General features: G+C 32.0%; 4 protein-coding genes across 10 annotated transcripts; all 4 read right to left on the bottom strand.

Moving 5' to 3' along the window:
* Positions 1-32,696: 32,696 nt before the first annotated feature.
* On the bottom strand, positions 32,697-48,708 carry LOC143078096 (uncharacterized). Of its 4 annotated transcripts, XM_076253070.1 has the most exons (11): positions 48,340-48,697; positions 45,134-45,280; positions 43,836-43,982; positions 39,889-39,939; positions 38,385-38,435; positions 37,261-37,326; positions 36,528-36,578; positions 35,405-35,470; positions 34,670-34,720; positions 33,396-33,461; positions 32,697-32,937 (listed from the first exon to the last, which is right to left on the bottom strand). In XM_076253070.1, exons 1-10 carry the CDS (start codon positions 48,533-48,535, stop codon positions 33,406-33,408), a joined length of 882 nt encoding a protein of 293 aa, XP_076109185.1. In that variant the 5' UTR covers positions 48,536-48,697; the 3' UTR covers positions 32,697-32,937; positions 33,396-33,405. The 4 variants fall into 4 exon arrangements, with proteins under 4 accessions (XP_076109185.1, XP_076109187.1, XP_076109186.1 ...); XM_076253072.1 differs by lacking the exon at positions 45,134-45,280 and having other exon boundaries at positions 48,340-48,696; XM_076253071.1 differs by lacking the exons at positions 34,670-34,720; positions 35,405-35,470 and having other exon boundaries at positions 48,340-48,708.
* Positions 48,709-51,847: 3,139 nt separating this feature from the next.
* Positions 51,848-70,374, bottom strand: LOC143079420 (peroxidasin homolog). 2 transcript variants are annotated; one of them, XM_076254753.1, is made up of 8 exons: positions 70,132-70,374; positions 66,219-66,365; positions 61,262-61,420; positions 57,308-57,349; positions 56,465-56,752; positions 55,627-55,920; positions 53,734-54,020; positions 51,848-52,589 (listed from the first exon to the last, which is right to left on the bottom strand). In XM_076254753.1, exons 1-8 carry the CDS (start codon positions 70,331-70,333, stop codon positions 52,419-52,421), a joined length of 1,590 nt encoding a protein of 529 aa, XP_076110868.1. In that variant the 5' UTR covers positions 70,334-70,374; the 3' UTR covers positions 51,848-52,418. The 2 variants fall into 2 exon arrangements, with proteins under 2 accessions (XP_076110868.1, XP_076110869.1); XM_076254754.1 differs by lacking the exon at positions 66,219-66,365 and having other exon boundaries at positions 51,849-52,589; positions 70,132-70,373.
* A 3,645-nt stretch (positions 70,375-74,019) lies between these two features.
* On the bottom strand, positions 74,020-78,499 carry LOC143078098 (uncharacterized). Its single transcript, XM_076253074.1, has 5 exons — positions 78,289-78,499; positions 76,997-77,099; positions 76,246-76,402; positions 75,812-75,961; positions 74,020-74,296 (listed from the first exon to the last, which is right to left on the bottom strand). Exons 1-5 carry the CDS (start codon positions 78,466-78,468, stop codon positions 74,098-74,100), a joined length of 789 nt encoding a protein of 262 aa, XP_076109189.1. The 5' UTR covers positions 78,469-78,499; the 3' UTR covers positions 74,020-74,097.
* Positions 78,500-82,053: 3,554 nt separating this feature from the next.
* Positions 82,054-111,330, bottom strand: LOC143079421 (trifunctional nucleotide phosphoesterase protein YfkN-like). 3 transcript variants are annotated; one of them, XM_076254757.1, is made up of 14 exons: positions 111,079-111,330; positions 109,891-109,977; positions 106,724-106,866; positions 102,290-102,415; positions 101,608-101,730; positions 101,084-101,249; positions 98,388-98,483; positions 96,595-96,762; positions 95,710-95,882; positions 93,957-94,034; positions 92,640-92,764; positions 91,502-91,646; positions 91,089-91,164; positions 85,229-85,407 (listed from the first exon to the last, which is right to left on the bottom strand). In XM_076254757.1, exons 1-14 carry the CDS (start codon positions 111,245-111,247, stop codon positions 85,376-85,378), a joined length of 1,707 nt encoding a protein of 568 aa, XP_076110872.1. In that variant the 5' UTR covers positions 111,248-111,330; the 3' UTR covers positions 85,229-85,375. The 3 variants fall into 3 exon arrangements, with proteins under 3 accessions (XP_076110870.1, XP_076110872.1, XP_076110873.1); XM_076254755.1 differs by lacking the exon at positions 91,089-91,164 and having other exon boundaries at positions 82,054-85,407; XM_076254758.1 differs by lacking the exons at positions 85,229-85,407; positions 91,089-91,164 and adding an exon at positions 85,477-85,569.
* Between the last annotated feature and the right edge of the window lie 14,785 nt (positions 111,331-126,115).

The raw sequence follows: 126,115 nt of genomic DNA on the forward strand, positions 1-126,115 counted from the left end.
TTAACATACCATGTCCCGCAATTTTCATATGCAGCATTATATTTTAACATGCACAAATATCACATTAATGAGCCTCATTTTGTTATGGTGTAACCACGCTGTCCCTGGTTAGAGAGGGTAGAGTTCTCCCTTTCAGTTTTAACCCCTACAGTCTGCTAATGTACCTGTCAGTAGACATGAGCCTGTAATTCAGTTATGGTTGTTGTTAGCTACTTGTCTTATTTGGTTTTAACCTGAATAAAGCCAATGTTTCTGTCTCACCGCTGTAAAGTCTCGTAGAGGCGAGACTTTGGTCTGCTGTTTACATCTGCGTCACTAATGTACTCTAGTTTGTAATTTGGTCAGTTAAAGGGGAACCACTAGTGAAAGGCCAATTACATTTTGCATGTATTTGTTTAACATGGATATTATCATTGGCACATCACAATTATATCAAAATTACATACATGTGATATATATCTCTGTCAACAGTTGTCTCTCTTTAGGATTCCCATTTTGTTTTGTCTAGACTATTACAGCCTACTCGGTATTGGTGTTGCTAATTATTGAAGGCCGTATAGTACTGTTCTATTGTTGTTCACATCCATGTTATATGTTGTCTTGGGTGTTTTCTCATTGGCAGGCATACCTCATCTTATTTCTATACAAAGATAAACAAAAGATGATACATTTGCTTTGGTATTCAGTGTGGTATGCTCCCATTAAGATGAAAAAAGGTGATGTTATCTTTTGACTCATATATATGGCACTTATTGAAAATTTCCAAAGGAGTAGGTCCGGTAAGGACCGATTTTAGACTCAAATTTCAGTTTCATCTGACGAAAGATTTTGACCATTTTTTAAACACTTAAGTGTCTATTTGATTTGATTCAATTAATTTATGCGAGAGATTTTTACTAATTTAGTCATTAAAAACGCTCCGATTCAAGCTCAAATATGAAAAATCTACCAAATATGCCAAAAAATGTCACTTTTCAGATGGTTTTTGTCAAAAATGAAAGTGGCCGCATCCGTGTTCATCCTCAACCTTTATATATGTTATGTGTTATCATCAAATACAACTTACATTTCGATATTTTGGATGAACACGAATGCGGCCACTTTCGTTTTACACGGAAACCGTCTAAAATTTAACAAAAATGCTAGAATTGTGAAGATTTCAGTAATTTAGCATGACTTAACGGTGCTAGTACCCGATATATGTGCATTGTATTGTCAAAAACATCCCATATTTATGTAGCAGAATCATTCTACTATCCAATAAATAACTAAAAGATAACATTTGAACAATTTTGTAAAACTGCTATATTTTGGGGCCAAAAAGGGGTCTTACTGGACCTACTCCTTTCATAAAACAGTCGATGCCATAGTTAGTTTTTACAGTACCGTGTAGTCAAATGCTAACGTATTACAATTTTGTCAATTAAAAAAGTGATGGACTTGGAAGAGTATAATTCTTGCGTTTCCATTGTCGCTCAGTATACATGCATTACAAAGGTATAAATGTGAACTACACACCAGTCGACTTCCTTTTAATTTAATGTATTCAATTCACAATGTTTTGTTTAAAAACTTTTTGTTTAATGATCAGATAAATTTGTTTTTATTCTTAAACGGAACAACGCTTTAAACAATGTTAAATATAAGAATAATAGCAGCGGTGAACCACAACGAGGCTACAGACATCAGAGTATCGTCTGCCCATCAACAGTTTGTAAGACGAGTTAATCCGAGGTTAATCCTTGGTATTTAAAACATTAACACGACCTGTAAAACAATGGATGCTATCAGTAATTATCAATCACGATGTTACTTGTAAACAAAATCTGATAACCATTTGTTTAAATCCTTTCTAAACCTAAAATGGCCGATGTGAACCGTGAAGTGTCAAAATGGAGTCTCGTGAATATTTGTTATTACATGTAGCAAATAGCTGAAAGTAACTTTGTGAACATATTCATTGGAAATGATTGAAACTACATGTTAGCTGACAAAACTTAAATAATACTTTAAAAGTAAACCTAGTTACCCCAATCAAAAAATATCAGTTTCATACCTGTTTGGTTTTTTTTTGGAAGAAAAGACTTTTGCAACCCTACATAGAATGATGTTGGCTTGCCAGTTGCCATTAATGCCATGGCAAGTCCTTCAGAAGTTCGATCTGTAAACAGGTACTATGCATGAATCATGTATTTGTATGTGTAAGTATAAACTATAATACAAGGCAGCAATGTGAGCGAAACGTTAATATCCTTGGCTCAATATATAAACAAGGGATTGACTTTGTCATGATAAAATGTAGTGTAACAGTACTTTATACGAAGACTATGGTGATTTATCAATGTTTTGTTGTAATCGCTACAAATGGGTTTGTGTGTTCGACTTTTAGCCTTTGATAAAATAGACATAGAAGAAGTGTCCGTCTTTCTTCAAGCAAATCAATTCACAAAAAATGCGTATATGAAACAATACAAGAGCGACAACTCGTGAAATTAATGTATCAATCACAATGAACTGTATATATAATGATGGCAGGGTAGTATTTGTATTCTATAATTTAGGTAGCTTACCTAAGTCAATGTATCTGAACAGTGTGATTGGACAAAACATACAGTATCAACTTAACACACTTTCCCAAACTGAGGGATGAATCAGGTGTAGAAATATATGAAATAATTTTACAAACAGATGAAAATGAGTTTTTGATAATTTTTTTAAATTGTGTATTCACTGCATAAAAGCACTAGTGGCCTTAGGTTTTTATAAATAGCAAAAAAGTAAACTGTCATGATACACATTCAAATTCATTTCTGAATAGTAAAATGAAAGCACTTCAGTTAACTGTGAATTTAGAATTTTTTGCAGTGTTAGAAAGTGGTGAAAATTCTAAAAAGGCTATCATTATCCCTTATGGGCCAGGAAATACAAAAGTGCCACCTAATGAATGAACCCCATACTGCATTTACATTTATCTTTCCTGTTGATATTATTGAAGTGTAAGCATACACGTGTAAAGGAAACCCGATGTATAATTATTAGGGATGTCAACGAGTACTCGAGTACTCGAGTAACGCTCGGTAGTACCAAGTATCGATTACCAAAATGATACTCGACTAATCGGTTTCATGCGAGAATGAGGTTTAAACAAACAATATTTTTTTTGAGAGCGCCTCCCGGTAAATTGTATAAAAATTAACAAAAATAAAAAAAAAAAAAATAAAAAAAACTTGCAAAAATTAAAATACGATTGTAATGTTTGCGTTTTCAAGTATAACTGTCATTTAAAATTTAGATAATGTAAGTCACTACCAAACCTCTGTACTGTCAACGCATAAATTTCCAGCAGCACGTTCCAGAAAAGTTGAAAGATAATATTTTTGATTCAGAACCAATTCGTTTCACCCTATATCGACCCTAAGGAAATGATTTATTACATCAGTAAGTTTTAATCATCACCTCTTTGCTGATCACTAAATGGTTTTTGTCGAGCCTTCGACTTTAGTCGAAAAAGCGAGACTAAGCGATCCTACATTCCGTCGTCGTCGTCGTCGACGGCGGCGTCCACAAATATTCACTCTGTGGTTAAAGTTTTTGAAATTTAAATAACTTTCTTAAACTATACTGAATTTCTACCAAACTTGGACAGAAACTTGTTTATGATCATAAGAAAGTATCCAGAAGTAAATTTTGTAAAAATAAATTTCCACTTTTCCGTATTTTACTTATAAATGGACTTAGTTTTTCTGTGAGGAAACATTACGTTCACTCTGTGGTTAAAGTTTTTAAAATTTTAATAACTTTCATAAACTATGTACCAAACTTGGACAGAAGCTTGTTTATGATCATAAGCAAAAAAAAAAAAAAAAAATTTTGTGAAAATAAATTTCCACTTTTCCGTATTTTACTTATAAATGGACTTAGTTTTTTTGCCAGAAACAAAACATTCACTCTGTGGTTTAAGTTTTTAAAATTTTTATAATGTTCTTAAACTATCCTGGATTTCTATCAAACTTAGACAAAAGCTTGTTTCTGATCATAAGATATTATACAGAAGTAAATTTTGTAAAAAAAAAATTCACTTTTTCCGTATTTACTTATAAATGGACTTAGTTTTTCTTCCAGTTAACATTACATACAGTCTGGAGTTAAAGTTTATAAAACATTTATTACTTAGATTCATAAACTATCCTGGATTTTTTTACCAAACTAGGAAGCTTCTTTCAATCAAAAGACAGTATCGAGAGGGAAATTTTTATTGATGTTTTTCCTCATTTTTGTTGAGTCTGCGATTAACAGCACAAGTAGGCGAGACACTGGGTTCCGTGGAACCCTTTCGAATTTTTTTTTTATGGTTCCCATATTATAGTTGTTTGAGTAATAATTTTTCTATAGATATTAATTAATTACTTGATTAGATTGTAACCAGTTTACATAATTAGTACATGTAGTAGATGAGCTATTAATTATGGTATAAAACTCCTTGGACTATTATCTAGTCCTAGGTAATAATATGGGGGGTTTTACGATCATAAGACAACGGCCAACAATACATAACATTGGTATAATTTTGTGTTTCCATTTTGTACATGGTTTACCGAGCGAGTACTCGAGTATCGCTCGGTAAGTCCAACGAGTAATCGATTAGTAAATCTCCACCGAGTTGACATCCCTAATAATTATTATACACTAGAACACACCCGTGATAACGCGGGTCCGTGACTGAATTAAAGTATATAACTATGCGCAAGCCTTATCTTAGTATTAGTACTGTCATCTGATAAAGTCATGCCGATTATAAGATACACAATTTTCTCTGCTTTCAAATCTTTCTGTTTGAACCCGTCGAACTGGAACTTATCAATTATTGGTAGTATTAATTATTTGGAAAACAAAAGGTCCTGGAATGGAGTATTTTTTAATCAACAGCATTGTCCTATATTAGTTATAAATAAAGTTGAATTCTTTGATTCGCTGTTTTACGTCATGCCCGATAACAAATTGAAACTTATTTTTAGTCCAGATTTTTAGTATTCGTATTGTTATCTTAGAAAGTCTTACGGATTAAAATACTACAATAGGTAACAATTTGACAATTTAGTAGTGTCAACCCTGTGATTATGACCCGTGTATATAGCATATTAATCCTGAATACACCGTTTGGTGGTGCGCCTGTCAGATGCGGAACGTACAGATAAGGTAATAGGTAACAGGTGATTATAGTTACTATTGGTATCGGTATCGGACTCGACCCGGAACTTCCGAATTATTGGCAATATTAATTACGTGGAAAACAAAAGGGCCTGGAGTGGTGTAATTTTATATCTACACCTTTGTACTATATTAGTTGTATATAAAGTTGAATTCTTTGATTCGTCGTTTTTACGTGATGACGGCTGACAAATTGGACCTCGTAATTTTAGTATTATAGATATATACTTATGGCAATTGTGTGATAAAAAAAATCAATGTACTGATTATGCCTATGATGGGTCCACTATATATATATATTGGAAATAAAATATATCTATCTATCTATCTATACGTTTGTACTTATATAAAAAAAAAAAGATGTGGTATGACTGCTAATGAGACAACTATCTACCAAAGTTTAAATAAAGTGGATGTAAGCAATTAAAGCCAACCTACCAAAACGGAGACCTACCATAATTTTTCCTACTCAAATTTTGTTGTAAAACAAGGTTGATCTATTCTTCGACGTTTTATGCAAAAAGGACATAGAATGAAATTCAAAACAGTGTGGCTGTGGCCATTGATTGACACATTAAATTCATCCATTGACTGGGACAATTTAGGTGAACGTTTGTATGTAACGACCTCAGCTCACTATGTACTTTTTAAAGACACTTAAACTATGGGGTCACCAAAGGTTCTCAACACCTTAATAAAGTAATTCGAAAAACTGATCAGAAATAACACGATGTTTTGATTTATATCAATTATATAAATCAAAACATAAAGGTTATTCCTGATTAATTTCTTGAATTATTTCATAATTAAAGGCGTTAAGAAACCTTTGGTGACCCCACAGTTTAAATGTCTATCGTAGGTACGTCGTGAACAGTGGTCGTTACAGACAAACGTTCATGTAAATTGTCCCAGTCAATGGATGAATTTAATGTGTCAATCAATGGCCACAGCCACACTGTTTTGAATTTCATTCTATCTGATGTTCAGAAGTTGTTGTTTGTTGATGTGGTTCATAAGTGTTTCTCGTTTCTCGTTTGTATATATATATATAGATTAGACCGTTGGTTTTCCCGTTTGAATGGTTTTACACTAGTAATTTTGGGGGCTCTCTATAGCTTGCTATTTGGTGTGAGCTTAGCAGGCTTCGTGTTGAATACCGTACCTTGACTTATATATGGTTCACTTTTATAAATTGTGACTTGGATGGAGAGTTGTCTCATTGGCTCTCATACCACATCTTCCTATATCTATAAATGTTACAAATTTCTTTAAATCTCAGGAAATTTATTTTTAATTATGCTTATAGAAAAGAGTATGAACGCATCCTGGCAATGGTAAGAGAGACAACCCAAATTTTGAAAAGAAAACATATTTGATATTTATACTGCAACTAGTTGTGTTTATATTGCCTAAATATAGTAACACATCTATATTTTGTGCAATGTCAATTTCATCATGGAACACTTTTTCCACAGTTAGGGGTTCATTAAGGGATGGAAATAAGCTTGAAACTTATGTTACAATCTTGTCTGGCAAAACAGCCGTTGGACGTCAGAGTAATCTCGGACTACAATTTAAATAGCAATAAATTTATTTATCTAAGTTGCAGTATAAAATCAATACTAGGTAAATGACAGAAAAATATCAACTTTTTTGTACTCGGCGCCGCCTGGTAGAACCTCGCCCTTCCCCAGTTTCTCAGCCTCATACAAAAAAGTTGATATTTTTCTGACATTGACCTAATATTGCATATGCCTATTAAATTGAATGCAAATAATTTATTTGTCATATATATACTGTCATGTTGATAAAATGTTAAAGAATATTACACTGGAAACAGACACGCGTAAAGTTGGTTAAATAAATATGGTCAAATAGATTTTTCACTATCATATAGTAGTAAATCAATGCTGCAGAGGGACATTATCTTTAAGGCTGTGTGGGATGAATAAATACGCAGTCACGTCCGGTAGCACATTTGATGACATGTCACACCCTCTGGATGATAAATATAACATAGAAGCAACTCTTTGCGACTTCCATAGCTGACCTGTTACAAGGCATACATTTTGACCCCTTTACGATCAGTCAAAATTGTAAACATATACATATAATATATGTTTGAAATAGTTTCTACTGGACGTTAAGCAATCAGCAATGAATGAAAAGGTTAAGCTGATCCTTTCGTAGCAACTGTCAAGTTGTTTGTGGTAAGTCAAATTCTGGTGATAAGTCACATTCAGTAAAATTAAGTCGAAGGAGAGTGTGGGTACGACAAGTGGAACTTATCCGTGGTCATCGTTATATTCAATCTTAAACTGACAACCACTGTCAGTTTTTCGATAAAAATCAAGATATGAAGCAGACTAATTTAAACTGTATGTATGGTATCTATGTATCGGAAACTGAAGTTAATTAATAAAGCTAGCATTTGTTCAATCTTATCAACAGTGGCGGATCTAGAAGTGGCGGCCCACTGACTGCCTAAGAGGGGACCCGCTTCGGTCATGCTTCAATGATTCCCTATATAATCAACCAATTTTTTTCTTGGCCCCCTCTAAATTCGCCTCTAATCAACATAGAGCATCCCATTCCTTTTTCACGAATGTGACCTACCGAATTAATGTGTAACCGGGTTTGTACCAACATGATCAACATTAAGGGTGCCACATGTGGATCAGGATCTGCGTACCCTTCCAGAGCACCTGAGATTACCCCCAGAGTTTGGTGGAGTTCGTCTTGCTTAGTCTTTAATTTTCTATTTTGTGTTTTGTGTGCTATTGTTTGTCTGTTTGTATTTTTAGCCATGGCATTGTCAGTTTATTTTCTATCTACCGAGTTTGAATGTCCCTCTGGTATCTTTTGTCCCCCTCTTATTAAAGTGACTCGGATTTAATTCTGCTTCGTATAAAAAAAAAAGTTCTGGAAATATAGGAGCATATTTGGTCCCCCAAATGAATATCGACGGAGCCCTTTCCATGGACATATATACTAGCTATAGCCTGTTAGCAGAATCTAACAACCTATTTTTTTTAGATTTCCTTATTGCTTTGAAAACTATAAATGATAAAGAGAAACTTTAATAACAAAAACGCTATATCGACAACAATGTGTGAACAAAACAAACAGATGTAATAGGTAAAAATGTCCAAATAGAGACACAACAGTCAACATTGTGTTATAATCTTAATCACTATAAAACAAATATGTCACCAAAGAAAAACAAAAGACATATAGACAAAGCACATAAGCAAAACCGAAAGACAACAATACAAACATTTAACATAGCACAATAATACAATGACGGGATGTATAAGTACCGAGCCACGTCTAGTGGATCTTAACAAAAATAGACTTAACAGCAAAAGTAGCAATTTACAAAGACAAATAAAAGAACAATACATTTGTATAACAATTAATTAAGACGATAAACAACTAAAAGGTAGCTCTAACACTGATTGCACATAGCATCTCCTTTACTACGAAATCGTATCATTTATTAACTTAAAGTCATTTCACTGATTAAAATAGCTACAAAATTACTTTGCCACCATTGTTGTCTCGAGATTTTCCCTTGATATTGACATTTAGGTATGGCTTTAAATCTATAACAACCTAATGATTTCAACTTTCTCAATTATCAACATTCCCATTTTTCGGCAGCATTATACCACTTGACTCGATATTTCAATCTCGAGACTCGCAGTTATCTGACAGCTAGCTCAAAGTCACTAACACCTAATAAAAAATCATGCATCTAAGACTAAACACTTCACTTTAAATTCAACTTCAGAATAAACGCTATATTTTTTATAAGACATAATGCTACTATGTATACATGAGGACAATACAATGACTCTCTTTTTTTTACAAATTTTGTAGTACTTTCAAAAGAAAATTGTAATAGACAAACGAATGTAACATTAATCATTTAAGAAATAACTATAACTAGAACTCTCTTGCTCCGGAAGAATCATACCTGTTGTAATCAAGGTATACAAACAAAACTTCTGAGAAAAGAGGATGAGACCACGTGCGTCCGTGAATGTGTCACATCACAAGCGAATCCACACTTAGTCAAAATTATTACGTCACAATCACGAATACGACACAATTGGTTTATTCAAACGCTTATTATGATATCTAGATCACTTGAAGCACGCCAAAACATATCGTATATCCACAAAACTGTTGATAAAGTTAAATAAGCAATTAACACTAAAGTAACGTATTTATTGAAATCTCTCAGATCTGTTCCTATAGTGTCTTTTTGTTGTCGGGATGTACAAATACCCGACCACTTCCACTTATATTTTTGTCCATCTGATGAGTTAAGCCTTTCTTAATTGATTTTTATAGTTCGTTCTTATGTTGTACTGTTATACCACTGTCCCAGGTTAGGGGAGGGTTGGGATCCCGCTAACATGTTTAACCCCGCCACATTATTTATGTATGTGTCTGTCCCAAGTCAGAGTCTGGAATTCAGTGGTTGTCGTTTGTTTATGTGTTACATATTTGTTTTTCGTTCATATTTTTACATAAATAAGGCCGTTAGTCTTCTCGTTTGAATTGTTATTCATTGTCATTCCTTTTATAGCTGACTATGCGTTATGGGCTTTGCTCATTGTTGAAGGCCGTACGTTGACCTATAGTTGTTGATGTCCGTGTCATTTTGGTCTCTTGTGGACAGTTGTCAAATTGGAAATCATACCACATCTTCTTTTTTATATGTACATTCTAAAATTGAATTCAAAGTACATGTATATCGTATTTTCAAATGTCACTTGTGATAATTGTCTCAACAGCGAAACATTTAAATTATCCATATTGCATATAAACACTATAAATACAAACCGATATACTGACACCTTTTGATACTTGCCGACTCAACTGTTACAGATGTACGGCATTTTAATCAGGCAGTACATGGATTATGTGATTCATGGGTGCACAGCCTACAAATGTTTTAATATGTTATTTAGGATACAGAAGGATGTTGATATTCATAAATAACTTTTCAAATAAACCCTTACCAGGTGATATATAATTCTAAAGGATGTTTTCAACAGTTTTAAAAGAATAAAGAAAGCAATACAGTGAAATCCTTCTGATTAACATAAATGATGAAAAAGTATCAATTTTGTTACAAACATGCTAAACAAGAAGTAATTGTAACAGGATGCTGTTACGAAGTCTCCCAAACAAAGCTCACATAACTCGCCATTTCTATGGTACCATATTCATTTGATTTGATTTTTTGTCCCATACAAGAATATATATGGTTTAGGGGTGGGGATCTTGACCGTTTTCAAATTTTCAAACAAGAGGGGTGGGGTTACCCCCTAGGTACTTCCGTTTTATTTCATTTCATTTGTTTTATTGTCCCCTACAATATTATATATGGTTAAGGGGTGGGGATCTGGACCGTTTACAAGATACTAGCACATTCTCAAATTGAACGGGGTGGGGGTGACCCCAAAGGACTTCCCTTTAATTGCATTTGATTTGTTTTATTGTCCCATACAAGAATATAAATGGTTTAGGGGTGGGGATCTGGACCATTTACAAGATAATAGCACTTTCTCAAATTGAATGGGGTTGGGGTGACCCCCAGGGACTTCTTTTTAATTTCATTTGATTTGTTTTATTGTTCCCTTGAAGAATATATATGGTTTATGGGTGGGGATCTGGACCGTTTACAAGCATTCTCAAATTGAACGGGTTGGGGATTACTGTCCCATACAAGAATATGTTTGGTTTAGGGGTGGGGATCTGGACAGTTTAGAAGATAATGGCACTTTCTCAAATTGAATGGGGTGGGGTGACCCACAGGGACTTCCCTTCAATTTCATTTGATTTGTTTTATCGTCCCATACAAGAATATATATGGTTTAGGGGTGGGGATCTGGACAGTTTACAAGATACTAGTACATTCTCAAATTGAACGGGGTGGGGGTGACCCCCCAGGGACTCACCCTATATTTCATGTGATTTGTTTTATTGTCCTATGATTATTTCTGAAGACTGCGTGTGTCTATCACTTACAGTTTTCAAGTTATATTCATTTGGAAATTTTAGAAAAAAAAATCCCATAGGGTTCTATAGTAAACCCCTCCCCTCTTTCTACCCCACCCCCCCAAAATACCCCTTAATAGACCCCATTGCACAAACGAAAGATTGATGGCTCACCTATATATATTAGTCTAATATTCTATGCACTCCTAAGGAAATCTGAAAAGCGGTTTTGGAGAAACGCTGCGGACAAGTTCATTTTTAAATTGGCGGAAGAAAAAGAAAAAGAAAAAGAAGAATAATAAAAATAATAAGAACTGAGCAAAAACGTAACAATAAGTCTCCAAACTTTGTTTTGGGAGACTTAATGAAACAAAATATGATTAAAAAAGTTTGATTCATTCGGTAAAGGGGACACAAAACTGTTAATTTCTTTTTTTTGAAAAACACAAAAGATTCGTTTTCGATCTATGAATTTGAATATCCCTCTGGTATTTTGGCCCCTCTTTTTGAAACTTCTAAAGTTCTTTCTGTAAATGTATCCTTTAGCGAGACCTATTCAATGAACCAGGTTAAATCAATGAAAATCTATACAGTTTTGATTATCAAAAATATGTCTGTATCATTTCGTCATGTTGTTTCACATGACATGATCTAGTTAATGCTGTGAGCAATTTCATTTCATGTTCTTTAGGGAGAACTTTTTCATTATGTTAAAATTACATTTTATTACTTAATTATGAATTGAACTAACTTGAGAAGATTTTGATTCAAATGCTATCTAGTTTTATACAGGTATATGAATAAATAAAGGCAACAGTTGTATACCGGTGTTCAATAGTCAAATCAAGTAACCGTAAACAATTCTACAAACTAAAGCCGAGGGAAACACATCAACTACGAGAAGCAAACAACAGAAAAACTGAACTGCAACAAAAAACAAACACCAATATACATATAAACGGACTATTTGATAACAATTGCCAATACCATCCTGTAGACTTTGTTATAAAATGTATGCCAATTAACTGTACTGTTCAGGTAGTTTTCATTCCTTTCATCTACAACCATACTGCAACGGATTCACAACTATAGACATTTGAAGCCTTTCGTGAATTTTAACACAAAAGTGGATTTTGCATGATTCTTCTATTGACTACGATTTGAATACTGCTTATTTACTCTTCTGTGTTCCTGAAAAATAACGCCCCATAATTTTTTACCAGTAAACCTTACACGGCCTTGGATAATCATTTACTTTAACTTTAAGTTCAAATATTTTACCTTCAATAATCTGTTCATCTCCTAATACGTTTTCAATCGCGGATGAGAGAGCAGTAAACAGAGAAAAAAAAATAGTTTAAAGAATTGTCTTTGAAATAATCAGAACATTTACAGATACCACAACATTTTAATCTTCCCTATTCGTTGTTAAATCTTTCAAGAATTAATATCATGCATACATCAGTCAGTTTATGCACAGCATTCAGGATACGTTTTTACCTAATCAGTAGTCATAGAAACACAATTATGCCAGTCGAATACATACTGAGTCAGGAATGGTAGAAATGTAACTCTTTATTAAAGTCGCTACTTATTTCCTATGTTAGCAACAATGATTTAAAGTTAGTTTGTACCACAACTATGCCATGTCAGTGGTTGCCTGTTGTCTTAACAAATATTTTGTTAATTGGAGAATTTATTACTGATTGAAGATCTTTGATATATATAGTTGCTGTTTATTTATTCATAATCTGTAGGGACTCTCGACGATTCAGAGCTTCAGTATATTGTAAAGACATCGTACTATTGTTGAAGAATCTGTGTGTGCTGCATTGTCGTTTTCTAACTTATGTCGTTGTTTTATTGACCAAGATAGCTTCATGGTATGCTGCCATCTCGGATTGTATGTAACAATCGCAGAACACAATCGGTTTAGTTCTTTGTCCAAATCGTCAAATTTAAGCAATTTTGAACGACTCGTAGCTTGAAAAGTAGAACGGTGACCCACACTTCTTCTTATAATTACAAAACAAGTATAGTAAAATCTTCATAATAACAAAGTGTCTGAAAATTCTACCTGAGAAAATATATACCGATGTTCTACCTAATCATGTAACATATATAGGATACAATCTCAGAATGGAAAAATCTTGCAATAATGTTCATTGTCCGTGAAATCTATATTCTTATATTCAAAAGAAATTCTTCTCCCTTTTCTCGATCATTTAGTGAGTGCAAAGATAAGATTAATTCAAATTCTGACAATTTTTTGTTAAAGGCTACAATATTAAGACTTGTTATTAGATTATGTTAGGTTGCAGGGATACTTTTGCTTCTGTAACAAAATAGGTATAATATAAACGCTGTGAACTGTGACATGACAGTGAGATATAGATTCCTCTTCATTGCTTGAAGTTCCCTTTGATTTTACGATACAAGAGTACTTCCCAGAGTCTTTAGTAGTAGCATTTGAAACTTTCAAACTTAGTTTTCCATTCCTACATAACAACTTCCTGTTTACATTTGATGAAGTAATATCTTCCCCATTGTGTTGCCAGGTAACTGATGTGACTGATTCAGACGGTCGGACCTCAACTTCTAGATTAAATGATTCCCCACTATCGACGAAAGTATCTACTAATTTCTGAAGAAATTCCAGTTTCACTGTAATTTAAAAAGATTAAAATTCAACGCAGTACATTCTGACAAATTCTTTTATGATATTATGTAGTTTGAGACATAATCATGTTTTTATTTCCCTGTATTTCAAACAAGAATGAAATATCGGCTTTTTATTTATAAGCTAATAAAAAAAAAAAAAAAAAAATAACACATAACTAATAATTTGATTGATTTTTGACACAATGAACAAAAAGCATAATATTTTGGAAAACAGCCTAAAATTATGAACTTTTATAAAATACTAAATGCACAGGGTAACAATCTTTTAGAATTATGCTTGTCATCAAGACTACGTATACTTAACGGCAGATACATTGGTGATTCTTTGGGATATTTTACATGTTTCACGCCCAATGGCTTGAGTACAGTAGATTATGCTATTGTAAGTAAGAGTCTCCTGACCTCAGTAATATACTTTAAAACTAATGAAATCAACTACCTTTCAGATCATGCACAAATTGAAATATTTCTTAAATGTGATACAAGTGAAAAACAATATCTGTTTCCAGAAGATAAATGGAAAACAATGAAATCTTATAAGTGGAACGATTACTCCAAAAATATATTAATTCAAATCCTATCTGCTGAAAATTTTATAAATGAAATAATAAACTTTGAATCGAAGAAATATAGTGAAAATCAAAATGGGATAGATCAGGCAGCTAGTGAGCTTGATTTAATTTTATGTAACTTAACAGAAAAATCTTGTACACTAAGACATGTAAGAGGTATATCAAACTTTAAAAGAAACAAAAACAGAAAAGAAACAAGAATGGTCAGATAATAAAGTATATGAATATAAAAAGTCAATAAATGCAGTCGGAAAAGAATTAAGACAAAATCCCTTTAACTGTTCACTGAAACATACATATTTTCATTCACTCAAATCTTTTAGAAAGTTAACGAAAAAAAAAAAAAAAATAGAATATAAAAAGAAAATCTTTGATAAACTTTCATATTCGATGAATAAAAATCCTCAGGAATACTAGAAAATACTAAAATCACTAGAAAACAAAAATATAGATGGAGATGATGATTTAAAAGAAATGTTAAAGGACAGTGAAAGCACAATTAAACATTTCCAAAATCAAGGAAAGTTTTCTAAAATAAATAATGATTTTCAAACCAAAATTGAGCAAAAGATGAACAATATTGAAGAGACTATTTCTTTTAACCCGGAGACAGACAGGCCTATTACTTGCTCTGAAATTAAATGTATTATAAAAAAACTTAAAAAATGGAAAAGCAAGCGGTCCAGATAGTGTGTTGAACGAGGTAATTAAATTTAGTAGTCCAGTAACTACCAAAGCATATGCTAAATTATTTAATCTTATGTTAAATCATTCTTTGATTTAAGATACTGTTAAAAAAACAGGATACTATCCAACTTCATGGAATTCTGCATACATAACTTTAGTAAATAAATCTGGTGACAAATTTCTTTAATCAACTGTATATCCAAATTATTATCAGTATCTTAAATCAAAGAATGATTAAAACTATGGGAAAAAAACTAATGCCCAGTTTGGATTTAGAGTTCATCATAGAACTGCAGACAGTGTTTTCATCCTTAAAACTTTGATTAATAAATATATTCATAAAAATAAAAGAAAAGATTCCTTTTGGACAATTGGAATGCTTTATAAATTAGCTAAAATGGGTGTAGGGAAACATATGTTTGGAATAACAAAACAACAGTTTATTCATACTGAAGCATCTTTAAAATAAAATAATAAACATTCTAGATTCTTTCCCATTGACCGAGAAGTAAAACAAGGGGACAGTCTTCAATTTATTTATTAATGACATAGTTGAGAATATTAAATTCTGATATAGGAAGTCTTTTATTTGCCGATGACCTTATAATTTTATCCGAAAGTAAAGAAGGTCTTCAAAATAGCTTAAATATCAAATTACTGTGAAAAATGGCAGTTATGTCTAAATACTAAAAAAAACCAAAAACAATGATCATTGAACAAAGAACTACAAAACTAGAACCATACATTGTAAGGTTCAACAATGAAAAAAATGATAACGTTACTGAGTATAAATTTCTGGGCACTCTGATAAAAAATAATGGAAATCTAAATGCAAATTTAACAGATTTAGCCAAAAAAAGCTAGGAAAGCTCTGTTTTCATTAAAAACACATACAGCCTTTTTGGGAAATTTCCCTGTTAATGTATCCTGTTATCTTTTTGATTCTCTTATAAAACCAATTTTAGCATATAATGCTGAAATATCATACATGGATACATATCAATGTTACTATAGAGCTAAAGGCAGATTTAAATCCCAAAACAAAGATATAGATAATTTCCAATATTTGGATAAGACTCCCTTCGAAAAGGTTCATGTTAATTTCTGTAAATATATTCTAGGTACTAAAAAAACATCTGCTAATTTAGGTGTTAAAGCTGAACTTGGTAGACAACCAATAGAAAAATATATAAAAACACAAGCAATTCTTTTTTGGGCTAGATTAAATACTGAAAACATAAACCCATTACTAAAAGAAAGTTATACATGAAGTAAGCACCTTGATTCACAAGGAATTTATACTTGGTCCACTTTTATCAAAGATTCAACACAAGAAATGAATATTGATATACAAAAAAATAATGTCCTGTCAAAATATGGAACACGTTAACAAACTAAAGACTTGGATTAAGAATATTACAAGCAACTTTTATTCAGAACTACTGGAAAATGAAATAAACAGCTTGAACGAAAAAACAAACTTTTTCTTTACAAAAATATTAAAGTAAAACAAGACCAAGAATTTTATCTAAAATATCCAAATTTTGAAACTAGACGTTTATTTAAAAAAAAATAGAATTAGTGACCATAATTTGCTCATTAAGAAGGGCAGATATCTAAAAACACCTCGAGACAATAGAACATGTCCAACTTGTAAAACCTTAAAAGATGAAAATCACTATCTCCTCTACTGTCAAATTAATAATGTTTTACGTATAAAACTTTTTAATGACATGGCAATAGATAATCCTATGTTTCCAAATCTATCTGATACTCAAAAACTAGTAGTCCTACTAAATCCTTCTAATATAAACCAAGTGAAAAAACAGGTTCCTTTATAAAACATTCTTTAGAGCTGAGACAGGGGACTCTTAGTTAGTTTTACTGATTGCTTAGTTGAAATGCTTACTATGGTCTTGAAAAAGAACAACTTCACATTCCAAGGAGAACACTATTTACAGACAAATGGCACTGCTATGGGTACAAAAATGGCTCCATTTTATGCCAATATATTCATGGGTAAATTTGAAAAGCAACTGCTGGAGTGCTCTATCGAAAAACCGCTTTCCTGGTATCGATTTATTGATGACGTTGACATGAAATGGGACAAGGGAGACCAAAAATTACAAACTTTTATAACAAATGCTAACAATCAACACCCTACCATCAAATTCACCCATGAAACATCTAATTCCGCCATAAACTTCCTTGATACATCTAGCACCCTCTCTGTAGGTATAATAAACACAGATATATACTCTAAACCTACAGATACTCATCAATACTTGTCGCCTGAAAGTTGCCATCCTCCACACTGCACGAAGAGCATTCCATACAGCCAAGCTCTCAAAATAAGGCGAATCTGCTCCTCTGAAGACACTGCAAAACAACGTCTGGGGCAGCTTAAAGGACATTTGAAAAGAAGGGGATATAAACACAAAAACATTAAAAATAGTTTTCGAAAAGCGGAATCCATCCCCAGAAGCAGTCTGCTAACTTACAAAGATAAACAGAAAAGTAAAAGAATCCCATGTGTGCTCACCTACCATCCATGCCTGAGAAATAGTTTCAAGACCATTCGTGATCATTGGACAGCAATCGAGAAACATTCGAAGTTATCCAAAATCTTTCCTGAGCCTCCCATGATTGCCTTCAAACAACCTAACAGCCTGAGAAATATACTTGTCCGTGCTGACCTTTCCAAACCTAACCATACTGTAGGTAATTGTCAGCCTTGTTGGGATAAGCGCTGCAAATGTTGCAACCAATTGCAGCATTCATCAACATTTCACAGTAAGACCACAGAAAAGACATACAAGATCTTCTGCAATGTCAACTGCAAAAGCTCAAACGTGATTTACGTTCTTGAGTGTCCTAGATGTGGTCTCCAATATGTTGGTGAATCTATGCAGCCATTTCACAAACGCCTCAATGGCCACAAGAGTGACCTCACAAAAAAACCGTATATTCCTGTCAGCCAACATTTCAGTATACCAGATCACAATCTGAAAGATTTTGATCACATGAAGATCCTTGTGATCGAACAGGATTGTACATGGCAAAATAGGCAAAGAGAAAATCGGGAGAGGTTTTGGATAAAAACACTGGGTGTCCTCCATCCAGATGGAATCAATAGAAATAAATAATTAAATTTACAGTCTAGTGTTTATATTATTATATTCAGGATTTTGGATTAAAATCAATCGACCAAAACTTACCTGTATTATTAGTGATCTATGTTTACACCTTATACATTGTATCTCATTATTGTTAAAACTTTTGTCACCGAAGAAGGCCATTTGTTGAGCCGAAATATTTGCAATTATTGTATAATTTATATCATCTGTTCAGTTTTTCCATCTTTGTGCAATGATATTCAACACTTTTTAGTGTTTTGTTTTCCATCTATTTATCGGTATTGTTACACAATCTTATTCAAGTGAATTTCATGGCGAACTTGTTTTGTGGGCTTCCCGTACCTTTCAGCAATACACACGTATACGCCATCATCCTGAAACCTAGCTTTGGTGATTATTAAAGTGGCATGCCCAATGGCTTCATTAAACTCCTCTCTATGGCATGTCGAAAACTTGATAACTCGATCGCTTCCTTTATTCCAAATAACATTGTTGGCATTATCTACTATTGTATGAATTGTGACGTCGTTTCCGACACTCACGGACTGATCAACTGGTGGTTGTTTAAATCTGGGAACTAGCAAATGTAGAAAATAATATGTATTTCTTTAATTAAAACAAAGCATCAGGTCATTTTCAAGGGCATGAATGTAATAACAGACCACGAAATATTTCAAAAACGACAACAAATTAAATGCAAATTTAAAAAACTCCCAATATGTTTCGGTTCGTATTTTATTGACAATTTGACTACGGAAAGGTACCACTTTAAAGGAAAAATACTCAAGAAATGATTCAAGTCAATGACATCAATAAAAACAAAAATAATAAAAACAAAAAGCCCCCGGCTTAAACAACTATACCTCACGTGGGATTAAACATGACACCTTAACATTGTTATGAATTTTAATAAAGGACCAAAATTTTTAATCGATAAAGCAAACAATTTTTCTCGTTTGCCCCATATACCTTTTGATAAAGGTTTTAAAATAGGTAAAACCTGATCCCTAAACAAATGCATGTTAAATTTCATGTTCATCGTCAATAATTCATCATGTCACCATGTCTGTTGCTAGTAGGTGAATCGTCTCATGTTGATGGTTGATCAATTTATTTTGCTGAATGGATTGACCCCTTTCATAGACTTTGGATACAATAAAGACTTGAAATTTTTCTCTAATTGACTTTAATCAAACATCTACTTTTATTCACGTATACATTTTTTGTGGATGTTAAGCAAATTATAAGACATTCTTACTATCGTTCAGTACACCAACTGTTGCACTGTCTCGGCAATAACCATCTTCACCTGAATTTAAATACAGAAAAATATAATTTAATATGCACACGGTTACATAACATACATCTGTTGTTAATGTTATTTGTATGTAATTTTAATGTTTTCTTTTTTGCTAAGATATTTCAATTCGCCGTAACGGTTTCAGAATCTAAAGCATTTTGGGTAATATTTTCAAAAGTGTACACCAAAACGTTGTGATTGGTTAAAAACGTTCTTATCATTTGAAATTCAACCAATGACGTAACGTTATTTTAATTTTGGTATAAGAACAATAAGATTACCCATAATCCTTTAGATTCTGAATAGGCGAATTCCAGTTTGATGGAGTGACATTGTAAGACACTGTGTTATGTTATTGTTTTGATTGGAAAGATTTTACACTATCAAAAGTGGTCTTATCATACTTTATTCTTTTTGAAAAAAATAAACAGTATCTTTTTACTATAACAAAATTAATACCAACAAATGAAAACATCACATATATATACATCTCGTCTAAACATCAACCAAACAATGTTAGATATGTAAATTTGCTTTCGCAAATGTTTTGTTCTTCCCTTGCCGGGATTCGAACCCATGGTACTAAGATATCGTGACCCCAAATCGGTGGCCAAGTGTTACTTGTCCACGTCAGTTTTTAATCTAGCGTCGTACTACAGAACAGTATACCCTATACGCTCATATCTATTATAAGGCATGAATGAATACAATATATATATATATATATATATATATATATATATATATATATATATATATATATATATATAACATATGAAAAAAACAATAACCACAATTACTCCTAATAACAAAACCTTGAAATATACTGTTAGGTACAACTTAGGTAGAAAAAGTAAACCTTGTACCAACGAGAGCTAAAATATAGCCGACATGAATGTAAACATTAGACCGTTGGTTTTCCCGTTTGAATGGTTTTACACTAGTAATTTTGGGGCCCTTTATAGCTTGTTGTTCGGTGTGAGCCAAGGCTCCGTGTTGAAGGCCGTACATTGAACTATAATGGTTTATTTTTTTAAATTGTTATTTGGATGGAGAGTTGTCTTATTGGCACTCACACCACATCTTCCTTTATCTATGTAACTAAATACACAAATAACTCGATCATCAACGACCTCGCCAGCCAGAAACAACCAAACAGAACCCATTAATGGGATAAACTGGAAACCTGGGTCCGACCCCATGCGACAAGTCATCTCACGAGACATACTCGGACGAATATATTGTTTTGAAAAATATATATAAATGCATGTATCAAAATATATTCATAATTTTAATGGAACTTGGATGTTGCCCTGTCTGCGGCGGGCTAGAGAGTGATAACACAGGGAAAAAATTTCCCGCTATAAAATTAGTCACGTGTCTTATACCTATTGACGTAAACTTATTAAACTACTACGCTAGTACCGTATATACAATAATTTCTCCCTTATACTACAAAACGTGAGAAATAATACGTATACCCTATACGCTCATACCTATTATAAGGCATGAATGAATACAATATATATAGTGTTGCCGATAGCCCAGCAAGCATAGAAATACCAAAGAAAGGGTTGGAGTGTAGTAAAAACATATATCAAAGACCCATTTTTTTTGAGACTGAAATTCTCTTTTCTAAAGTATCTTCGATATAACCATCTTTGACAAAATCTGTATTCCACCTCCCATGTCGCTTTATGCATCTTTCATTTACATTAGACTTAGCAGCTGCAGTTGCACCCCCCGATCGTAAAGAATAAAGACCAATATTTAAACTTGGGGCTATCAGCTTAAGTATCTTTACAATTTTTTCTTTAGTTGCAGTGTAGCTAATAGGTTTATTCTTATATATAAGTTTTGCTACGCCTTTGGATCTAAAAATAGGTTTAAATATGAATTGTTCAGATTGTGTGTCTAAACCAGCTAAAAGCAAATATCGTAAATACATGTTAACTGGACAAGCGATAGTAATACCTTTAGAAATAATAATTTCATTCCCTTGTCTGTATTGGTCCGTTTTGCTCTGAGAAATAAAATGTTTTAAATGATCTTCGAAAATACTAACATCTTTGCATCTTAATTTACTAATCTCACCGAACCTAAGAAAACCTGAATAAGACAACAAAATCATAGTAAGATCCCTAACTATAAGTAAATCTGAACTATCTGTGTACATAGAGCATAAATCAATCAACATGTCATTGTTAACTGGATCCTTTTTTGTTTACAGGCCTTCCATTACGTCTTTTGGCGGATTCTAAAAGGTATTTTACAAATGAATTTTCTGTCGGATCATTGAAACCGTTAATATCATGGGCCCATTTTATTGAATATACAGCTGAATTTACAACACTTGGAAAACATTGTTCATATATCAATTTTGTAATGTAAAGTGCTGTGTGAACAGGCAATTAATTTAAACTGTTTTCGATTTCGAATTTCTTCCATCTATTAAAACTTGAATGGTACTTTTTACAGGTATTCTCACTTTTCGAATCAACAAGGAATGTAGTCATCTTTCTAGCTAAGTTGTAAATGTTACAGTTCTCTGGAACGCCACTCTCTACTAAAGCAGCTTCAACGTATCGTCTCGTCTAAGGTTTACACCAGTCCTGCAAATAACAACTGTATAAAATCTATTCTCAAAGCTAGCATTCTAAATTTCATTGGCAATTTTGCGAATACCCCGTTTTTGCCTGCTCCTTTTACTATCACCCTTTTTCCAGACAAATATTATATGTCTTGTATATAATGTGCTATACCTTTTGATGTGTAAATCAGCGGCCAAAAAGGGGCCGATTTCCATTCAGGAATAACTAAGGTACATGCAGCCTTGTCATGCTGATTTTTTTGTAAAACCATAGGAACAAGAGATGGTGGTGGAACTAACCAGTTTGTGTCGTTACCCCAATTTTGAGAGAATGCGCCTATGCCTTCTGAACCAGGGCACCAATGTTTTGAGTTGAAACGTGTGCATTGTGTATTATAATGAGTAGCGAACCTGTCAATGCTATATGATCCCCATGTACCATTGAAATAATTAAACAATTCGCCATGAATACCCCAATCATCGTTATCAGTGTTTCTGCTCAATTTGTCTGCGCATTGATTGTCTGCCCTTGGTAGCCATTTAGAATTTAAAGTAATGTTCTTTTCTGAACAAATATTGTGAATATCTACTGCTATATTTTGTAGTATGTTTTTCTTACTGCCGACCTTTAGTATATGTGGAACGTTTTTATTGTCCGAATTAGTGCTAACCGACTTGTTATCTAAGCTAAATTTACTTTTATAAGTACATACATACTCGTCTTGCGCATTATAATTCGCGCCACGTTGAACTTTCCAATTGTTCATCACTTGTCCAATTACCTGACATTTCACTGTTGTCAACACAAGAAGTAACAACGATACACTGAGCGGATAAATAACCACCGAAGCCTACATCTGAGGCGTCACAAAAATTGTCAAAATCTGACACAAATTCATGATCAACTCTGCAAATGTCAATACCCTGCTCATTTAATTTTGTGAGCGAGCTATCCCAGAATAAAATTTTTGTGAGAGCATCTGGGTTCATCTTTACAGGAGCATCCCAACTTGCTCGTCCCATGATACAATCATACAAGTATCTGGTGTGCAATCTCACCTTGTCACCAATAACAATCATCATCGAAATTATTTGACCCAAAATACTGGCTAAAAATCTAGCACTGAATAACAATCTACCATTTGTAGTTTCTCTGCATAATTTGCGATTCTATTTTAGGCTTTCTCAATTCTTTCTTCCTTGATAAAAACTCTACCTATTTTGGTATCCCATGTGTAACCTAACCAATCCATACTCTGACTAGGTCACCAAATTGAATGACATTTTTCATGAGCTATTTAATATCCCAATCTTTCGAGTGTATTTTTAACTTCAAAACTACTATTCATACAATTTTCAAAATCATTGTCTCCTCCGAGACCGTCATCTAAAAACCTGATGACACGTTTACCTTCTGCTCTCATGTGTTTAGCAACTTCTCTTAGCACTTTGGTAAATATATACCCAGTTGTTGCAATACCAAATGGCAATACATTAAACACAAAATAACGCATAATACCGTCAAAAACAAATGCAAAACCAAGAAAAGATCTGTGTATTTCTGTGATCTCAGTATGGTGATATACCGATTTCAAATCATAGCTAAATAGAAAATCACCCTTTTTAAAAAGGTCTCGTGCGTTTTCTGTATCTTCGTACTTAAATCTAAATTTAAAAAGATGTGGGTTCAAATGCCGACAATCTAAAACCAGCCGCCTAGGTTTGTTCTTATTGTAAGCAACTGTAAGAGGGTGTACAACAAAAGGCCTTTCTTTTACTTCTGAAATACATTTATTTCTCGATTAATTTTCTTATTTCATCTTTAACAAATTTTGGATTATCAACTGAAGATCTGTTATTCTTCAACAATTCTGATTTTGGTTTTGTCTTGAAAGGTATCTTGTATCCGTTTTCGATAACATCCAAAATATGTGTATTGCTTGTAATTGATTTCCATTCAGGTAATTTAGATTTTAACTGACCAACAGGTGAGAAAATACATGAAGGCTGATCAACCGTGACATTTAATGGCGATTTAAAACTGACCTTATTATTGCAATAAACTGTCATGTGACCATCAGTTTCTATTGAATTCTGTTCAGTATCATTTAAATTTGAACAAATACTATTAGTCAAGATTGGCAAATTAAATAAAGTTTTAAAAGTACTTATCTTCTTCTTATCCGTACACTTGTCCGTCCAATGGCCTCTCACTCTACAGTTGAAGCACCTGCCGGGTTTCCAAGAAGAGTTGGTATTCTCTTCCTTCTCTCTTGTGTATGGTGTTTTTCTTGTGACAATTTTCTTGGATTTCTCTGCTTTCTGTTTTCTTTCTGCTCTGTTTTGTGCCCTGATTATTTTCTTCTCATCTTCCGAATCGTCGGCGATATTATTTGTCACATATTCACTCACAACCTTCCACCCCAGTTCTGAGAAATCTGCCATTTTGATAAGTTTCGTCTTTCTTTCACTAATTCAATACCTTCTACTATCTTGGCTTTAGCTGTTTGTACGGAATCGACGCTCAAATCTGGCCCTTCCAAGTTCATGTCTGCTTCTTTCAGCTTGGAAAGTACCCTGGATTCATGTTTGAACTGGTTCTCATTGCCTTTTCTCTTGAATGAGTAATTATCAGTAACGGTCTGCTCGATTTTGAACATTTGAGACTGTGAAATGTCCTGTTGAGATTGTCTTATGTTGGATTGGAAAGATGATAATCTGGAATCCATTATAGTAGAAATTCTATTCAATATATCTTGCTGAAGGTTAGAAACGGCATTTTTCACTTCCAACGAAATGGCGTCTTTAATTGTACTAGAAATTCCGGTGTACATTATTGAATGTTGCCCTGTCTGCGGCGGGCTAGAAAGTGATAATATCAGGGAAAAAATTACCCACTATAAAATTAGTCACGTGTCTTATACCTAGTGACGTAAACTTATAAAACTACTACGCTAGTACCGCATATACAATAATTTCTCCCTATACTACGAAACGTGAGAAATTATACTGATATATAAGGCATGAAGATGTTATTTTTACAGATCAGCTAATTATTTATAGTAAAGGATTCTACAAATTAATGTAAGATACAGTCACTGAAATAATTATTTTTTTTAAGTACGTCTGAACCAGTGATAACTCTACACCAGATTTATCCATCGGATCACAAGCAGTGATGGCGATACGTGGCTGTGTACATTCTGTATATACAACTCGTCTAAACATCAACCCAACAATGTTAGATCTGTAAATTTGCTTTCGCAAATTTTTTGTTCTTCCCTCGCTGGGATTCGAACCCATGCTACTAAGATATCGTGACACCAAATCGCCTACACTGTAACCGGCGCGCTAGACCACACGACCACCTAGGCTTCATTAAAATGAAGTATTACCTTTCCACGTCAGTTTTTTTTATCTAGCGTCGTTCTACAGAACATGATATATAAGGCATGAAGATGTTATTTTTACAGATCAGTTAAATTATTTATAGTAAAGGATATATATATATATATATATATATATATATATATATATATATATATATATATATATATATATATATATATATATACTCACAGCAGCACAAGGTTATGACATACGCTATAAGTAAAAACCATGATATACACAGTGTGGTACATTCCAAATACAATGACCATCCAACATCACTTAAACTTGCAGGAAGTAATGACATGAATCCTGTAACAAATACAGTCATAGCCGCACCTTGTATCATGCCTGCAACAAAATTAATTAACGACTAATGTATCATTCAGTCCACAAGTAAAAACTGAGTACAAGAAATTGTAAAAAAAAAACCAGCATTTAAATATAAATGGATACTGTAGGAATGTGAAGATTTAATTTCTCGGATTTAGGGATTCGGGATATTCATTTTGCGTATTCCGGTCGTCCATAGTTGTGTGGAGTGTATCAAAAGCGACGTCCACCCGTTTGAAATGGATGTTTGTATCATGTATCCCGCTGCTACCACAGGAAGAACCTGTCAGAATTTATTGTTGATAGTACCGTGAATGTTAATTTTTCTATCCTATCATTCTTTCCATAAATGATTTGTGACAAAAAAAGTCTTACCTACCTTTTTAAACCAATAAAATTTCATGTAATGTTCTTTTGACATTATCAGTTTCATGTTCTTAGCCTCGATATAGTCTGTCTGTTAATCTATAATTATTTATAATGCATGTTACCATATACATGTGCAAGAGATAAATACTTTTTTGTGATAACCACAAACATATTTTGCAATTGGTATAACATAATCCTCATTACCCTTTTTCTATAACTTTTTCAATAGCTAATAGTTGGCTACATGTAAATACATACAAAAATAAAAACAGCGTACTTGTTTGGTATGTGAAATATGGAGAAAATAAAACTATTATATAGTAAAAGTGATAAGAAACTACTTACACCAAGCAAACATGACAAAGCTGGCACATTTACAGGTCTTTGGTCCTTTACATCCGTTACAAAATAAAGAAAGCAGCATAACGATAATAATCAAACCGGCCCAGCTACATGCCCCAATTGACAGATAAAACACTGTATCAATCATATACAAGAAGGAATCTCTATCAGCAGCTACGGACAAACTAAGATCAACTGCAAAATAGTAAAGATTAACGTATCGAATGACTAATTGGTGTTTATTAGCTGAAGCTGTACTGCTGTTATAATTGGTTACTCATTTGACATATTCGTACATTATATCATGCTCACTTTTTTTTTATATTTCTTTGTCAATTTAGTTTGTTATTTATTATCAAAATGTGCACTTAGATACTGGCATGCAAATTCGGATATTATCTTTTTAAAATTTACTATTACAAAATTTTGGATTTCATTTTAGATAAAAGAATATATTCCTTTCACGCAAAGCTCTGATTCCTTATCCGTCGTTTGTCCTATTTTGTTTACCAGCTTTTTCATGTCTTTAATATATTGTTTGTATATATATATTGGCCTTGGGCACCAATAAAGAGACGCTTATTGTCGAAATGCGCATCTAATACGGAACAGTTGATATAGTAGCATTTATCAATTTATCAAAGACGTTTTTTGCAAGTCGTTTTTTTCAAGAACCGAATCTGTTTTTGTCAAGTTGTATTTTTCAAAAAGTTACAAAACATAAAAGTATATGTCTTTCACATGCATATGCAAAGTCGAAAAACATATGATTATAGTGCCTAACAAGATTTTGTGAGGTAGACGAAATTGACCTTAAAACGATCGTATTGACTTTTTTGCTTCAAAAATAGGTAGATCGGACATATTTTGACTTTATTTAATTACTTCCTTAGTTTGGGATTAATTGTAATTAGCATGTTCCAATGAGACTGAAAAATGTTGTTTTTTTGTAACATGAATAATAATTTTACCTGGCGTAGCCGTGTGTAAAGTGTATTTCGGCATTTCTCTCCGAAAAATGACTTTTTGATTGGAATAAAACGTCTTATTTGTAAACGTTTTCTGTTTTTCTCCGCAATTGACTATTAAAAAATAATATATTTACTGTGTAGTTTGAAAATTTTGTGAAAATAAGAGAATAGGCATTTCTTACCTTTCATACCTATACTTTCATTGATAAAACATAGCATGGACTCATCCAGTGTCCAGTTTGAAGGTCATTTTAGTTACTGTCACATTCATGCACGGTCTGATTTAATCAATAGTCATGTATGAAAAGTATAATTCTAATATAACGTTCTTCTTTAGCTTTGGGTACAAAGTCATGTTCTAATTTGAATAGAACATGGGCTGCACGTGATTGACGTCACAATTGAAATTGCAACGTCAGATGAATTTTGAACATCGCTAGAGATCAAAATGGACATTTTTGTTGGTGTTGCTCTCTAGGAAATTAAATAAAAACATTCTAAAAGTAAGTTTAAATGTTTCTATTTTTTTTATTGATAAACTGTTGATTTTTCTATGACATTTTTGTTCATCAAATCAAAATGGCGACATTTCGAGCGTCTACTATAGGTCCGCTTCGAGGAACAAAAGTTCAAAATATTCCTATTAGAATCGAAATAATTCTATCATGCCATGCTCTATGCTCATTTTAACATGGGTAGGCATTATATTTGTCAACATTTAATACCTCGCTAACGCTCGGTATTAAGATATTAACAAATATAATGCCTACCCATGTTAAAATGAGCATAGAGCATGGCATGAAAGAATTATTTCTTAAATATTCAAAACTTATATTTTTGCGATAACGAATAAAAATTTTTCAACCAAAAGTTTTGCTATAATTTCATTAACATGTCGTTCTGTATTGTTTTTTTTTTTTATCTTTCATTTATGTATTTAAGGCCATACAAAGTTTGGGCTTCAAAAGTCCACATAATTATTGACTTTATACAGAAAATTTATCCTTTTAAAACATAAAATGTTTCCAAAACAATACGTTTCTACAAAGTAAAATCATTTCTCAAAACACTGCAAAAAAACTCATTTCGATTGGTACAGAAGTATTGTCATAAAGTGCGTTGAAATAAACAGTGGTATAGCAAACATCGAATTCCCTCACAAAATCTTGTTAGGCACTATAATCAATTCAACAACATTTCTTTTTCACAGGCCTATTAAAATCACTATTACTTACATTTATGATTTGGGAGTATATTATCCACAACGTCATGAACGTTTTGACAGCTGGTATCATGTTTAGTATCGTTACAATATAGCCTTAAGCCGAGATTATATTCGTTTGTCCTTATCCATTCGTTTGTAAACAAACCACATAACAGAAAAACCTCAATAAACAAATATCCAGTAATGACTTAAATTGACAATTTTTTCCTGAAATCCATTAATCGAAAATTATGGACCAAATATAATAAGTCCAAACTGACGCTAAATATTGCTTGTTGTATTTTAAATGAAATTCGTAGGGCAATTCTTATTACCAAGTCTTTTCTTATATTAAATATTTGTCACGATTTTCTGAAAATCACTAATATACAGTAAAACGTTGATCATATTACTTATCATTTAAATGTAATTGTTGCGCTTTACAGCTCTTCGAAAGAATAAGTTAAGTGACATCATGCGCATAATTTTCAATCCACCCACATAAAACGCAGCTCTTTATTATATACCGTTGACAATGACATCGCATGTCCTTTCGTTTTTCCAGGTCGTCAAATATTTTTGAAGTGAAATTCTTGCAAAGCACGTCAAAGGTCTGGAATGACAATTGTTGTCTGTTTTTGTTTTAGTATTAAAACTTATGTGCAGACAAATTTAGATCGAAAATTGTATAGAACGTCAAAGAACTGTCCTTAAAAAGAGGAAAACAGTTTATAGGGAATAATTCGACTTCAATACGTGCTTAACAGTTAATTGGGGAATAAAGAGCGCTATAACATTGTTTTCATTTTATAATTTATTGTGGCCATATTGCAATTTGCACCAACTGAACAAAGTCGTAAACTTAATTGCGCCAACAAATAAATTTTGCGCAATTTTAAAATACCCAGGAAAGATGACGTTATTCTAAATTACCGCTTTCGTTCATTACCACTTGGTACATGACACTGAAGTGATAGAGATTTTAAAATTATTGAATCTCAAACTGTGATACACAAAGGAACAGAAAAGGATTAAAAGCAGTAATCATACAAAAAAGTAGGGTCAATCAGCAAATGTTAACTAAGTAAGAAAACAATTTTTTTAGCCCCTCTCCTTCCTGTACTCAAAGCTCAAGTAGACGATTTCTTTACATCTAATTTTGAAAAATTTATTTTCCAGATAAAACAAATAATTTCCAGTAATCAGGACAGTTATTTGTACCAATCTAAAACATTTAGCATCCAATCGACGCTTATTGTTATGATGATTAATTTAGTCGAAAACATACATGTTTTAATACCAAAAAAGTATTAACAAAATATGTTTTACCAGCGCATGTTATATAGGCATTTCCTTGTCTCCCTAATTTAGGTCAGACATAGATGACATAGACTTTACTGTTTATTGATATAGTTACTTCTCTTTATGGGACATATTCTGTAATAATTTCTTTACAATTTTTGTCCACATTTTGGTACTATTATCAGTCATAATACATCTTTATGAAAAAAGGATATAAGTTCTTAATGGTGAAACTGAAATCATCCCTTTGTAAATATTACAGACGCAATCACGAGGTGGTTGACCGTTATGGAATATACGTTTCACAGATAATAGCGGATATTTTCCTAATGTCGTAACTACAATTCCCCCCTTTTTTCACGAATTTAACCAGCCGAATTTGACTTGTTACTGGGTTTGTACTAAGATGAGCAACGCGACGGATACCGCATGTGGAGCAGGATCTGCTGACACTTCTTAGGCACATGAGATCACCACCAGTTTTTATGGAATTAGTGTTGCTTAGTTTTTAGTTTTCTCTGTTGTGTTGTGTATCCTATATTTTGTCTGTTTGTCTTTGTCTTTTTTTGTTTAGTCATGTCGTTGTCAATTTATTTTCGACTTATGAATTTGAATGTCCCTCTGGTATCTTTCGTACCACTTTCGCGCCAGAATCTGTGTCACGATATTCCTCTTGTATTATCTGATAATACCATGGTTTTTACTTAATTAAGAGGGATGTTCTAAGAACTAAACAGTAAATTATGATCACTGCATATGCTATATAATGTACTTAAAAAGGTGCCTCACTTTACATGTTCTATGATGAGTGTTTCATCTTTAGTACTTGTCTTTTCATTCAAACTCTAGACAACATTCCCAGTGCTGAGATTAACATCCCAGTTTTGTCAACGCCTCAAAAGCTAACCAAAATTTTAAACAGGCCTATTCACAAAGGATGTAGTTACAATACTGTATTCAATTTATTAAAGATGGAACATTCTCGAATTAATATGCATTCACTGATATGGTATTCGCATCGGAAGTAAACACATATATTCGAAAATCAGTTGTTGGCATGCATGAATGACATCGGTAAGGTTCTTCTTGTATAATTTCCGATTACATTAAACTTAACCCGTAAGGGAAGGGTTTGAAGTTTGTTTTCATAAGATGAAGTCATAATCCTTCCATCACTATAATTGAGGTCTTCAGCTTTCTTGTCAGTTTTTTGCAAGTTAACTGTTTACTAATACATTTTGATAATTGTCCATTTGCTTCCTTTGTTCTGCTACCTGTTCTTTCAAAGGACTCTTAACAAACCTCGTTTCAATACTTTATTCTAAAATAACATGGTCTTCAGTAGCCAAATGTTCTTATTAACCTAGTTGCTGTACCACTAGGATGTCAACACTGAAGTTGTGAGTTTGTTTCCCGCACGGAGCAGGTGCACTCGACTCCAATCTTAATTCACTAGAAATGTCAGCCTTTCCTACCAAAGGTCGTTGATTCTCTCCGGGAACTCCGACTTCCTCCAACAATAAAAACTGACCAAAAGGAAGTAGCACAATAGTGTTGAAAGTGCGTTAAAAGTTGAATAGAGGTTTAATAATTAAGAGATCTCACAATTAACACGAATAGTATAATTGATCAAATCCTTTGTTTAGTCTTTGATTGTATACGAAGTCGAAAAAGATGACATCCCAGATATATATGAAAAACAAATAGATATTTGCTGTCCCTTTTATGGGAAGGTGAAATAAAAAAAAAAACCGCAGAACAAAGAAATCACAAGGAAACTAAGATTTCAACTCTCTCATATAGAGTTTATAAAATAAAGATAAGCATGCTTTACCGTGTGATGCGTATTCATCTCCATCGCTCATCAACTTCTTGTTCATTGTATACTTTTATCGGGGTGATCATCAGTGAGCAATAGCTCTCATTTGATGGCCAGAGTAAGAAATACAGGCAACAGTGGTACATAAATGTAAACCGCTGTTCAATAGTCATACATCGATTAAGCCAAAAACAAGTCGGGTCACGAATCGAAAGCAATGGAAACCCATCAACTTTAGGCGGGAAACAAAACGGAAAACAGAAAATCTGAAGTGCTGCAAAAATAATCATACATGGCCAGGACTGTTTGCTAACATCTGCCATATTTTTGACTTGGTACAGGACATTTTAAGACACAATGGTGGATTGAACCTGGTTCTATGGCTATGGCTAGCCAATCCTCCCACTTATATGGCAATGTTTTCACAACCGTAAAAATGACAACATTATGTGACAGGAATAAATTACAAATAAACGCAACACCACTCAGTTTAAAACATGATACATGTTATAAAAATAATGAATGAATAAACATAAATAAACATATTAAACAGAATACCCAAATACTGGATAAAATAGGGAAAAAATATGGACCTCTAATGATATATTAATTTATTTTGTAAGCAGATTTGTTGGTATAAACACATTTTCTAAGACTTGAAATTTATATTATCTGCATATCAATTGCACACAACATTACAACATGAAATAAAAGGTACTAATGATTTTAAAGATAAACAGTCTGTTTGAAGATGTTCAACAAAACTATAAGAAAGCTATAACACTAAGTGCAGATTGCACTTTTATTTTGAAAATCATATAATCGTTTAACTTTAATTAACTGAATATAAAAATAACTACAAAATAGTCAGGCCAGAAGACGAAAGGACGGTTCTTTATACGGATCCCGATAGTTGGGATATATTCCACGGATCTCCTCATCATACAATTCACAAAAGCCGTGACCACGTTCACTTGCACCCGTATTTGGTGGCTACGCGCAGCTGTGTTATCATGTTTCTGTAAAATATAAGCATATTCAAGCTATCAACAGTTTAAAAAATGATTAAATATATCATTAAGTTTTACAAAATGATAATTTCGAATGATTTTGTTTTCTTATTTCGTAGGAATATTCATTCCAAACTTTCATTTTCTTCGTGTAAAAAGTACTTAGCTTCAGTAATGTTATCTGTATATTACTTACGTGGTGTCATTGATTTAAACAATACTTATTTGAAATTCCTTTACGTGATTGAAAAGGTATCACAAGTAAGGCTCCTTACGGGGCAACATATATCAATTCCGGTAAAAGTCACGAAATTTTACAACTAAACATTAGAAACATTATCTACATCATCTTCTTCATGGTAAACTTTATAGGAATAAACTGTGCTATTTTCTCCACATAGAACCAAGTCATTCAATTCAATTTGAATACAAACACTATAAATACAAATATACTGACACATACTTACCGACTAAAATTTACTGATATATCGCATTTGGATCATTCACAATGTGATTCATAGGTGCATGGCCTCCTACAAATGAAATTATTTGACATCTTATTAAGATATTGAAAGATGTTATTTGTTTTCAAAGGACCGTATCAATTGAGATATCAATTATAACGATACTTTAAACAGTTTCATGTAAAATACCGAGGGATTTTCTCAGTATAAAAATAGTCAAGGAGGGAAATCCTTTGTTATTTTCATCATTGATAAAAAGTAATATTTGTTTGAATTTGATAGTAAGAATAAGTTCTTCATCATTAAAAGTAGTATAACAAAATAACTGAACTCCAAGGAAAATTCAAAACGTAAATTCTTTTACAAATGACACAATCAAATGCCTAAAAACTTCAAATGAATAGAAAACAACTGTAAGTTACAGTCTTAACAATTAAAACATCCCGAATGACTTACAGACTTTGAAAATGATAACAAATCTATTTGTCTTAATCAGTTAATGGGCAACAGAACGGCAACCTGGTTATGAAAAACAAATGTTTGTACCTTTTTTTTTCTTGAGAAGGGGAATGTACCATGAAGTGAAATTTTTCAAAAGGATTCGATACAATCTATAAAATCCTTAGTTTTGATTATCTGCAACGTGCATGTATCATATGCCTTCATGGGTATACACATGACCTGATTTTTATGTTAGGGCTATTTCTTTTCATAATCTTTATGTACAATGTAGAAATTTTTTATGATGTTAAAATATACACATTTTTCCTTATACATGTCATAAACACGCCAGTGATATATAATCTTAAACAAGTATCTCTACTGAGTGGTCATTTAAGCATCTGACTACTACTGATATATAAGTTCTAAAGAATGTCTCTTAGAATTCATATTGAGATAGATTCACCTTTCATCATAAAAAATGTATTATAAAATATACGCCAATCATCTGTCCTAGACAGACATTATATGGTAATATGAATCATTCATTGATCTGCACCAATATTGCAAAAGACTGACAAAAATAAACATTAAATAAAGTTGAGAATGAAAATGGGGAATACGTCAAAAAGACAACAACCCGACCAAAGAGCAGAAAACAGAAAACATTTTATAAAAGTAATTGGATTTTGAAGAATTCGTTTATTGCATACTCCTTAAGTACTATCTATGTACTCTTGTTGCTTCTTTTTTAATAATAAAGTCTCCATTATACCAGTAGACATCACGCGATCTATGATAATCATTCACTTCAACTTCAAGCTTAAATGGTTTACCTTCAATTACATTCTCCTCTTTTAATACATTTTCAATAGAGTATGACAGAGCTGTAAAAGAAAAAAAAGGAGATTGAAATGATTTTTTGATAATCTATATCTAGCTGTTTTTGACATAAACAAATTGTCATCAGAAACTTAAACATTTCTGATGTGTTATTTACACCAACATTTGAAGATGATTTTTATTAAATCAACATTTATGATTTTATATTTACCAAAAAAATTTAGGACGATTTTTAGTAAAGTTAAAGGTTAAAATACAAGTTGAATTCCGTCTCAAATTCATGTGACTGACATATATACATTGTCAGAAGTTGTCGTATATCACATTTGTATGTGTTTTGTTAATTAGAAAATTCGGTGTAGATGGCAGATTATAAATTCATTTTGTTTAATTTGTTAATCACTTTCATATACTTTGGGCGATATAGAGCTTGGCATATTCGATATACACATATTTATTGTTAAAGACTCCTCCATGTATGTTGCGCTCTATATGTGTGCTTTGTCTTGTTTTTTTGTTGTTGTCTCCTTAACGTTTATTCAATGTCTTCTTATTCTCATAAAAGAAAATCATTAAAGATGTTTTGGAGATTTTCCATGTGCTGATCTACATGCTGACATTACAATGTTTTATTTGCATATCTGCTGCATTTGCATCTGAAAATCTAAAAACTGTTTGATTGGTCTTCATGTGGTCTGTTGCAAGGCTTTTTTTCCAGAGGTAGTTACCTTTGCCTTGGTCGACATATATCGCATTTGGATCATTCATAATGTGATTTATAGGTGCATGGCCTCCTACAAATGAAATTGTTTGACATCTTATTAAGATATTGAAGGATGTTAAAAAAAAATTAATGGACCGTATCAATTGAGATATCAATAAAAAAAGAGTAACATTTGTTTGTATTTAATAGTAAGAATAAGTTCTATAGCATAAAAAAGTAGTATAACAAAATAACTAAACTCCAAGGAAAATTCAAAACGGAAAATTATTTTACAAATGGCAATCAAATGCCTAAGCACATCAAATGAATAGAAAAAAAACCTGTTATAGTCTTAACAATTAAAACATCCTGATTGAAATGTTTGTACTTACTGTTGGTTTTTTTTTTGGAGAAGGCAAATGAACAATGAAACGAAATTTTTCCAATGGATCCGATACAATCCGTAAAATCCTTAGTTTTAATTATCTGAAACGTGTCTGTATCATATGCCTTCATGGGTATACACATAACCTGATTTTTATGTTTTGAGCGATTTCTTTTTATAATCTTTATGTACACCGTAGAAATTTTTTATTATGTTAAAACATACACATTTTTTCTTATACATGTTATAAACACGTACGACCACATTCTGATTCCAGTGATATATAATTTTAAACAAGTATCTGTACTGAGTGGTCATTTTAGCATCTGACTACTACTAACATATAAGTTCTAAAGAATGCCTCTTAGAATTCATAGTGAGAGAAACTCCCATTTCATCATATGAAATCATTTATAAAATATATGCCAATCATCTGTCCTAGACAGACATTATATGGTAATATGAATCATTTATTGATCTGCATCAATATTGCAAATGATTGACAAAAATAACCATTAAATAAAGTTGAGAATAAAAATGGGAAATACGTCAAAGAAACAACAACCCGACCACAGAGCAGAAAACAGAAAACATTTTATAAAAATAATTGGATTTTGAAGAATTCGTCTATTACATACTATTTAAATACTATCTATGTACTCTTGTTGTTTCTTTTTTTAAATAATGATGTCTCTATTATACCAGCAGATAGTACGCGGTCTATGATAATCATTAACTTCAACTTCAGGCTTAAATTGTTTACCTTCAATTACGTTCTCCTCTTTTAATACATTTTCAATAGAGTATGAAAGAGCTGTAAAAAAAAACAAAGGTTGAAATGTTTTTTTATAATCTATGTAACTATTTTTGACATAAACAAATTGTCATCAGAGACTCAAACATTTCTGATCTGTTATTTACACCAACAGTTAATGATTATTTTTTATTAAATCAACATTTATGATTTTATATTTACCAAAAAAATTTAGGACGATTTTTGGTAAAGTTTAAGGTTAAAATACAAGTTGAATTCCGTATCAAATTCATGTGACTGACATATATTCATTGTCAGAAGTTGTCGTATATCATACTTGTATGTGTTTCATAAATTAGAAAATTCGGTGTAGATGGCAGATCATAAATTCATTTTGTTTAATTTGTCCATCACTTTCATATATTTTGGGCGATATAGAGCTTGTCATATTCTATATACACATATTTATTGTTAAAGACTCCTCCATGTATGTTGCGCTCTATATGTGTGTATTGTCTTGTTTTTATTGTCTCATTAACGTTTATCCGATGTCTTCTTTTATTCTCAAAAAAGAAAATCCTCAAAGACGTTTTGGAGATTTGCCAAGTGCTGATCTACATGTTGACATTACAATGTTTTATTTGCATATCTGCTGCATTTGCATCTGAAAGAACTATTGGAAAAACTCTTTGATTGATCTTCATGTGGTCTGTTGCAAGGCTTATTTTCCAGAGGTAGTTACCTTTGCCTTGGTCGACATATATCGCATTTGGATCATTCATAATGTGATTTATAGGTGCATGGCCTCCTACAAATGAAATTGTTTTACATCTTATTAAGATATTGAAGGATGTTAAACAAAAATTAATGGACCGTATCAATTGGGATATCAATTGAAAAAAAAGTAACATTTGTTTGTATTTAATAGTAAGAATAAGTTCTATAGCATTAAAAAGTAGTATAACAAAATAACTAAACTCCAAGGAAAATTCAAAACGGAAAATTATTTTACAAATGGCAATCAAATGCCTAAACACATCAAATGAATAGAAAAAAACCTGTTATAGTCTTAACAATTAAAACATCCTGATTGAAATATTTGTACCTACTGTTGGCTTTTTTCTGGAGAAGGCGAATGAACCATGAAGCGAAATGTTTCCAAAGGATCCGATACAATCCATAAAATCCTTAGTTTTAATTATCTGAAACGTGTCTGTATCATATGCCTTCATGGGTATACACATAACCTGATTTTTATGTTATGAGCGATTTCTTTTTATAATCTTTATGTACAATGTAGAAATGTTTTATTATGTTAAAACATACACATTTTTCCTTATACATGTTATAAACACGTACGACCACATTCTGATTCCAGTGATATATAATTTTAAACAAGTATCTGTACTGAGTGGTCATTTTAGCATCTGACTACTACTGATATATAAGTTCTAAAGAATGCCTCTTAGAATTCATACTGAGAGAGACTCCCATTTCATCATATGAAATCATTTATTAAATATATGCCAATCATCTGTCCTAGACAGACATTATATGGTAATATGAATTATTCATTGATCTGCACCAATATTGTAAATGATTGACAAAAATAAACAATAAATAAAATTGAGAATGGAAATGGGGAATGCGTCAAAGAGAAAACAACCCGACCAAAGAGCGGAAAGAAAACAGAAAACATCTTATCAAACAATTTGGATTTTGAAGGATTCGTCTTTTGCATACTACTTGAATACTATCTATGCACTCTTGTTGCTTCTTTTTTAATAATAATGTCTCTATTATACTAGTAAACTTTACGTGGTCTTAGATAACCATTTACTTCAACTTCAACCTTAAATTGTTTACCTTCAATTACTTGCTCCTCTCTTAATACATTTTCAATTGAGTATGAAAGAGCTGTAAAAGAAACAAAATTTGAAATGATTTTTTGATAATCTATATGTAAGTAACTGTTTTTGAATTAAAGAGATTGTCATCAGAGACTAAAACATTTTATGATTTGCTATTTACACCAAAATTTTAGGATGTTTTGTTATCAAATCAACATTTATGATTTTTTGTTTACAACAACATTAAAGACTATTACTTTTTGGTAAAGGTAAAGGTTAAAATACAAGTTAAATTCCGTCTCAAATTTATGTGACTGACATATACATTGTCAGAAGTTAAATGTCATATTTGTATATGTGTTTCGTTAATTTGAAAATTCGGTGTAGACATCAGATTATTAATTTTAGTTTGATTTGTTAATCACTTTCATATACTTTGGGTGATATATATAGAGCTCGGCATATTCTATATACACATTTGTATTGTTAAAGACTCCATGTATGTTGCGCTCTATATTTGTGTATTGTCTTGTTCTTGTTGTTGTCTCATTAACGTTTGTACAATGTCTTCTTTTATTCTCATAAAAGAAAATCCTTAAAATGTTTGTGAGATTTGCCATGTGCTGATCTACATGTTGAAATTACAATGCTTTATTTGCATATCTGCTGCCTCTGCATCTGAAAGAACCATTGGAAAATCTTTCTGATTGGTCTTCATGTGGTCTGTTGCAAGGCTTATTTTCCAGAGGTAGTTAAAATATATTGCTTTGGTCGACATACCTCATAGATTACTTCAGTGGTTGTAGTTTGTTTGTATGGTTCATAAGTGTTTCTCGTTTTTTTTATATAGATTAGACCGTTTGTTTTCCCGTTTGATTGGTTTTACACTAGTAATTGTTGGGGCTCATTATAGCTTGCTGTTCGATGTGAGCCTATGCTCCGTGTTAAAGACTGTACTTTGACCTATAATGGTTTACTGTTATAAATGTGACTTGGATTGGGATTTGTCTTATTGGCACTGATACCACATCTTCCTATATCTAATAACTCTGTATTGAAGAACGTAATTTAACCTATAATGATTTACTTTTACAAATTGTGACTTGGATGGAGAGTTATCTCATTGGCACTCATACTACATCTCCTTATATCTATTTAACATATTTGTCAATAGAAATCAAGAAAGGAACAACCAATGTTATGTACCATGCTACTAGTTTCCTAAATATTGCAATCTGTTATACAGAGTAATGAGGACCCGACATTCAAAAACAGGAAAGGAACAATCAACTTAAAATACGGTATGAAGCAAGGGTTAAAGACAAACAGGTTTATTCAAGACATCAAACGGAAAAAAGATCAAGAAAGAAATTTATAAACTACAAAGCTTACACTTAAATAATCTACAGCCGTGAATATAATTATGGTGGTAATCCCTGTCTACCACTACAAAGTGATAATTGCCATCCAAAATAAATACTTGTATATGCAAATAATGAAAAACTATTAACATTTCTTACTTTCGTCTATTACATCAACAGTTGCGCTGTCTCGACCAGATTTATCTTTACCTGGATTTAAAAACAGAAAAAAATATATAACGTTATATTACCAGATTAAAGAAATGGTTTATAATAATTGTTTTGTGTTTATGTACTAGTACTAGATAATTTTTTAATCAAGATTCTGCATTTCCAATTGGAGTTTTCATGAATAAAGAAAACAATTGAAAACGTTTGAAGTAATACAAGGTTTAAATTTGAATTCCATCCATATGATGCAAAACCGTTTTGAGTTGTTTTATTATACTGCGTTGGTAAAAAAACCCAACCCACTATGATGAGGAATGATAATAGGCATTTTGTTTATGCCCGCGTCACTCTGTTCCGATTTTTATATACGATGGACACCCGAATGCTAAAATTGTAAGTTCGTACGAAGTTGGTCCCGATCTCGTTAAAATACCAAAAAGTGACCGAAGCAAGTACGATGAATAACGAAGTCTATACGATGGTGCTGAAATTGTATACGATAGCAAAAGATGGACATACTAAGGTTAACCGAAGACGGGTATTTAAGCTTCATATCTCAGCCGTAGCCTACACGATTGATCACGAAGGCTACACTATGGATTACGAAGGCTACATGATGGATTACGATGATGGCGCGATGGCCATACGATGTCTAAAAAATACGAACAGAATTTTGACAACATATCGTTTCTGTACAAGTCTGCCATGCATGGCGGGTAATCGATCTTTTTGTCTAATTCTTATAAAACTTAGTTTATTATCCCCTCGCCTACTACATGTAAGTTGCGTGTAGATAAAATTGTTATGGACACTCTAGAACCAAAATGCTCAAAACTTGGTATGGTGTTACTCGTTAAGAATATCTTAAGCGCTATTGACTTTAAAGTTCAACGGTCAAGGTCACAGTGGCAGTTGTAATACAAGGCAATATCACCCTTGTGGACACTCTAAAACCAATATGCTTCAAAAGATTTTAACCACATTTGGTATATTGTTCCTCCTTGTAATGATCTGACATTTTTTACGTTCAAGGCCAAAGGTCAAGGTCATGCAGATGGACTTGTTTTTTCTCCTTGAAATAGCATAATACACAGGAAATTGGTTGCTCATTTTTTTACCTGCTGGTTCTAAAGACAATATTAAAGGTATTTCCAGTTACTAAATGTTTTGGTTGGTTTCTAAAAAAATAGTTTATGTATCAAATATGCATATTCAATTTACCATTTTCTGCATGTGTCATATACAAATATAGTGTCCATATTTGTCCCCAATATGTTACATACGAGGGGATGCCACGCTCAGCATTGCCTTGTTTGAACTGTAAAATGTGTGCACTAGTCTGAATAATCACCCATAATTATGCCCATGTTTACTGATCTATCTTAAAGGTAAGGTAATGGGTTCGTTGATCCCTTTTATTCAAAAAGATCTCTTTCCAGGAGAATATCACAATAATATAGACAAAAGGAAGGATGTGGAGAACGCAACAAAGGCGGCAAAATATGACATATAGAAAACAAAATGGTTATGGAGTAAACATTCGTGTGACAACAACTCAGACGATACATAAAAAATCAGAATAATGAATAAAAAGTTGGTTTCCCTATATACGTGTACCTGCAGTGTTGGTGTACGAGGCGCGTTTATTTAAAGGAACCCCAGCATGTAAAGATATGAAACAATCCAGATGGAAAAGGCCTGAACATATCGCTCTTATCATAACTAACGTTTTTGTCTTTTCGTGTTGTTGTTGTGAATAGAAGAAATTGAATATGTTCCGACATTGTCTAATATAAATTAAAAACTCGAAATTCTTTGTCACCTTTAATCATGTTACTTGATATAAAAAATTGACAAAAAATAATATTTTACTTGTAAAAGTAAATCCTGAGCCTGTAATAGCTGCTCTTCTTGTTCCATTTGAATTAATAGAAACAACGCTGTCGCCTTTCTTGTTCTCATAGAATCATATGATATGAGCTCCATGTTTTGTGAACGTCTTTCTTAACTGTCGTATTGGACTGACCAGTGCATATCGCGCATGGCACTTTAAATGTATTTTAGCGCGAAAATTAACTTACATTTAGCTGGATTTATTGCTGTCGTAGTTCCATCTTGTCGCCTTCGTACTTTTATTCGATGACAACACGACGGGATTACGAGGTCTTCACGAAGTCGTGTTGCCATCGTAAGACCTTCGGGTATCTTCGTGATTCATTCGTATAGACATCGTAATGTCAAAACTGCCCGATGGAAACGATTGAAACACGAATGCAATACGATGTTCAAAGATGCATTCCCGGTGACATTACGATATTGAGGATGGTGATACGAACTCAATACGAACCCTCAACATCGGGCGCACCTTCGGGAATTTTTTAACATGTTAAAAAATTTAGAACCCTTCCCGAAGTTGTCCCCGAAGGCTAGAAAAAGTGGCCGATGGTTAAAGATGGTTAAAGATGGCACTACGAATAGCCCGATCTGGATACGATCAGCCCCGATTTTGAAAATGTCCATTATCGTGTTGCCATCGGTGTAAAAATCGGGACAGTGTGACGCGGGCATTACCCTTTCAGATCACAATCATGTAATGCTTTTAAAAAAATAACGGAAAAAATATGAAAGATTATGAAATACTTTCGGATTTAAAAAAAAAAGATTAACTCCAGAATTTTATCTAGTTTATGCAACACGTCATATGTATCGTGACTATAAACACCCAACTAGTTTTTTTTCAGTACAGCACGAAATGTGTTGCCCTAAAGCAAATATTTAAACATAATTTTTAAATCTAATTACTGGTATGACAATCTGAGAGACTAAATGAATTTCTTGTTAACATCTGCTGAAAAATTGATTTATTGATTTATTATACATTTTAGTTTTCGAAATCAAGTGACATGAGAGCACGTGGGGGGGGGGGGTGGTAACTTCGATATTTTTTTGGTAGGGGTGTGCCATTTTTGCCTCAAACAACGTGCCCATTTTAATATAACATTCACTGAAATTCAGTACCTATAGTTATATAAATATCTCGGAAAGAATGACCTATACTTATATACAATATTTAAAATATGATCCATGCTTATATAAGGACTAACTCATCATCACTCATAATTATAAATATAATTCATAAATATACCAGCTACCCTTAAGTTTTTATATATGAATTGACATTGTTTGGTGCACATATATTTTATCGTTATATATACGCATGGATTGTTGGATTAACTGCATCAGGAGACAAATTTCCGGGGTTCATTTGGGGACTTATTTGAAAGGTGAACTTTCAAATGAATTGATTTAATTTAATATAATAATTGACCATTAATAATGTAAGATTCTCAATAGCATATTTATATATGATATGTAGATCATACCCCAAATCAATATACAGTTATCAAACGTAAATGCATTTTAATATAGGATGTCATTAAAAAGGAGGGTCATTTTTATATAAAATCTCGCAACATTATGACCCATATTTTTGGCACATCCCCGTATACCCAATAATAGGAAGTTAACCCCCCCCCCTCGTGCCTGAGAGTAGCCATATCGTACTTACTTCTTTTCTTAAATAATATAAACAATATCTTAATACTAGCACAATAATATGAACAACAATTATTGAAAAATTAATATTATACATATTGTTTATTAAAGTCACTGAAATCTGCACTAAACATTTGCATTCAAAAGTGAACGTCCTAATTTAAAACACATTCTTTCACCACATTTTATCGTGTAATTTTTTTGTTAATCTTCCCTATTTTTGATATCTTTTTAATGTACTACCATTACATGTATATTTTGTTCAAGTAATGTTTGGTTTCAGACTGAAAGATTTTTATGTGGTTTTCAAAATCGTTCATTTCACAGCGTCATGTATTATGAAAAATTTCACCAAAAGTCTAAACACTATTAATACTCACAGCAGACTTGTATAGTTAGTAGAACATATGATAAAATAAGTGTGGCACCTTCCAAATATAATGACCATCCAGCATCACTTAAACTTGCAGACATTTTATCTATAATTGCTGTTACGAATATAGTTAGAACAGCACCTTGTATCAAACCTAAAACATACAATAATTTTACGAAAAATCATTTCGTCATTATAGTCCAAAAGTACAAAAAATAAATCGAAAACAATTCTTAAACAGGTTTTAAGGTGGTACATAACTCTACATGGAGATAACTATGTAAATATCAGCTGAACGTTTTAATCACGCCTTATGTTAAGGTTATATAATTAAAAGCTTCCCAATGATCAAAATAAGTGGCTGTCAAACTGCTATATAGCCAATGAAATTTTTCCGATAAAGTGTGTGTATATTTTTGTCAAAGGGTCTTAGTCAATGTTAATATGTCAAATTAATTTTTAGGAAAATTAAATGAGCCATATTAATTTTAGTCATGGTATTTGGTACCACCTTAAGATCAATTAATATCCGTAGAAAAAAAAATCTAGTTTTATCGATTGTCGTTTCAAATTCCTCTCTTTCTCGTACCGCAAGGGTCGTTCAATGTCATTTTGAGTGTTTTTCATAAGAGATGAACGTCTGTCTTGCATAAGAGGAGTACTGTAGTACGAAAATAACTCATCAGCAGCATTTGTAGATAGTACAGGTGTTCATGAAAATTGTCCTGTTCTACCATTTTTTGCATAAATGATCTCTGACATTAAAAAGAATTCTTCTATCCTGCAGAAATTTAGTTTCGTGTTCATTTAACAACCACCGTTTTATAATCGTGGTCTTATGAGTCATCCTGCTAGTTTATAAAAATAAAAACAACAATTTATAAGTTTCACTCGTCTGACTCGCTATCTTAATTTACCCACATCTAGAACGCTTTAAGCCGAATATTTGAAAGTCGGGGATGTATAAGAACCATCTTATACTTATTCATATAGTGAATATATCCAGATACAGATACATGTATGTGCAAAAGGCATACTTTTTGAGGTAATGAAAACGCACCTTGCTATTGATATAGAATTGTCTGATTTTCACTTTTCATACTATTTATATTAATAGTTGACTACATGTACAAATATCCAATAGTGTTAGTTTAGTTTAAACATATTTTATTGTTCAACAATGACAAATGGATTACACACAAGTTTTTCAACTTAGTAACGTCTTGTTACTTGGTACATTTGAGATTGGAGGGAAAAAACTTAGTCTATTTATTACTGATAGCAAAGTAATAAGAAATGACTTACACCAAGAAAACATGACCAAACTGGTACATCTACGGGTCTTTTTTCCTTTGCATCCATTACAACGTAAGGTAGAAAACATTACGATAAAAACTAAACCGATCCAACTACATGATGCAATTGAAAGATAATACACTACATCAAACATATCTGCAAAAGACAATTAAGGTTACACCGATGTTGAAGTTACCTGTCGACTTTTTTTACCGTTGTTGTAATTAGTAAATTAAATACAATGTTAATATATTATCTCCTACCAGTTTATCTACCATATATTATATATTTTAGTAAACCCCGTGCTTGTCCGAATGTTTCTTTTGGTGTTTTTTTCCCAATACACAAAGGACCGAACAGCAATTTAAGTGCTGTTTATTTGCTCTTTGTGTACGGATTTTTTCTCTATCAGTTACAGCGCTCTACGCATGCTGGCGTTTTTAGCTTCACATACAGTATAGACGCATTCATATTGTTGGAGAATGTATTTTTCCATCTAGGTTTCTATTCACTTTTTTTATGTATATGTTTATAAAATGTTGTATGTTAAGATATGTTACCCCAGGTTCCTTTAAAAAAGGTATGCAAAGAAAAAAAAATTTACCTGCTTTACTTACTTTTAAACATTGAACGTTCTATTTAAAGAACTTTGAAATATTTTGAGCAATATATTTTCAAGTAAGAGCAAATATTTATTAGTTATGAATGTACGTTTTCCTTTTAGTACAAATGAAAATGTAGTTAAGTCCTCGTCTTATATTTTTTTTAATGAAATCCAAGCCATGTACTTTTTGGCAGGTTCTCAGCCTTTTAATGAAATATTTGAATGTAAATGGTAGCGGGTGAATAACTCTTCTTTTTTGTTTTATATTGCATCCTTAAAAAACAAATACAGATTTTTGAAAAGATTAAGATGAGTTCAGCTACCGATGACGCGACGCAAGATTATCAATACATAGTAAATGTCTTTAAACGTTTTTAATGCAGAATTGTGTCTCTGTGTTTGTTTCTTCTGAGTTGGCCAGACGAATAGGGGAAGGGTTGAGATATCAGAAAACATGCTTAAACCCGCATAATTGTTTTTAATGTATAAAACAGGGGCAGTCTCGTATGGTTTAAAAAAAAATATCTAATTCATTTATGTGTTTTGGAGTGTGACTTCCTTTTTTAATGAACTATAATTACATTTATTTAAGTGCAAGATTAAGCCCGCCTCTAAATTTTCTCGCTGCGCCTAAATGCTTTTTTGTGCTTCTTTGTTTCATATTTGTTTGTTTTTATAGTGATTAAGATTATAACACAATATTGACTACTGTATCCCTATTTTTGACATTTTTACCTATTATATCTTGTTTTGTTCACACATTATTTTCAATATAATGGAATTTGATGCGACTGTCATACAAGTGAGAGGTTTCGCTGGTTATAAAAGTAGGTTTAATACACCATTTTCTACAAAGGAAAATGCCTGTACCAGGTCAAGAATTTGACAGTTATCCATTCGTGTGATGTTTGAGCATTTGATTTTGCCATTTGATAAAGGACTTTTCTGTTTGAATTTTACATGGAATTCAGTATTTTTGTGATTTTATTTTTTTGAAGACTCATTGTTGGTCTTGGGCTGTTTGCTGCGTTTTAGTCGGGTTTTTGTCTCTTTGACACTTAGCTTATTTATGTTGTTAATTTCATTTTATGGGAATACTAATTGCGCTGCATTGTAAATCAAAAAAGTTGTTAACATTTTCACCTTTTTCGATTTCAGATGTATGGTTGTTTAATTTCATATAAAATTTTAATCCTGGTATCTACGATGAGTTTATATAGAGTATTACATGATTAATTTTGTCAATGACAAGTTTAAATATTGTCTTTAAAATAAATCAAATGTGTACTTTCTTGAAGTTCTTAAATTATATTTGTTAGTTTCAACATATATAATTGTAGTCCGGTTTCATCATAACTATTTGAAATCACGTCTTTGAATCATTAAATTAGATAATATGTAATTGTCCATTAATTCGTAGATTGTAATTATGATACAAAACATTTAACCAAAGGAAAAAAACCTTTGTTCTTTTGTTCAATGCAAGGTCGAAGACGTCAAAACTAAATTCATAAAAAAAAAATTATATCTGTTTCTGAAATAAGTTTTAACATAGCTTTTGTTTTTTTTTTAACCCTGTATACCACAATGTCCCATGTGAAATTAAATTATTTTTGAAAATACTTTGAACGACAAAATTTCTTTCTTTGTGACGTTTACATTTTCTGCCATAAAACATGCGAAGCAATGAATGTGTTCGGTTAAATTGATAGATGCTTTGTGTGCTTCTTTGTTAAATATTTGTTTGTTTTGAGATTGTGACTCAGTTTACCCATATTGTGACTATTTTACCTATCATGTCTGTTTTATTCAGGCATCGTTGTAAATATATCAGATTTTGATGCCACTGTCATACAAATGAGGGGTTAAGCGCGATAAAACCAGGTTCAATCCACCATTTTCTCTATAAGGAAATGCCTGTACCAAGTAAGGAATATGACAGTTGCTATCCATTTGTTTGATGTGTTTGAGCTTTTGATTTTGCTATTTGATTAGGATTTATATCTAGCAATTGACTATACGGGTCGGTTGGAGACAAAACTTTCCTATAAAAGAGATCATTCTTTTTCCGAATTGTGACATTTTCACTTTTAAACCAAGAGTTCCAAATAGCGAATTTGAAATCTTCACTTCGTAAAATTGACGGACGCCATCACGAGTTGGTTTACCGTTATGGAATATTCGCTACACAGATGATTTCGGATATGTTCCTTTAATATGTCGTAACTACAATTCCGTTCCCTTTTTACGAATCTGACCTACTGAATTAGACTGTTTACCGGCTTTTTAATAACATGAGCAACACGACGGGGTGCAACATGTGAAGCAGGATATACTTACTCTTCGGGATGTGTCGATTTCGTTATATTATCTGGATAAAGTATTAGAAAGTGTGAATCTCAGCAGGAGAGTTAACTACTAATGTATACATGTGCTGCATTTTATTGAAAAAATAATTTATGTTCGGTTAAGCCTGCCAAAAACTATACTTATATACATGTAAGAACATAAGAATGCATGTTACTTCATCGAATCAATAATTCAAAAATACAATCAATATTTTCTAACTAATTTTTTTCATAGCCCCATTATCATTATTATTATAACTTACATTCAAGATTTGGAAGTATATCCACAACGTTGTGACAGATAGTACCATCTATAGTATTGTTACAATATCTCCTTAGGCCACAATGATATTCGTTTGTCTTTATCCATTTGTTTGTAAACAGACCACATAACAGGCCAGCCTCAATAAACAAATATCCAACTATGATTAAAATTGCATGTTTTTTCATTAATTCCATGAGTAGTAATTATTTGCCAGTCAACTGTAAAAAGTCCACATTGGCGCTTTATATAGCTAACTTTATTTAAGAACTTCATCAGGAACGTTTATAACCAGGTGTGACCTCATATTAAATATACGTCACATATTTCTTTTGAAAAGAATAAATATACAATTAGGAAAAAATTATCTGATCATTTAACTTATCATAAGTCATTTTCAAAAAGTCGTCTATACTGATATTTATGCGTACACCAATACCTAAATCAGACTGAAATATAGAGGGGGCGTATCAAAATGTTTAAATATTCTGAACTAATATTGATTGAATTTCGATGGAAAATTGTATCTAAAAATCAGTTTAACAACATTGAAAGTTTTCAAGACTAATTTATCAGTTTTAGTAGAGAAAAGAGAGGATATGCAATTGTTAAATATTGAATTCAGTTAATGAAATCATATTTCGTATAAAATACATGTACGGTATCACTTCGCTTTCCGCTCGCTCGCATTTCTTTTGAATATTTGCAATTTTTGTTTTTCTTCTATATCGCTGGATGAAACTCAAAAAGTTTAAAGCACCAATGAGACTAATGTTAAAATCAGGCAAAAACCGTAAATTGAAAATAGAATATTCCTACTTTTATTTCTATTTATCTATGATTATCATTCAATGTTATCTTACAAAACAAAAAGTACCTGTTTTTCAAAAAAAAATTCAAATTGCGTCCGAACGTTGCATGATGTGTTTGAACTTTTGAATTTGCCCTTTTTAAAGATTTTTCTTTTTGAATTTACCTTGGAGTTCGGTAAATATGTGATTTTACTTTTTATCACATTTATAAGCTGTCAAAAGTGAACTTTTGCCTAGATTTCTTGATCATTGAGGTCAGTAGTTCTTCGAAAAAAAACCATAGAATTATTTAAATAAAGTATGATTTACATCATAAAATGTTCTCACTTTCCTATTTCGTTATGCTATTTTAGTTTTCCTTTTATTAAACTTTTCACAACTAATATTATAAGCATCCAGTAGTTCCATTTTTACAGAATAAGACATGTTATTAAAAAAATAATCTAACAAAATATTTTCATTGAAATTGATTAATGTTATCTATAGTATACCAAATTTTTATAAACTTTTATGTAACTAACTGTGATCAAAATAAATCTTGATAGCACCCCTCAACAAAAAGATTGTCTCCCAAAACATGCATATTTAAATGTCTATTTGAATGTAAATAATAGTCTTTTATTTCAAATGTAACACAGCTTATAAAATAGAGATATACAAATATGATAACATCAGCGATTATATACAAACTTGTTTTACAATTACAAGCTAATTTGAACCATTGGATTATCAGCGGAGAAGGACAAACATACTATGAATAATGAAATATGAAATATGGTCTTTATAATGTGGATTGATTATTATTCGTTGGATATCATTTTTTTGTGGATTTCGTGGGTACAGGTGAACAACGAATTTAAATTTACAACGAATTACAAATTATCTTTCATGTGGTATGCAGACTTTTGCAAAACCACGAAATCAAATATAAACGAAAAGGCAAGTTTTCTGCAATCGACGAAATTTGGCACCCACGAAAATAAATGATACCACAGTATAATGAAGATCTATAAATGTCGAATCTGACCAGTGACATAACAATTTCAAACTCTTTGACGTAATAAACAGACAAAACTTTTTTGAATTTATATCAAAATGGTTTTTTTTTTCAAATAAAATGGTTTATATGTATATTCCATATTCAAAATCGATGCCCCATACTGTAAACATAGTTTTATCTATTGGTTTGCATGTTTATGCAGTGTGCAGAACTTTATCAAAAATGTATGGTTTGATTTCTGTGTATGTACAAACTTTCGTTGTAAATAAGATGTAAATGTATCACATAAAATAACTTATTCAACTATAATTGTCAAACGTTTATTAAATTTATGCAACAATAAATATAAGAAAATGGGGTATGAGTGCACTCCATTCAAGTCACAATTTGTAAAAGTTTTTTATAACTAAAATGTCTGTTACACGTTTATTCAATCTATTCACGTAACAATCAATATTGCTAATATGGTCTATATTTTTAGTTCGTGGTCAACTGTTAAGCGTTCGACAATAAACTACGTTGTAAAACTGTTAAGCGTTCAACTATAAACTATCTCTGATTCGATTATCTCACACTTCGTCTCATTAACAAATTGTATCACAGGCAAGGTAAGAACGATTACACTTAATCGTAATATCAGTAAGGTTTAACCACTTATATGTCTGCATGACAAGAACAATTAAACTATACAGCACGAACATTATTAATTATATTAAACTTATTTTTTTTTTGTGAATTGACCACACATTTACACTATTCCCTCATGCTTATTGTTATTTTTATTTTTATTCCCCTTTTTTAATTCAAATATATTGTTACAAAAACGTAGTCAACAGTTGTAAAAACATTTGAGAATGCTTTGACCAAAACTATTTCGTCTTTTGAATCTCCTGAGAAATTTTGCAACACGAACCTCACCAAAAGCCGGTTGGTGATCTCAGATGCGCCGAAAGGGTTAGCAGATCATGTTTCAAATGCGACACTAATCGTGTTACACCTATACACATGTTGATATGTAATATCAAGTGATATAAAGATTAACGCAATAATCTTTATCTAACCTTGAGACAAATTCATAAACCATTGGTCATTTAAATTTTCGAACCTTGAAACATAACCGCAGGAGAAATTTAGAAACTAGAATTTTCCGGACATTTTACTCAGCCAATTACTTGTCTTTGAAGTTTGATAGGAATTAGAGACTTTGATCAATATACCAATTATTTCTTTGTAGTTCATCCATCTTGAAGTATGCTTTAGTATTCTGTGTCAAATTTCATCTCAAAGTGTTTTGTATCAAGAATGTTATCTTTTATTTAACTCTTCCATCAAGATTGGTGGTAAAGGGAACGACTAAACGTTTAAAATGTATTCAAATATTTGCTAAACTTGTCATAGCTGTTGTGTATCGTAATTGAAGTATTCAACGTATTATGTTGATAGCTGACTGGACTGGTGTCACTTAAATTGTTAAAAACAAATTGTTCTTGTTCATACATTTTCTCGCTGTGGTACTCGAGCGGATATGAAATTTTAAGGGTGCATGTATATAATAATTCCTTCTGTAAAATTTCATTGCTTATTTTTAATTAATCATCTTTCTTTGTAAATAAACATTGATTTGTTAACAGTATTTCAAAAAAATATTCTTTAAACATCATCAAGTGTTCAAATTAGTTACTGTTGATATTGATGAGGCACGTACTATTCGATACGCTTTCATATTAAATACGTAAGTAGAATAAATGAAGATAGTAAATATAAGGCCATTCATGAGTTGATTCAGTGTTATTAAGAAAGATTTGTATCTTCTTTATTTTGTGTACAAAATTATATTGATAAATAATAAATCTTTATACATTACATTGAACCTATTATTAGACAACTTTTCGAGAAAAAAGCTGAAGATGTCATTACCGATTTTTTAATTGATCCAAAATTGAAGCTCTAAATATCTGCACTAAATAATTTTATAAAAAAGGAAGTTTACTTAAACTCTTTGCTGTTATTTTTTACCAACACAATTAACAAGAGACAAAAAGAAAATGTATAACCCACTTTTTACGTGTACTTGAATGTTCCAAATTTTATTACACAATGGTTTTCCATTTTCCTATTTTCCTAACATATCTGAATATGCATCACTCACTCTGTTGTCTGTATTGATAGTAATTTACATTTAATTTTCGTTTTATCAAGTGAAAACAGAACAACAATAGTCAGAATTCACAAACAATAAAAACATTATAGTATGTAAGGTAGTCAATATCAGTTTAGGTAAAGATTGCTAGCTTCTCTTATATTAAATGGTGCTCGATCAATAGGACAAACTCCTCCTACCCTTTCCATACACTCGACACAAATTGCATGACCACATGGGAGATGCTTATTTGGTTGCTTATCCATACAAACGGGACATACTGCGACGTTTTCTTGTCTCTATAAAATATAAAGAAGAAAAAAAAACAATTTTGTTCTTGAAAGTTTGAAGATCAATAAAACCAACAAAAGCAATTCTAATTTTATAATCCGACCCTTCTTATAGAATCCCGGATCATCTCTAATAGTTTACTGCTAAAAGTTACAGTAAAATCAACGATTGACATGTCGTAACTACGGATTGGGTCGCCATATTGAATTGCTTGGACCAGAAAATGTAAAAACACTGTAACATTGTTTTATGTAATTTGATCTTAATTAAACAATTGGGGTAACATAACAATCAAACAATAAGGTTGTATGGTTTCATTTGTATGACGTGATGTTAGTCCATTATGTCTATGAACCAATCAAATTCATGGAGTTTCGTGAAATTCTAATTTATTTCAAATGTATAGACTTTTGTCAAGTTTGTCGGATGCTACATCTAGAGCCAGATCTACCTTCCCTTCCAGAGCACCCCTAGGTGTTGGTAAAGTTCATGTTGAATATTCTTAAATTTCCTATGTTGTTTGTCCTATTTTTGTTTTAGCTGTTGCGTTTTACGTTTATTTTCGACTTATAAGTTTAAATGCTCGTTTGGTATCAATCGCCTCTCTTATCTTTTTCTAATGTATCATATTCTTTTGTAATGCAATGGAGTTGTAGTGACTATACTGTAATTGACGAGTTTCAATCGCCAATTGTGATTCGATTGTCACATATATCAGTTTGTAAACCTGCAATTACATCCATATAATCGCCAATTGACGGCGACAACTCTTTAACCACAGTAAAGTTATATTTTTCCCTTCTTTTTGTGTAATTGCTGGTAGTTACAATATTCTATTGATATGTTTATTATCTATATCTTTTGATTGAAGTCTTTAATTATGTTCCCATTACAAACGTGTACACATGTTGTTTTTTGTTGTTGATAGGTTTGTGCTTAGAAAAAAAAAGAAGAATGTATCAATTAATACAAGTAGTTATATTTTCTTTTGAAAATAAAAAAAACTCAAACAAAGAACAATATGAATCCTTGAATTTCATTTTATACAAACTTCCTCGTTGGTTTTACTCACAAATTTCTCAATCTTAAAAAGGTGAAAAGTCTGAATAAGTTCGATATGACGAACTCATAAAACCTAATCGTAAAACTTACAGACTCGATTTTGACCGATATACGACAAGTGGTGTTCCCATGTTCATTTTCAGTAACACATTCATAAAGGCCAGAGTCATCGGCACAAGAGTCATACACCTTCAGTTTGGCAACACCATTTAAATATTGCATATTTATTCTTCTACTTTTTAAGATAATATCTTCTCCTTTGTACCATGTGACGTATTCAGGTCTCGGGTAACCTTTCACTTTTACCTCGATTTCAAACGTACTTCCAACACGAATCTTTTGATCTCCTGGTACATCCTCAAATGATGGACAAAGAGCTGCAATAAAATGAATTCCCCATGTTGAGTGACTTTTGAAAGATATCGTAACATTCACTCTCATCATATACAACCAGATCACTGAAATCCATTTTATGATTAAGTATATCGCTGTTTAAGCACAGGTTCCTGATTTGAATGAACATATACACATTTAACTGGCTTAAATATGCGTGTGAGCATTGAATCCTCTTAAATTATACAATAGAGAGTTAAAATATCAGTTTGAAAGTGCTGGACAAATCAGCTAAGCGAGAATAAGAAAATTTCTAAAATGAAGACAACATTTACAAACTGCCGATCTACAGAAACATACATTTACTGAATGTTGGTTCAAAACAAATAAACGTAATAAATAAGGCATGTTTCCCATATTAAAAAATGTCAATCAGTAAAACAATTACACATAAAAAAGATTATGTGTAAAACTTTTGAAAAAAAGTTTGAGAAATGCATGACTTTTCAAAATAGCAAATACATTTTATAGACATACACATTTAAGTCATATCTATATTCATTAAAAAATAACTTGTAAGCAATGTAAGTGACGCTGAAGCAATATTAACGATTAACAGAATTTACTGCAGTTTAAAATTGAGAACCTTTACCACTGATACAAACATAACAAAATCTATGAAATAAAAACACTATGCAGAAAGCTACGAATTTAGCAGCAAGAACACATCAAAATTCAGAGATGTGCCAAAATAGTAGGTAGTTCGTAACCCTCTAGTGACACTAGTTATGTTGTTCGTGGAAAACAAACACTCAGAGGAAATATCACATTTTATACTTCACTCGTTCTATTTGACCAGTTAAAATGCGTTGACTATATTTCTTTGTCATATACAGTCACTGACCCGATATAATTATTTCCTCATGAATATTTAAATAGAAATTGCCGAAATAATATTTAATTATTCAGACGACCTCTGCAGCCTGTTCTTGTTTCCAATGTATAAAACGATGCATGGAACGATTAAACTTGTTTCTTATATAATTCTTGGAAAAACATATTTCACTTGTTAATATTGTTTGTTTGCAACCTATGAATCATTATGTTTTATACTTATTGTTGATATTTTAGTCAATACTCAAACAAATTCGTTCACTTTCGATTGTGGGTTTCAACAGGTAATGTACATTTCATTGTGTTGTATATTTCTCCGCCTACATGACATGAGGCCTTTTTACAGGGGGATTTTCCCCAATATTTAAATCGAATAAATAACATTAACACATTAAACAATAATTGAAAATGTTTTTTTAGATTGCAGTATAAAGACAACGATAGTGCATTGACTTGACATATCAACGATATAAGGATCCGGCCCGAAACGGGGAAAAAGCTCGGCAGAGCGAGGCATTTTCCCGTTTTTTAGCCTCATCTCTATATCGTTGATATATCAAGTAAATGCACTATTGGTTATTGGTGTCTATACGAGATTGTATAAAGAAGGAAATAGAGTCCTGGTCTAGTAAAACGCTATGAAAAATATAAGTAACCTTGGAGCTGAGATAGGAGAAAAATGTTATTAATGTTCGTTAAGCGTTGGCAAGGAATGAAAATTAATGTTACTATTCTTGTACTTATTTGTTACATTACCGTCATGAACAGTTACATGACAGATACTCGTTGTTTCAACTTCATTTTGTGTTGCCCCCTTTGATATCGCCTTGCAAATGTATTCTCCTGCATCATTTAAAGTAGCATTGCAAATTTTCAATGTAGCTTTTCCATGCCTGAACAATATCTTTCTTTTTCCTTTTAAATGAGAAATGTCTATGCCATCGTGCTGCCATGTAATCGATTCTGCTTGCAGAACTTTAGCTTCTAGCTGTAATTGGTCGTCGATGTTAACACTCGTGTCTACTAATTCTTGTTTGAATTCTGGTTTAACTGTAAATATAATAAGTCGAACAACAAAATCGTTAAATTTCTATATTTTTTTATTTTTAGTCTTACAGCCTTTCTGAAATGCATTTCTAAATGTAGAATTCTATTTTCTAACCGACATTTAGAGATAACAATTATTTATTCCGTCTGCAGGGTTATTTAACCGCACAATGTCGTCTATTGCTACATTTCGTTTTTTTTTTATATATTTATAATTTGGGAGTTTGTTTTCAATAGAGGGTCTGTGATTATTTACATTGAATGCCTACACAACCTATATAGACTTAGAGCTTAACATATGGCGATGACACTTTTCTATTGTTGACTACTAGATAAATATTATGATACTGTTAATATAACATCTATTCAATTGAGTCGTGTTTTAGCCCAGAAACCGTTATGTTTTCCTAAAAGTTAAGAATAGAAGCAGGAATTAAGCATAAAACTGCTGTATTTATAAACCTTTTTTTTAATGCGTCCCTGTGTTTGCTTGTACTTCCCTATAATGTTATTAAAAACAACCACTTTGTTTTATTTTGAAGAATACCTGGTAAAACGTGCAATCGAAATTTGCGTTGTTCTGTTTTGGATATTCCATACTTTTCTGCTGTACACGTGTATTCACCATCATCTTGGAACCTAGCATTTGTAATTGCTAAAGTAGCTACTCCTTTGTTTTTATCGAATTCTTCCGAATGAGATGTAGAATAACTAATGATTCGTACTGCTCCTTTAAACCAACTGACCTTGTTTGCATTGTCTACTAATACAGTAATCAAAACATTCTCGCCTACCTTTACCGATGTATCGTCCGGAGGTTGCCTAAATTGCAAAGCTAACAATGGAAAAAAGTGTGTTAAGTTTTTGAACAGTCTTTCCAAATAGAACTGAAAATTCGATATTTTCTTTCTAAAGAAGGAATTTATTGTTTTGTAAAAAGATATCTGTCAAACTACAATACATAAAGATTCAACAGTGGTGCTAAACACTCATCAATTATTCCAAGCTTATAATTTATCAAATAAGTTGAAGACCATTGAAAAAACTAGATTTTCTTAAAGTGATACCAAATGGACTAAGACTATATTTGTACGGGAAAGAAAACTAACATACATTTCAATAAACAGTAAATTTCAGAAAAAAAACCCGTATCGGAGCAATATTTTGCAACAGATATCCTGACCTCTGTGTATCAAGTTCTGTTTATTGTCACCATTGTGTGACCGTTAACATTATACGATCTATTTTTGTTGCATGCATCCTATTTCTACATTACAATGTGTATGTATATTAATGTGAATGGTAAAAAAAAAAAATACCGGAGAAAATTTTCTCGCAAATGCATTTATGTAAAAAAAGAAAAGCCACTTTAAATACGCCAATGTCTTACCTCCACTTGCTACACCAACCGTTGCACAACAACCATCTTGACCTTGAACATAATGAGAAGAAATGAAGATTTAATCTGTATCGGGTAGACATAAACATGTGTGTAAATTACAATTGTTGATAAATAAAATGTCTATTTTCAACCATCTAGAAAATTTGAACCTGTAGAAAATGTCCTGCTTCTTACTCGTCAAATGACAATACAATTTTAAAACTACTACATGGATAAAAAAATAGTTTGTTGTTTTCTAGAACAAATCATCGTATCCACATTAACGGGTTTCCTACCTAGCCCAGCTAGTCTTGCTTACGTTTTCCATCTTGAAGGAACATTAATTTTCACATTTCATGAATGTTGGTTTATCTAAAATATTGAATGTAAAGAACTGATCAGAAACTGTAAATGAAAACAATAGGCAACACCATACCATCTTCGCTAGCCAAGGGTTACGATCCACTCCCGCTCTCTTCACCCTTAGCGGATTGAGATAAAATTTCGGAGACACAGGGTAAGGATTTTTATTGGTTGCAGTCGAAACTCGCTGCATCCAATCAAAAAGAGCCTTTAACATGATCACGTGTAAATGTAGAAAGTGTTTGTAAACAATTGCCACGTGTTTATTGTGCAACAAATCCTTACATCCCTAAACATACGACTATATTTAGTGACAACTTGAATGTTTTTGATCAACTAATAAAAGTTCCAGTTTATGTTTCATGCACAAATGCATCAATGTTGACGTATATTTTCGTTTCCGGCTTTAACAAGTGTGTAGAATCTATAGACACTACCGTGTTTTTACCTCCAAATTGAAGAGTTCAAGTGCTATCATTGGTCAGGAATAATGTATTCGGAATTGGCGTGACTTAAATCTTCCGACAGATGGCGCAACATTGCTTTCACAAATGTTGGCTCAATCCGCCAACGGTGAAGAGAGCGAGAGTGGATCGTAACCCTTGGCTAGCGAAGATGCACCATACAGGTATAAGTACACAATTGCAAGATGATATAATCATCTTCAATATATATTTTGTCACGTTATAAAAGAAAGGCAACAGTAGTAATACTATACCGCTGTTCAAAACTCATAAATCTATGGACAAAAAACAGAATCAGGGTAACAAACTAAAACTGAGAGAACCGCATTAAATATTAGAGGAGAACAACGACACAACATTAAAATGTAACACACACAGCAACGGACTAAGCATTAGACAAAATCCGATGAGAAGAACTTGTATGACGTTCAAAAACCACTTACAAAATCCAAACTACTTTATGTACTATGTATAGCAGAAATGAATGGCTGAAACGGTGTTTGCGTTTCAAATGTTGCATTAACTTCTATTTTATAAAACAACTTGTCTATGTGATGAAGTCATGTCACTTGTCATTACGTTTTTTTTATATCTTCAAGAACAATATCATAGCAGATGAAAATAATCATGTTTGTAGTTGTTTTAAGAAACTTGTGTTATCAATCTGAATAAGATTGAATATCTAATCTTTTAATTCTGACAACTGTCAACAATTTTGATTTTGTGTTGCTGCTGTGTTCATATAAATCACAAATTATATTCCTTACGTTTTTATTTTAAGTTTATACATTAAGATTTTTTTCAGTAAATCAATCTATTTTTTATTAAAAAATCATACTTAGATATAAATGAAAAACTTTCTCAACGATAAAATCACAGGGATATTTCGTTCTATTTCTTCTTGCCGATCTCTTCTTATTTTCAAATAAGTCGGGAGTTTCGTCAGACACTTATTTAACACAACGAGATCAAAGAAGCCAGATGATTTAATTTCAGATATATTGATGATGTTCTTTCTGTCAACAATTCAAACTTTTTTTAATGGGTTCCATCTAGATCCCCCAGAACCAGAATTAAAGAAACAACAGACACGGCTTTCACTGCCTAATTTTAATACTTATACCTCGAATTTGACAAACGAGACGACTTTGATTTTAAATTATCAATTCCCTCCTCTTTTTGTAGCAATATACCAACCTAACATGAATGTGGAATATACAGTATCTGGTACCGTTAATGTTATTCGAACTCTTTCGGCAATCACGAGCTTGCAAGAGCTTTCAGCTGCTCAGCTCAGATTTTTCTGGGGGGGGGGGATGTTTAAATACAAATCAACGTTTATTTATATAGAGATTACTTTATGTATTACAGTACACTTATCTACAAAAAGGTCAACCTCTAATTATCCTACTACCTGTCGATACTTCTATTTCTTGCATTGCATTGCACAAGTCATGTCTTTTTTGACAGTCCATGACGTAAAAATGTTTAATCCCTGGAATGTGTTTTAGTTGATTGTAGTTTCTGATGCATGATTTGTTTTAATGTTCATTGTTTTGGCGTAGCGTTTTGTTAATTTAAACTGTTGATACAATTTGTAACACCTTTTTGTTATTTAATGTTTACCTATTAAGCTTTAGTTCTAATTTGTCTATTTCTTATAAAGAACAGCTTTGATTAGTATTTGGTATGACTTTAAATCTTATCTTTTCTTCTCGTACTATGAACAACTTTTTTTATCTTATAAAAATATTCCCGTATTTCAGTACTGTATTACCAATGTTATTTCAACTGATCGGGCGGATCTTGCGTTTTAATTTGCATAAGGACAGTTCATTTAAAGATGTTTGCCGTTATAATTATCACTGATTTATAATCACCTATCAGTGTCATCAATGGAATTTACAAAAGAATAACTGGACACTTCATTGATGAGTTTATTCTAAAACACCTATCTATAGATGGACTGGTTTATTATGAGCGAACCGGTTAAACTCCGCCCAGTCAAGTGAAATAAATTGAGTAATATGTCTAACAACAAATCTATTTTCATTTACCTGTGTGCATTATTTTATTTGGCGGCATTTGGTTCAATGTGATGGTTTTCTTACTGATATTGTTCAACATATCTACCTTTATTTTATTGATTTCGTATTTCATAGTGTTATAGATCAAATTTATTCGTTCAGGGTATGTTCACTTGTTTGTGTTTATATGGGTACAGATTGAGTTAAACTATTTCAATTGATAGTTTATAGTGCGTCTTTCTAATTTGTGAGGTTACACTTTTTTCAGGTAAGGGTATAGGTTGGAAACCCGCTAAATTTGTATGCACCTGTCAAAAGGAATCTGATGTTTGGTGGTTGTCGTTTGTGTATGTGGTTAATAAGTGTTTTTTTGTTTTTTCATATAAACTAGACCGATGGCTTTTCTGTTTGAATGGTCGTACACTAGTCATTTTTGGAACCATTATAGCTAGCTGTCGGTGTAATCCATGTTTACTTTTTGAAGACAGTACTTTGACCTATAACGGTTTACTTTTACAAATTGTGACTTGAATGGAGATTTTGTCATTGACATTCATGCCACATCTTCTCATATTTATATTTAAAACATCACCAGTGTCTTAATAGAAGAAAAAAAAACGTTCATCGGTCAATACCAAGACCTTGTTTGTAAATCTTCCGTTTTAACTATACAAATAATACACGATGGTCTTGAATTTTATATTCTTTTAATTGACGTTGTATTATTCAAATTACTTGTTATAGTGTATTTTTAGTTGTCTTTGTCAAATAATACTTTTATTGTTTAGTCATTTTTGGTAATATCTATTTGACGTGTCTCCGTACTTATACATGTTATATACTCCGTTATTGATTTATTGTGTTTGGTAGATTTTTGTTTTTCGTGTTTGCTTTACTGTTTTGTCTTTATGCCTTTATGTTTTTCTTTGTTGATATAATTCTTTGTCTTACAGTTATTAAGATTATTTAAGGAATGACTGTAATATTTTTTTCTGTCTATGAAGAAATAAAATAAAAAATGTGGTGCACACTAAATAACTCGCTTTGTTGACAAAGGTTAACAAATATGCCCCTGACATATAAATATAAACATTCATATTCATACTCACAACAACAGCCACTAATCATTTGTGTAATTAATATTATCAATGATAGACCAAGTACAGCTATTACAACATATAACGACCAACCAAAACCACAGGCACTTGTAGAAAGACTTCCAACAATTTGTGTTATGAATATTATCACTACTGCACTTTGTAAACCGCCTGAAACATACAAAATATTTATGAATAAATCTATCCTTTACGGTCGAATGAAAATAAGAGTAAATGAAATACGTCATAAACATGTTTTGCACGAGGTTAATAATTGAATACCAGTAAAACTTTCACGAAAACGCAGAAGGGACGTCAATATGTTTTACGTTTTCAGATGGACAGGTACCAAGCTTACTCTCGCGAAAATGTCTTCTCCAGGATCATAGAGTACTGGTGACATGGCTATATGTTCGTACCTACCAAACTGTTCATATATACATTTCCAGTGTCAATTAGTTAAATTTGCTAATCAAAACACTTCGTTATCTGATTGATTTTTTGAACTTTTACGAGTAATACAACAATTGATTTCCCCCTAATAGTCTGTCAAATTGCCACATTTCCGAACATTAAACTGAATTTATCTTGGTTTCAAACAAATAAATACTTAGCATGAGTAAACTTTTTTTCCAGTCCTATAAAAACACATCATATGGCGTTTCGTTGCATATATTAAAATAACCATCACCGGAAGTAAATAAATCAAAAATTCTCTCTGTTTTTCCGGTTAACTTATATAGCTAACAGTAGTATACCAGTTACGAACCAAAACTGAGTGAAACACATCAATTATAAGAGTGAACCAAAGGAACAACTGGAACTCCAAAGTGCAACAACAACAAACATCAACACACACAGAAACGATATATTTGATAACAACTGCAATATCCTGACATGATACAGGACACTTAACGAAAAAGGAATGATGGGTTGAACCTGCGTTTATGTCATGCCAAACCTCCTGCTTTATGATAATGTAAAAAGTATCACTAAATACTACTTGACAGAAAAACAGCACAAACACAGTCACCATTAACAGAAAAACACACTAACAAGTAATATAATTGTCGACACAACATGGAAACCACAGAACAACAACAATCATATTCAATGAAACATGCCAGTCCAATTACTTTTAATGTTAATCACTGGTAGGAATATTCTTTTTGTCATTGCATACAATGTAACCAAAACAATCCAATGTTTTATTTACTTTCTACATGTCAAACTGTCAGAACATAGATTTATTGGTGAAGACCTTTACTTTCTGAAAATCGATTTTTCGTTCCCTATTGTTTATTTTCCTTTTTTGAATGGTGATGTTTCATTTGGAACCATCTAACGGCTTATATATTTCACAACTCGTTCGCTATGCCCGTGTCTGTTGTGACGTGTTTTTTAAACTTTAAAAGTAGTAGTAGAGGGGCATTTTGTGTTCTGGTCTGTTCGTTCGTTCATCCGTTCATCCGTTTGTCCCACTTCAGCTTTAAATGTTTTGGTCAAGGAATTTTCATGAAGTTAAAATCAAGTCAACTTGAAACATAGTAGACATGATCCCTATGATCTTTTTAATTGTAATGCCAAATTAGAGTTTATACCGCAATTTCACGGTCAAGTGAGCAGAGAAAATGATAATGCCAATGGGGCATACGTGTACTATGGACACATTCTTGTTCTCTGACTGTTCGATGTGTACTGATTGACTATTCAACATTAGATGCATGACGTTTTTGCTTTGCTTTTTGTAATTTGTGTCGTTTTGTTGTTTGGATGAACAAGTACCCTTCTACGTCCACTCTGTGTTTTATTAGATGTATTTCTACATTTCTATCATCATCCGTGTGCTTTGGTAATCCTTTTACAATTGATTTTTATAGTTGGTTCTCATGTTGTATTGTTACACCACTGTCTGTCGGGAATTTAGCGCGAATATATACATGTTAACGTTGCTACCTGACTTATGTATTTATGACGTTACTTATATAGCAATGGCTAGACGTTAGAATAAACACGATCTATACACAACGCATTTTATCTACTTTACACAACATTAATGGTGCCGTGACTGTCGGAAACAATGAAATCAAAGTTAAAAGCGGTACGTAAAGAACACAAAGGGCAAGTTACAAAGTTATTTAAAAAATTCAAAAAATTCGTTAAACCATAGTGTATTCTTGTAAACTGTGACACGCAGAATTCATAACGCACCTGTTTGTGAAAATACGAAATGTCCTTATTTGTTACCTAGAAGTCATCCTTTTACGAAATTAGTTGCTCTTGATATACAAAAGTACATGAAACATTCAGGAGTTTTATCAACAGTGACTCAGATACGACAAACTTACTGGATACCCAGAATTCGCCAATACGTAAGAGGAATTTTGCGAAATTGCGTAATTTGTCGAAAAAATCATCAGTAAACCATATACAGCACCTGATCCGCCGCCACTCCCAAAATTTCGATTACTGGAAGCGCCGCCTTTTACAATTACCGGCGTCGACTTTACAGGAGGCTGTACGTTCGAGATACGCATGATACTGAAAACAAGGTTTTTATATGTTTATTTACTTGTGCTTCAATGAGAGCCGTACACCTGGAAGTTGTACCGGACTTAACAGAAAAATCACTTTTACAAGCCTTTAGAAGATTTGCGAGTCGTAAAGCTAGACCACACACCATGATTTCGGATAACGCCTCGACATATTTAGCCGCCTCGGAAACATTGAAGAAATTAACCGAATCACCATCGTTAAACGATACGTTATCACCATACGGAACAAATTGGAGATTTATACCGAAAAGAGCGCCCTGGTATGGTGGATTGTGGGAACGCTTTATAAGAATTACAAAAACTTGTTTGAGGAAAACATTAGGCAGATCTTACGTTACCATGGATACACTTCAAACAATTCTGACAGAAATAGAAGCCATTATTAATGATAGACCATTGACCTACGTATCACCGGATATTGAAGACGAGGAGCCGTTAACTCCGTCACACTTACTGTACAGAAGAAGAATAACTTTAACGCCGTATCCACAACCGAATATTGAGTACATTGCCGTGAATAGTGGAAAACAAGAATTGCATAAACATTTGAATAAACAGTCGAGTTTAATGGAGAATTTTTGGAACCGGTGAAAATCCGAGTATATAACGACGCTAAGGGAGTTTCATCGCCAAACAGGAAACAATTTACAAACTATTCAAGTTGGAGATGTAGTGCAAGTCCAAGATGATAAATTACCGAAAAACCGATGGAACATTGCCGTTGTTGAAGAATTGATCACCGGAAACGATGGTTTTACACGAGCAGTTATAATACGAACTAGTGCAGGACGTACTTCACGTCCTAGAGTAAAACTGTACCCGCTCGAAATCTGAACAAACATTAACAATTTAGATGAGAAAAATGATGATACTTCGAATTCAACAGAGAGATTGACAAGAGTTCTACCAAAACGAGAGGCATCTGTCCGAGCTCGAGAGAACATCAAGAAATGGACTACCCAAAAGTGATAGACTTCGTTAAAAGTGAAAATTAAATAAGTGAATTATTTGAATTTGTTTTAGAAAGACAATTCATTATTTAGTTTGCAGTAATATCTATTCGATTGACATTTAAAGTAATTAACAATTTCATATTTTAACTTTTGCCGGCCCCGAGAATGTCGGGAATTTAGCGCGAATACATACATGTTAACGTTGCTACCTGACTTATGTATTTATGACGTTACTTATATAGCAATGGCTAGACGTTAGAATAAACACGATCTATACACAACGCATTTTATCTATCACAGGTTAGCGGATGGTTGGGATCCCGCTAATATGTTTAATCTCGCCATATTCTGTTTGTTTGTGCCTGTCCCAAGCCAAGGTTGGTCGTTTGATGCTGTGATACATTTATTTTTGTACGTTAATTAGGCCGTTAGTTTCCTCATTTAAACTGGTTTAAATCTGTCATTTCGGGGTATTTTGTTTCTAACTATGCGATATAGGTTTTGCTTATCGTTGAAGGCAGTACGATGTTTATTTCTGTGTCATTTGGTCTGTTATGAAGAGTTATCTCATTTGCAATCAAACCCATTTTTTTATATGTGATCCTTAAAATTTTAGAGGTAATACATTTTGTTTTAATAACACCTACATATCCTTGTTTAATTTATAGTTTAGAGAACAATTCATTTTTTTAAATACTTTTTTTTCGATTGTAATTTTGATACTATCACAATTAGAATGATATATTCTGTTTGTAGATTTCCAGTTACTGAGATATATTAATATTAATTTATTTGTGCTAAAGGTTTACCTGAGACACATTTTAATTCCCTTTTGTTTTTTTATGTTTTCAAAAAAGTTTTTAGGTTTTGTTTTCTAACTTTAGGTGACAAGCGTACAAAACTGAGTTTTTTTTCTAGAAATACGTTGTGCAATCACGAAAATCAAATCATATGGTTTTTTTTCATTTGTATATGCAATAATTGACTGCTTCTGTTTCGTAATTCAATTAGGGTGTCAAACACTTTAAAATTACAAAAAGAAGGAAATAATTCTGATAATACCTTCTTATGCTACAAGCGTGAAATTACGAAATATATTGCGAATTCATTTATTTTCGTCGGTATCAATTTTTGTAGATTGAGGAAGCTTGCATTTTCGTGGATATTTGATTTTCTGCATACAAATCCTACATAAAACTGTAAATAACTAAAGATTTGAACTCGTGGTTCAAACAGTATTCCACTGTATTAAATTTCTCGTGCTTTCATGAAGGCTACATTTTTTCATCACATTTTGGAATGTCTTTCAATGTTTCAGCCAACGTACGGATTCTTATGAAACAAAATTTAATGTATTTACTTCTCTGAAATGGTGACGTATTGTGATAAGAAGAAGCGTTGATTGTTTCATATAATAAAACATCGGTGGAGAAATAAAAATAAGAACACCAAACAACTTACACCAAATAGAAATGACAATACTTGTACATACAACTGCTTTTGATCCTGTACATTTTTCATAACATAAAGACGGCAAAACCATTAACAAAACTGTACCGAACCAAGCACATGATACTATTGAAAGGAATTTCACCGCATCTAGCCAATCTGAAAGAAACCAAGATGAAAATACTATAATCAGATAGAAAAAGACAAGGCTATTGCTCAGAGGGCTATTGTAACAATTATATTTATTATTTTATATGTCCGATTATCTATACCGTCGTGCAAATATAAGTTCATACATCATTTTGTTTCATCAAGTTAGCAAACATATTTTGACACATTCAGTGGTTGATAATTTGCTTGTATTGTCCTTCTTACAATGATTTGTGGAAATAATTGTTGCAGAATTAAAGATAAAAAAAATACAAGCGGTATTATTGTGTATTTTTGTGTGAGGAATAATACATATAGCATCCCTTCTTTTATTACTTTCAATAATAACGCTGGTCTGGAAGCGTTTAGAGCTTTTCTCATTTTCTTTACACGTGTTGAAGATGGCATGTCAATTTCAAATGTCTTTTGTCTGTAAGGGCATTTTTATTGGCGGGAAGTATGATTGAAATATCAATCTGTTTACCCACACCTTCTTTTATTCATTATTATGTTCATATAAAAAAGAAGATGTGGTATAATTGTCAATGAGGCAACAGTCATGCCTGTTTATTAAATGTTAAAAGTAATAAAGTATTATTTTTTTACTGCAAACACATGAACAGCTCCTTTTGGACAAAATAAAATACATAGCCGTAGCACAATGTTTGAGCATGAAAATCAAAATGTAGTTTAAAACTGTAATTATTGTTTTCTGCTGTTGCATACATATTTTATGTGTATGACAATTATGAGATGTATTGTGTCTTCAATTATCTATAATGACCAAAATGACACACATGTAAACAATTATGGGTCTTTGAATGGCATTCAACATGGGGTTAAACAAGTACAAGATATATAAATGAATGAATGTTTACTGATAGACAGGAATTCGGAATGACATATTTCCAACATTGGCCATAGACAACACAAAAAGAGAATAGCAGTATGGTGCAGTCAAAAATTAGACAAGTAGAAAAGGACAAAGAAAAGCAAAAGCAGTAGAGCTAAGCCATCATGGGAGCATGGATGAAGAGGAACTTGACAAAAAGAAAAATCATAACGGCATAGTTATTGAGGATGTAACCATTCAGAATTTCATTCATGCTTTACTCAGTCTACGATAAACTTCCTTCTATATCAAACTTACATCAGATGAGACAGATAGAAGAACCAAGCGGCAGTTTGTGGAGAAGAGGTACAAAGATCCTGGATGTTGAGAAAAGGAAGAACGACGACCAACAACAACAACAAAATTTGATTGAGCAGTTTATCTGGTAAGTACCATTTTCTAATCATAGTTTTAAAAATATTTTCCATATGTAATATACAGCTGTTGCTATACATTTGTATATCACTTTTATACCTTGCCTTTTTAGTCGTTTTTTTATTCATTTTTTGGCAGAAACCTTTTACCATATATGTAGCATTTTTATTGCTTATAAATGTATGTTTACAGAAAGGTTTTAACTGACTTTTTCTTTTTATATACAGTTATATTTCCTGATTGTTTACAAAATACGCTTCACTGATTCTTACAGATTTAAGTTTTAACGATGTACCTTTAAACAGCTTTTACAATTTTCAGCTTTTACTACCGGCGATTTTTTGTTACGGTTTATCCTACATTTATTTCTGTTTCTTAGTTTGAGTGGTTTCTTTTCACAGAAATATAAACAATGATTTACTTTCGGTATTGTGTCTTTAGAATCTGACATAAATTTTATTTTATTTTTATTTTTAAAACTGAACATTCTGTGTTCCGATCTCAGTTTGTAACACATTTTGTATTTAAAATCTGTTTGCCTAATTTGTTTGACAATTTATTTTAATGTACATAAAAATCTAAATCATGCTCTCTTATTTTTCAAAGAAATCGACATAGTGTAAACGCGGACCGCGAAGAGGTCCCCAAAATGAACTGGTACAGAAAAAGAAAAAATTGAAAGTGAAAGAAGTTAGACAGCCAGGGGAAGCAGCAGAACGTTCATCTTGCTGGTTATGGCATTGCTGAGAGGTGTTAACCTGGAAGCCAAGTGCTGATGATTAGAGGTTTGGCCACCTCTACAGACCCGCCAATCATAGGATGTAATGATAAAGGGTCGAATCAACAGGAAAAGTTCGGAACCATCTAAAGACAGAGACAGAGAGTGACAGTTGTTTAGAGATGAGAGAAGACGAGCAGTCAAATGAATATGACAGCAGAATAGAAGAAAACCACCATCTTCAAGTTATAATCACAAAACTATAGTCCATAGTTAAACACGTCTAAACCTTGTTTCTTTTAAAAAGCAACGCAAAGCCCAAAGGTCAACTTATTCAAAGGAAAACCCAACCGCTGAAAACATATATATATATATATATATATATATATATATATATATATATATATATACTTCAATAATGAGCGAACATCAGCCACCAACTACATTAAATGGACAAAGATTATTGGCTTTAGATAGGCACACAAAGAATGGGACGAGGTTAAACATGTTTTTGAGCGTGCAATGTTAATTTACAAGCTCCATAACCAACATATCCTTCGAAATTAATTTGCGATTTATATAAGGTATAGCAAAAATATCACTTTTTAACAGACAGTATATTTAAAAAAAACATTTGGTTATTTAAAGCAGGAATATCAACAAGATTGCGATAAGTGATACTAAATAAAGATAACAGTAGTATACCGCTGTTCAAAAAAGTCATAAATTGATTGAGAGGAAATATTTCAACTATAAAAGGAAAACAACGAAACAACAGAAACATTAAAGTGCAACAAAAAACACGACAATACAACATACATAGAAACGAACTATTAGATAACAACTGCCATATTATTAACTTGGTACATGGCATTTTAAGAAAAAATGGTGGGTTGAACCTTGTTGTATGGCTAACTAAACCTCGAGCTATGGCAATGTTAATAAATATACCTTATATGACAACATTATTTACGTGACAGGAATACAGTACAAACAAATGTAATAACACTCAGGACAGAAATATATCGATAAATAGTACATTTCCACATGTTTACCACAGAATAACAACGAATATCTAAAATTAGTTAAGGACAGTACAAAAAAAAACAGTATAATAGAATTACGATAGTTTCTATTAGATCTTCACCGAGTTTTTAAAAAATATAGCAGTTCAGGACTAGTATGATATTCAATTAGCACAAGTGTTGGCCATAGGAATACCTAAAACATGTTGATAAATTATGCTGTCATCGAAAAATTTACAGCTTTAAACATCTTGTCATATTTCTCGAGAGTAAATATAACATAACTATCGTCATCATAAGGCATCATTCGAATTGCAGCAATTTTTTTCGAATGATCTGTGTTTTATAACATTGTGTGAAACTGCAGTATAGAAAGTTGAGCTTGCATAGCGGTAAAAAGGATCAAACACGAATAGCACGTTATTTATCTAAAACATCCTATATATATATTGTTTTGTTTTTCAATTAGAATTTTAATATTACGAATTCTGTAAGATATTTTGACTCCCATTTTGACAACATATTTTACTCCCATTTTGACAACCAATTTTACTCCCATTTTGACAACAAATTGTACTCCCGTTTTGACAGAAAATAGTATCTATAATTAACAAAAAAATGTGTAATCCTAGTACTGCGCAATTATGAAGGTTTACTTCTTGCAATTCATACTACATAGTACCAATACATAAGAAAAGGCTTTTAACTTTGTCATAATTCAGAAATTCTAGAAATCTACTTTCCAAACTCTTTTGTTGAGATTACCTTTGAGATCCGAGAGTATATCCGTAACTTTGTGACAGCTTGTGTCAGCTATGGTATCGAAGCAATATCGCATTATACCAAGATGATATTCTTTTTCCTTTATCCATTCATTTGTAAACAGACCACATAAGAGACCAATCTCAATTAAACAAGATGTTAATAGAACTAAAATTGAAACCCATTTCATTGAGCCCATGATCATCAGCAAAATCACGAATATTTCACTTCCTTAACAACACATATATAAACAAGTGTCATCCCTATATTGAATAAATGTAACACAGATTTTTTGAAAAGATTAAATGCTTATACCTAATCAATGATCACGTATCAAATTGATTATACAACTTATCATTTGAATGCATGTTTTTTGTGTGTTGTGATTAACAATAGAAGTGGCATTTAAAATGTAATTTGAGTTGACAATAAAAATATGATTTTTTAAAAATTCAGCTATAGTTAAAGAGAAGTGAAACTTTAAACTTCAATGCGTCATTTTCCTAAGAGTTGGTTTCTCCTTCAGTGACTGTATCGGTGGATGCATAATTATGATTCCGTGTGAATTAATCTAGAAAACTAACATTATATTAATTTGTGATCGGGAAAAATAGAAAGATTCATAAGAGAAAACAGGCTAATAATTATGTTTTACATCTTTAAAAGACTCATCAGTGACTCTGGAAGCAAAAACACCAACAACAAAGTTGAGGAGCACTGAGGATCATATATTCGTAAACGTTTTCGAAACTTCATCTATTCTTGGGATAGGCAATCCCTATCATTCTGAAAAATTCAGAGTTCAAAAGTTGATTCATGATTATAACCATATCAATGATAATTTATGCCAAAGCACGAGTGCTACCTACTCGGCTGGTGACCCACTTGGAGAGAAAAACAGCAGTGGCATTGATCCAGGTTTTTTGGGAAGTAACTCATCAAAGATACGAGGCTTATTGTTGTGTTTGCAAGACACGCGTATCGTCGATACACAAAAGACCCATCATAATTGGATATATATGCAAATGTGTACTTAACTGCTTGTTTTCATTATTTATCTTCATCACTACATCAAAAGTTTTTTTAGCATATAATAATAATAATATCTTGCTTTGAAATTCTTTGTTTGATTGTATGTGTTCGTGTTTTAATATATACACTTTCACGTACTGTAATTGTATAATTTGCTTTTAGATTTTGAAAGCTCATTAGAGCTCATGTCCGTGTTTTCTTAAACAGACTATAAATAAAGCTTCAAGTTTAATGTCTCATGATACGCTGATATATAAAACCAAAATATTTGTTTGCTGCTTATTCATTGTTGTTAATAAACAAAATCTTATTATATATCCATACAAAATGTTAAAGTTTTCCACATTAACCTAATCATGGGGCAAAATTGCGGAAGTTTTTAATTTTCCGCAGTTGATGATTTCATGTAGAAAGTGCTTAGAATTTCGAAATGTTCAAAGTATAGGAGGCATTTGTTCAGCAGCTCTTATTTTTTCTCAAAGCATTGTACAACCTTTTACAGAGAGAAAATATTGAAAGTCCTGCCGCTTCAATTTCAAGGATAATTAAGGAAACTATAAGCTTGATAAAGTTATATGGCAAATATAAAAATTTATATAAATTAGATGTATTAGAACGTCATTTCATAGTTATTTGACAATTACCGATTCGATTTAATCTATAATATAAATCTGACAGGTACTATAAATTGCTCTGTATATTTTGACACATTTTATTTGTTGCATTACATTTTTCACCCAGAAATATTCATAAATCAATTATTAGTTAAATCTTTTATATTTTTAAAAATAATCACGGCGATAATTAATCGGAACACTGAAATTTTCCTTGAAAAATTAAATGAAAGATAATATATAGCATTGTTGCTAATTAACTTTCAATTGTAACTTTACTGAACTGGTATAAAACCAAGATTTACTTGTACAGGGGGTACAACGGAAAGTCCCTAATCAAATGGCAAATTCAAAGGCTGAAACACATCAAACGAATGGATAAAAACTGTCATTTTCCTGGCGTTGTACAGGTATTTTCTTATGCAGAAAAATGTGAATTAAACCTGGTTTTAAAGCTAGCTTAACCTATAACTTGTATGACAGTCGCATCAAATTCCATTATATTGACCACGATGATTAAACAAAACAAACATAAAAGGTAAAAATGTCCAAAATAAGGGTACAGTAGTCAATGCAACATTGTGTTATAATCTGAATCACTATAAAAATAAACAAATATGTAACAAAGAAGCACAAACAGGCATATTTACAAAGCAGATTAGCAAAAATGAAAGACAAGAATACAAAAAAGACCACTGAATTTCGGTTATATCAAAATGAGTACATTTATTTCGGCAAAAATGGCGTACCCCTACAAAACAATATGTGTTTTTTTTTTTTTTTTTTTTTTTTTTTTTTTTTTTTTTTATCTCTGATACCTATATTTAAACTCTAACCTGCTATATTTGACAAAATATTAACCAGATGTGTGATCAAGCAAAGACAATAACCACAGGAAAATAGATCAGCAACATCGTCTACGCTGTCACCTAGTTTAATTAGTATCACCTAGGTTAATGTTTTAAAACTATTTCCGACTGCATAAATAAAACGAATCTCCAACTACAGGGTCAAGCACGGAATTGGCAAATAGACTTGCGAGAGAGTAAATATTTTTTAAGTTACCACCAGTTTGAAAGGTCATTTCTAGTGTCCGAGGATAGGATTAAAAAAAATGTTGTAGGTTTATTAATGGTAGTACCATTTTGATTGCTTTGGTCGTTGGAGCAATGTTTCATTGACATATTCCAACATGTCGTTTAATTATCACATAAAATGACAGATTGTCATTCACCTTTTTTGGGTGAATATGTCTTGTCATCGATAAATTATTTGGCATTGTATAATAATTTGATGTATGCCTTTTTGTCCTTCTTCGTTACATTTGTTGTTTTTATAGTGATTAAGATGATAACACAATGTTGACTGCTGTACCCCTATTTTTGACATTTTTACCTATTATGTCTGTTTGTTTTGTTCACGCATCGGTGACTATATAATGGAATTTGATGCGACTGTCATACAGGTGAGAGGTTTAGCTAGCTATAAAACCAGGTTCAATCCACCATTTTCTACATTTGAAAATGCCTGTACCAAGTCAGGAATATGACAGTTCTTGTCCATTCGTTTTTGATGCGTTTTGTTATTTGATTTTGCCATGTGATTATGGACTTTCCGAATTGATTTTCCTCTGAGTTCAGTATTTTTGTGATTTTACTTTATACTACAGTATACACTTGATATTATATGTATAAATAGAAAATTAAGCTTGGTAATTTTGCTAATATATCTGATCTTTATCAACCAAATCAATTTACACTCACATTTTTGTTGATATGTGCATTAAACAAACTCTTGAATATATATGATTATTATTCGTCATTGTCCATTTCATTTTTATCTCTTATAGTCTTAATAGTGATTTAGAAACTATAATATACTTTATTATTTGTATAAAAATTTCAAAAATAAATAGTCCTTAATGCATTTTGAACAAAACGAAAACCAAATCTTTGTAATAATACCGAATTTAATGCGTGTAAGCGGAAGTAAAATCTTTGAAACATTGTTCGTAATATTCTTTAAAATTTAAAATGCTGTTCTTGTTGCTGAACAGCAACCTTCTGTTAAAACATAAATGCAGCAGAACATTATTAATGTACATGTAATCGGCTTTATAAAACCAGTAACAACTTAATTATGCAAAAACATATGTTTGCCAAATATTCCGACTAAAATTTCAGTGGTATTTTAACCTTTCACCACGGTTTAACTTAATACGTTAATAAGAAAACATCAACACAAGTGCAATCATAATGATTAAATTGATATGTTATAAAATCACAATAATTTTAGTTAATGTTAAAATCGTCATACAAAATCATTACATGGTAAAACTAAGGTCATAAACACATAATAATGCTACGGGCAAAAATACAATGCACCCAGCAAGTCCTTCGCCGTTGATTTTCCACTGTTCTCCATTATACACTCCTGGTGTTTGTGTATAAATACTTCCCAATATCATAGGATTTACTCTGTTCCATACACAATGCAAGATAGAACAAGCCCATAGGGAAAATCTGATAAAAAAGAAAATATAATCAAGTGTGTCTAAAACATTATATAATCATGATCCAAACAGTAAGTCTACAAGGGTGACTGTGGTATACATTTTTATGTATGTTGGCGTTTCTTTGTATGTACGTGTTTATATTTGTTGCAGTTCAGTGTTTCTGTGTTGTTTTTTTTTTTGTGTTTTCCTCGGATTTAGTTTGTAACCCGGATTTTTTTTTCGCTTAATCGATTTTTTTACTTTTGAACAGCAGTTTACGACTGTTGCCTTTATTTATAGACATATGATCACTTTAGTTTCATTCTGACCGGCAATACAACCCTTGCTAAAGTAGACTGTTCATTTGGCTGTGCGGGATGTATCAATAAGCAACTACGCCCGGTTAAAATGAAGACGTTATATTTGATATCTTTTGTAGGGACTGTGTCACGCTCCCTGCAATTTAGCAATTTAAGACAATTTTCAACAACTGTTTTGTTTGGTTATGACAATTTAATTTATAAATGCCATAAAGATAGCGAAAATTCGGAAAACGATAATAAAAGAGACCATCATAAAATAAAAGATTACGTTTTTCAATATTCTTCATGTATTTATTAAACATTCTGACACTACCTTCCGTGCACACGTGTTTCTGAGTAAGCATGAGACTGAAACTTTGGCAAGCAACATATTATTATTTTGTACAAAGATAAGCATAAAAAGCCAAAAGATCCCAGATAACTTGGGTAGATCAAACATCATCAGATGCCAACTTTTTCTTGGGCTATAACAACATATGCTTAAATGCATTTGCTTTATTTAACTATGAATCTAAAAAGACAACACGCTTGTATACTACAGGCTGTGGATACTAATCATTCCCGAGCCATGGTACCAAATGAGTGGTAATAAAAATACATAATACTGTTTTATATTGTAAAATGCGTTTAAATGTATGATGCTGTTGATACAGCAGTTTACATGTTGTAATGTACTATTTAATTATTTATGTAAATATTTCTCTGTGCTGAGTGTTCTTCCGTTTGCTTGTTTTGTATTCCAGTCAAGTATTATTGTTATTCTAGCAGTATTTTCAACATTGCCATATAAGTATGATGTTTGGCTAGCCATAAGCAAGGTTCAATTCACCATTCTTTTTCTATAAATGTCCTGTAACATGTCATGAATATGGCAGATGTTATCTACAGTCAATTTATATGTATGTTTCTGTTATACCGTTGTTTTTTTTATCTCATAGTTGATGTGTTTTACTCGGTTTTAGCTTGTTCCCCTTTTCGTTTTTGCTTAATCGAAGTATGACTATTGAACAGTAGTATACTACTGTTGCCTTTATCTACTGGGAGTATTGGTCACCAACATATAGTTTGTATTAAAGCAATTTGCCAAAGACTTTATGCTATGAATAAGAATAATCAAATTTAAAGTGTCCATTTCTATTGCATATTATTCAAACCGATTCGGTTTTTTAAAATTTATATGTATGTATTAAATACTTCTCTTTTGTTATATATTTACTCACTTAGACTTAACCGCTACCCATCCAATCAGGTAAGCCATCATAACACAGGACAGAGATTGTACAAATATTGTTAAGTATGGTCTTGGTACTTTTAACTTGTAGGTCAACAGTATCATGACTGGAACATGAAATAGGCCCCAAATAATACCACTGAAATGTAACTATTACACATATAGTATTAGAAGTTAACAAATGATACAAAGTAAATGAAATTGTTATAAAAATATATATAATAACATACTCATGTTCTGTTAACTGTCGATATTTCAGATCATTATAGAGGTCAACTCACTTAAATGTTTCATTGTTTTATTTTTTTTTTTTAACTTAAACATGCATGAACAATTAACAATCAATGATTTAGTAAAACTAATTTATTGTTAATGTTCATCACGTATGCTAACTTTTTGAAATTCATAATTATATACATCTACCTAATCAATAATGCTAAAGTTGGTGAATACATGGAAAGTAGACAGGGAAGCAGGTAACATCTCCATCCAATCTCCTCACCGGCTGCTCTTAGAAAACATTTTATTATATCAGAATTGTGTTCATGAATCGCATTGCCGTCCTGAGTAGGCGTATCTACTGCAACAAAATAAAAACTTCAAAGCAAATATATCTACATTTTAACGATAAACATAACAATATTTGGTTTTTAATCTTTAAGAATGCCACGTGTTTTACTATTACTGAAAGTTTGTTCAATGTCAATAACAACTTAAAAAAAACATCATTTGCTCCAAGTCTAAGGTAAAATTATGTGAAATTATAACGGAGCTATAAACAACTATAATTCAATATGTACAAAGAAAGGTTTAGCTAAATGTAGCTATAAAACCAGGTTTAATCCATTATTTACTTTGAAAAATGCCTGTATCAACTTACTCAGGAATATGACAGCTGTTTTCCACTTGTCTTGTTGGTAAAAAACGTTTTATTTTCAGTTGTCAGTTTTCAAGGAAGTCCCCCTTTTAATCTACTCAGTATTTTTTTATAACTTTTTTCATGAAATTCATTATATTTTTTTCTACTTAGAATATTATAGACCAAAACAAAAGAAAATAACACAAATATGCGTTTTGGATTGAATATGTATGATATTGAAAAACGAATATACAAATGATGACTAATGCAAGGCAATATACAAACAAGATAGTTCCTCTTTGTTCAATGATTTACCTTGAGTTGCCCATGACAGCAATATACCCAAAGCAACACATCCATATACCAATACATAAACAGCTATAATAGCAACAAAGGAATACAATAGTGACTTTTGTATCTAAAAAAAATATAAAGGAATGATTATATTTAATTTGTATCTAAAAAAAAATAAAGGAATGATAATATTTAATTTGTTTGAAGATCTTTTTTGTATTTGTTTCAATCTTTGTCAAATAGATATACGAAGTCTTTATCCACAAGGAATTCAGTAAAAGTATTTTTTCAATCATTGCAGGTTTTTTTAATTTAGGTTCAAACGAAACGAATGTCAGGTTGTTAATGCAACTCATGCATGTGTGCCCTTGCAGATATTTAGAAATATATATTTTCTTTAATTCAAATATATGTGCAATGTAGGAAAATATAATAACAATAAGACAAGCTTTAGAAGCTGATGCTTGTCGAAATTTTCTTTCGTTCAAATAAATTAATTTTATTTCAGCCAATGTAAATATAGTGTTTTAATTAGAAAATTACATCTGGTACTGTATTTGGCAAAACTTTTAGGAATTTTTGGTCCTCAATGCTCTTCAACTTCGTACTCCATTTGGCCTTTAAAACATTTTTTTGATTCGAGCGTCACTGATGAGTCTTTTTGTAAACAAAACGTGCGTCTGGTGTAAATATAAAATTTTAATCCTGGTATCTATGATGGGTTCATTAAATGTTTAGTGTTTTAAAAAATTAGTACCAAATAGTTCAAATCGGATATTTCAAAATAGCTACACGGTCCTTTTGACTGACAAATAGTTTATATCCAATTTTTGTCAGGAACAAATACTGCAATGTTTTTCCATTGGAATTAATATTTGGAACTAATTCTATAAAGGAACTTTCATTCCATGACACCATTGCCTCGTCAATATGGAAGCAATGTAACGCGTCTATATTTATACAAATATGAATAATGCAAAATGATTATATAAAAAGTATTCGGATACCTATTATGATTGGTTTCTTAAATGAAGATTAAATCTAGAGGCCATGCACAGGCTTTAGTGCTTAAAAAGTGCTTCTCACGTATGTATATGTATTAATCGAATGTAATCAAACTTTATCTCTCTCTATATATGACCTAGTTTCACAAAAATACAACAGAACAGATTTAGTTACCTTATTCTGGTCAATCAATATGTCAATATTTTAAATTATTCTAGCCAGTGTAGTACTTCCGAAAATCCATTTCATGATTTCGTTCCCAATTTTGATGTGCACCCTGATAATTTATAGAATATATATTTCTTTACCTCATTTATTCCTGTAATGGTAATGATAAAATCGATGTAGTTTTCCACAAACAATGGAAGAAGCAGTGTTGGGAAAAACATAGCATTTGCAAGAAAGCTAAATGACCAGTCTTTTCCAATATACATCCAAAGAACTGTCAAAATCAATACACAAGCTGCAAATATTAGACACATTGCCATGATTTTGTAAATAACACAAATGGTGTGTATCTCAATAGGCAGTGATTATCTTCAGGTTTCAATATTATTATCAGTCACGTAAAGTTAGGGCATATGCTAAAAAATGGAAAAGAAGTGACCTGGAATTTTATTTAGAATAATACAAAAAGCATTACCTGGTGTGTACATATTCTGAATTAAAAAATACATTGTACATCAATATGAAAAATATAATACACTGTATAATCATGTTATAATGTAAAAAACGACAAATTATTCCGGAATAATAACAACTAATCTTTAAGATGAATAATATAAATCGTGTAATGGCTTCACAACCAAAAGTCATTTAAAAACCAACAGTTTAAAGGTTAATTATAATGCAATTAGTTCAATAAAGCTTCGAATATTGAAACAGTTCATTTACATTTTCGCAAAAATCTTTGGACGTAAAACAATGAACAACGTTAACGAATGCTATATTGTATGAGCTCTCATTAGGAATCATACCACATCTCTTATTTGATATTAGAAGGGATCCTTTGATATATTTTTGATTTAATAATATTACAAAATACAGGTTTCAACTTTAATCAAGGAATTGTATATTAAATTTAGATATACAATTCCTTCCTTTAATAATCCAATAATTGTGTTCTTATTTTTTTTTTTTTTAACCTAGAACAGGTTCAGAATCAATATACTTTACTAACAGAAATAGTTGAATTCGTCATAGTTATCAAATTTTAAATTTGGCTTCGAGTGACTTCTGGTATTCACAAGATTTTTAGATACATGTAACATTGGTAAATGTCTGTTCAATGCTCTAAGCGTAGTACAGACTTGTTAGAATCCAATACAACACAAATTATTCTTCTTCTGTGGTGTATACACTTTCGTCCCTCTTTTATCAATTATGTATTATATATTGGTTCATCAAATTTTGTATTTGTCTACACATGTGGAGCAGGATCTGCTTACCCTTCCGGAGCATCTGAGATCACCCCTAGTTTTGGTGGGGTTCGTGTTGCTTATTCTTTAGTTTTCTATGTTGTGTCATGGGTACTATTGTTTGTCTGTTTGTCTTTTTCATTGTTAGCCATGGCGTTGTCATTTTATTTTCTATTTATGAGTTTGACTGTCCCTCTGGTGTCTTTCGTCCCTCTTTTGCATGTCATTGTGCTGATGGTGAGGAATATTTGCTGACGAATTGAATGGAAAGGAAATTGACAGTTCCTAACTAACCAGCCTATGCTTTAAGCAATTGGCATACTCAGGTGGATCTGCCACGTCAACCTGACAGTGACTCCTAACAAACCAGCATATACTTTACGTAAATAGCATACTCAGGTGGATCTACCACATAAACCTGGCAATGACTCCTGGCAAACCAGTCTATGCTTCAAGCAAGTGGCATACTCAGGTTGATCTGCCACGTCAACCTGACAGTGACTCCTAACAAACCAGCATATACTTTACGTAAATAGCATACTCAGGTGGATCTACCACATAAACCTGGCAATGACTCCTGGCAAACCAGTCTATGCTTCAAGCAAGTGGCATACTCAGGTGGATCTACCACATAAACCTGACAGTGACTCCTAACAAACCAGTCTATGCTTCAAGCAAGAGGCATACTCAGGCTAAACTGCCACATCAACCTGGCAATGACTCCTGGCAAACCAGTCTATGCTTCAAGCAACTGGCATACTCAGGTGGATCTACCACATAAACCTGACAGTGACTCCTAACAAACCAGTCTATGCTTCAAGCAAGAGGCATACTCAGGCTAAACTGCCACATCAACCTGGCAATGACTCCTGGCAAACCAGTCTATGCTTCAAGCAACTGGCATACTCAGGTGGATCTACCACATAAACCTGGCAATGACTCCTAACAAACCAGTCTATGCTTCAAGCAACTGGCATACTCAGGTGGATCTGCCACGTCAACCTGACAGTGACTCCTAACAAACCAGCATATACTTTACGTAAATAGCATACTCAGGTTGATCTGCCACGTCAACCTGACAGTGACTCCTAACAAACCAGCATATACTTTACGTAAAAAGCATACTCAGGTTGATCTGCCACATGAACCTGACAGTGACTCCTGGCAAACCGTCTATGCTTCAAGCAAGAGGCATACTCAGGCTAAACTGCCACATCAACCTGACAGTGACTCCTGGCAAACCCGTCTATGCTTTAAACAAGTGGCCAACTCAGGTGGATCTGCCTCATCAACCTGACAGTGACTCCTAGCTAACCAGCCTTTGCTTTAAGCAAGTGCAATACTCGGGTGGATCTGTCTCATCAACCTGACAGTGACTGCTAGCTAGCCAGCCTATGCTTTAAGAAAAAGGCATGCTCAGGTGAATCTACCACATCAACCTGATAGTGACTCCTAGCTAACCAGTATATGCTTTAGGCAAGTGGCATACTCAGCTGGATATGCCATATCAACCTGACAGTGACTCCTAGCTAACCAGCCTATGCTTTAAGCAAGTAGCATACTCAGGTGGATCTGCCACAACAACTTGACATAGGCTGTGACTCCTAGCTAATCAGCCTATGCTTTAAGCAAGTAACATACTCAGGTGTATCTGCCACATCAACCTGACAGTGACTCCTAGCTAACCAGCCTATGCTTTAAGCAAGTTGCATACTCAGGTTGGTCTGTCTCATCAACCTGACAGTGACTCCTAGGTAACCAGACTATGTTTTAAGCACACAGCATACTATAAACCAATTGTTCCACGTGTGCTAAGTCAGGAATCTGATGTTCATCAGTTGTCGTTTGCTGATGTGGTTCATAAAGTGTTTCTCGTTTTTTATATACTTAGTAGATTAGACCGTTGGTTTTCCCGTTTGAATGGTTTAACACTAGTAATGTGTGGGTCCTTTATAGCTTGCTGTTTGGTGTGAGCCAAGACTCCGTGTTGAAAACCCTTCTTTGACATTCAATGGTTTACTTTTATAAATTGTGACTTGGATGGAGAGTTGTCTCATTGGCACTCATACCACATCGTTTTATATCTATTAGCCAAAACTGCCACAGCTATATGAATCCTAGTAAACCAGTCAACTTCAAGCATGTAGCATACTTACCTGCTACATAAATATGAATCCTTGCAAACCAGTGTATACTTCAAGTGTGAAGCATACATAGCGGAATACGCTACACCAATTTGAGTCCTACCTAACAAGTCTATGCTTTAAGCAGGAAGCATACTTTAATAAAACTGCTACACAAATATGACTCCTAGCAAACAAGTCTATGCTTTAAGTATTAAGCAAACTCAGGAGAATGGGCTTCGTCATTCTGACTAATAGCAATCAAGTCTATGCTTTAAGCATTAAGCATACTAGCAGGGATCTGCTATATCAATCTGACCCCTGTGCTTCAACCATGTATAATACTTAGTGGAATCTGCTACTTTAATCTTACTTCTAGCTAACCAGTATATGCTTGAATCACTTTGCTATATTGATTTGAAATCTTTTTAAATTCAGTATTTTTGGCTGAATAAGAACTACACCATAGGCGACTTGTTTCAACGGGTTGTCTCTTGGTATTAGTTTTCATATAAAATAAAGCAAAGATAAATAACTGGTTCCAACTTTTAATAGTCAACATCGTGAATAATATAAAAAGTTAACAAGAATTAAAAACGGTAATAAAAAGTGAAATATAAATTCAAACTGGAAATGCAATGCAAATGCAACATCATGGTTATAACAGTTTATACATGCTTGAATAATATCAATGGTTATATGTATTTTTAATAATTGAATCATTTCTGTCAAACTCTCTCACAAAAAATATATGAACTTATATTGATATTCTATAAATCAAATTTCATGGACTTTCGTTCGATTTCTTTCGTAAAACTTTTTTCTAATTCACAGAAATATTGCAAATCTTTCATGAAAACTTATGGTGATTTTTTTTATCAAAAAAAAAATTTTTTGAACAGTCTGCACCTTTTATACTTTGTAGTTCATACTGACCCAATTCATCTTTGGTAATAAAAAATATGATATGGTATGTAAAATTCAGACTTAAAAAATGTAAACATAAATAATAATAATATACAAATTTATATAAACAAAGATTACCGGTGTACTGATTAAATAACTGCCTTCACATATGAATACAAGGTAATGCAGGGTATATATTATTGAGACAGCAAACAAACAGTACAAAACTTAAAATAAACAGAGGTTGACAAACTAAACAGACTTAAATACTTTTTTGTAAAATTCTAAAATTCTCTACAAGCTAAATAAACAAATGAATAACAAAGGTTTGCTTTTTTTACTGGTATTGCAAACTGAAAAGATTTTAAGGTTATGAGATTGTAACACAGAAGAACAAGCACCTATTAACAAACTTTGAAATATTGTGTAACTTTAATATCAAATGGTTTCTTATCTGATTCAACATATTCTATCCACACTAGGTACTATATTTGAAAACTTTTGAAAATCAGAGTGCAATAGCTGTGACACAGTGTCTCTTTACATTAATAGTCAGTAGTTTGATAGGTTTAATTTTATATGAATACATGTATATATTTTATATCTGACCTTTCTATATTCATGAATACAATTCTGTATATATCTGTGGAAATGTTTAAAAAATTGAAAATGTGAAGCAGTATACACAAATTTAATAGGTTAGTTCCTCATTCTGTTATTGCTTTTTATCTATAATGGATGTAAATGTTCACCCTACAAATAAGTATTGTAACAAAAAATCTTTTAATTGAAAAAATTAGAAATTTGAAAAAGTTAAACTGTATAATTATGATGAGTGAAAGCATTACATCTTTTGACTCTGATATGGAAAATTGTGACATATTTTTAATACAGGGCAGTGACTCTGATTGGCAAAGACTCTTGATATTTAGGCAGTATCAGTGGACAATTACAGAGTTATTTGATAAATGAAAATTTTCTGTAATATGCAAGGTCATATCCCATAAATAAAAAGCTCTTAATCAGCCAATTGGTGAAAAACTATTTGTTTGCACTAGTGTCTCATATAAATTAATTGTACTTCTAAAAATATACCAGATTCTGAACTTCCCTTAAAGTTCAACAAGTTGGTTGATCTGTTATTGGAAGAAGAAATTTGAATAATTTCCAAACAGCTGATAACTGTAATTTTTCTTCTCAAAACTTTAAACTTTAAATAACAGTTAAAAGAAAGAGTTACAGTGCAATACTAAAATCATCTTTTACCAGTCATTACCGGTAGCTTTTTTTAAAAATTCAAGAAACTGTTTCGCAATGCACAGCTGAATACAACCGAAGAGGTTCAACCCTGAATAGTTTGGGCGAAAATGGACACAATATTCAAGCTTGATACCAGCCTGAATTTGGATTGTTATTTAATATTTGACACATTAAAGGTTTTTGACACAATATAAATGAAGTCAAAGAACTTGAAATTATTTTTATGATTTGGATTTATATTCAATTTAAGATTTCTTGCTTTTGGCCAATACACTGTGCTGTTGCACAATACTTATTAAATCTGTTTTCAGCCTATATACAAAAAATTAGCAAAATAAATTGTGACCCCCAATTTTTCCTGGAAACTTTTTCATTTCTTTAATATTGAGGAAAGAAAATTCCCCCCTCCCAATTTTTTTTATTATCCCCTCAAAAAATCCCCTATCTCCTTTTTCAAAAAAAAAACACTTAAGAAAATTGTCTTTTCGTAAAATGTGGTACGATTAAGAGACTTCAATACACTTACACACAAGTTATGATCTAGAAACTAGAAAAAAATGCTTGTTTTAGACCTTTAAGTTCCTAATTCCTAAATGGCTTGGACAATTACCCCCCAAAATGAATCAAAACCTTCTACTTGGTATTGAACCTTGTGATACAATTTCAGAGCAATCAAAATACTGATACAAATGATATTGTCCTGAGATTAGAAAAAGACATGTTTTGAGTCTTTTTTTGGCCCATAATTCCTAAACGATAGGGACCATCACCCATCATTTGTTGGCAGTCTTATAAAAATACTAGCCCATTATTAAAATCAGTTAAAATGTTAATAACAAGTAAAACAAAGCACTACTGAAACTTTTGTAGGACAAGAAATGTGGTGTCATTTTATCTTATACTTAACAACTTTTCGAAACATTTTAAACAATACTTAACAACTTTTCGAAACATTGCAAACAACACTTAAACAGAAAATAAGTAAAGAGTCAAATATAGCATATGGCACAATGCTGCAGGGTTAAGAAACATATAAAGAAAATCAAACACAGGAAGACCATTCGATGTCACAAATAAATATATATTTTTACCACCATCACTATCATTGATAAACATGATAAAAAATGCAATGCATAATGATGTATGCAATTATTGATCCTAATTATGATGTATATTTGTTTTTATACATTTAAGTTTAGTAATTTAAAAAAAAATATTCTTTTTACTATGCAAGACTTACAGACTTGATAAATCTTGAAAAAGGGAGATTATTTTTTTGATTTTTAGAATATGAAATATTAAAAAACGGAAAAGGAAATGCATGTTTTTTTTTTTTTTGAGTATACATTATTATTTAAAAATTGATGAATAAAACTTCAATTTACTGAGTACAATTAGAACTTATGAAAAATCAAACTGGAATGTATTTATCAATATTATGCATTTTTTTCAAAGTCTTTTTCACAAATGGCAAACCCTATCATCAGTTGAAAATATTGTTAATGCCTTTGGATTAAGCACAGATTTGATATTTTTAAATACACAGACATGATCAGAGTGTGTGTATGTCAACATATTCTAGCTTTTGCTTGACTTTAAGTCTACTTCCTTCCCCACCATCATCTTTCTGTTTGGCATCTTCTTCCTCTTCCTCTGGGATTATTTCATCACTAAAACTCATTGGAATTTCAACTTTCGTCATCTTCATTATCTCTCTTTTCTGAAATAAAAACTCATAGTTATCTCCCTTTTTCTGAAATGTACAATTATAATTTTCTCCCTTTTCTGCAATGTACAATCATAATTATCTCCCTTTTCTGTTATGTATAATTATAATTATCTCCCTTTTTATGGAATGAACAATCATAATTATCTCCCTTTTCTGAAATGTACAATTGTAATTATCTCCCTTTCCTGAAACGTTTAAGAAATAATTGATGCAAGCTATACTTTATTGTAGTTTTAGCATTGGTAGGCATTATATTTTGACTATTTTTGCCTCGAGCAATAGTGAGGGCTAAAATAACACAAATATAATGCCTACCCATGTTAAAACTACAATAAAGTATAGCTTGCATCAATTATTTCGATTCCGATAAGGACAATTAAGGTATTTTTTTATGTCCAATGTGTATAAGGGCATGTAGAGCCATTGTGTAGGCTCTTCCATGAACCTCCCTTTTTTGTTTGTAAAGAAGTAAACAACTGGCACAGAGGGGAGGAGTTTTGAACAGCCAGCATGAACGACTGTCATATGTAGGTAATGTCAATTTCCAAATGCAACACATTACAGTCATAATAAATGAATTATTAACAATGTGTGCATCTTTAAAGAGTTTAGAAATGTTTTAAGATAATGAAATATATTACATGCCAATTTGATAAAATTCATTATTCTGCAATAGTCAATATACACATGTGCAAACAAAAATTATTTGATTTAGAGCATGGGTTTATTTTCCATGCAAAAGAAGCATGTCATATTAGAATTTATTATAATTATCTCTTTTTTCTGAAATGTAAAATTATAATTGTCTCCCTTTTCTGAAATGTATTCTTTAAATTACCACCATTTTCTGAAATACATAATTTTTATAACTGATACACAGTAGAAATCTTTTCCCTAAAACAATAACTAACAATAAATTTCCACTTTACAAATAATTTGCTACACAGGTGTTATAATTATTGTTCAATTTTTGTATGAAATACATTTTTGAGTGATTTCATTTTATTTTATATATATCTAAATTATATTCATGTCCATGTGGTTCACAGTCTGTAATAAATGTTTTCAAAATTATCCATGAAACAGATTTCAAATTTAAGAAATTCTCATGAAGACCATTTTGAATAATTGGTGTGGTCACATGATACAGATGCAATACAAGCTGATGATGCAGAACATTTTTGTGGGAATTTCATGCAGGAAACAATCCTCTGTATCGTATTAAAATTTCTTAACATTTCAGTTTGTTTCTTTGCATGTGTAACAGTAAACCAGACATTTTTTCCTAGTTAATCAAGTCCATTTCCATGATTTTACTAGGAAAAGAAGTCCTAGGACAAATATTCCTAGGAAAAGAAGTCCATAGCTAGTAAAATATGTCTTGCACTTATTTTCCTGGGAAAATTTGTCTCAAGACTTGTTTTTCTATTAGTTTTTCTTATATTAAAAAAATCATTCAAAATGAAAAAAAAAAAAAATTAAAATAATCTTAGTTAAGATTGGAAAGTTTCATTATTTTTTCCTATTAAAATAAAGGACATGTACGTATACGTTATAACCTTGATATGTTTATGACATGGACATGATATCCTTCGAAAATTAATCTGGGGACATATATTTAACTAATATATTGATACACACCAATATAACAGTTAGATTTCCCTTTTAAATAAAGGACATGGACATTTTTACCTAGGAATTTTAATGACATGGACATGATTTCCTGGGAAAATTTGTCTAGGGACATACAATTTATTAAAAAAAAATTGATACACAAATCTTTAAAAATATTAAAACATAATATATACTAGAACACACCCGCGAAATCGCGGTCATTCAGAGCGTAGTTTAAAGTATGTAAAGTGTTTTTGGAAGAATTTTGTAAAATATTGAATGACTGGAGAATTTCAGCAAAAGTATCATAAGTCATAGGTCATTATTTCCAAAATTCCCAATTTTTGGTTTTCTATCAATTTCAATATGAACATACATTTAGTATGTTATGAACATTTAAGTAAGGAGCCTGTTATTCAGTGGTTGTCGTTTGTTTATGTGTTACATATTCGTTTTTCGTTCATTTTTTGTGCATAAATGAGGCCGCTAGTTTTCTGGTTTGAATTGTTTTACATTGTCAGTTCGGGGCCTTTTAAAGCTGAGTATGGGGTATGGGCTTTGCTCGTTGTTGAAGGTCGTACGGTGACCTATAGTTGTTAATTTCTGTGTCATATTGGTCTCTTGTGGAGAGTTGTCTCAACATGGCAATCATACCACATCTTCTTTTTTTTTGTAATCAATGAAAAGATTTAATGACTGGAGAATTTTAGAAAAGGTATCAAAAGTTCACATGAATATTTTTAGCGCTTATCTAGAGTTGTCTCAACATGGCAATCATACCACATCTTCTTTTTCTTTTGTAATCAATGAATTTTGTAAAAGATTTAATGACTGGAGAATTTTAGAAAAGGTATCAAAAGTTCACATGAATATTTTTAGCGCTTATCTGTATATTATGAACATTCATTACAGTAACTATATAAATATAGTGTATTTACTTTCAATTCTAAGTTTACTAATCGATTCATGGTGGTCATTGGTAAAGTATACACACGTGAGTATACAGACTCTCTCTATTTAATCTTGAAACTCTGTGACCGCCGTAGATAGTAAATTCTAAGTTTACTAATCGATCCATGGTGGTCATTGATATGGTATACAGACTCTCTCTATTTAATAAACTCTGTGACCGCCGTAGATAGTAAACTTGAAAATGATAGCACATAGAATTCTGAAAATACACTTTATTCTTTGTATATGTTTGTTCAAAGTATACAGAAAAACGCAAACCGGAAGTCTAATCTGACTTAAAATTTCGTCCAATGACGGGACATTATCCGAAAGCCTTTTTTCTCGTTTTTCTCCCAAAATAACTCAATCTGAATAATCATATGAATGGATGACAAATGCGACTATGCAATGTACCTATAGGACACAGAGGCGTGTTGATTAATTTATTGTGGAAAGAAGAGAAGCGACACCCAAAATGAGGTCTTCTCGTTTAATAGTATAGATATGCATCTTTTAAAATTAAGGACAAGGATGTTTTTATCTAGGAATATTAAGGACATGGACATGATTTCCTAGGAAAATTAATCTGGGGACAATAATTTTATCAAAAATATAAACATGCAACTCACAATATTAAAACAAAATTTAAATTTCTATTGTTTATATGTAATTGAATTTATTATAGGATTTTATAGGACATGATTTCCTAGGAAAATAAGTCTGGGGACAGATTACTAACATCAGACTAAATATACTAGTAAATTCTGTAACCATGGACTTTTTATACCAGTAATATTTGTCCACCCAGACATATTTTACCAGGACAAATTTATCACTTACACATGCACCTTCAACCACTTTCACATCTTTCACTATGTTCATAAATCTTTTTAAGAAATAAAGTATTCAAATTAGTTTTCATATATATTTTGTGTCATAAATCTAGAGGGTGCATGTGCAAAACAGATATATATTCTTTTTGTTAGTAGATAATATCATGAAATATATATTTATACATCCTATATAAAAACATAATTTAAACTATACTTTTGACATCTAACGATTACAAAAGAAACTGTTAAGGGCAAACAATAAGAAAAAAACATAAGACTATTAGACTGATTTTACATTAAAATCTACCTTCTCATTTCCAAGTCAATTTTAAAATGAAGTCTTGAAATATTCAAGAAAATGTGTTCATAACATGTCTACATATTCAAGATCAGTTTTGTACTATGTAGATTGCTTGAGGTTAAAATTTCATGTTTCTAATCCTGGCACTCTCAAAAGCACAACTTTCAAACAAAAAGAGAGGTTTTCTCTGGTTTTCTGTTATCTGTTCCTCGGTTTATGGCTTTAAAATATGTGAAGGTACAAGATGAAGTCCATCTCCCCCAAATTAGTTCAAACTTAAGATTTTTCTGACAAATCAAATTATGCTTAAGTTTTGAATGATGGAATCCTTTGAATTAAAAAAAAGGATCAAATGAAGCTAAGGGTGAACTAATAACCATGTCAATTTTAGAAATCTTATGCAAAATGTCATTAGGTCAGGATTTTTTAATTTGTTGGTTTACGGATCCGCCAACCTGATTTTGCCGATTTCCAGAATAAAAATAAAATTGACTTTTAATGCATTTTTATTCCCGCCGACCCTAACAAATGCATTATCCCTGGAAAATAATTAAAATATTTTTTTTTTATGAAATGAAATGCATTAATCATTAACAAAATGGATAACACTTTCTGTTGTGAAAAAAATAAAACTTCTAGTTTACGTTTCTAAAAATAGACAAATCAATTATAACTGACCTTGAAATGTTGTTTGCGCAAATAATTTTGCGGAACGAAACCTGTGTTTAAAACCTATTACACAATAAGTTTGTTACTCTTATTTGTCATCAGTCCGTAAGATGCATCATCTCATAGAAATAGACTTGTCCAAATGTGGACAGGTTGAAGACATCAAGTTAAAGAACTGAATATTAACAAATCATTTTGAATTTTATTGTTTCATAGATAAAAAAAAAAATATCGTCCATTTGGATAAAATAATGAATGCATGACAACAGATTAACCCGAAATTCTCGTTTTTTCATTGGACGAGTCTATTACGTTTTTGACACGTGTGTTGAAATTTATTTTTGTACGACGTTTTTACATTTTTTTTCTTTATCAGTTTTCGTGCTTGAAGATCATTATTCACCATGTTTTCTGGAATAGAGCTACGCGAATCTGTTTTTTCTTGTTTATAAAATGACTATTTGATTTCGTCTTTGTCAGTGCACACACCCCCTTTTTTACGGGAAATTATTCTAGACAGTCATGCGATGTTTATGACAGCTGAGCAATAATGTTTCATCGAACTAAAATTTAAGAAATGATGAGAAAATAGCATATCAAACATTTTGTTAGAAAGGTGAAATATAAATTTATTTTGCATATTTTTCTGTATTGAAAGATATTTTTTTTCTTTTTTTTTCCGACCGACCGACCCCACTTATTCATGGAGAAAATCCGTAAACCAACAAATTAAGAAACCGTTGCCTCACCATTCTTTTTTACATGTCTGCAAAAACCTTTTATATCTGAAGGTTGAAGTTTTGTTCCAGAATGCACAATGACAAGTAATAGATAAAGATTTTTATTTATATGGAAATGTACCTCAAAAGTTTACAACATCCCTATATTAAGGGATACAACACGCTGAAAGAATAAAAGGCACAAAACAGAGATCTAAAAGGCACAACATATTAGCAGTAAAAGGCACAACATAAAGGTATAAAAGGCACAACACATAGGAACAAAGGGCACAACATAAAGGTATAAAAGGCACAACACATAGGAACAAAGGGCACAACATAAAGGTATAAAAGGCACAACACATAGGAACAAAGGGCACAACATAAAGGTATAAAAGGCACAACACATAGGAACAAAGGGCACAACATACAGGAACAAAGGCACAAGTCATAGGAACAAATGGCACAACACATTGAAATTAAGACACAACACATAGGATTAAAAGGTTGACATATTATCTTGGATAGGATATAATAAGCACATACATTTATAACTAGACACCTCATTCCCATGCTAAAACTTACCACCATCATCTACCCCATTCATTGCATCAGTCACCCCGTTCATTACAGCAAATTTAGATTTGCAATTATTCAACAGCTGCAGAATCAGAATAGTAGCTACATTTTTGTACTTCATAACATTGATTTTAAACCTTGTTCAATGTTCATAAGCTTCATTTCATAACTAATAAAAACAGATTACGATGGTAGGTTTAGAATTGGTATAATTATATAGATATAGCTTAATATTCCTATAATTTTCTAATAAGAAAATTTTAATTTTACTAAGATAACTTAAAGAAAATAATATCTAATTCAAACTAAAGGTATCAAGAATCAAAATGAACAAAGATATATGTGATATGGTGTGGAAAATAAAATGGTAGGCAATAAAATAATTTTCTAAATGTAATTAATATAATCCAATTCCATACCTGATCATCATACAAGAAGATACGACCTTCAACTTTCGGACAAAGGTGACTTTTCTCACATTCTACATCATGAACACTCATCTGTCTTACAAGCTGATGTGGTATATGCCATTCTAAACTAGCTTGTTTCACCAAACTTTCTCTTCTGTAATACACAAGATGTACATATAAATTATAAGTGATTTCAGTAAAAGCTACATAAGTTTATGATATATATATTCTGAAATCTTAGAATATACAGAATACTGGGGGGAAAAAATCATTCACAATTCAAAAATTAATTCTCTTTAAGTCAAAAATATTTTCAGTAAATCTAGACACTTTTTTTCTTATCTGAATAATGATTTACTCTTCTTAATTAACAATTAAGATAATTTTTTAAGTGTGTTTAAGGGGGATAGGAACTATTCGACTGCAATTAATTTCACACATGAATTACCATGCACACAAAAAGTTTGTGTTGTAAATTCACTATTATTCTTTTTAATATTTTGATTGATCAAAAATGTTAAATCAATGTATTTTTGTCAATAATAAATTATTATCGTTATTCTGTGTATCTGTGAAAGCTCAAAATGACATTCCATCCAATTTTACCTTTTTCCCACCAAAATTTTGGGTTTTAAGGCTAAATTTTGTTTTCCTTATCGATGACCTATATTTTTTATTTGCTTATTCTTTGAAGCCATGTTTCAGCTTTTCAGCTTTTATATTACAGTTTCGGACCAAGTGTGACAGACATTTTTTTTATATTCTGATACAAATATGCCAACACCTCTATTTTTCCTATCATTTCATTGAAAAATGGCCACCTTAATTTGCCTTGTAGTGTTGATTTAACCTAATGCATCTGATTCAAAAATTTTGTTAATCTTGACATCTTAACCTCTACAGGTCATCAGTTTTCCTTCTACAATAAGCAATAAACATCATTATAAAGTGAGTTCAAAAACACTAGAACTATGGTAATGCCAAACTTTGTACAGGTTTTGTGTCATGGATGGATAAACCATATCCTTTGTTTTTCTATTATATATATATGCTAAAATCAACTCTGGTTTAACCAATTTATGGTCTAGCAGTTTGTTAAACTTAAGCATAACCTTTGTGGAAGTTAAAAATCATGAAAGTAAGTTACCTTACAAGACTGATCAAGCTCTGTCTATGTCCAGATTTACATTTTTTAGCACCTTGCAAAATTTGTACAGACTCAAAGTGGTTTCTTACGGCTGTACTCAATGTCATTAGCTTTTCTGAGTCAATCTGGAGGGAAAAAAAAAAAAACAAGTGAAACTGCGAGCTACTGCTCACTGATGATACCCCCGCCGCAAGTGGATAATATTAATAGTGTAAAAATATGCAAGTGTTCGGTAAACAGGAAGTTGTCGAGTGATGAATCTGAAAACGCATCACACGGTATAGCTGACTTATATAAATCCTGAAACCAAATTTCAGAAATCCTTGTATTGTAGTTCCTGAGAAAAATGTGACGAAAATTTTCAAGTTGGCTATCATGTGTAAAATCATACAAGTGTTCGGTAAACAGGAAGTTGTCGAGTGATGAATCTGAAAACGCAACACACGGTATAGCTGACTTATACAAATCCTGAAACCAAATTTCAGAAATCCTTGTATTGTAGTTCCTGAGAAAAATGTGACGAAAATTTTCAACTTGGATATCATGTGTAAAATCATACAAGTTTTTTCGGTAACCAGGAAGTTGTCAAGTGATGAATCTGAAAACGCATCACACGGTATGGCTGACATATATAAATGTTGATACCAAATTACAGAAAGGGTGGATGTGTAGTTCCTGAGAAAAATGTGACGAAAGTTTCATGGGACGGACTGACTGACGGACGGACTGACAGACAGAGGTAAAACAGTATACCCCCCCTTTTTTAAAGCGGTTTTTAAAGCGGGGGTATAAAAAAAAACCAAATTGTATTGTTATTTGAATTCATCACACTCAGTATAAATATATTTAAAATTGTATTTTTTTTAATGTAATCTACAATATTGTATTTTTAACACTTTTTTATATCCCACCACCTCTTCTTTCTAAAGTTATTTCCAATTTCTGCTTTCTCTCCTAAAACCCAGAACAAATAATGTGGTTTCCTAACATTTCCCACAGAAGAAACCATTAAGGTGGTACCAAACACCTTGACTAAAATAAATTTGGCTTGCTTAATTTTCATGAGATTTTGACACATATTACCTTTAACCTTTTGACAAAAATATGAAAGTTTCGAAAAACTTGAACCTCACACTTTATCTGAAAAATTACATTGGATGTATAGAAGTTTAACAAACACTAATTTTTATCATTGAAATTAAAGCTTAATGTTTCCTTAACAATAGAACATGATTAAAACTTTCAGCTGATTTTTACAGAGTTATCTCCCTGTAGTGTTATGTACCACCTTCAGTAAATATTGTTCTGATTACTTACAGCTACAGGACAGTTTTTGAACACCTCATATCCATCCTTCCCATCTGCTATGTATTCTTTTGTACACAGTAGGTATTTCTAAAAATAGAAACTCTATTTTAGTGCAATAGACACCATCTGAATTACATTCAACTTGTACACTTGAAACATAAAGGTTTAAAAAGGAAAACATTAAATAATTGTTATAAGACTTTCTACATATTATGTGCTTTATCATAAAGACCCTGCATACCCTAGTATCAATTTCAGGGACTCTACCGTACTAGATGCACCAGACGTTGGTTCACATTCCTTTGTAATTGTGTAAAATAAATAAAACCAAGAGGACCTGAATAGAACCGCAAACCTTCATAAGACAGCTTTCTTAATGGGATTGAAACTTTATTCTTAGAACAATTACACAATTTTTAAATTGAAAATTTATCTCCAAAGGTATCAATTAAAAATAAACAGTATCAAGGTATCTGTTCCTTCATGAAGTCACCTCAATTTTTTAGATGTAAAAATATCCATCAGATGAATATTTTAAAAATAAACATAATATGACATTTTGAGCATAAAAAAATGGAGTAGGTCCAGTAAGACACTGTTTTGGCCCAAAAATATAGCAGTTTTACAAAATTGTTAAAATGTAAACTTTAAGCTACTTATTGGAAAAAAGAATACTTCTACTACATAAAAATGGGTTATTTTTGACAATATAATGCACACATATCGAGTACTAACATTATTAACTCATGCTAAATTACTGAAATCTTCACAATTTTAGCATTGGAGTTAAATATTAGACTGTTTTTGTCTTGAATGGAAGTGGCCGCATTAAAATTTTGTGTTCATTCTTAATATTCAAATCTAAGTTGTATTTGATGATAATACATAACATATATAAAGGTTGAGAGTGAACACGGATGTGGCCACTTTCATTTTGACAAAAAATAATTTAAAAAGTGACATATTGTGGCACATTTGATAGATTTTTCATATTTAAGGTTGAATTTGAGTGTCTGAAATGGCATAATCAGTTCAAATCTTTCACATGAACCAATTGAATCGACTGAAGTAGACAATAAAGTGTTTAAAAAGTGTCCATAATCTTTTATCAGATGAACTTAAAATTTGGGCCAAAATCGGCCCTTACTGGACCTACTTCTTTTACATTTTATGTTTAAAGTCTTTTACCTCTTTAAATATAGTTCATAAAATGAAATTCTGATGAATAATGTATTACTATTCAACTTAACTCAACAAAATTCCTGTTTCAGTCTACATGTATGTAACAAGGTATTTGGTTTTCATTAACATTTTCAAAAAAATTGCTCTGTTAAAGATTACAGCCATTTGATGGCTTATCATATTTTTAATAAAAATTTGATCAAAAGGATTTGAAACTGACAGTGAAAGTAAAATAATTGTTCTTCTTACTTAAATAAATATAAATGGGAAATGTGTACATGGGCCACGGATCATGCCCCTGCTTACATACAACATTATATATGGACATAACTCAAGAACAGTAATGTGACGCTTCCCAAATTAAAACTTGGTTAGTGTTTTGTGGTTATATAAGCATTGTGTATAAGTTTCATAACATTTGGTTGAGAACAAAAAAAACCAATTTTTGGACTTTCAGACGTATGCACAGATGTACAGACGGACAAGGGTAAAACGTAATGCCCCCTCCACTAGGGCTCGGGCATAATACAAATTGTAAACCACCAAAGAAAAACAAAAATATTTTAATGACTTTTCTTACCTTATTCATGTGGATATATTGATCTTGGATTTGTACCAGCTCTGGATCAACTCTCTCCCCTGGAGGCTTTGTTGGATCAAAACCATAATTTATTCCTGCCACTTGAGGAAATCTACCTTCCAAGGCTGGATATTTTGATACACCATTTTCTAAAGCTTCCACCACCTCAGCACCTATAATTAGATATAAGAAGATTTTGTATGAGTTTCAATGAGACAACTCTCTACCTAAGTCACTATGTGTAAAATTTAAACAATTACAGACTTGAACACTGAGTCTTGGTTCAAACCAAACAACATGCTAAAAAAGGGCCCCAAAATGACCCTATTTTAAGTATATTTGATTTGAAGAAATATGACTTATGCATTTTAATCATTTTCAGCACTACATGTATGTTTCCTGACGATTGTCAATAATAGTTAATTAATAAAAGGACATTTGGTATACAGATTAATGAGACAACAAACCAATGAAAAAAATAATTAAGACATTTAAAAGAAAATATAATTCAACAGTAAAAAGTGTCAATGATTTGTTAAGAAAATTTGTTTTATCAAAATTTATATTGTTTACATGTTCTCAATTGAATTGTTTTACATTTGTTATTTCTCTGCCTTTTATACCTGACTGTGTGGTATGGGTTTTGCTCATAGTTGAAAGCTGTACAGTGAATCTATTGCTGTTAATTTCTTTGTCATCTGATCTCTTGTGAAGAGTGTCTCGTTGGCAACCACACCACATCAAATTCAAATTTCTACAATTTCTTTGAAACAATGCATAATTCTATAATTTCTGATCCTATTGCAGATCATTATTTCCTATAATTCTAAGAATTAAATTCCAATCAAATTAAAAGATTTTAGTCATAAATTATGTTTACCATACCTGTACATTCAATAACAATTAAATTGTCTACAAGAGGTAAAATGGTCAATAAATCTCTCAGCTTAAATTGTCCTTTTGGATGGATTCTGTCAGATCTAAACGTCCCTGAGTTCAATAAGGCACAGTCTGCTTTTGATATTTCTAACATTATATCTGTTACAAAATTCCCTGGAAAAAATGTAGGTAAAACATTTAAATTTGTAATTAAATCTACTATTATATTAGGCCAAAAAAAAAAATAGGTGTGTTTCCGGTCGCCCGACCGACCCTAATTTTTTGGCGCCGACCCTAACTTTTTTTTCCAGGAAAAAAAAAAAAAAAAAAAATCCGGATTTTTTTCGTTTTTTTCCGGAAACGGTTTTTGTTTAGTATAGCCTTTGAATGGCATCTTTTAAACGTTTGATTTCAAATAAAAAATTTTAATACAGTAAGCATTTGTGTGATACAGATTGAAGTCAAACAACGGCATGGCTTCTGCTATGGCCATCAGTCAAAGTGTTTGTTTCGGTTGTTTCGATGTTTATAATTTGTTCAGAATTTTATAGGAATAAAATTGACAGTATAACAAGTTTACAATGTTTTGGCATTTACTTCTGACAGTCTTTTCTAATACAAGAGGGAAGCCAAACGTTCAATTTAGGATTAAATTTAATTCTAATATCTGATATTTGCTCAACCATAGCCCCAAAACTCAATTTGTAATTGATTTTCTTTTAAACAGCTAGTATATAATCAAAATTTCAAAGATTTTCACCCATCCCTCTATCATGTTATTAATATTTGGTATTTGTAGAAAAGCTGGCATCAGTTCTGTGAACTAAATTGTCTGAAAGAAACTGATTATAAAACAGGTCTTTGCTGAGACAGACTTTGATGGGCTTTCTGTGTAAGACTATAGCCTGACCCGTACAGATGGCATATCAGTTCTGAAAAGTTTGAAAATTTTATAAGCTGGAAGTCCTGGCCAAGTCTTCTGCAACTTTTGAACATGGACTATTCATATCTTGTATACTTTATACAATGAACTGATGAAAATAACCTGAAAGAATAACAAACTGATTATAAAAATACACAAAAAACAACCGAAGCAGGCCAGTAAAAAAAAAAAAAATAAAAAAAAATACCTACCTACCGACCCTAATTTTTTGGGGCATGCAACAGGAAACACACCTATTTTTTTTTTTGGCCTTATCATTTACTACTTTCTATTTTAATAATGTACTTTTTTCACGAATAAAGTACTGTTAATTCAGATATGATTATGTGCATTTATTGTTGTTATTATTCAAGAATGGACAAAAATGCAAGTATATTCATTAATATTTTGAAAAATCTGCATAGATTTCTGCATAGAGGTTTATGTTTCAGTTAACAGAATGCTAGTCCTTAGTATTGCGATACTCACCTGCATTAATAAAAATCTCACAAATTTTATAACTTAACAGTTTTAATAATGATAATGTGTTTTTAATCTAATGTGATTTCATAAATTTTCAACACATATTTAAGAGGTGTTTTATATGTAAAAAAAAGAATATGAGTTCCAATTTAAAAAGGAAAGTAGCCTCAAAGGATTAATGTATGCAATGAAATATGTCTTCATTAGTTTTTTATTTTGCATTTAACAGTCTTTTCTAATTGAATGGAATTCATAAGATTCAAGTCCTACAAAATGGTTGATGAAATTCAGGACAACTTGAAACTTTCTACATTGTACAAAAATGTGTTGCATCTGTAAATGTATTTAAAAATATTCAAAGTAAAATCAATGGTCACTCATACAGTGTTCCTACCTAAATTTGTCTCCATTTTTCTGATGATTTTAAATCTTCCATCCATGTCTACATGTGTAAAACCTAAATGTTCATCCATTTTCTCACTTATCTCTTCTGAAAACAAAAAAAACAAAATTTTTAAAAACTTTTAATATAACAATTATTGCTACAAAAATCAAATCAAAAACATGTGCAATACTCAAAAAAAATATTGTAAAGTATTCTGCAAAATGAAGGTTTATCAAAGTTAAAGATGGCTGAAAACACTTTAACCCAGACTTTATCTAAGAATGAAAATCGCAAAAAAGTGAAGTAAGTTTATCAGAAAAATACTAATACCCGGCTATGAAGAAAAAAATGATCAAAGCTTTGCTATGGATTCAGTCTTTTGTATTTTGTAAAGCCTCGGTCACACCTCCTGGATAGCACGAACGGACGCCTAATGGATGAAAATAAAAGTTGTCCGTTGACAAAATTGTTATCCGTTGGGAGCCCGTTGATGTACTGACCGAATAAAACGGACGTGTAACGGATGCATAACGGACACACACCAGATATGCAACGTACGAGAAACGGACAGGTACCGGACAGAACGGATGTCGAACGTACATTCAACAAACGAATACCGCATAAAACGGACACCTAACGGAAGCGTACCGGATAAAATGGATGAACATGATATACGGAAAATCAAAGGAGACAATAATAATACATGTAAATCGCATAAATATTCAAAATGTTTCTGTGTAACTGGTTTTGGTTTGTTCTTCAAAATTCCCCCAAAGGACAGTGTTATGGCCTGAATAAGAACTGCTTGATTGTGAAGACGTGCCTATACTCTAAGATCGATTATGAATAATAAGAATTCATGAACCTTAAGAAAACTGACATACCAATAATTGGCATTTCTGACGCGAAATTTTCAATTGGCATTTCTCCGTTTCAGATCCGTTCAACATCCGTTTTATCCGTTAAACTTACGGTAGAAGTCCGTTGGTGAATTTATCTTCCAGACCTCCAACGGATGTATAACGGACACGTAAGGGATACAAAACGGAAACGAAACGGACGAGTACCGTACAAAATGGACGCCTAACTGACGTTCAACGGACATTTTATCCATTGGACATCCGTTCAAAGTTTTGAACATGCTAAAAATTTTCCACCGGACAGAATGGACGTTGACGGATAAAACGTGCACTTAACGGACATGCAACGGATATGAATGGACATCTAACGGATAAGAACGGACGTCTAACGGACATGAACGGATTGAAAAAAAGTTATCCGTTAGGCGTCTATTCGAGCTATCCGGTAAGGTGTGACCGAGGCTTAAAGCTATTGTCTTTGACAAAGTCATTGAAAAATGTTGAACTTTTTCAACAGCAGTGTTCTCCCCAGGATTTTTGGATAGCGCTGTGGTAAGCACGTAATTTTCGACAATTCTCAGTAACTTTATCGCGGCGCGCAGTTTGTTTGTAATTGATTTGTTATGTGTTTTTATTATATCATGCTGTTGATGTTTCCTCTTGTTATGATGTCCTTGTCATGCTCATGGAAGTTACAGTGTATCCCTTAATGATGCTTTGTTTGTTAATGTTATTGTCTGGATATAGAAGTCTGAAGTCTTTTTTTCTCCATTGTAAATTCATATATTAAATCCTCATACTATCTATGTATAAAACTGAAGGAAGAGTCTTTTTCTATGATGGATCTACACCAGACTGCCTGTGCCAAGATTTCTTAGCACCATCAGGTAATGTTGCAGAACATGTAGGACCAACAATAAAGTCATTGTCAGCTTCTGTTTGGTTTTGTAACAAACTGTAGCAGTGTACTGTTTACCTTACGACGTTTGACAGGAATTGACATTTTTTAGCATAAAGATTTCTCATTTTTATGACCTAAACGTTTTATAATATTTAAATGGCCTCATCCAGACATCAAGAAAGTAAAATTTCTGAAGTCGTATCAGCTTGGGGTTTGTTTTGCTAATCATATCCTCTCAAATTGTTATCAAATGGAAAAATTTCTGACTAAATTATAAGTTCGAATAGGGGATAATTAATATTTAAAAGACTTGATCATTTTCGGGGTTCGTATGGATAGTAAACCCGGCAAATAATTTGTAACAAACCCCTGTGTAACAGTTTGATCGTTTTTATAATCATCGTTTGTTCAAAGTTCGTAAAACAAGTTTGTGAGTGACGATGGGAAATGCGGTCAATTCATTTCATCACATTTCATTCATATATGCCTCTATATTTTCTTTAAATTAAAAAAATCGATGTCAATGTTGAAATGTTTGTTTATTTTGATCTTCCAAAAACGCCATTTTTGTAAAATTTATTAGATTGGTCCCGTGAAGTTACTTTAATACAACAGAAATAATTCATTCAAAAATCGTAAACCAGTCGATCACGTGATCCGAAGTGAAAAATAAGCGGGAAATTTGAAAAAAATTGAAAAATACGGAAAAAAATATAGCAACGCGGTTGCGTTGGATAGCGCTGCGGTCAGTGCAATAGGACAGCGGGGAATTGCAATAGCGCTGAAAAGCGCTGTGCTAAAACGGCCTGGGGAGATCACTGAACAGACTTAACCTAAATGATAACATTGCTAATGACAATATAGGATCGCCTATGTCTTGCTTCCACGACTTTTATCACAGGCTTGACAAGCATGTTACGGAAGATAGGAAAGTGTATACCAACCATTCAAATGTGCAACAATCTTCTGTATCTGTGGATCTTCTGGTATATTGGAATCCAAATCTACTCTTTCTACATCTACTTTCAAACCACTAGAGGTAAAAGTTAATGTTATTTTACTGAGATTACGAAAATCTGTTCCACTTTTGACGATATTCTTACCATTTACCTATAAATAAAGAGACAAGAGTGTTTTAAATATATATCCAGGCAAAACCATTAGTATTATGTTAAATTACTGTTTAATACTACTTTCATTAATTTGTACATCAATGAACTGAAAATCAAAAATACACAAAAATAGTTCATTACAAAATTTAATAATATATATATGTATGCATATCTGGTTAAAATAATTAATTCACATCAATTAGAGTATAAATTCTATTAAAATCAATGAGTGAAGGTATGAGGGGACATTTAATTTTAAGAAGTGGGTTGTGTGCCAATTTCTTGTTTCATGCTAACTTTAATATTTATTTCCATTTTTGATCTAGTTTTATAATACAAATCTTAAATATATATACCACTTCTAGACTATAATCATGATCATGTCCTCCTAGAATCAAATCTATGTCGTCTACATTCTCTGCTAATCTTCTGTCATTAGGTGTTCTCATGTGTGTTAAAGCTATAATGACATCTACTCCCTACAACAAAATATAAATTGTGTATCATTAGGTCATGTATGGGATCCGATATTTATACACAACAACTTCTGTCATTGGGTGTTCTCATGTGTGTAAGAGCTATTATTACATCTACCCTTACAACATAATATAAATTGTGTATCATTATATTAGTTCATGAATGCTATCACAAAATTTATTCCATACAACTTCTGTCATTGAATCATCTTTCCCTTTGAATTTAGGGTTAGAGTACCATCTACGGTTAGGACTAGGTAAGAAGTCTGTTATGATAAGTTAGGGTAATGATTTTAGGATGGGGCTAGTGTTATGTTGCAATTAATAACCATTTTTTCCAAACAATGTCATAAATTCTGCATTTGAAAGTCCTTCTGACAAATGATATTTTTTTTTACATAATACAGTAATAGCTGCTTTATCATTGGAACAAATACTAAGCAAATCAAATGTATACCACATATGTTTCTCCTTCTGATAAATAATTTTTATTTACATAAAACAGTAATATGTGCTATATATATCCTTGGCACTCTAACAAATACTAAGCAAATCAAATGACCTGTTCTTTTAATGATCTAGTTAGTTCATTCCCTCTTTCTATGTAATCTTCAAATGTGACATCTTCTGGATCTAAAGTTGCTAATGTATCAATCCATTCATGTTCCACTAAACCTATCAACCCAATCTAAAAACAAAATCAAATAGTTCTTAGAAGTTATAATTGTTCATTCTGATTGTTTTATTTGACAACTAATTGCTGGTTTATGTTTTGAAAAGTCTTAATATAGGATGTAAATAAATGGGGAATGTGCCCATTGGACACAGATGATGCCCTGATTGCATTTAAGGTTATAAAGGGACATAACTCAAGAAATGTAAAAGTGACGCTACCCGAAGTTGTGCTTGAATGAGTTTTGTTGTTATAAGCATTGTGATTAAGTTTCATAACATTTAGTTGAGTCCAACTGAAGTTAGAGAATGGAAACGAAAATTTCAGCACATTTTCTTTTGTAAAGGGGCATAACTCTAGAATGGTGAAAGTGACTCCACTAAAAATTTTCAATCTTGATCTGTGTTTCGTAATAATAAGCATTGTGTATAAGTTTCATAACATCATGAACATTTGGTTGAGGCAATATAAAGTTAAATCAAAGCACCAAAGGCGCTGTAGGCAGTTAAGTAAAAAAGCAGAGGCAAACTTGGCAGAAGTTAAGACGAATATTGTGGAAAAATTGGTGAAAATATTTATCTCTGCTATTTCTCAAGTATTGAATAATATTTGTACCCTAAAGTTTTCACTATCCAATCCTGCCACTTTCAAAGGTTATTTCCAATTATTTTTTTAATATTCAATATCTGCGATTATGCACATACTGTACACTATCCCATGTAAGGGGAGAGTTTGTGCCTGTCCATATTGAGGGCCCAGTAATTTGGTAATTGTTACTGTATATCATATCCATTTTTCATAATTGTTTTGTACATAAATCAGGCTGCTTTAGTTTTATTGTTTTACATTTGTAATTTCCTAGTCTTTTAAAGCTTACTATGCAGTATACATGTAGGTTTTGCTAATCATGCTAATAGTTACAAGCTGCATGGAGGAATATTCTTATCAGAATAATAATAACAGTAATGGGGTCCAGCAGTGGTGTATGGTTTAATTCAACTATATTCTAGAGTATAAATATGCCATATTAGCAGTTTTAGTTGCATCAGCTGGTGCACCTACATTGTATGCACAATCATCAAATCATAGCTGAAACTATCTCAAGTGGTGTAATTTTCTTGTAAGTTATATTACAATAAATGCTGATGTTGTTATAATGGCCTAGCAATGATACAAGTTTATACATGTACATGTACAACTGCACACCAAATATCATTGACCGTTCATTAGTGGTTCCCCAATAACTGACCTGACCTAATCAAAAACTAATACATGTAAACTAAGTTTCAGAGTCAATACACCATGACAAAGGGGGTGGGGCTAAATATTCTGGTAATGAGATATACCTATGCTAACACAACTGCTTACCCAATATCATTGACCTCCCATAAACTATACCTAATCACAAAATCACAAACTACATTTTTGTAATACATTGTTTTTTGCCAAAAACAACACACCTACATATAATGCCTCTCTTTTTGACAAAAATTCCAACAAATTAAATACAAATATTTTGTCCATCTTTTTTTAATATTTTTTTATATATTTCTATATTCTTAATTTCTTAAATAAATCAATGCTGCATTTACACATAATTTGATATCAATTTGAAACGTTTAACATGTTTAACGTCTACTTCAATACGCGTCAAAATCACTTCACTGTCCGAATGAGCTTAATTTTTAACTCAATTAATAATATTCATTTGTTGTAACTGCTGGCAAGTTTATAAACAATTCCTGTCAGAAAGCTGAATCAAAACTTGTTGTACTAGTCGACATGATTAGACCTGGCATAAACAATCTTCAAAATTGATCATATATGTAGATGTACATGTAGGTATATGTAAATATCTTCATAACATCATACATGTAGTAGTCTAGAGGTTCATTGTTGTTGTGGAACTATAGGGGTGAATAGACAATCCAATTGCTACAGATAATCATGTATTGTACATATACATGTATGCCTTGCCTCTTCTTGTATTAGCCATTGCCAAAGATTGGTTTCAAGCTGAAATAATAACAAATACAAATAAGTATAAATTTATTGCTTTAAAATTTTGACATATACAATGTAGCAAAAAGGCTTCATGTCTAAATCTTTATGTATTAGTTTTGTCCATGTTCATTGAGGCCCTTATAATTACATTTGTAATGCTTAAATTCTCTAGGGTCCCAAGTCAGGATCGTCTGGCCTTTGTTAGTCTTGTATGATTTTCAATTATAGATTCTTGTGTATAATTCTAACTTAAGTTTAGTATGACTATGAAGTCCATAATCAATGAACTAGTAACTTTTGTTCAGGGGTCAATTGAAGCAAGCCTCCATGTATGAGAGTTTCTCGCTGCAATTTGAAGACCATTTGGTGGCCTTCAGTTGTTCTATCCTAGCAAATTTTTAAAAAAAATTTAGTGCTTCATATATATATGTTTTGGTCTTTTGCAAGATACATGTATATGCTATTGTTTAGAGTTAAATTTTTGGTGCTGCTTTTTATTATTTATTGCTAGTCCAAATAATTATGACGTCTGGCAAGGCTATTTTAATTTTTTTCTTGCACACCTTCCTACGACATAGTCCAAATAATTATGATGTCTGACAAGGCTATTTTTTTTTTTTCTGGGACTCCTTCCTGTCTGGCAAAGCTATTTTATTTTTTTTCTGGGACGCCTTCCCAGAATTTAAAATTTTTTATTCGAAATTGTTAGTGAAATATCTTGATCACGAATTCGCTGTCATCCATTGCCAATGTTATAATAAAATAATTTATCTGTTTTATAAATAATTGATGTAAGAATTAAGAAAAAAACTGTTTGTAACTTGTTGAAAACGTAACTTCGTAAAATTACCTCCTACAGGGCTTCTTTTCGTACCATGCGAGTTTTTTTTAACAGTAATTTCATAGAAAAGTGGTTTATCAGTATCAAGTTGCTGAAGGAAACGCAAAGTTATGATTCTTGAAAACTTCACGAGTGTTTAAATATGAAAAATCACAAAAAGAAACATCGCAAAAAAGATGTGTTTTCATTGCCGGAAAATGAAAAGTGCTTGTAAATCCAAATCAATTACGGCTTGGAACGCGTCACAAATTCGTACTTAATATTTTACAATTATATGCGACGTTTCAAATGAAATAATGCTGTCCTTTTGAAAATTATTGATAAAGTAGTAATCTTAATATTGTTTGAAGCGCCTTTGGCTATATCAAGGCACATTTATCAGTCTGTAACAACAAAGCCTAAACTAAAAACCCGATAAAGGAAACCTCTTGAAATGACCTTGACTTCGACAAAATCTATAAATAGGTATTCAAATGAGGCCCCGATTGAAATTGCAAACGCCCTGATCGAGTATAATGTTGGGGGGTTTCCACGATACATAGCAAGTACGGAGAGACACGATGACAAATAATAATAACATCAGCTTGCATTAAATTAAATAAAATACATATCTTCATACAATGCAGAAATGAAATAATCAAGTATTCTTACAAATTCAAGACTTATACAGAGACTGAGAGAGGAAGTATGTCAATGCTTTTAAATATTTACCTTTATTAGGATGGAATCCACCAAATTCAACGGCGTCACTGATTAAAAATAGCCGCTAAATAATATCCATGCGCCATTTGGCAAATTTCAATGCCTTTATTACAAACATTTTCGGCGATAAAATTATTCTTACAATAGTTCACTTACATCTTCATCAAAAGCACAGACGATAAAAAGCTATGCTTAACTTTTTAAATAGCACTTTTTCAAATGGGGAACATCAATTGTTTTGGGAAAATCGACGATCATTTAAGGTAATCTTCCTTATATTAATTGTTTTTCATTACAAAAAGTGTGAAAAAAATGTCTAATTAGTTATAAAGAATCTACCAGACCTGCCAGATCAGAGCAATGGCACTTTTTCAAAAATTCCCAGGGGGGAACCCAAATCCAGGGTGCTCGCATCAGGCAGCTTAACTGCCTAAAAACAGAAACTAACTTTGTGACGTACAGGCAGATGTTTAGATAGACAAGGATAAAAACTATTGCCCCCTCAAATAGGGCAGGGGCATAAAAATAAAATATGTCCAAATGTCAAACACATTTTATTATTCCTCACAGAATTCACGTCTGGTTTTATATTCAATAGGTACTAGTTGAGAAGGTTGTTTACAACTAGCAGTCACACATTTTCTAGCAATTTACTCTAACATGAATGATTTCACTAGATATTTGACTATACAAGGCCTGAACATTTTCAAATGTCATACAAAATAATTTTACAAAACATGCAATAAATTTTTCAATAAAAAATCAATGTGTTTCACCTTTATTCCATGTGCTTTTATAATATGCTGTCTTTTTCCATTCGCTAATGGCTTCTCTGATAAATTGTCTATCACATTACTTAATAACCAGGCACAACCCTTTGTCTTGGACATAAATTCCTGTAGATGGTCTACTCCAAAATCTGTTAAAAAAAATATCAGATGTACAATGTATCCGCCATGAATATACATTTGGATTGAGAGTTGTCTCATGAGCACTCATACCACATCTTTTTATATCTATATAATATAATGTAAGCAATTAAATTTTGTTGAAGATTTTGAATATTATCTGATTTAAAATTGTTTGCACAGTAAATTATTGCACTGCAAACTTGTACAATAAAACTTTTATAAAATAGCTCAAATTTTTCTAAACATTAACCTTCTAGATATTTTGTGGTTTCATTTTTTACATTTATCACTTATATTAGCGACTGCAAACTTATGCTATATTATATGTTACCAAATGAATAAAGTGCTATTTTCATTTTTCAGCACTGGGTTGAAAACATTGTTGGCGAACTGCTTGTCTCAATTCAAGGGTATCATTAGCTAAGTTATAAGTGAATACTTTTCTTAAATTATCTTGTTTTCCTATGGACATGATTCTCTCTGGCTTCATCCAACAATATAAAAACTGATTGCCATGAAAAAGCACAATAATACTGACATGACTGAAGGTGGTGTTAAACACCAATCAATAAATTACCGGTATCTGTTGATAAATTTAGAGATTATTAAAAAAACTAATATTCCAACTCCTTAATGGAATGTTGACTCTAGATGGATTAGGCTATTCTCTTTAAGTCCATTTTTGTCATAAATAGCTTTTCACTGTTTCAAGTACTTATTAGTGTTGTCAACGGTTAACCGGTTAACCGTTCGAACGACCGAATACCGAATACCAAAAACGCTAACCTGTTAACCGGACTTTTTTCAATTTTGATAGATTTGATATAAATTTGTATTGAAATCATAAAATAGTTAGGTTTTATTTAAAAATTGTCGTCGTGGTAATTAATTTAAAAAATCAATTGTCCAGTAAATTGATTGCTATTATATATTGTTAATCCTAATAACATAAAATTAATTAGAACTTGTCTCTCAGCTCGGGGCATGATCTTAAAGACACATAGAATTAATTGCATAACAGTGTGGTCGACAGTAAAACGTTTGTAGGTTGTAACTTGTTTGTCAACGGCTATGATTTTATGCTCACCCAGTCTGTCAGAGGCCTTCCAGTGGGGATTGAAATATTCACTTGTTACACATTCCGATACATAAAATGAAACTTTCTTTTTACAAAGCTTGAAAGGAATTTGTTTTAAATATTTATTATAATCATCACATACAACCGTGTCATTTATAAGAATAATAATGTTCAGAGATGATATTATTTAATAATAATAAAAAAAATAGGTTTATCCATTGTAAAAAAAAACTATTAAGTTGATGGGGTTAATTCACAAAATATCTCATTGATTAAGAGCACAACTACTTCTACGGTGTGATCATTTAAGAATGGCCTACTATTTATTCAATGCGTATACATGTGGGTTTTGTTTGTGAAGAGTTCTGGATAATTAAAAAAAATCATTTGATTTCTTTGTTTAATACCATAAAACGATACATTCTTTCAGATATTTGTCACTTTGCCTTATCTTCAAGTCAAACACAATTTCTCACGTTTCTTACAAAACTTATATTCTTGAGATGTATTCTTTTGTTGAAAAAAAAATGTATAGATATAGATAGATATAGGAAGATGTGGTATGAGTGCCAATGAGACAACTCTCCTCCCAAGTAATAATTCATAAAAGTAAACCATTATAGGTCAAGGTACGACCTGCAACACGGAGCCTTGGCTCACACCGAACAGCAAGTTATAGAGGGCCCCAAAACTACTAGTGTAAAACCATTCAAACGGGAAAACCAACGAGGAACGAAGGCCATTTTTATTTATTTTCAAATTACAAAGGTTATTCCTGATTAGTATTTTTAATTATTTTATTTAGGCGTTTAGAACCTTTGGTGACCTTACAGTTTAAATTTCTATGATAAGTACGTCGTGAGCAGTTGGCATTACAGACGAACGTTCACCTAATTTTCCCCAGTCAATGAATGGCCATAGCTACACTGTTATGAATTTCATTCTAATTAGTTTACATGTTTTTTTAACAGTAACTCTAAACATTTGCTAAATCAGTAATGCGATTAAATTTTACGACTTACTTCATTATTTCGTTTCTGATCTAAAATTGTGTAAACCTACATCTAAATGTGCAAACTCCGTCGTGAAGGGCTAAGTCTTACTTAAAAACGAAATGCTAACTCAAAAATTGTAAAATGAAAATCAATGTGAATGTACACAATGTATACGTGGTAGTACGAGTAACATGCAAACAAAGTAAAGAAACAGGCCGTACAGTGACCTATAATAGTTGTTAATTTCTGTGTCATTTTAATCTCTTGTGAAGAATTGTCTCATTGGCAATCATACCACATCTTCTTCTTTTTTTTTATAATTAATCATTCAAATTGAAACACTCCACATCATTCTCGGTGACAACAAGTGAAAAGGAAAGAATAATCAGTTTCAGACATATTCAATTCTACGAGATCAAGAAGCTTTTTTTTTTATTTTTCAATCTGAAGCTGGTACATGTACACACGCTATTGTTGATACGGTGTAGTTGATTATTAAAAGTCAAACTTCGCCAGGAACCCACACAGACAAGCCTTAAAATGCCAAAGGACAAACTTCAATTCTAAAAGCGTAAATTTATGACATGGATGAAAGGTTTTCAAATTGACACTCATACCACATCTTTTATCTATGTGTAGGGAACTATTGATAAGGGCTTTCAAGCACCAATTCAAACTACCGGTTAACCGGTTAATCGGTCGAACGATTGTTCGAGTAACCGGTTACTCAAAAGTGTACGATTTGACAACACTAGTACTTATACATCCTTTGATTTCAAATTTTGGGGTTTTGTGCCTTCCTCATGAAAATTCCAGAAAAGCACTTCCCACATACCAAATTTTAAAAGTACTTTATTTATATTTAACAGCATATTTGATAAATGTTAACTTCATATGTAATCAAATGTAAACTATTTTTTCCACGATACATTGTATTTGATAATGGTGTTGTTTCTTACCAAAGTCATGATTTCCAAATACAGCACACTGGACATTTAAACTGTTAACAATAGGTATCATCTGGTCCCCTTTCATAAAAATACTCACTGTAAACAAACATGTATATATGTCATGAACACGTACAATAAATGAAATGTTGTCAATTTATTGTAAGCAAATTAAGGCAAAGTGTGGACACAGAATTAGTATTCTAATAAGTTTGAATGTTATAATATTATCAAAAATGTTATTTACATCAAACAACAGGCAAAATGCATTCACTAAGGCCAGTGAATAGTTTGTTTTAGTAACAATGAAGCTGTTGCATAATTATTCACCCTTCTTGTAGATGATTTTGTGAGATGTAATCATGTGCTAATTGTCACTTCATAAGTACTGTGCTGTCTACTGAATATGACATGTTTTAAATTTGTTCTTTTAAAAAAAAGAAATCTAGAACATTGTAAAAAGACACGTTGTTCATCCTTTAAAGAATTTTATCTTTATGACAGATACTTAATATAAAGAATAATAAGAAAAATGACAACAACAAAAAAGAATAAATAAATAAATATCCTCTTTCTATGCTCTCATGGGCATTTGCTGAAGACCAAGGCATTTTTACCCTTAGATTTCCTTTCTGATTTTTTTAGTTTGTGAGTTTCTGTCTTATAGATGTATACCAGTACCCAAATTCTCCTCTTAATCACATATAAATTTTACCATGTCTACCTTATTGTAAAACCATTACTTACTAATCCTTTTTACCATGTCTACCTTATTGTAAAACCATTACTTACTAATCCTTTTTACCATGTCTACCTTATTGTAAAACCATTACTTACTAATCCTTTTTACCATGTCTACCTTATTGTAAAACTATTACTTACTAATCCTTTTTACCATGTCTACCTTATTGTAAAACCATTACTTACTAATCCTTTTTACCATGTCTACCTTATTGTAAAACCATTACTTACTAATCCTTTTGACCATGTCTACCTTTATATTGTAAAACCATTACTTACTAATCCTTTTGACCATGTCTACCTTATTGTAAAACCATTACTTACTAATCCTTTTGACCATGTCTACCTTATTGTAAAACCATTACTTACTAATCCTTTTTACAATGTCTACCTTATTGTAAAACCATTACTTACTAATCCTTTTTACCATGTCTACCTTAATGTAAAACCATTACTTACTAAGTGATGGATTGAGTATATCTCCACTAAACAGTACTACAGGGTTTAATTCTTGACAAGACTTAATATAGGATGCCATCCTTGCTGCCCCTCCTTTTGGCTCATCTTTCTGTGGTTCAATGTTGTACACATCATTAAAGTGGATAATGGTTAATGATTGCCCACTCATATTACTGCAGCAAGTCTGATAGTATTATAAAGTATCTTCTTCTTCCTTCTTGTTCTCCTGTACAATGATCACCAAGTTGATTGTCACTTTTGAAAATATAAAATACATGTGTTTAGGTAGTAAAAATTAAACGAGACAGGTTTTTCATGGCAGATTACCAAAATAAGAAATCTTTTGTTATGAATCCTGTACATTTTCCACAATAACCATACAGGCAATGATTAAAATTATTCAATTTTTCTGCAGAAAGTCAATTTTTATATGAGTTGTTTCAAAATGAATTTGAAGTCCGAGCACCGAAACCAAATTTTCCTCAATCTGGCTTAAACAGTTGAATAAAAATAGTGCTTTACAAATACATGATATATGAAGTTGAGAATGGAAATGGGATATATCATATATATTATATATATATATTGTACAGTACACATGCAAATCAACAAAGTTTTGAGAAATTGGACATACATGTACATCCTATTGCACATTTTGTGACATATTTTGAACTCTGAATCATGCAATACTAATTGTACAGCAACATGAATCTTTAACATTCAAATCATAGATATAAGAACATGGTATGAGTGCCAATGAGAAAACTCTCCATCTAAGTCACAACTTGTAAAAGTATCAAACCATTATAGGTCAAAGTGCAGTCTTCAACATAGGAGCCTTGGCTCACACATAAGAGCAACCTATAAAGGGCCCCAAAATGACTAGTGCAAAACCATTCAAACGAGAAAACCAGCAATCTAATATATATAACACGAATGTGTCCAAAGTACACGGATGCCCCACTCGCATTATTATTTTCCATGTTCAATGGACTGTGACATTGGGTAAAAAATCTAATTTGACCTTAAAAGTAAAAAGATCAACCAAATGGGAACATGTGTACTAGGTTTCAAGTTGATTGGACTTTAACTTCATTGAAAACTACCTTGACCAAAAACTTTAAACCTGAAACTCACACTTTTAATTTCTATGTTCAGTGGACCATGAAAATGGGGTCAAAAGATTAATTTTGTTTTAAATTAAGAAAGATCATATCATAAGGAACATGTGTACTAAGTTTCAAGTTGATTGGACTTTAGCTTCTTCAAAAATTACCTTGACCAAAAACTTTAACCTGAAATGGGACGGACGGACGAACAGACGCACAGACGGAAGGAGGCACAGACCAGAAAACATAATGCCCCTCTACTATCGTAGGTGGGGCATAAAAACGAGAAATGAGGATCAATTATGAACAACATCAACAAACGACAACTACCGAGCATCAGATTGCTGACTCAGGACAAGTGCAAACAAATGCAGCTGGTTGCAGATTTTAATGTTTTAATAGGTACTAACCTTCACCCTTATCTGAAATAATAGTGAAACATCACAACTTAATATATTTAATAATCTAAGATTTTCTTTGAAAACAATCACATGAATAAAAGCCTTTTTTTTCAATTTAAACTCTGATTCTTATCTTCTTTTAGAAACAAATATAAGTACAGGGATATTTTAACTTGATCAGGAAATAAGCCGAAATTAATTCTTCACTGTCACTGTCATGACTGTGTGTATTTGGAAAATTAGGTGTGTATCATGCGTTTAGTGATAACAATCTACCATATATATGTACATGTATCACTTTATGTAATAAACAGCTGCGCCACGAACGTATGATAGGCCTGTCGTCTTGTGTGTGAAGTTTTATGCAATAATCATAAATAGTTTCTGAGATATGGCAGGACATGTTGAATACCCCCCTTTTTTTTAACAAAAAATCAATAACTCATAAATAAAATTTGAATCATCACAAAAAAGTATACAGATCTTTAGATTAATATAACTAGGAAGTGTGTAAAGTTTTAAGCAATAATCATAAATCTACCATATATATGTATCACTTTATGTAATAAACAGCATACCGAACGTTTGATCATCATTATAAGAAACAACTATGTTAAGTCTCATGAAATTTGGATAAGTCGTTCTCAAGTTAAGGTGCGACATGTTTACACCTGACAAATAGACAGAAGCCGGACATTTGTATACCATAATAGACCCGTCAAAATTTTGACAGCGTATACAAACTACATTCTGTACATGCGTAATGGAACGATCAATTTTAAGAGCACAAGTACATTGCATGCTCATACCCTAAGCCCCACATTGTCACTGTGGAAATGAAATCTCACCAGGTTCCATTGGATATATATAATGAACTTAATTAACCAATCTTTAACTGCCCTTTTTAACTGAAACAGAGAACAAAAATTGATTCACTGAATATATAAAACAGTGGAAAATGGAGAGAACATTTAATTTGGATAGGGTGATTTTTACTTCTGTCTCAAGAGAATTGTTGTTTTAAGCATTTAAGAAGACTTTTGAATTTCTGGAAAATTTTAGGAGGCTCTAATTAACATTTTAATTAACAATGATTAAAACTATCAAAACATTTTCAATTTTTTTTCTTTTCTTTTCATGTGCTAAAATTTACAAACATTTGATTATAACAAAAAAAGAGAAAACTGAAATATATAAGTTAACAAATGTATGTATGTACCTGTGTTATGCTACCAGAGGACATGATCAATAAATCATTGTTCTGACTAGTTCAAATAATTATGACGTCTTGAAAGGCTATTATAATTTTTTTCTTTGACACCTTACTTAAGGCGTCAAAGAAAAAAATTATAATAGACTTTCAAGACGTCATAATTATTTGGACTATGTTCTGACATGTTGTTTATTATGCATGAGATAAAATAAGAAACTATTTATAGCATTGTGAGTATTCAAAGATTTTGTACTGATTATGATACCTGTATGACTGATAATAAATAATAATTTACCATCTTGTTTAATAGTATGGTTTTAACATTTATGGGTACACATAAATCATGTAAATGCATGTACATTTCGTTCTAGCTTTAAATTTATACATGTTATATACATTACTAATGCAATGTATTATGTAAATCATAGCACTGGCAATGACTGGCAAAACACATAACCTTGATATCCTAATTGGCAACTGATATCAGAAATAATATATTTTAGCACAGACATCACTTGCAACACAGATAACCCAACTAGTGAAAACATTTAACATAATTGGTAAAACCGTAACAGATGACCTAACTGACCACACTGATACTGTAATTAACACAGAAAGCATAATCATAAATGGTAATAAAAATAACAGATGTCAGACTGTTAATTACATCTTTACACTACCGGTATATCTATTGGAAGTTGGATGTGTGCTGATGAATATTTTTGTCTTAGTTACATGATTTTTTCTGTTTTGCTTTAAACTAGCTGTCAGTAACTCCCAGTACTCTCTGGCATGTTGTTGTCTTTTTTGTTGCTAGGAATGTATAAATTATTGCCATGATCATGATGATTGGTTACAATTACTTGATTTGAACTTTGGTGGATATGGATATATATATAACCGTCTCATTGGGAATCATACCCCATTTCCTTATTTTTATAAAATTGCAAATGGTACAACATGTACAACAATGTACATGTAATCTATCTGGCACTTAAAGCCAGTGTTTTCCTTTTTTCACTAAGGTAAGGTGGGTGTTTTAAAAAAATAACTTGCAACCGGGTGTTTTTTTTTTAAATGTCCAACCTTTTTTAATTTACTGTGGGTGCACGTGGGGGTCACAGAAGTAAAGATTAGTATAATATTCACATTTTATGGAGTTGAACAAACATAAATAGAAGTAGTCATATTAATTGTCAAATATTCTTTGATTTTATTTTTCAAAAATTTCTCTTTTATCTCTTCTTTCATTTACAATTTTATGCATCAGCATGGATTTAAGGCCTTTCGATCCAGGTTTCTGTTCTGTTTTTTGCTTTTGTGCCATATTTTTGGCACACAGAACAGTAGTATCCTTCCTCTGTGACTATAAGTCATTTTGAAGTCTTGCTCATATTTGTCTTCACTTGCGTGTCTTTTCTGTTGTTTGGTTGATTTTTGTTCAATTTCCTTCACTTCTACATTACTATCAATTTTATTTAACTTATTTGGTCTAGTATTTTCTTTATCATCATCGTCATCTTCCTTTCTTTTCCCCGATTGATTAATGAAAACATTGAAATTTGACGATTGGATGCCATCTTTGTCAATGAAAACAAGGCGGGATTAGTATTCAAATTTTAACGGTACGGAACCGAAAAAAATCTGGATTTTGAAAAAAAGCCGACCACCTCCTAAAATCGAAAGGTGGTCGGCTTTCAAAAGAAGGTGGACGGCACACCCGGCTTAAATGATGAATGGAAAACACTGAAAGCATAACACAGATAACACAATTAGCATAGTTGGTAATATGTCAGTTACTGCTAGTATAAAAATGTAGTAATACATGTACATCTTTAAGTTAATTTATGTATATTTGCCTTAATTTTTTTTTTGTTACCTATTCTGAAATGGTCTTGTGCATTTTTGCACCTATCCTTAGTCTCTGGCCTTAAATTGTCAGTCTTGTATCTTTTTTTTAATTTCAGTTTATTTATGTTTTGAAGTTTAGTATGCATGATGTCCATTTTCTCTGAACTAGTATACATTATTATTTAAGGGCCGGCTGAAGCCTAGCTGTGGAATCCGTAGCTCTTAGGTCCTTATGTTATTTTTTGACTGTTTGCGGACCATAGATCCACAAACAAGCTGAAGCCCACCTCTGGGTTTGAGATTTTTGGCTGTGTTGAAGTCTTGAAGACCCTTTGGTGGCCTTTGGCTGTTTTCTGCTTCATGGTCAGGTTGTTGTCTCTTTGACACATTCCACATTTCAATTCTTAAATTTAAATTTTAAATATCAACTTCTTCTTCTTCTTCTGGTATTCTTTTTCCGTCCACGTTGGGACAACCTCAATTGAGTATAGTTTTCCTTCTTCACTATCTACAGACAACAGTAATCCGTCATCACAATAATGTCAATAATATCCATCACCACATTTATATACACTATATATATACAACATATATATATACACAATATCGATCACGGTAAAATTAGCACTAAATGTTCCCGGCACACTAACAATATACTTATTTCCTGTTAAAGACGCACAATTATCTCTTCTTAATGTCCAACGTTCTATATCTAGCAACGTGAAGAGCATAAATCAACTGCCTTGATAAATCTTCTATCCTTTGAAGTACTGTATTATCATTTGTATACCGAGAAAGTAACACGGTGCAGTCCAAGATAATTTGTAGTTGGTCATCAGTTGGTATGTCCCTCATTCTAAAGTTCAAGAAATCAGAGATAATTTCATCGATTTGGTTAAGATATCTTTCTCTAATGCATTGGAGTATTTTACATGTAAGCAAAAAATGAGAACGATCTTCGATATCTGTATCACATAATTTACAAGTAGGAGTCTCATTTAGATTATATCTTGATCTATGAGATTGTAAAATGTACGTATCAGTAATAACCTTTAGTTTCACAGATATTCGGACAGCTTCTCTCGTTGGGTCACTTGTATTTCCAATGGATAATAATGTATGGCATTTTCCTGGTGAAATGTTCGAGGTCCCAAGATATTTCAGAGATTTATAAGTACAGCTCTTTTGTATTAATGCATTTTTCCAGTAATTGTCAATTGCTAAACGAACAGATTTCTTCCAAGAAACAATATATGATACTGAGGCATTTTTTTAAATTGCATGGAAGCTTTGATCACTTGATGATGTTGATGCACATACATGTACTGTGAAGAAATGATAAGATTTAAACTACCTAACATTTAACTTAAAATCAAACTGTTATTTTATAAGTAATTTTCTGTTTCATCTACTTTTGTGGTTGTGGTGGTTTTTAGTTAAATCATTAAACATATTGCATGGCCAGTCACTCAATAACTTAATAAGGGAAAACACCTGTCTAGTCACACAATCGAAAGTTAAGAGAGATATCAAAACGTAAGTACAATTATATAATTTGATGAGAGTTCCATATGGATCAACACCCTAACAGATCAGTTTATATTATATTCTGTGGATGGAACTCTTTCAAAGTCTTTCCTGGTCGTCTGCACGCCAGCTCGGTCAGATTTTGGCACGTTGAAAACTTATTTTGACTATTATGATTATGCTCTTACCACCGCAATTACGTCATTTTCTGATTTAGAAGTTTCATTTCATATACTCTTTTAAAATCTATGCATGTCCATGGATTATTTTCTTTTTTTTAAACTGTTCGTTCTGTTCGCAAACTTTTCATTACATAATTATAATCTCCGGAACAGTTGCCGGAAATAATAAGTTAGTTTCCGTGCGGATATGATTTCGTAATAAATCTTTATACCCTTGTATATTGCTAATGATTGGTCAGTCGATATCATTTTGAAAGTTCAAACCATAGCCTGTTTAACATGTTTAATTTACACAGGGCCAAAAGAAAAAAAGTATTACAATATGCTTGCAGACTAACAGGCGTCGGTTTCACAAAAAAACTTACGACTAAGACTGAGCATATTCAGGGTTAATTAAACATCTTATGATGCCGTTGGTTCTAGCCAAAGTCTGAACATCGTACGCTGTGTTTATTTCACTTCAGGATTAAATACGAGACCATGTTGAAATCCTCTGAATTTTGAACTTGAAAGAGTCTTAATAAAATACATCTCAATATAAAAAGTTTTGCTGTGTGTTTGTTTGTTTCACATTGGCTAATCAGTGATGTACACTGTATTTTAAGAGACATACCGTCATACTGCATTGTGTTAGTAAACATGCCTCTGTGTCCGTGTATCACTTATCAATTCAAAGTTTTAAAAGTATTTGAAGTATAAGTCAGAAATCGAGTCATTGAAGTGTTTCAAAATCTGGTCTTCCTTATTAATTTCAGTTCGACTTAACTTAAGAAACTGCATATTTCTCAGTTTCATCCAGCAAATAAAACAAGTTTGCCTCCTGTATCATATTATATCTAGTTTTCAAAAAATATTAATTTCGTTTTGATTTCAGTATTTTAGTAAATTTCAATTCGTTTCGTTCCGGTCTTAATTACATTTCGCACTTGTAACAGGTACACTGCAGGCACTTGTCTCAGAATTTTTTCCCCCCTTTATACCTTAATATAACATTAAGGTATGGAGGCAAATCTATGGAGGGGAAAAAAATCTGAGACAAGTGCCTGTGTGTTATATAAAGGTATAAAGGGGAAAACAAATCTGAGACAAGTGCCTGTGAACAGGTATTCACTTTTTAGTCCTTTCCCCTTTCCTACATTTTTAAAATCAACAACAAAAAATCAAACTTTTAAAAAGCGAAATGATCGAAACTGTACGTTATGTTTAGTATTTTTAAAGTTTGGATAAATATCTTATCTATTAAATTTTAGAATTTTAATTATTTGGTGAAATTTAAAAATTAAAAAGAAAAAGAAAAAGAAATAGGAATTTTGATATCATTAAGTCATTAAGGTTTGATAAAAATCGACCAAACTAAAAATTGAAAACTTTTTAAAATTTTGAATTGATGTGTTACACGGACCACGATGCTAATAACGCATCTTCTATTAATTCCTTTGAGTCTAAAGTAAAGGACCACACAAATAATTAGGGTTGCTTTTCACATTAACATTTTCTTTCGTTATAGGCTTAGCAATTTGGAGTAGATATAGCTCCTAGTTGATACGATATGGCACATCTTGTTTTTCTTATAATGATTTTTATGATATTGAATTATTGTTTCCTATGAAGGACCTTGATGATAAAGTTATTGCTTTATTTATTAAACGCCATCATGATTTGAAATATTTACATAGACAACCGCAAAAAAAATAATTCTTTAATAATAAAATAGCTAGTTAACAAATTTGTATCCGGTATATAAACAATTCAGCTGCCAGTATAGACATATACTAGTATATTGGTAACTTTGAATTCCGCTGTCCGTCAGTGAATTCTTGCCTTTGGTCGCCGCATGCTTGCCATGATGCGGGCTTACTTGTGTGCTGGATGCCTTCATAAATGTTGCAACATTTCGACCCATATCCAACATGTCATCTCATTTCAGTTGCAGTACAAATTTTCGTCCCTCATCTCTATCTGCAGTCATTTTTTTGGTATAAGACATATACCTATTGGATTTCATGATAATTGATTTGTTGTTATCCGGAGTATGAATCAATTATTTGCCACTGAACGTTGCGAGAATATAGAAATAACCTTATTGAATATGTAAATTATGTAAACATATTTGATATGATGATTTTGCCCGTAAACCATTCCTTCCAGAGAAGTATTGTGATCTTGGTCCTTGCTGAGGCATTATTTTCCTTTGCCTCACTAGAAAAAGGGTCACCATTCCAGTCATTTGCAATTTGATTCTATATGGCTAAAAACTGACATGACACGTACAATTTATAATGGAGAACGAACCTAAATTAATCGTAAACAGGAAAAAAGATGTTTGAGAAAATAAAAAAAATAAATGTATTGAAAGAAGAACAAAACAAAAACCAAATAAAGTAAAATAGAATAACAAACAAAACAAAACAAGACGTACCAATGTTGCTGCGCGTGAAACGCATTTCAGAATTTGATCCACATGTGCAAGTCCAGAAGAGAAGTACGAAACTCTTCCGTATTTTCAATCATTAGGAATAATTAAAGGCCTTTTTCGCTGTATTATATTCAATATTTTTCTCTCTTTTTCAGATGGCAGGAAACAGAGCGCCATCGGTGATTACGTATTTTAGCCATTCTGGCGAAGGGGATATCTTAGTACAAAATGTATGCGTACCTAAAGATCTTTGCGCTAAATATACTTATTATTGTTGTCTTAATTGGAATATGGGTGGAGTTGGAGGGGGATACTGTGGAATACAGTGTCACGAGGACGGCAACTGCTTCATCTGTTCTTTATGGGATCCTCCCGTGGGAACACAAAGGTCGATAGAATCAGTTTTCAAGTCGGACGGAAATTCGTTTACAGAACGATTTGGCGGGGAAGGAGAAGGGTTAAAGTACATGAACTTTGAACACAGATGGGAACCAGATCAATGGTACAGTTTGGTTGTTCGAAGATGGGACCAGAATGGAAACACGCACTTTGGTCTCTGGGTATATGATACACCAAAATCAAAATGGATACGAATGATAACTATGGCTTTTCCAGTACCCGACATATATTTTTTAAGTCCTGTAGCTTGTTTCGTTGAAGATTGGCATGGAAATGGTGAAAATCCACGTGGAGCAAAGTACAAGGGTACCTTTAAAAGAAGCAAAGATGGAAGCTGGGAATGTTTGAAAAATTGTCAATATTTGGTAAACCAAGAAGACGCGTGTAAAAAGTGGAATAACAATTTCAGAATTCAATCAGAAGACTGCGAAGAGCTAATGATGCAAACGGGAGGAAATACAGCACCAAAATGTGATGACACTAGAGGTCAAATTACTATGGATACCAACTTATGCCAGCCAAAAATACCTCCAATAAGTTTTGAAGTAGTGAAAGTTACAGAATCAGCAATCGAATGGAACGTAAGCGAATCGAGCACACCTCAATTTTCTTATTGCATCTCCATAAATGGGTCTGCGATCGATTCAGCTGTAGATCCAAGTTGTAGGAAAGTTGAAAATCCACGTTTCAAGGAAAGTACAATTGAAATAAAACTTCAGGATATTTTAGGACAGGAGGTTTCACAAGTTGTTACCGGATATAGAAACGTGAATTTACCAGTATAATTTTTTAGCTAGATACTTTATACATTATGGGATATAAATCGACTTTTATGAAAGCATCAATCACGTTTTATAATATTAGCTTAATCCTACTTATATGTAATTGTATTGTTTAAAAAAATATATGACCTTACAAAACATGTTTTTTTTTATTCAACTGCCGTTTGAATAGGTTTCATTAGGGCTCTATTGTTTTTGTGTGTTTTGTTCACACATCGTTGTCAATATAATGGCATTTGATGCGACTGTCATACAAGTGAGAGGTTTAGCTAGCTTTAAAACCAGGTTCAATCCACCATTTTCTACATTAGAAAGTGCCTGTACTAAGTCAGGAATATGACAGTTGTTATTCATTCGTTTGATGTGTTTGGACTTTTGATTTTGCCTTTTGATTTTGGACTTTCCTTTTTTGAATTTTCCTCGGAGTTCAGTATTTTTGTGTTTTTACTTTGTATGATATAAAAAAAAAAAAGATGTGGTATGAACGCCAATGAGACAACTCTCCACAAGAGATCAAATGACACAGAAATTAACAGCTATAGGTCACCGTAATGCCTTTAACCATAGATGTAATAACCATACATCTATGCTTTAACATTATCAACTTGAATTTTATTGACACATGGCCTGGTCAACACATGTGCTACCTTTTGAATTTAATTGAATAGATACTAGACATCATAAGACATTGCATATACTTACTAGTGATAAACATATATTAAGACATATTATTGTTTAACAGTGTAGTGACCTCCGGGTGTCAATATTAATAAACAAAAATTGACCGATATTATTGCACATACATACCACTACAAAGACGAATAAGAATAAATAAAGGCTTGCTTGAAATAAAAAAGTGTCGGTCATCTTTCTGTATAATTATGTCCATATATCGTCTGACAGCTGACCGTGTATCTGTATCTGCAGATACGACGAACATGCATATTTACGTGACCTGTTCAGCTACAGGGTATCTTGGATCTAAAGTCTATGAAGAGCATTGTCTTAATTCTAAACGCCAAACTGAAAAAGCAAAACTTGGATTTTTTTTTTATACCAAATACACAATTCATCCTGAACTTTTTCCAGGAGTTATATGGACGATGCTCTGAATTGTCAAAAACCATGCAGTCGTTGGCATGATGCGAGTATTGCCACAGTCTTCTCGTATATTTCATGATGGTATGAGTTAGCCCTTAAAGGGAGTATACTTAATTTTCATACGATGAAGACAATCTTTCGATCAAATTAGTTGCAGTCCGAGGCTAAGCGCTTGCATGTCAGTAACTGCAAGTAATCCGTTTTTATTTTTGTTGATCATTGTCATTTTGCTTACTGAGTAGTTTCTCCTGTTTCCTATTTCAAACATCGGTTTCGGACTTCTTTAAAACTGGGTTTTACTGTGCGTATTGTCGTGTGTTTGCTTATTCCACATTAGCTAGAGGTACAAGGGGAAAGGGGGGGGGGGACAGAGATCTCACAAAACATGTTTACCCCGCCGCTTTCTTTTTTTTTGCGCATGGCCTAAGTCTGGATTACTATAATAGTCCACCAGCAGTGTTAACCCACTGGTGTACATGATCGATATTTGTGTATACAAACTTTAATCTAACCTTTATTTTAAACAGTCATACAATCCTTTTGTTTGATTATTAATTATTAAAGTATCTTAATTTCAATCAAAATAAACTATTTAACGCTAAGTCAAACAATCACTGTGTTATTTATAAACTATAACTGTCACAAAGTTGAATTTACATTTGATAAAAATATCAATTTATCAATGATAAATAAATAAACATATCGCATGTTTGCATCGCAATGTTTCAACACTTCATTGATATTTGTGTAATTAGTACTACCAAGGGGGCATTAGATGTTTGACGATTCATATTGTCTTATACCTGCAGGTAAGTGGTAGTCTTATGAAATGTTAAGTATATTGCTTAACTATAAGGATTTACTGTCAAATGTTTAAAAAGAAAATTTTGCTTTCGCTCCTTGCAAATTAATTTCATGTATTTTTTATGAAGTTTTTGTCAAAAGAATGATTGAATAAAAATTAAAAAGAACAATTATAACATTATCACGATTTCAGCGCACATGAAAAGTTGTTTATTATATCTTCATCATGAACGATAGAAACCGTAACACTTTAAAGGGGCACTAGCTACGAGATATATATATATAAAAAATCTAAAGTATGATTTGTTTTTGCTCAATCAATAATGAAAGTGAAATAGTGAAATAATAATTCGCTTTAAACATCCAAAAATGGTTAAATTTTGTCAAATTAGGCTGTTGTAGATAACATTGATAATAACGTATTCACTTGCAAGTGAATAATTCGACCTCATTAAATACGTATTCATGAGGACTTCAATTTAACCCCTTAACTAGAGGTGGACAACTCATGCATTGTACGTGTACTGGTTATTTAAAGGAAAAGAATGTCAACATTGAAAGTGAAACCAAGTTAAATCATTTGATGGCTGATTCGATCCACCAAAAATCTTTCGTATACAGGTAAAAACGATGAGAAACATATATTTTTAATCCATAAAATAAAATTTAACAGACCTATAAAAATCCAACTGCGCGAGTTGGCTTAATCTATTTATATCTATATTTATGTTAACATCGCTTATGTGGTCAACTGAGGTCAACTCGAAATTTAATTAGATGGCGTCTACACTAAAATATACACGAAACAAAACTGCATATTATCGACCCTATGCTCTTTAAATTGCTTACTTTAGAATTTTGATAGTTTGGGAAAATGTTTTACATTATAAACAAAATATGAGAATTTGAGTCAAATCGGTGACCATGAATTTGACATCTAGTGCCCCTTTAAAAGACAAATACATAAATAGTCTGAAAGAGACAAAACCTGAGCGGCTTAAACAGGACGACCAGAATCGACTACGGTCAACCATTTATTTTAGGTACAATGTATAGATGTATTTTAAATTTCTATACTGAAAATCTATACATATTTGTATCATCAAAATCTCAAAGGTTCCAGAGTAATCAATACTGAGCGGACTGTAAAGAATATTTCTTTTTGCCGTTTTTATTCCCCGGTTTTGACCATTGATACAGGCCTAGGCATATGAGTAACGACTTTATCATTCCCCGATTTGGAATTTGGCGCTGTAAATGCCACCTTGAATCCATATTATACACGGGATATAACAAATCATGTGTCCTGTCCGACCGTGTGATACCCTCATGGATGGTCAAAGTCGTTTGTCTCCATTCTAAGCAGATTGATGAAAAATCCTTAATCATCGTGTTCTTTCAGGCCTTATAGTAATCGTATAAGGTAGAACTGTAAAGCCGACTATACTTTCCAATTCGATACACATGTGTTCATTGTTTATACACGTCACGATTGGTATACCTCGGCACCAATACTCGAAAACTAATTGCAGTCAAATTTTCAATCAACAATTACCGTTTAATTTTTTTTGTCAATATACGTTATAGATTTGTAAAAAATAATAAAAAAAAACAGAACTGATGACTAAGTTAAATATATATTTGAATTATATAAATAAACTCATCATAAATACCAGGACTAAATTTTGTATTGGTTTTAATAATTTCCTCAACATTATTATTACAAGAAACTCGTTTCATATGACTGTTTAAAGGACATCTGAACACTTGTAATTACCTGTTATTTGTAATTATTATCTATTATCTACATTGAATTCAATATATCTCTTTTATTTAAAAAAAAAACCTACTGAACTTTAAATGTTGAACACATTAAGATTTCTAAAAGCCTGACTATATGGTTACCGAATTGAATGTTATAATTATAGGATTTTGCAAAAACAGATTAAACATACTTGAAATATCTATGAGGTACATGTATTAAATACATTATTTTTGCATTGCATGCACATGACTCAACTGGTAAAATCGCTGTAAATAATTTGTATATATATTTCATTTTAAAAGTACCATATAATTACATTATGATTCTGTTCACATATAAAACTATGTTCTACTTTTATATCCAGTCTTTTATTCAAACTGACAATGTCGCAGTTAGACCAGGGCAGTATATTGTTTTTGAGATGTCAGGAGAGAGATTCTTGTATTCCTATTTCAAATGTTTTCTCAATCTTTGAAAATTTTAATCTGGTACCATCAGAACACATTATCGACAAGGTTAGTTTCAAAGACCTTTTGCTAATTTCAAAACGTTCCGATCACGTGGTTTTGATGTACTGTGACCATTTGAAACCAAAATTGGAAACGATTCTTCAGTGCTTGAAAAGTAGTAAAACAGTTATTGCTGGAAATTTCAAAGAGACATCGAATGAAAATACCGAAGATTTCAAACATGTTCCGGTTGTTGAAGTCGACAGTCTTGCAAGTTATGTCCATGCCAATTTCAATTATGAAGGAGCGTCACGCAGACGTGAGAGGAAAAACAATTCAACAGAAAACAATGGAAACAACGAAACTAAAGAAAGCAAAGAACGAACAAGTGTTGATGTCTGTTTACCTCAAAATACAAAAGAGTTCAAAGAACCTGACGTAGTTAGTGTAAATGATGACAAAGCTATGAAGGATTGCTTGCTTTATGTTCCTGGAGAATGCTCTTTAGGTTCCGACATGATTATAGGTTTGTACTGACAAAAGAGGAAACTCGACAAAATATGAGTAATTGTAAAAAAACTATATTAATTCAAGACTATACTTCTAACCTTATGTTGCAACTTTACCAATGGGGATTTCTACAGTTTGGGATGCTTGTCTTAATTTTTTAAGGATTTTCAAATTTCATTTTTTAAAGGTCGGTGGTTTCTTCTGATCAATAATAAGTGACCGCCATGAAAAAGCAAAGCATGATGAAAGTGACACAATAAACTAACAAACACATTTTATTACGCCATTACGTATACGTCACTGGTATGCATATACTCTGTCGTAAACATTGGTATAAAGAATCAGCACTACTAAATATGTGATGGATTAATTGTTTAAAACTCTCGAGCTGAAATTCGCGAGTTATTAATTACAAGAGTCCAGTTTCCCTTCGTTAAACTGATTGATTGTTGATTGCGTAACGTCAAAGTTCAAATAGTTCATGCATGTTCAGGACGACCCTTCGTTATAAACAGTACTGAAACTGGT

This window comes from Mytilus galloprovincialis, chromosome 6 (genome assembly GCF_965363235.1).
Source record: "Mytilus galloprovincialis chromosome 6, xbMytGall1.hap1.1, whole genome shotgun sequence".
Lineage (NCBI taxonomy): Eukaryota > Metazoa > Mollusca > Bivalvia > Mytilida > Mytilidae > Mytilus > Mytilus galloprovincialis.

Bases quoted from the DNA above. Each gene is read 5' to 3' on its own strand.
- LOC143078096 (XM_076253070.1), bottom strand. From the start codon at position 48,535: ATGGAATTAATGAAAAAACATGCAATTTTAATCATAGTTGGATATTTG. The intron at 43,983-45,133 runs GTAAGTCATTTC...TGTATGTTTTAG, and splicing joins TTTGGTCATGTTTTCTTGGT to GTTTGATACAAGGTGCTGTT. The intron at 38,436-39,888 runs GTAAGAAATGTT...TTTCTTTTACAG, and splicing joins TGTTGATGTAATAGACGAAA to CTCTTTCATACTCAATTGAA.
- LOC143079420 (XM_076254753.1), bottom strand. From the start codon at position 70,333: ATGATCATGGGCTCAATGAAATGGGTTTCAATTTTAGTTCTATTAACA. The intron at 66,366-70,131 runs GTAATCTCAACA...GGTTTCTTTCAG, and splicing joins TATACTCTCGGATCTCAAAG to ATTGGCTAGATGCGGTGAAA. The intron at 52,590-53,733 runs GTAAGTTTTACG...TATATTTTATAG, and splicing joins TATCGGTCAAAATCGAGTCT to AGACAAGAAAACGTCGCAGT.
- LOC143078098 (XM_076253074.1), bottom strand. From the start codon at position 78,468: ATGGCAATGTGTCTAATATTTGCAGCTTGTGTATTGATTTTGACAGTT. The intron at 77,100-78,288 runs GTAAAGAAATAT...TATTTTTTTTAG, and splicing joins CCATTACAGGAATAAATGAG to ATACAAAAGTCACTATTGTA. The intron at 76,403-76,996 runs GTAAATCATTGA...ATTTTGTTGCAG, and splicing joins GCTGTCATGGGCAACTCAAG to TAGATACGCCTACTCAGGAC.
- LOC143079421 (XM_076254755.1), bottom strand. From the start codon at position 111,247: ATGAGTGGGCAATCATTAACCATTATCCACTTTAATGATGTGTACAAC. The intron at 109,978-111,078 runs GTAAGTAATGGT...GTTTGTTTACAG, and splicing joins TATACTCAATCCATCACTTA to TGAGTATTTTTATGAAAGGG. The intron at 102,416-106,723 runs GTGAAACACATT...TTTTGTTTTTAG, and splicing joins TAAAAGCACATGGAATAAAG to ATTGGGTTGATAGGTTTAGT.